Source organism: Mizuhopecten yessoensis, unplaced genomic scaffold (assembly GCF_002113885.1).
Source record: "Mizuhopecten yessoensis strain PY_sf001 unplaced genomic scaffold, ASM211388v2 scaffold8841, whole genome shotgun sequence".
NCBI classification, from domain to species: domain Eukaryota; kingdom Metazoa; phylum Mollusca; class Bivalvia; order Pectinida; family Pectinidae; genus Mizuhopecten; species Mizuhopecten yessoensis.
This window is the reverse complement of record NW_018407749.1, coordinates 1,454,717-1,595,701: the sequence shown is the minus strand read 5'-3', so window position 1 is coordinate 1,595,701 and position 140,985 is coordinate 1,454,717. Positions and strand designations below refer to the sequence as shown.

The following is a 140,985-nucleotide window of genomic DNA, read 5'->3' as shown; positions in this document are numbered from 1 at the left end:
TTGACCAAAAACACTTCAACACTCAGAACAACAGGATGGACCAAAAATTTCAACATCAACTATAGAATACACAAAAACACCTCAACATTCTGAACAACAGGATGGACCAAACATTTCAACATCAACTATAGAATACACAAAAACACTTCAATATTAACTATAGAATACACAAATACACTTCAACATTAACTATAGAATACATTAATACACTTTAACATCAACTATAGAAATTACAAAAACACTCTAACATTCAGAACAACAGGATGGACCAAACATTAAACATCAACTATAGAATGACCAAAAACACTTCAACATTCAGAACAACAGGATGGACCAAACTGTTCAACATCAACTATAGATTGACCAAAAACACTTCAACATTTAGAACAACAGTGTGTACCAAACTTTTCAACATCAACTATAGAATACACAAAAACACTTCAACATTTAGAACAACAGTGTGGACCAAACTTTTCAACATCAACTATAGAAAACACAAACACACTTCAACACTCAGAACAACAGGATGGACCAAACTTTTCAACATCAACTATAGAATACACAAAAACACTTCAACATTTAGAACAACAGTGTGGACCAAACTTTTCAACATTAACTATAGAATACACAAAAACACTTCAACACTCAGAACAACAGGATGGACCAAACATTTCAACATCAACTATAGAATACACAAAAACACTTCAACACTCAGAACAACAGGATGGACCAAACATTTCAACATCAACTATAGAGTACAAAAAAATACTTCAACATTCAGAACAAAAGGAGAGACCAAACATTTCAACATCAACTTTAGAATGACCAAAAATACTTCAACATTCAGAACAACAGGATGGACCAAACATTTCAACATCAACTATAGAATACACAAAAACACTTCAACCTTCAGAACAACAGGATGGACCAAACTTTTCAACATCAACTATAGAATACAAAAAACACTTCAACATTCAGAACAAAAGGAGAGACCAAACATTTCAACATCAACTATAGAATGACCAAAAATACTTCAACATTCAGAACAACAGGATGGACCAAATATGTCAACATCAACTTTAGAATGACCAAAAAGACTTCAACATTCAGAACAACAGGATTGACCAAACATTTCAACATCAACAATAGAATACACAAAAACACTTCAACCTTCAGAACAACAGGAAGGACCAAATATTTCAACATCAACTTTAGAATGACCAAAAATACTTCAACATTCAGAACAAAAGGAGAGACCAAACATTTCAACATCAACTTTAGAATGACCAAAAATACTTCAACATTCAGAACAATAGGATGGACCAAACATTTCAACATCAACAATAGAATACACAAAAACACTTCAACATTCAGAACAACAGGATGGACCAAACACTTGAATATTCACGAAAACAACACGCCGGTACACTTCAGTGTTTACACGACAAAATACTCTAAGACACTTGAAAATTCCTTGTCAAAGAACACACCAAGATACTTTGAATTCACTACCATAGCATATTAAAAAAAGCCCCTCAAAATTTACAACCATAGATTGCACAAAGACGCTTCAGGATCGCTTTTACAGAATACTACAAAACTCCTCAACTCTTTAAACCAATACAACAAGCCATTTGAGCATTTATAACCACAGAATATGCCTATTTACTCCAATATTCTCTTCTTTAGAATACGCCAAGTCACTCAAATATTCTTTAATATAGAATACGCCAAGTCACTCCAACATTCTCTTCTATAGAATATGCCAAGTCACTCCAACATGCTCTACTATAGAATACGCCAAGCCACTTTAACATGCTCTACTATAGAATACGCCAAGCCATTCTAACATTCTCTACTATAGAATATGCCAAGTCACTCAAATATTCTTTAATATAGAATACGCCAAGTCACTCCAACATTCTCTTCTATAGAATACGCCAAGTCACTCCAACATGCTCTACTATAGAATATGCCAAGTCACTCCAACATGCTCTACTATATAATATGCCAAGTCACTCCAACATGCTCTACTATAGAATATGCCAAGCCACTCCAACATTCTCTTCTATAGAATATGCCAAGTCACTCCAACATTCTCTTCTATCGAATATGCCAAGTCACTCCAACATGCTCTACTATAGAATATACCAAGTCACTCCAACATGCTCTACTATAGAATATGCCAAGTCACTACAACATGCTCTACTATAGAATATGCAAAGCCACTCCAACATTCTCTACTATAGAAGATGACAAGTCACTCCAACATTCTCTACTATAGAATCTCCCAAGTCCCTCAAACATTCTCTACTATAGAATATGCTAAGCCATTCCAACATTATCTACTATAGAATATGTCAAGTCACTCCAACATGCTCTACTACAGAATATGCCAAGTCACTCCAACATGCTCTTCTATAGAATATGCCAAGTCACTCCAACATGCTCTACTATAGAATATGCCAAGCCACTCCAACACTCTCTACTATAGAATATGCCAAGCCATTCCAACATTATTTACTATAGAATATGCCAAGCCACTCCAACATGCTCTACTATAGAATATGCCAAGCCACTCCAACATTCTCTACTATAGAATATGCCAAGCCATTCCAACATTATCTACTATAGAATATGCCAAGCCATTCCAACATGCTCTACTATAGAATATGCCAAGTCACTCCAACATGCTCTACTATAGAATATGCCAAGCCACTCCAACATTCTCTACTATAGAATATGCCAAGCCATTCCAACATTATCTACTATAGAATATGCCAAGTCACTCCAACATGCTCTACTATTGAACTCAAGACCGATAGATTCAGTATAGACACGAAAAACAACGTACTATCCCCATTCTAACACACCTTAACAAATATACTACCCTAATATGTTTAGAAACATTGTATTGCCTTGTACAAGAGTACGTAGTAAAGTACTCTGTGACTTGAACTTGCGACGTGTCATTCTGCAGCGGACTGACCAATTGGAAAGAAGCTTTCAAAAGTCGGTCATTTGGCCCCGCCCATACTGGCGAGTGCTCGATCTGTATGTTGACGAGGCGGAATATTTGGATTGTTCGTGAACGTCCTGTAACCAAAATTCATACAACACATTTGGATTAATATTGACCAAATTCTTACAACCATGTCAGTATGCATACCAATCTTTGCTTATCGACAAAATCGGTGATTATTTGTATAGATTTGTGAAGAGTTTTGTGTAAATTCGCACGACACATGTGAAATACTTCATTTTATATCAGATCTAACAAGACGCCTTCACACGGATGGAACGAACGTTTCAATAATAAATAGAGGTAAGACCAAGGAATGTTTACTTTTTACTTTTTAATTCATTCAACAAGTACATCGCATCGGTCGTTTCAGTTCTGTTGCCTGCTAGCCTTATCAGCGGGATTCCGCTAAGAGGCCAGCTTGACGCCATATTGTTTTGGTTAGAAACGGGGCGTGGCTTAAGTGCAATGGGAGGAGCTTAACACGATTGATCATGATTCTATCGCAGATTAGAACATGGTCCGTATCCAATCAAAACACGCGTTACAAACGAATCGTGTTAGATTTAGGGGATAGTACGTTGTTTTGAGTGGCTATGCTGGCGATAAGAACATGAAATTTGGGTTTGAACTCGAGACCGATAGGTCGAGAGTTTAAACCAAATTTCATGTTCTAATCGCCAGTATAGACACGAAAAACAACGTACTATCCCCATTCTAACACACATTAACAAATATGCTACGCTAATATGTTTAGAACCATTGTATTTCCTTGTACAAAAGTACGTAGTAAAATTATTTTGTGACCTGAACTGATGACGTGTCATTCTGCAGCGGACTGACCAATCGGAAAGAAGCTTTCAAAAGTCGGTCATTTGGCCTCGCCCATACTGGCGAGCGCTTGATCTGTATGTTGACGAGGCGGAATATTTGGATTGTTCGTGAACGTCCTGTTACCAAAGTTTATACGACACATTTGGATTAATATTGACCAAGTTCTTACATGTCTATGTCAGTATGCATACCAATCTCTGCTTATCGACAAAATCGGTTATTATTTGTATAGATTTGTGTAACGTGTGAAATGTTTCATTTGATTTCGGATCTAAATAGATGCCTTTACACGAATGGAACGAACGTGTCAGTAGTAAATGGAGGTAAGAACAAGGAATGTGTACTTTTTACTTTTTAATTCATTCAACAAATACATTTCATCGGTCGTTTCTGTTCTGTTGCCTACTAGCCGTATCAGCGGGATTTCGCTAAGAGGCGAACTTGACGCCATATTGTTTTGGTTAGAAACGGGGCGTGGCTTAAGTGCGATGGGTGGAGCTTAACGCGATTGATCATGATTTTATCGCAGATTAGAACATGGTCCGTATCCAATCAAAACAAGCGTTGCAAACGAATCGTGTTAGATTATATAATATGCCAAGGCACTTGACATTCTCTACTATAGAATATGCCAAGTCACTCTAACAATCTCTACTATAGAATACGTCAAGTCACTCCAAAATATTCTCTTCTATAGAATATGCCAAGACTGTTCGCCATTCGCTATTAAAGAAAACAAGACATATCGACATTCTTTATTACGGAGTTCAACTTCACACCTCAATATGCAGAAATACAAAATAAACCAAGACACCTCGACATTCACAACGACGAAATACAACAAGACATCTTAACAGAATAAACAGAAATACACGTGTGTATGATTGAAGTGGAATTGCAAGTCATCGTATTGATATATATGTCAGGCACTACATATCTGACATTCCGGGAGTTCGCTGGACTGCAAACAATGAGGCATACTAATAGAAGGGACTTGGGTATGGTCCCGGACTCAGCTGACCCCGCCAGTGTGACACCCGCGGGTAGGTCAGTAGGGGATGATGTAATAAACCGTTTGTAAATCAGGGTCAGATCTAAGTTTATCATATTGGACTGTTTCTGATACGTAAACAACAAGGATGACACCGACATTTTAAGGTAAACTGGGCCACCACATTCAAATATATTAATACCATTTGCATAACTATGAAATATATGTCGAAGTCATTTTCTGTAAATAGATTTCATGTAGCACACATCATGTATTTTACAGAAAAACAGTTGTTCAAAATTTAAGTATTTTGAAGCAAACTACAAAAACAGAAATCTAATGGGTCAAGCTTTTGACCTATCCTTAGCTGATTTTGTACTTCTCCAATGTTACTTACCGGAAATTTTAAATGCACAGTATCAAAATAGAATATTAATATTTTCAAACGGGAAATACTATTACACCAGAAGGTTTTTTTTACCTATATTTTTTTATCATCTTTGTACATAAAACACTTGTCCGCAATTACCACTGGTGCAATGGTGCCTTTTCCATAAAAAAATCTTTTGACTATTTGCATGTTGAAATTTCAAGATTTGTGTGGACGTACATATGATAGCGATATGATTAAATCGAGGATGCAGTTTACCTGACAAAGATTCACGGATCAACACAGATACAGTCAAGGTGTTAAAGGGTACATGCAAAACAGAGAATAACTTTTTAACCTTTCTGTACTTAACGGTACGCATGCACGCAAAGTAGGTCTATCGAAACTTCATGAACGGAATATGTAAAATAGGTAAATATTGAAAGGGATAATCAATATGATCTTTGATTTCAATATAGTGTGGGGAACAACACGCTTTAAAACAATTAATTCAACTATGTACAACACGAGAAAAGCCACAACACTTTTAAAACTGTTCAAACCCCAATCTACATTATTTAAATCTGGCATTCTTCCATTCCTTTTCTCGTTAGGACCTCTGCAAATTGATAACTACTGTTTCATTTCAACAGTTTAAAAAAAAATAACCACATCATAAGACACCAGGCAAAACCCATATTACACTTTTCTCAGAAGGCGAGCGCTCCTGGTGTCACAAAAAAATATTTGGTTTGTTTGTACTTTACGTCCTATTAACAGCTATGGTCATTTAAGAACGTACAAGGTTTAAGTGATGGTGGAAAACCGGAGTGTCCGTTAAAAACCACCCACCTACGCGGCCAGTACCTGACGACGACCCAACGTAGACCTCAAACCCGCGACCCTGTGGTCGAGGACTAGTGACCATAGACGTCAGACACCTTAACCACTCGGCCACCGTGGTCCTATGTGTACCAAAAATAATAAGCCATTGTTGCAAAAAGGATCAAGGGGAAAACACGCGAGGTCAATCTCAATATTGACCTTTGCACGTATGGCAAATTTAAGATTGCAGGTCAAACCTGAGAAATTCTAAACTACATAATTTGTAACACTCAGACTCTCCAGCGTAATTATAATATGAATATCATAATAATGGACGATCATCGTAATTTCTTTCTGGGCCCTACCTCCTTAGTGTGTACTATATGTGCGAGTATGCCGAAGGTTAGATAGGTGCCCTGCTTGTTATGGGCCCGTATTTCAAACAGCTCATTTATAATGCTGCATTCTCTTATCACAGCAGTAGGAGTGAACAACAAATGTTTATTATTTTCCTCAAGGACACTACCACATTCCGCCACATGCGGCAATTTGAACTTTGGGCCTTGCGGTCAAAGGGTGGCGTTCTACCAACTTGCTGTGCAGGGCGGTATCAATACAAACGGCTGGGGAAACGCGGTGTCGGTGTCATGTCTGATATCTGAAGTGTGTCAGCATTGCTAAATTACTACCGTTGCTGCTTTGCCTTTGTTTGCTTTTTACATTTGGTATTAATAAATTCAATCTAGAACGTCACTTCCGCTTGGGGTTCTGATTTAATTTCCAAATGTGTTGCAAGATATGTAACAAGATATTACTAGTAATTAAACTATGTCCGATGTTTCAAAAACAAAACAAAAAAGATCAACACGGTATTAAATTTGTCGATATATCTGTTAAAAAGGGACTATAAAAAATAACCATACAGTAAGTAAAGACACTGTCGTGTGGGTGACGTGTTATAGAATTTGACATTTGATAGATAAGTCATATTAAAAAGTTTTAGATAATTGAGGGCACCTCCCTGTTTATGTAGGAAGTGGCATTATACCCTCCCATGATAAGTACCTCCTTAATTTGGATGTCGCTAGCGACCATCGTCACTCTTCGGAAACGAGTTCACTTCTCTCTGTATACCCCTGTATCCCTAGCTGCTTTCAGTCTCTCTGTATACCCCTGTATCCCTTGCTGCTTTCAGTCTCTATGACGACACCTGATTTTTGACATCCAAATACTTCTTTATTATATTTTGCCTTTTGACGACAATTGTGAATGAACATTGAACTGGTCATTTAAAATATGTTTTTATGAATCTGTTTCACGGACGGTAAAGGATGTGTAATGAAGCTTATTATCTCGGGGTAACTCGGCCCTTGCCCGGCGTGACGGCCGATAATATCATATAAGACGACACGGCGGACACCGGCCATTCACGTGAAGCCCGGGGCCTGCTGGGGCTCGCCATGCCTGCTCTGATACCAAAAAACTCATTAAATGCCCGATTAGCGTAGATAGTGGCAGGTACTAGAATCTGACACTTTGACCCATGGCGAGAAGTATCCATCGCATTGTCAACATCCCCGCACTAATCAGTGGGGTGTAGCGGGTAGTGTGGACTGGCTCAACATAGGGTGGACTTTGTAAGGTTCGCTACTTGTGAGAACTACAATGAACATTAAGAAAATATTCTAATTTGACAGGTGCACTCGATGTATACTGCAACCATTGTACGGCTCATTGCAGTAATAGCAGCAGCAATTAGCTTCACTATATATGTCTTGTAATATACAATTTTCACCAGAGATCTTTTAATCTGTATACTGTTTTATTAACATCCGTTGTTTTTAATGTTTCACTTGGCAAGTCTATTTATGTTTGACTATAACGAATAATATATTGAAACCAAAAGTCTCGTTACCTATGTATACAGTCGACATTGCGTTGCAAGTCACTATACTGTTGGTCGTCTTAACAGTGTAGATTTCGGGAAATAACTACTGCTTCCCTTTGATTACTATGTTTATTATATCGCTTACTATTTTTTGCTGTAATGATTAATTCTCCCCCATCCGGAGGGCGAAAAAAGACGAAAATTAAACTGCGGCGAAAAGGTCCCGGTTAACAGTAAGTTACGACATTTCAGAGAGATAGAACTTTAAGGTAGCCCAAGATCTGAGGACACCGTCTTCGTATGTCCTTAGCCGTTGCGAGGACGCAAAACACTGAACGAATAAACGGACAAACTGTAGACGTGCACCAATGCTACACACATTGTGTTGACACGCATATGATATATACTATGTAACGCCAGGTTGACAATCGCTCCGCTAAATAAAACACTACAATCCCATAAAACAGAGCCGTGTGTCCACCATAATAAAGTGACAATGGTTTGTATATAAGGCGACGTATACCTAAGGAAGGTTGATTGCTGGGGGGGGNATAGTTTCCGTTCGTTTCTTGACCCAGTTCCTGATAAATGTAGATACTAAATGGCCTGTCTGGGTTTGACTCCCAGAGTCAAGTACAATTTGTTTTGGACCTCTAAACATAGCTCGAATATAATTGTAAAGGTGTTTTTCATATCAGGAGCAGCCCTTGATAAAAATGATAAAATTATTGCTTGGCAGTGTGTCAATTTGTGTCCATGAAAGCATCCTTAAGGAAATCGTCCTAAAAACGGTTCCAGTTTCCTTCTGTTTGGTACTGAAATATGTAAATTGAAGTCTACTACAGAGACCATCTCTATTAAGCGACTACCTGTGTTTAGAGGCCACTATTACAACTCAGCACAGCGGTATTTTATGTGTTAACAGAACCGGTATTAAGGGACCATGTATCTGCAATAAATGACCCCTTAATGACCTTCCTGAAGGTGACCTTGGAATACAGGTCGGATTGTGCAATGCTAGAAAGTATATATTTACCATTTAAAGGACGTGATATAAATATTAAGTCCATTAAATTAATGTTGTATATAATGAGCAATGGTTCCGTTTTAGACGCGTGTCGATGGGTTCATAGAATTCACTCCCGAATTTTAAACAAACTTCTAAAACGATTTTGACGTTAACTCATTCACCCTTGAAAACACATTTAAACTCTTCCAATTCAAAGGGTGGAATAGTTCATTATGCAATTTCAGGGGTGAATGAGTTAATGGCCTCTGCATGTGGTCAAATTGAAAGTTATTCACCACCCGTATTTAATCGAGAGTATATGTAGTAAGTGTCGGTAGAGATGTCTCTGGTTTATTTTCTTACGTATGGCCGATACATTCCAGATTTTACAGAAAGGGCGATAAAGACTGCGGCCTTGCATCCCAAAGCAAATTAAACCAAATAGCTCCATTCACTAACGTACCAAAGCGAACTCACGGGTCCCATTCCTTTCATAGGACTGACAGGTGGCAAAAGGCTGTTAAACGAACCGAAGGTGAACTTAAGCATGGTACAACCGTGTCACTGAGTGCAAACTTTTTTCGCTATCTCTCGTTAATACGGTATAGCCTTAAAACAAAACATTAAAAGGACAGAGCTTGCGGTCGGTCGAATAGATAAACACCAAGTAACATTTTTTCACCATAACGACCTCTCACTGACGACCCTACCGCAGTTGTTTTTTGTCATTCCTTCATCACGTTTACTCTCTGAAATCTGGCCAACATCTGATACCCCATGTTAAGCAATGCCTGAAGATGAAAGAATGTAATTTAAATCGGAGAAATGGTGTACGGCGGTGTTGAGAGGGGTCGGCGGGAGAGTGCTTCACGCCTCCCGTTCAGTGTTAACACGTGCCGAGGCTAGATGATCTAAAGACACATTGGAGCCGACATGTCTCTTAGCTTCCTCTGATTGATTGCGACGTGTCCACGAGCACATTTTTTTCACCCTTAATATTAATCGCACATTATTTTTTTGTGTAAATCTTTTTGAGAGATTACGGTGCATGGTTGACATCTGTTGCTACAAGTTGAGCAGATAGTGCTAGCGTAATCGTGTTTATGAGTGGCATAGATTCTGCGTTGCTCTTCGCGAGGAAGTGGCTTTTTTTGCACACCATTACAATTCCACATGTGGTTTGTTCGCACATAATAATATCTTAGTGTCGGAGAAACGATAAATTACGCTGTTATATAAATAACCTAAATAACCTAAAACGACTGCTAGAACGTGATCCGTACAGGGATGACAGACGTGCTACGGAAGGCCACGCCCTAAACTTAGCGGGTCAAATCGGAACATGCCAAGTGCTGATTACAGCTATCGGAAACGTTTCAGTTTGGATGAGCAGTTCTACAAGTAATGGAATGTGATGTGTGCATGTAGTTTTTACCTCATTCATTTGTCTAATTTATATAGATACAAATCTACCACAAATGCCCGTTTATCAAGCCCCAGGCCATCCATAAAACGGCTGAGGTGTTGGTTTAACATAAGTGTTAATCAACACTTCCTACTTTGATTATTGGCGCCTGTTAACTTCGTGTGTTAATAACGGACATTAGGCCGCAATGTAATACCTTAGTGGAGCTAGGGTGTTACTATCTTAGCTTTACGAACACGCAGAATTGATTGAAATCAAACAATGTTATCGTAAAAGTGGTATTATAGAAACACTATTTGGTATACTTTTTGCCTTTGAGCCACAGTCCTTTGAATAGTGTGAGTGAATGGGTATTGGAAAAAGAAAGTGAACTTTCGTATTTATTTCATGAAAAAATGCTTTTAGCTGTGATAAAAGCTTTCTGCTCACCAGTTAACGAGTGGTACGTAGCAAAGAGGGGTTGCTTGGTAGCCTTAAACTCTATAGTGTTTTAGTGGTAAACAGCACTCAGACATATGACTGTTCAGGTTCAAGTTCTGTATTGCCTCGAGCAATTCATTGGTGTAAAATATAGATACTTATAGTGCAAAGCCTGTCAACAGATAATGACCAACCAGAGTGTGGAGAGAGTATTATAAACAACAGTGTATGAAATTGTCACATATACGTAAATTCATTACCGAATTAAGCTGTGATAGTCTTCAGCCTGCCATATTGTGAGTTGTTCACGTACAAAGTTAAGATGCGTTTGTGATGAGAGTCGTCAGCTCGCCAGTTTGTGAGTGGTACTTTAGCTCATAGGATTATCGGTATGGATAGTCGTCAGCTCGCTAGTTTGTGAGTTGTGCTTTAGCTAAGAGGATTTGCGGTGATAGTCGTATTAGCTAAGAGGAGTTGCGGTGATGATAGTCGTCAGCTAGCCAGTTTGTGACTGGTGCTAGCTTTAGCTAAGTGGGATGGTGTGATGACAGCATTCAGCTCGCTAGTTTGTGGGTATTGTATTGTATTGTTTATTCAACTTGAATCATTACGGTTCATAAGCATACACAGCAACGTATAATTGATACATCAAATAATTATAACATCATGAATGAAGCATAATCTTGTACATCGTATATATGTATAGTACCTATAAATGGACAGTATAATTCTTTAAATTATTATAAAGTACAAGATAAATAAATTATGGACAGCTCTTGTAAAATTACCTCACCTAAGTGTACCGTGGCTATCGGACAAACAAAAAACTGACAACATTTTGTTAGAATAATAACAACCGGGGCTCAATAAAGAATATGTTAATTACAAAAACAAACAAAAAACAGGCTTACAATTTGTATACAGTGGTATAGTGATCATGGGGTGGAAAAATCAAGGACTCAAATAGTATCTGCAGTGTGAGAAAAAACACAATAACCTAAGGTTGGAATCTAGACCGTTCTAACCAACTTGATTGCAGATACTTTCCTAGATTACACAGCTCTTTTCTGTTACGTACAGATAGCAGCTGGACAAGTTTATATGAAGATGGACGGCTCCAGTAATACTTATTAATGAACATTTTACGAATATCAACATGGAGTGGACAAATCAGAACAAAATGGAACTCGTCCTCTACCTGGTTTTGATTACAATAACGACATAACCTATTCGCCCTCGGAATATTACGATACCGACCTTCTTCTACATATAACTGATGCGATGAAAGTCGTAATTTCGAAATAAGTTTAAGATACGCATCTGGAATAGACTTTGTTAGATAAAATTGTAACGTAAATTTATCTATCAGGAATTTATACAAATAACATTTGGACCATCTTTCAACAAATTCATTCCTTTTTGTGAATAAAAACATCTGTCAAACGCTGCTTGAAACAATGTAAAAATACCCTTTTATTATCAACATAATGAGTTAACCAGACATTACCAAAACCAGAAGACAATAATAATTTTCTAACTTGACAACGCCAATTACAGTTTCTGTGATTACATTCATCCATAGGTACATGTAGTTGTTAAGCTAAAATGGGTAGTTGTGATGATAATCTCTAGCTCGTCTGTTTGTGAGTGGTGCTTTAGCTAAGAAGGTCAACTGTGTTGATAGTCTTCAGCCCGCCAGTTTGCAAGTTGTATGTAGCTCAGTGGGGGAGCTCTGATAATAGTCTTCAGCTCGCCAGCTTGTGAGTTTATGAATAGTGCAGAGCTAAAGATGGTAGTTGTGATGACAGTTTTCACCTGACAGGTTTGTGAGTGTTGATTGAGCTAACAACGGTAACAGTGATAACATTGGGCCTGCCAGCCGGTAAACGCTTCGTAAACAAAGCGTATAGATCCGCATTAAAAAAACCATGAGAAATATATTTTGTTTGGATTTGTTAAACAATAAATGACGATCTTGAAACGTACACAAGGATGCAAATATATCAACGTTTAAATCCATAAAAGAATTTCAGAAAAATTAACATATTAATTAAAATATACCCGCGTGTCCGGTTATGATAATTTGTCTGAATTAAATCCTGTTTGGATATATACACAGGACTTACGGACAAAGGTAACTGTTTAACGCTGATATTATCTAATATCAGGAATTATCCACTTTATAAAAACGTATACCTTCGCTGTACTCACTTTATAAATTGTCCGATCAGAATGTAAATTTGCAGTGTCAAGTTCAAATGACGCGACGGCAGGATAAGTAGTAATTTTGGTACACCTTATACAGTATGGTACTTACATAACTACATCACTGATATAACTTTTCTTTGGAATTCTTACCTGATAGTATCAGCAGCAAACGACAGAATTGCGTTGAGTAACCCACTCGCTCTGCCTTGTTGCCAAGCGTGACGTCACTAGAACTTGGCGTCAAATATTCGGCTACTAATTTCCGTGCTTATTGATACAGCAATATTTGCGACGTTGTTACTTAAACGATGTCATCACTCGTTAAATATGTCGATATTTGTGAAACATATATGGTATTCAACGGAAAACTATTGCAACCTAAACAATGCTGTTTTTCTTTGTTTATTATATTTACCGTAAATTGAACTTTAAACATCTTTCTTGATGTTTAATAGCTTGACACAGGCCCAAGAAATTGCCTTTGGAATGCTCCTGCGTTTTTCATGAGAAACAAAATACACGTCTTTTAATAAATAAACCAAACACACATCAAACCCTATGAAGTCGCGTCAACAATACATACCACATTTATGATATATATAGACATATATATGGTTTCGTTGGCACTTGGTTAAGCTCTTGTTGTTTTTTGGAATGGGTACGCTAGGGTTTCAGTCTTGTATATCTGAAATTGTTTTTGTAAGGTTATTTTTTTTAAGCATAGTCCTATAACTGTGAAGCGAATTGCAGACCAATCGAATAATAGAATAATCTCCCAAAGGTTATGATTTCCTAACTCACATCTGACATGAGTATGTTGAAAGGTATTTTGACAATGCAGAACAAATATAAATATGTTTAACAGACAATCGACAATATATAAGTCATTTTGGGCTAAATAACAATGCATAAAAAGACATTTACAAACAAAGAATATCTCAAACTTAAACCAAAAAGTCAAAAGGTAAGAAATGTAAAATGCAACAAAAGGAAGCGAATTCAATATGTAATATTATATTTCATGTAAAGATGAATAGAATGCAATAATCAGATGTTAATGGCATCCTAATCTTCCTGTTTTCTTCATTTAGTCATTTATAAGCGTAACTTACTGCTGCTTTTTTTTTATCTTTATCAACCCTTCCCAATATAACATGTGCTCAATAATTGTATAATTGGACAACCAGAATCGAAGTGATATTGTTAATGAACTCAAAGGAGCGAAAAAACAGGATTTGTGTTGAATCTCATGTAATTCATGGAAATGGTGGATCTGTTGTTAATGTGTTAGTATAGACATTTTCTGATAAATAAATCAATGTTGGACTATAAATTCAATGTTGGTCCATATCTATAGGTCACATTGACTGCCGTTTTAGGGCTGAGTGAGGTGGGTTATGGAGAGAGAGAGGGGGGGGGGGGGGGGGGTGTACTGTTTGGTAATCCTGATGGACTCTTTGGACGGCCGGTTCAGGATGTAAACAGTTTTGAAATCACCATCGCCCCCGGTTTACACCGTTTTATGCAGTGAATGATAAGGAAATATCGTCGGTCTCGATGGTGAAGTTTTGGGGATTGTCCTCTTAAGAAAACTCGAAAGTACCTGGTGGCGACCGTTTCGAAGCGTCTCCTGTTAGGGAGTTCGCGATAGGTCCCGTAGGCGACGTTTTGGAGAGTGCTCCTGTTGATGAAACCAGATAGGTTAGAACTTAGGAGTACGCTTTCTAATGAATCCTGAAAGGTCCCGGTGAAGATCGTTTTGGAGAATGAACAGTATCAAAACAAAAAGAAAAACACAGTTTAGAAAACTCGATAAGTCCCGTGTACAATCGTGTGAGGGAGTGATCTTCTAGTGAATCATGTTAGGTCCCCATTATAGGCGACTGTTTTGGAGGGTGCACTTCTAGGAAATTTCAAAAGGTCCCGTTGCCGGAAATTTTGTAGAGTGTAGTGTTAGGGAATTTCGATAGGTCTCGTTGCCGTTCGTTTGGAGACTGCAGTATAAGGTAACTTCAATAGGTCTCGGTGGCGACCGTTTGGAGGGTGCATTCTTCGGTAATTTCAGTAGGTCTCGGTGGCGTCCATTTTAGAGAGTGCACTTTTACGAATTTTTAAAAAGTTTCGGTGGCGACCGTTTGGAGAGTGCAGTCTTATGATATTAAGCTAGTTCTCGGTGGCGACGGTTTGGAGAGTACAGTCTTAGGAAATTAAAATATGTCTCGGTTGCGACCATTTGGAGAGTGCAGTCTTAGCAAATTTCAATAGGTATCGGTGGCGACCGTTTTAGAGTATGCAGTCTTAAGGCAGTTCGATAGGTCTCAGTGGCGACCGTTTTGAAGAGTGCACTGTTAGGGAATCTCGATATGGCCGTTTTGAAGATGTACTGTTAGGAAGTATGCCAAAATGTAAATGATGATCTCATACGTTATGTTTAGTAGTAAAAAAAAAAACATGTCCCAATTCCTACTGTTTCTCTTTGAGTTCATCTATACATAGAGGAGATATAAATTATGTATACGAAATAGTTAAATTTGAGACATATTGGATTTACATGTGTACATAAAGATAAGGAAAAGGGAATTTATGGTCCAGTAAAAAAATCAGTGTTAAAGTTTATTATGTTAAGCGTGTCTATGGTTAGCAGTACATCCCGGGAGGGGAAGAACAAACTTCCAAAGATTATCAGGAAACCCAGCCCCGATTCTGCACTATTAAAGTAAATAAACAAGGACCCCGTTGGCTTTCGTATGTTAGAGCACCGATGTTTTGTGAGAAAGCACGAGGTTTGTACCATTGACTCTGGGAGCGTGGCACGCGCGATAAAGTGCTGTAAACTACTCCAAAGGTATTTATCGGCAGCTACGCAAGGCAAAACATCAGCTAACATAAATAAACTTGATTAATATACATTTAAATATGCAAGAATGTTCCCATAAAACATGAAATTGTCCGGCGGGGGCTATATTTATTGGGGATGTAAACATCTGAAAAGCGATATGGACGAAGTCAATGTGATGCTACGATTTCTTTTTTAGTTCGGTTATTTATCTTTCACATGGAACCCACAGGAACACACGACGTCTGTAGCTTCGTTATTGGAATTTGTCCATTATCTAGGTCCAAACCGTAAAGAGACTTAAAACATGTCAGTTAAGAAGGCAAAATGAAGATTCAGGTGTAAGTTTGGTAATATCCGTTTGAGAGGAACAATAAATACTGATAGTAGTGATGACAAAGGTCATCCCTTAGACACATATCTGTCCGGTCCTCTGGTAGAATTGTACATTTATTCTGCCTCGGGACATTTCCTACCTCATCAAATCGCTTCCCTGTTTAGCAATTTGCTGTATGTAAAATGTATGTTGATTTGGTTCATCAAATGAATTTCTTTGTCGGAAAGAACGTCAGGTAGTACATTCACATATATATCTACTTTACAATGTTCGTAATAGATAGAAAACAGCCTGCAGAACTTGTTTTCGTGAAATGATTTTAAAAGAACAAACTTACATTGGAAATTCCTTCGGCGCAATAAACAAGTGTTCATTTTGATTTCATTGATCCATCATTCAGATGAGTCGGCCAATCAAAATAACATCAAACAAACATTTTAATGGTCCCCACATTTATTTACCATTCATAGAAAATGGATTTTAAATAAACTATTACGGAGGAGCCTGAAATATTGGATCTGTTTGTCGTAGTTCCTAGATTAAGATGTCTATGGGGTCTGAACAGCTCAACGGTTATTAACCCTATCGATTCGATATATTCAGACCCTTACAAAGCTGAGAATAGGAAGAAATATAGTCATAAAAGTCTTTAATGTATATATTTACCATTTTTCTTACATACGGGCTTTATTTCTATGTTCGACATTATCATATTCCATGTATATAATGTTATATCATATCATATCATATTATATTATAGTTCGCCCCAATCCTGTGCCCTCTTTGTGCCAGACGTTTTCTATTCCACATTACCTGCTCAGCATAGGTAATAAAAAGCAAAATAGAAACGCGACAAAAATTGTGTCAATGCATATTCTGTCACATAGATCTATAAAATCGGCATGAATTTAGCTTATTTAGTTTCTGTAATCTGTTTATTTTTTGTCTGAAAGCAGATTATACTTTTGTATTGGGTCATTCTTCAATCTTAACCCAGTTGAAAATGAATCTGAATTTGAAGGAAGCAAAACTGACCCAAGACAGCTTCAGATAGACAGCAGAAACAAAGTGCCTTAGAATTACATGTATGAAGAGTTATTCGTTTATCACCTGCAGACATTAGATAGTTCCACGCACACTGGTTGATACTTCTTGGTGCTTTAAAAAGATAGCCGTACTAAATTAAACTTGAAATTACAAATAGTTATTTTTTACACACCTGCAGACATCAAATATTTTTACAGACAGCCATACATACTGATACTCATCTGAAACTTTTATCTTTATTAAAAAGGATGTTTATATTAGCGTAAAAATATGTTCGTAAATATTCGCAAAGATGCATTAATGTAGAATCACAGTTATAGTCATACATATATTGTACATGTAGATCTGTTAATCTATATAAGATATCTTATAAACAATTAAGATATCTAAACTAATAGAAGACTTTAACCAAATGTCTTTTACTTTTTTAATATATCATTGATTCTGCAGAGGTAAATTCCATTCATTTTGAAATATCTTAATTGTATTTAAAGACATCCGCTTCATTTTTACATGTTTATATTTGAAGGTATCTCTTTTTCTACTGATGATATCTCTAATAACTTAATCCCTCATTTTGGTATTAAATGTTAGGTTCGCTTGTCATACACTCCCCAACGAACATAGATGTAACACAAGTTTGGATATATAACGAGGTTTTTACAAAGTACATGTAAGTATACCTAAATTTTACCCTACAAGGGCTCATTTGCATTATTCATTAGCTTAATGACAAATTAAGTTTAAAAAAACTTTAATTTAAAGAATTTCCTATCGTACTAATTCTTGAAACTGTCTGGAAATAAAATATTCATGTCGGGGGATTCCAATGACCCGATAATAGACACATATTTATGAGTGTTTCTAAACGTGTTTTGAGCGGTCGGGTGACGCAGTGGAAAGCGCATTCGCCTTGCAACAAGACGGCCGGGGTTCGATTTCTTGATCGGTCATGAAAAGCTATTGGATCACCTGCTCGACCACATCGTTTTTCTCCGGGAATGCCGGTCTCCTCCATCATTAGGATCCTCTACACTTTCATCCAGGCCAATAAGTGTAAATAATATAAGTTTGAAAAGCTTGTTTTCTAATTGTTGTAAACTACACACAATGAAAAAATCTTTTAAAATTCTTTTCTTTAGATATATGTAATGCATTAATAGTAAACTCAAGTCAAAAAATAAATTTTAAAAAACATTAAAATTGACTTATTTTGTAACTATAATGTTGATTATTGATAAACTGGATTTTAACCGTCAACACTTGAATGTGTATTGAATAGAGAGGCACTTGGTGCGCGGACATTTACAACTCCGAGTTGTGAATCAAACGCACATCAATTGCGGTTCCCCGTTTTCATGTTACGTACAAATTTCCGTCGGGCGAAATGACCGCATATTAAGTAAATGAGGTTGATTCGGTTAACTCGAGAATTTGAAACTAACATTCGTTGAAAGGTCTCACGCCTGAATGATAAATGTTATTGATGGTCCGTCAGTTACCAAGGTAACACATTTCCGCAGTTATTGCTATTCTTAATGCATAGAGACATCTCCTAACGGTTGTTTTGGTTAAAGGTTACTCCTAGGTTAGGAAAAGTGCCCGTAGCACTCGGATGAAAGGCCAGCTGACAGATGACGCGTACCTCAGAGAAAACCATTACACAACAACAATTACCTTCAAAGCAAATCCAGATTAAGCGGTCTCGGAGAGAAATATTTGGAAAGTTCAATGCAGGTGCAAATGTGACAGGGCGAGAGGACTTCGAAATGTGTAGGATGGGGGATAACTCCTATTCCTAATCCGCGCTCGTGTTGGGATTACAGTTAGTTTAGTCTTTACCGGACACGGTCATTTAAGGACGTGCCTCCATGTGTGTTAAGTAAATGTGCATGTGTGTATGTGTGCCGGAGACAGTGTATTTTGGTGGACTTGCGTCCTTGTAATAGCGCGGATCTGATGCCGACTTTATAGTGCTATCTCACAGAAATGCCATGCCGAAGGCACCCAGCACAGCATTTCACCCGGTCACATTATACTGACAACGGGTGAACCAGTTGTTGCAATTCCCAAAATGCTGAACGTTAAGCAGGAAATAACAACCATTTTAAGGACTTTGATATGTCCCCGGCCTGAGGACAGAACCCATTGTGATTTTAATAGATTGAAAACTGAATCACATTAGAGAGATGTATGTGATTTATGTGATGTGACTTCCAAGGACGTTTTTTGGGGGGAAATTACCACCCTTTTGAGACGGTTTGGCATTTCCCGCAATTTGAGATAGTTAAGATAATCATGACCCAAAAAACACTTACCAACAAAACAAGCTTCCCTATAATGCTTAAATAACCTTGTGTACCAAGGTACAAAATGTATAATATCTTATATCCTTTGGAAATTCTGGAAATGACTTTGCCTACTGAACACAGTATTACTCACAAATACCCTTCATGTCATGCGGCATACAAGTCATTGGCGAACCTTTTCCATTCCACCCTGTCTTTTGACACCGATGTTACCGTTTTTCTTCCCTGATCTTCGTTTTCCTTCAGGCTGCTGTCCATGCTCAACATTGTACCAATCCATGTCCACCTTCTCTTCATTCCTGTCTGGCTCATTTTGACTGTATCTGACTTTTGTCTGGCCACCGAGACTTCCTTATTTTTCTGAAACATGTTTTCTGAAAAATGTTAGGCTTCTTCTTGTCATCCTCGATCATTTTTCATGTTTCGCATTCATACAATTAAACTCATATGACTGCCTGTTAAAAGTCTTAATTTTGGAGATGATCTATGATTTAATATTTCCCTGTGACTGTTCAATGTTGCCCTTACTTTTACAAAGCTTGCTGTTGATGTCCTCATCACAGCATTCTCTCTTGCTAATTAGTTAATTAGCTGAAAAATACCTGAAAGAATCTACATCTTTTGTCTTTAATGAGGCCGATTTGTTTCTGCGTTTGTTTTTAGACAATTTGATTTGCTTTGTAGATCATGGTGTGTTGACGACAATATGGCTAGATTGTCTGAAGGGTCTTCAATTCTTTTGTTTGATTGTGACCTTCTATCGTTGTATTGTTCAATAATCAGTTGATGGTAATTAGAAATAAAAATCCAGACATAACATATACCTGATTCACTCCAGTCCGTACTCCAAGCCATTTCGATTTTTCACTTTATCTAATTAAGTGCTTTCAATATTCTCATACCGTAGTTTCACAATGCGTGTGAGTTTGTTTGATTTCCATACTACGCCATAATGTTCCAAAGACTTTCTGTATTCACGGATTTAATTGGGTTTTTTTCGTAGTCCACAAAAAAGATCAGCAAGGGCAAGTTATATTCCACACTCTGTTCGATGATGATTATGTGTGTGAACCGTTGCTCTATTGTGCTTCTGCCTCTACGAAATCCAGCTTGTTCCACTCTTGGTTATCACCAGCTTCATCACGAGTTCGTCTGATATTCACTTTTCCCAAAATTTTAGTTGGCATTGAAAACTGTGTATAGTTGTCACATACAGATATTCCATTTATTCCATTTTGCCGGCATTTTCTCATGTCCCCATATCGCGCTGAACAGCGTTTTGTCTATGTATGTTACACCGTCGTCGATGGGTCTGCTCGGAGTGATTTCAATGTAATACCATCTCAATCTCCAGACTTCCCGTTCTTCAAACTTTTCAAGGCTTTTATGATATATTTTTTTCATCTTTCAGTTCTGTCTATGGTATCAATTGGTTCTCTCTCCTTCTATTTGGTTGTAATGTCATACCATCAAAGCTGTCGAATTATATGCCATGCGCTAGATTATATACAAAAGGGAATAGGTGAATACTTTTACTTTCTTGACTTATATAGAAAACTATTTACTGGGGTGCTGATCTCGACAATAGTGGAGAGATAGGAAACTCGGATGTTTGACTTGAAAGCATCCACATGGTCAGCCGAGACAGCAGAATGTCCCACAGAATTATAGTATGAGGATAGAAGGAGTATTTCTAATTGTACATTTGGGTTGTTGCAGCTGTATCAGGTTCTTACATGTGTGAGAATGTCTGATGGATAGATGGCGACAATACTGTGAGTAATTTTTATAAAAGTTTACAAGTCTGAAATAGAAACGACGAGTTTGGAAAAGTGGCAAGTGTAGAGTCTTCAGCATTTCAGTGACAGAGCTTGTATCGTGACATCTGTTACAGATATATCTACCTCATTTTCGTTTTATTTTTTTCTAATTTGTTTGTATAATGTGGATCCCAGGTTGGAGAGCAGTATTCTAATTTAGGACGGACAATGGTTTTATATGCATGACATTGTATATGTGTGGTATTAATTTTTCATATTCCTAAGTAAGAAGCCAACTATTTAATTTGTTTCAGCCGAAATAGAATTGATATGTTTATCTCATTTTAGTTTTGATTGTATTGTTACTCCAAGATACATAACTGTATTTATCAGAATCCTTTAGTGTAGTATCTGGTCACGGTGGATATAATTCGTGTTGAATTGTGGTTTAAGAGAGGCAGTTATTTTGATACTGAACATTTATCTGGGTGACAGGACATGAGCCAGTCGGGGACCGGCTTTCCCATTTTGAAACAGCACATGCAGCAGCAATAAGATCAGCTTAAAGTTTCTGGACGTTATTTGGAAAAAGTAATTTCACGGATTGTGATGTGTATTCTGACAGACTAGGAAAGGATTGAGCCTAGAACTCTACATTTGAGCAAACCAGATGTGACAGGTACAGTATTAGAGCTTATGCCATTTAAAACTACTGCGTTTTACTACACAGGAAAGAGGAGGTCCTTGGTAGACTAATGTTTCTGATGCCATAGAATTTAAGCTTGTACAGTAAATACGTGTGGGAAACTTTATTGAACGCTTTTGAAAAAACGTAATAATTACGTCTGTTTGATTATTAGAATTTAAGGAGGAATTCAGGTGTTTAACAAAGGATGAGTTGAGTTGACAAGAGCGGGAAGACCAAAAGCCATGTTGTTGTTCATAAAGAATTTTGTTGGCTGAAATAGGGCCATAATTTACTGTACTGTGCTTATCACCATTTGTTTGAAGACAGTACAGACATATGCTAAATTCCAGTCATATGTGACTCTATCGAGTGCTTTGGTGCAGAGAAGTGTGAGGATTAGATGAATTGGACTAATAGAAGATTTAGATTCTTTCAAAAAATGTCCATGGATTGGATCAGGGTCGGATGCCTTATGTGGATTTATGCAGTTGATTAATTTCAGGATTCCATTTTCAGACATAGCTTTTGTCAGGAATAGTTGGATAAGTCTAAGACCTTTGCCAGGAATTGGCTGGTTTGATGCGGGGGTAAAAATAATCTTTGAATTAATGGGTTGAGAATATTTCCTTTTGTTGTTGTGTCGTCATATCTCTGGTCATAACTGAGGAGTGGTGGAGTGTTTTGGCCTCCAGGGTGTTTTTTTTTAATTTTATATAAGTACATGTATGTAAGTTTCTTGGGACTGTTTTGTTTTTGGCTCGTCTTGGTCCGGAATGACCAGTATCGGTTTTTTTCTCTGCATTTCTGACTGCAATGATTTCATATTGTCTGGTTTTGGTTTTCTTTTGCTTTTTTATACGTCCGACGTCCGACGGGTCATAATATGGAATTGACTGCGTTGTCCGTCCGTCCGTTAACTTTTCCTTGTCATAGCTCTCTTGCCTTCATTCATAAACATATCTTGATCATAGTTCGCATTTCAGAAGTAACTTGCATTTTGTTGGAGTTATGCCCCTTTTATTGCCAAATAATGGCATTGTGTAATAAATGCAACTTTTTTTATTTTTCAATCAATTCCTTTCAAATTTTGGGCGATAATGCTAGAAGCAATACTGTTTAACATATATTACGGGTTTTTCTGTTGAGTTTCAACTTTCCGCGTTTTGGCGTATAACACTTGACATAGCAACACCGTACTTCATTTTTGCCGTTAACTTTTGCTTGTTTACACGATAAATCAAACAACTGTTCTCCGATTTTTATTAAATGCTTTGAATGAGTTCTTAAATCGTGACATCTTACCGCTATTCGACAGAGTTATGCCCCTTTTTCATTGCCAAATAAGGGCATTCCGTCGAAAATGCAAGAACTTTTTAATTATTTGTTCAAGACTCCTACCTCAAAGCCAAGGTTCTAGTTTTAGTAATAGCAAAACATTGACCACGAAAGTGTAATTCTGAAACACAAATAACTTGCGCCATAAATACAGTAAATGTATGGGAAAGTCAAGGTCACCAACAGAACGGTGGCAGTAACACATTTATATCATATGTCACTACCTGCTTCCAATATATCAATGTCTGACGGGCGTATCATGCTTCCGCTCGCGGTGCTCTTGTGGTTTCGTTGTACAATTTTTCATATTATCTTTCATTTTATTTGAAAGGATAGCGCTGACCCGTGGTAATAATTTCTTGTGGTTTGCTAATTTCTGGAGTATTTGTACTTGAACATATTTCATAGTTCGTACATGTTATTACTTCCGTGGTCGTTTTTGTTTAATCGTCTAGTGTTGATTTAGGTCCTCTTTTATTTATCCTAACCTGCTTTGCTATACTTGTAAACTACCCTTGGTTTTGATAGACAATATTTCAGTGACAATTTGACTATATGACAATGTCGTGGTCTTCTTTACCAATTGGCGGAATGGGTTTTTGTGTTGTTCATGATTTTTTTTTTTTTTTTACTTTTCATGGACTAATAGAATATTCTTCTACGTTGAGGGTGTGACAGAGAAATCTCCAATCCGAGGGGTACGTGATTTATTTGGTTTTCTAACACGAGGCTTTCAGAAACCAAATAAATCATCCCTCGGGAACTCGGGTTGGATATCTCTGGTAGAGCACAGGGTCACGTTACAATCACACATATGCTATAATGATATGGGTCACAACACACATATGTATGTTTATGTGTGTTGTGACCAATATCATACCCTAGCTCGGGGTCGCAGAGAAATCCTGAACATGTTAAACGGGAGACAATTTAGTAAAAGATGGGATTAACCTTGATATCTCCATCTTTCTTATAACCATCTTCACTAACCAATATTTTCCGTTCTCATCCTTTATTACAGCCGTTGTTCGTCTCCTCGCTGGCTGCTCTTCTTGCCTCTTCTATCATTTTGTCAGATAAAAGTAGCGACCGCAATATTTCTGTTTAGTTGTACAAAATCGGTCGTCTCAAACAATGGCGTAGACGATAACCTTAGCAATATATGTACTGGAGTAGGTATGTGTTTTGTTTAAGTCCGACTTTTAAAAGGAAGGGCCTCTTGATTCAAATGCCTATATTTTATCATGCGTCGGCGCAATGAACAAGTATTCGTTCAAATACATGTACAGAAGAAACTCGTGTTTAAATTAAATGTGTTCAAACTATATACTAGACTAGTGACAGTTTGAATTAATATAAGAGATCAGAATTTTTCCACCTTACCCCAAGCATTTACGTCCCATTTCTCGCCTCACTTTCATTGTGGTGGAACTTTAATCAAAATGTGGTCCACAGTTGCGTGACTCTACCATTGTTGTCTAATTCGATCATTCAAGTAAAGCTGTTGCGAAGATATAATAGCAAATTAAATCAAATCTATCACACTTGCTGTATGTTTGACTGTTAAAGATCTTATTAAAATTACTCACCGATCGGTAAAAAAATAAGATTATAGTGTAGCAGGAACACGTTTATTCATGCAATTAAAAATAGATAGCAACCCCACTCTGCCATCCCAATACACCGCAGAACAAAACGTACAACAAACAAAAACGAAAAAAAATACAACAAAGAATCTCAAAATTACACCATAAGTTATAGTGAAGTTAGTTCCAAGTACGAGTTACCACCCTTGACCTGTGTGATAAATTGAAACTGAAACTAGAAAACATATTTTGTATATATTTTTTATTGTGTATATACGCTTCCTCAAATCGCAATAAACCTGACCCTTTAAACAAATGCATTTTTATCGACGATTTGATCTGACAACGTCTTCGTCTACCTGTCGAGACTTCACTTTGTTTGCCCAACATCGCACCTGTCGACCGAACTAGGAAGTGACATATGAGATATCAATCCGCGCAGTTTTCAACTTTATAGCTCTTAATTGATCTGTATTTAAAATGAAATTAAATATCGACCATGAAATAACTATAGTAAATGAATACATTGTTTATATGATTTTATAAATTTAAGGTATCGTAAATATTAAATTATATTCGTTTTTCATCCTGAACTATATTTTATGAATGTAAGCACTTCCTGTTTTCGTAGTTCTCCGGCACCAGTTGAGTCAAAATTTACCTGTATGGCCAAATTGTTGGATATATCACCAGAGGTGAAAGGCGGAGGGGGTGTCTACAAGAAGGCAATGGACGGAGATTTAAGGGGGAAGCTTCAATCAGTGTTCGATGTATGTGATGTTCAAAAAGAGGGCTATATAACTGTTGATCACTTCAAAAATTTGGCCAAAGAACATTTCGGAGCCGATAGCGATGAGGTAAGAATGTTGAAAGTAGGGGCGTTACAGCTCTTTCATATCATGCATAACAGACGCTTTCAAACAGATGATTCACACGTGAACTTCTAATTTTAGAATTACAAGTCATTTAATTCTTAAACTTGATGTTCTACTTGTAATACTTGATGCATAATTGACAACAAGTTTTTTTGACAGCGGCCTACTCGCTCAACGATAGATATTACGTTCAATTTGACAGTTGGCTTATCGTTGGCTATCAACTTGAGGTTAGATTGTAAACAAACAGAAATCGATAAAAAATAACCAGCGTAGACAGTTGAAGTATTGCACTCATTAGCTTCTGTTGATTGTCATCATTTGGTTCCCATGACAAAAGCTTATACCAGATATTTTTAATAGTATTAGTGGAATTATTTATTTTATATATAAAGTGGGTCGTATTAATTAGCATCTATATATTTCTCTATCATTATTACACATACGTCATGCAATGTATTTATGATAACTGTGACAATACTAAAATTAATATAATCTACCAGATTATCTGTTTAAAACATTTAAGATCGGGTCACAGGAATTTCAACGGTTGTTTACAGATAATTTATTATTACTGCAAACAATGTTAATTAATATAAACAATGTGATATTGACTGTATAACACACAAACTGTAGTTGATATTAACAGGTTATGATAAGATACAAAACCCAATTCTCTACTCAAACAGCATGTCACTAGTGACTGGTTTTACTGCAAACATATATTTTGTTTGCCTGATATTTTTTTTAACTTTATACTTTTATTTTCTGTTATTCTTGTAGAATGTAATTATTCCAATTTCTGTTAGTTGCCTCCAAGACACTTCCTTTCGAGGAACTGGAAGTTAACAAAATGTTATTGACATAAAGACAAAATTCATTGATGTCCTAGGGCACCCATGAGTGACAGGTACAATTTATATCTACATGTATCCATAGAATCCAACTCCAGATTTAAACTGATTGGGAACCTGTATTTATAGGGTACATGAAATGGCACTGAATTGTACATCTATAGTGTGACTGTTCGCCCTATGACCTGTGCTGACATAGCTGGAGGTGTCCAGAATGGTCATCTGATGTGTCATTATATATAATTATCATGTAATCAGGTCACTCAGGATTTAAAGGTCAGGGACGTTGAAGCTATAAAAACTTTTACAATACAAACTGTAATGAAATATCATCCAGGTACAACAGGTGTAATAAAATCAATGGAATTGAGGTTTTTTAGAATGCACTCAGAGACTTTCGTAGATTTTCTCTGACAATTCAGAATATTGTTTCCAAAATACTGCTGAAACCCAATCCTAAGAGTAGGTGAGTTTCGCAGGAAAAAGGGAATCCAAGATTCAGAAATCTCTTCTGTGTCCCAAAAATCAATGTCAACATATTTTTTATCAAATAATAAGCTTATAATTAATGTGTTTACCAGGTGAATTAAAAATGGTACATTTCGTAATCAACCCAACCAGGTAGATATAATTTAATACTAGATAAATGTTCATGGCTAATCAATATACAGACTGCAAAAAAATGCCGGATTTGGATATTTATTAATTAAAAACATATTATTTACTATATATTCTTAATGACCTTACAGAAGCTGGTATAGAAATCAATAGTTATCAAACACTGTTATCTTGATTCGGAGGGAGCTGGGGATGGGGAAACCTCCATGGACCCATTGAAAGTGTCTTGTCTAGGGCCATCAGCATTCAGGTTACATTATGATAGCAACCGAGTTAGTGTTTGCTTTATATGTAACAAATAATTGAATTTGTCTGGCTTACTGAGGTGGGACATGGCGGACAGTGGCCACTAATAGGCCAGCTTTTCTGGTTTGTTGATCCTATGAAGTAATAGGTCCCCCATAACTTCATAGGCCTTGTGATATGGAACAAGACTGGACAGTAGCCACTAATAGTCTAATAGGCAAGCTATACTGGTTTGTTGATGTGATGAAGTAATATCTCTGAGAAACCTATAAAGCCTTTATCATTGAGCACTCCAGTAGAAAATCCCTACTGTCAACACCAGCCAGAGTCTCCACTTTACTAACACAGTAAACACTATCACAGAATTTACTAATGTATCAGTGACTATTGGTATATTGTCTGGTGATTATACTAGGTACTTGGCTATTAAATGTATACAGTGTGAGATTGTGGGTATATTGTCTACTGTGAAGATATAGTAAATATACCTGCTGCATATATACAGAAACATTCGTAACACTTGGTACATATAATGAAGATAAACAAGAAAGGTAAACATCCATAGGGGTTTAAATATCATTGAATTCTAGTTTATAGAAACTTTTATAGTCTTATAGAATTATTGATTAAACCTGTTACATTATTCATTGTAATGATTGAAAAACTGAATGCTTGCATAAATGGTCCTTTTATCGATTGTAATTCATGTAGTGAGAAAAATCTGCATGTCTCCTTTCCCTGTCAATAAGGTTATTTTAGACAAGCACTGCGTATATATAAGGCTGAAACATGGTTACACCATGTTATTAATGTGTATATAATCCAATTAAAAACATCTTGCAAAAAACAGTTCCATCTGTCTTATAAGATTTAGATGCATGTAACCTACAATTTTGATGTTTTGAAAGCACAAACACAATCTTTTGACTTGTTTGGTCATAATAATACATGTTAACACTCCTGTCAACCAAGAGCAACGTTAACAGAGTTGCATGTCAATATTGATGATTTACTGATCAATCACTGTTCATAAATATTTAAGATCTTCTGGGAGTACATGTATACTGGGATACCTGGCATCACATGTTCTGTCTAGTGTTGGTATATATATACTGGGATACCTGTTATCACATGTTCTGTCTAGTGTTGGTGTATATATACAGGGATACCTGGCATCACATGTTCAGTCTAGTGTTGGTGTATATATACTGCGATACCTGGCATCACATGTTCAGTCTAGTGTTGGTGTATATATACTGCGATACCTGGCATCACATGTTCTGTCTAGTGTTGGAGTATATATACTGGGATACCTGGCATCACATGTTCAGTCTAGTGTTGGTGTATATATATGGGGATACCTGGCATCATGTGTTGTGTCTAGTGTTGGTGTATATATATGGGGATACCTGGCATCACATGTTCAGTCTAGTGTTGGTGTATATATATGGGGATACCTGGCATCATGTGTTGTGTCTAGTGTTGGTGTATATATATGGGGATACCTGGCATCACATGTTCTGTGTAGTGTATATATATATGTATACTGGGATACCTGTTATCACATTTTCTGTTTAGTGTTGGTGTATATATACTGGGATACCTGTTATCACATGCTCTGTCTAGTGTTGGTGTATATATACTGGGATACCTGTCTTCACATGTTCTGTCTGGTGTTGGTGTATATATACTGGGATACCTGGCATCATGTGTTCTGTGTAGTGTTGGTGTATATATACTGGGATACCTGTTATCACATGTTCTGTCTAGTGTTGGTGTATATATACAGGGATACCTGGCATCACATGTTCAGTCTAGTGTTGGTGTATATATACTAGTTGCATGTCAATATTGATGATTTACTGATCAATCACTGTTCATAAATATTTAAGATCTTCTGGGAGTACATGTATCCTGGGATACCTGGCATCACATGTTCTGTCTAGTGTTGGAGTATATATACTGGGATACCTGGCATCACATGTTCTGTCTAGTGTTGGAGTATATATACTGGGATACCTGGCATCACATGTTCTGTGTAGTGTTGGTGTATATATACTGGGATACCTGGCATCACATGTTCTGTGTAGTGTATATATATATGTATACTGGGATACCTGTTATCACATGTTCTGTTTAGTGTTGGTGTATATATACTGGGATACCTGGCATCACATGTTCTGTCTAGTGTTGGTGTATATATACTGGGATACCTGGCATCACATGTTCTGTCTAGTGTTGGTGTATATATACTGGGATACCTGGCATCACATGTTCTGTCTAGTGTTGGTGTATATATACTGGGATACCTGGCATCACATGTTCTGTCTAGTGTTGGTGTATATATACTGGGATACCTGGCATCACATGTTCTGTCTAGTGTTGGTGTATATATACTGGGATACCTGGCATCACATGTTCTGTCTAGTGTTGGTGTATATATACTGGGATACCTGGCATCACATGTTCTGTCTAGTGTTGGTGTATATATACTGGGATACCTGGCATCACATGTTCTGTCTAGTGTTGGTGTATATATACTGGGATACCTGGCATCACATGTTCTGTCTAGTGTTGGTGTATATATACTGGGATACCTGGCATCACATGTTCTGTCTAGTGTTGGTGTATATATACTGGGATACCTGGCATCACATGTTCTGTCTAGTGTTGGTGTATATATACTGGGATACCTGGCATCACATGTTCTGTCTAGTGTTGGTGTATATATACTGGGATACCTGGCATCACATGTTCTGTCTAGTGTTGGTGTATATATACTGGGATACCTGGCATCACATGTTCTGTCTAGTGTTGGTGTATATATACTGGGATACCTGGCATCACATGTTCTGTCTAGTGTTGGTGTATATATACTGGGATACCTGGCATCACATGTTCTGTCTAGTGTTGGTGTATATATACTGGGATACCTGGCATCACATGTTCTGTCTAGTGTTGGTGTATATATACTGGGATACCTGGCATCACATGTTCTGTCTAGTGTTGGTGTATATATACTGGGATACCTGGCATCACATGTTCTGTCTAGTGTTGGTGTATATATACTGGGATACCTGGCATCACATGTTCTGTCTAGTGTTGGTGTATATATACTGGGATACCTGGCATCACATGTTCTGTCTAGTGTTGGTGTATATATACTGGGATACCTGGCATCACATGTTCTGTCTAGTGTTGGTGTATATATACTGGGATACCTGGCATCACATGTTCTGTCTAGTGTTGGTGTATATATACTGGGATACCTGGCATCACATGTTCTGTCTAGTGTTGGTGTATATATACTGGGATACCTGGCATCACATGTTCTGTCTAGTGTTGGTGTATATATACTGGGATACCTGGCATCACATGTTCTGTCTAGTGTTGGTGTATATATACTGGGATACCTGGCATCACATGTTCTGTCTAGTGTTGGTGTATATATACTGGGATACCTGGCATCACATGTTCTGTCTAGTGTTGGTGTATATATACTGGGATACCTGGCATCACATGTTCTGTCTAGTGTTGGTGTATATATACTGGGATACCTGGCATCACATGTTCTGTCTAGTGTTGGTGTATATATACTGGGATACCTGGCATCACATGTTCTGTCTAGTGTTGGTGTATATATACTGGGATACCTGGCATCACATGTTCTGTCTAGTGTTGGTGTATATATACTGGGATACCTGGCATCACATGTTCTGTCTAGTGTTGGTGTATATATACTGGGATACCTGGCATCACATGTTCTGTCTAGTGTTGGTGTATATATACTGGGATACCTGGCATCACATGTTCTGTCTAGTGTTGGTGTATATATACTGGGATACCTGGCATCACATGTTCTGTCTAGTGTTGGTGTATATATACTGGGATACCTGGCATCACATGTTCTGTCTAGTGTTGGTGTATATATACTGGGATACCTGGCATCACATGTTCTGTCTAGTGTTGGTGTATATATACTGGGATACCTGGCATCACATGTTCTGTCTAGTGTTGGTGTATATATACTGGGATACCTGGCATCACATGTTCTGTCTAGTGTTGGTGTATATATACTGGGATACCTGTCATCACATGTTCTGTCTGGTGTTTGTGTATATATACTGGGATACCTGGCATCACATGTTCAGTCTAGTGTTGGTGTATATATACTGGGATACCTGGCATCACATGTTCTGTCTAGTGTTGGTGTATATATACTGGGATACAACAAATCTAAATTGTATTGGAAATACAGAAACAAGAATTTTAACTTAACTTGAAATTTCAGGAGAGTCAGATAACGTAACTGTTAAAATTAGGATAAATTAGGAATAGTCATATATATATATATATAGACTGTATAAGGTTTTAAAAGTCATCAAAATCAAGGTGTGAATATATCCTTTTAACTTAAGTATATGCATTCTAAATCAAAAAGACCTCAATTTTATTTTCAAGTATCATATTTATTAAGTTCTCACCTTATACTACTGGATGGGACTATACATATAAGTTTTATTCCATCCATCTGAAGTCATAACATTTCTGTGTGTCACTTTGTGCATCACTCTGTTCGTGTCATATATATATATACCAGTATCTTAAATACTCTTGAGTCTTATCACATACACTTACCGAAATTTGTATGTGATTGGTGTGTACATACCTCTTAGTCTGGCGGAGTGTCGCTACAGAAATTGGGTTTTATATATATCCCACTACCGAGGGCATATATAACTTTTATACTGTTGCCCCTTTTATATTAGAATTCGACAGGAAGTGGTGGACTTTGATTACTTTTAATTAATACATTCAACATGTATATAATTATGAATGGTTTCTGGCTTGCTTAATTACTGTACAGTAGAATTCCGAGTCATGATCATAGGTTCATGTTTTCTGGTTCAGACTGTTTTGTTTTGAAATTTCAGGGTATAAGCTCCAATCTCAATGGAAGCTTATATATATAATTACATGTATTATTACACTAAGGCTAAAAAGACACAGGTACTTTGTTTAGGAGCTAATTAATGCTGTATTGTAACCAGCTTAGCTTGAACAGCTTGTCCACATCTGTGTCAATTGACAGTAAAATCATTTGTGATATTATACATCTGTGTTATTTAGTTGACAGTGAGATCTTTAGGGACATTAGACATTTGATTTCAACAAATTTTATTGGACAAAAAATTGCACAATTGGATGAGACAACAGTCTTAGCCTATATAACATTATACATACATGTGTATAACGACTAACCAGTGAGTGACTGCCGTTTTATGACCAAACATGTCCTGGCTTATTGTGTAAACCAGTGGATGTCTATACTTATATGTATCTGGTAATAACAGAAACAGGGCAATAATACAGACACCGGTCATTATCTGTTTCCGACATTATGCGGTCAGTGTACATCAATATTAACATTTATTATTTACTTATACCTATAACTATATGTCCTATACATACATACATACATACATACAAGATCAGGATCAATGGGAATGAAAACTGGTCAACAATCGTGAGAATTTGCCATGATATGAGTATGTGTTGTAGCGACAATTCTGCTGATGATTTACATGTAATTCTATCAAATCAAACACCTTAAATGGTTATAATAAAGGTATATCCTGAAAGTTGAGAGTCACATGTTCGACCCTTTGACACCTAATAATGCATTTAGACTGCTCCAAATCAAAGGATATCGGAGTCCGTTGTCAAAATACAGGGTGAATGTAAACAAAAACTGTGTTTTGGTCTAGCTGCTTCCTCATTGCGTAGGTGAGAAGTGTGGCCTTCACATTCCTTATTTTATGCAGTGTCCACAGGTGACCTCGAGCCATTCTATAAATAAAATACTATAAATTTGCTGTTGACAAGGCTGCAGTGATGATTATTATGCATGTCTCTTTCATGAACATCAAAAGGACATTGTTTACATGGTTGTGATCACAGGGTCCTTTGTCACTGTATAGTTGTTCATTTGCCAAATATAAGAATATACATATTACTTTTTCTTTTACACTACGCATATAATTTCAATTCTAACTGAAATAATGTAATTTAACAGTGAAAAGTCTTACGATGATCAAAATTCATAAATGCATATAAATCTATCAAAGAACAATTACATTAAAAAACTTGCAGTTTATATGCCTTTCATAAATTTGACAAAATCGGTCGCAATTCTGTAAAAAAACCATCTCATATTTTTATCTGTCCATTTTTCCAGAATGTAGTTGGAATTGTACAGATTCTCGATCCAGAAGGAAAAGGAAAGATTAATTTTGACGATTTCTGCCAAGGTGTCAACCAGATACTTGAGCTTCAGCCACAGACACCTGTCGGTAAGTCTCCACTGTAACCTATAACTGATCATGTAAAGTGTATGTTCAGGGAGTTTGTAGGTCTATATCAGTCAGATGTTGACAATGATATCCATATCAATGTCTCCAGGTGTAATTAACATCAGACTTTTTTTTCTTTTGATGAATAAATCTTATTGTGATTTTCATAATTGACTGATGGACAAGTTGACCATTAACATATCCATTACCAGCCTTCACATACAAATTAATAGCTAATTGAATAGTCACAGATGTTTCCTAATAACCTTTCATTAGGTTACACTGTAAATGTATATGAATATGGGGGAGGAATAAATCCCAAAATCTAAAATAGACAAAAAAAGCAGAACAACTTTATTTTTTTAACTTCCTTATAGCTGCTGTATAACTAGAAGGATTTCAGAAAATCTTACATTAGGGAAAAAAGGTGAAAGTAAACAAAGATGATTCATTTCACCATAAATTTGTTCATGTGATGGCAATTCCAAAAATACCCAGGGAAAGTGCCAATGTCTACCTATAATAATCTATGGGTCAAAGAAGTAATATAGACGGTAAAATCCCATATAACACTGGTCCACACTGTTGGAATTACTTCTTTGCCCCATATAATAATCTATATATATATAGCTATATTAACGGTACAGTAAAGATTGACTCATACTATTGTGAATTGAAAAAATATTCTGTATGACATATATACCATAGCTTCTATAGCTGATTTTATAAATCTCAAAATCACAATAAATATCAAAGTACATCACTTTAAAAAAATAATGTTTGAAGTCTCAAAAAAAATGATGAGTAAGGAACTTCTCCCAGGATATAGGACGGGGGGAGGGGGGAGATGATCATCTTGGGCAGGCAGGTGTGCCATCGTCAAAAGAAATATGTTTCATTTAAAAAGTTTTTCTACTTTTTGGCATAGAGCATATACAGATCCCTTTAAGGTCTGAAGACTGGACTTTGAGTAAATGCTTCGGTTGCATTGGATGTGACTAATGATGCCATGTGTTGATTTTAAGTTTCTGTGAAGTTTGAGATACAGTTGTGTTACACCCCTCTGTTTATTTTTATACTATTACCCTGTGTTGTAGGAACTGACCTCCCCAAGAGCCCGTTTGACCTGTCCACAAGATTTGCCAATAACGGAATAGGAGAGCTGCTGGGAGACATATCCCCCACTGAGGTAAGATTAAGTGTGTTTGTTGTTGATGTTAGGACCAGTACTAGTAAGCTCTGGACAAACTAGGGAAATCTTCATTACATAAGGCTGTAACAAAGGATTTTATGAGACTTAATAATATTGAAATTTTTCTTTTTGACGGACATCAGATACTTGATATTGCTGACCAGACCATACTTCACCTGAACCATAAAAAAGAAGACCTGAAAATTGTTCCACCCTTATAAAATAATTACATACAAACAAACAAACATACAAACGTGATGCATGTATTTCTACTTGCCAACTCTCCCTATTTTGGAAAGAGACTTCAATTTTAGACCCTTAACCCTTTCACCACTATAAACAGTAATGGACTCATCCAGATCAGTGCATGGTAGAGTCTACTAAAGGTACATAGGGGTGAAAGGGATACAGTGAATTTGCTTAACTTTTGCTTTATTGTAAGATCTAATGGTTTCACATGAAAGAACATGACTCTAAATATGCTATTTTATTTGAGAAACGTGGGTTTATTTTTCATTAGAAGGTATATATAATTCATGTTTCTAATTTTGAGCATGTGGAATTTCTCAAGTGGAATTTTCAAAAGGTCGGCAAGTGTGATGAGGTATATAATGCTTTGCTTTCTGAGAATCTTCCTTTATGTGACTTAACGAGTTATGACGTTATCAATCAATGGTGTTAATCTGATACGTAATACATAGGAATGTTGAATCAATACATAGGGAAAACCTTTCCTGTATTGATTGTGAAAGTCTCACGGCTAAGGTATTTGACTGCTATTGAACCAGGAAAAAAGCAAAGGACAGCTGATACATTTTGTGTTGTCATACTCCGATAGAAAGCTGTAACACTATAATACTACACCAGGTATGGTGCCCACTAGTGAAGGTGTGAATGGGTCCAGATGTTGGTTCTGACATCAAATACACGAACACAGCAGCATCTGATACTGGCTATATACATGCACAGTGATCTAGATACGGAAATATTGATCCGATAGCTTTTGCGTATGCACTGATGAATAGTTTACACCTTAACGAGACAGGTATGAATACAACTGACAGGTACGTCATAAATAACGCATGCTATCATCACGTAGGGCTTACACACAAATTCTGACAGCATCAGACTTTGGGAGGCGTTAATGGCAGGGATTACGGGGATTTACTCGTCACATTACCACCAATTTGTTTTCTTAAGATGTAGTCTGGATCTCGAGAAAAAAGGTCAAAGGTGAATATGATATTTTATTCATTCATGCTAGAATGTCCAGGTATAATGTTAGGTAATACAGGTACAAACAAACCAGAATTACTGCTGTTTACATAAATGCAACTTCTGAGTGTAAATTATAAAAGAGCTATTACAGGCCACTTGGCTACTAGAATTACTACAGCTATACATAAAACACATAGTGTATACACACACTATATCGTAGAGTAGATTCTACATTCATCTACAATGTATGCGATGATCGAAACATAAAAAAATATTTATTGAAAATTTGAATAATGAATGAAAATTGCCGATAGTTACCAGTTCAGAAAGAACAGCGAAGAAACCATCAGTGATTAAATCACTTGTAAGTTCTATATAGCAAGCATGACCCAACATCATATATGTACAATGAACACAGGAAGTTGTCAAGTGGCGTGTTCCCTAAGTTATAACAACTTGTGTTGTACAAGGATATATATATAGGTATCATCTCCTGTGACCGTCTTCCTGAAATATTAAACTCGTGTAATTTCAATGTTCAATATTTACAATTTTGTGGCAAGTCTTAGAGGAAATTAACTTTGATATCAGTTAGATCAGTCTAATGTTTAGTACTTATATACATCACTAGATGTTAGGTACATCCTCTATATATTAGTACATTAAATATTCTAGGTACATCCAAAGATCCTATACACTAGATATAGATCAATCTAATTAAAATCAGATCTCTTATTTCACACAACGTAGTGTAATGAGAGATCTGATTTTAACTAGATTGGATATAGATACATTGTAGATCTATGGATATGAATTGATAATCTCTTGTTTCTCATGATAACAATCAATCCTTTCACTGTCTCATATTGTCATCATTCAATCTCGACAATATAAATCATCAGGGAAAAAAATTGTAATGAAATTTTCCAAATCGGTATATACCTGTTACTCTGTTTATCACTATCTTCACTTTTGAACAATGGATTTGGAATATAAGTAGTCTACAGGTAAAAACCAATATACAGGCACTATATACATGCATTGCCAAATGCCTTAGTTTAATCATTTCTACAGAATCACTTATTTGAATTTGAGCAAAATCTTAAAATAATGAAGTAATTTTACAAAAATTGCCTCCATGATACTGAGACCTCGCAAATGTGATGACAGAGTGACAGAGTATACGTGTTTTTATAAAATATAGTAGTACCGGTATCTTGTGTATATTTATATATATCTGCACAGTTTTGTAAACAATTACAGGTGTGTACATATATACACCTGTTATAGAGTAGAGCTAGTCATTGTTAACTACATGTATAGTATACCTGTCGACTCAGCTGTAATTATCATTTATATCCATCATAGACTGTTGTACTTCATGAGCTGATGAACAGATAGTGCTACAGTACTATCAGCAAGGACATTAGATCTACGGCTACACCTACATCAGTATCTTACATAGAATATACACCTTGTTGTCCAGGGCTACTTATTAATAACAATAAAGTCATGAAATCTCTGAGCTTCTCGACAATGACGGTCAAAAATGTATCTTAGGGATGATGGGACACAAGATACCTGTACTGTTACCAGTATATGTAATGGGACATAGTTTTGGTATACTAATCAAATCTGTGGAGATTGTTTTGTACATTTGAATACATGTTCAATGATGAATATCATTCTTCACAACCAATACAACATTCTGTTGGTATATGTACACCAGTAGAAAAATTAGTGATGAATATATTGTGTTTATATGTTCAGTGATGTATAAACATGGAACACCCTTTACAACAGTCACAGAGCAATTCCTTTTAGAACACAAGCACTTAAACATAACCAATAAAAGTAGTTCAGTTCTGTTATTGTCACATTTTGCTTAATATCATGTCTGATAAATGGCTCATGACATTAAGAGGAATTTTACTAAAATTGGAAAATTATTTGCAAAATCTGGTTGGAAATTGGTTCATAGCAGATTTGTATGAAATAATCCATTATCTGCATTGACCTATATTAGTAATGTGGAAAGATAACGTAATGTTTATAAGAATTGTGTGAATTTTCACAGCTGCATATAATGCACAGTAGAGATAATGAGATCTAATCACAGAGTCTGTATATAGAAATCTAGGTATGTAGACAGACACTGGTAAGTAAACAGACCTTGTGATAGCCTTATTACAGTTACGGTAGTATGTGCATGTATGGTATATATATACCCTGGCGTGTTCTATACGGTGCACACACGTTATCTCGTGACCCCTACAACTCATTTGGGACCAGACATTAATGAGAAAAATACAACTGTGTATACATATAGTTGTAATGATGTCAATGGATTAGGTTGTCTGGTAGAACGCGAGGAAAGAACCTCTGTCAGATAGACATGATCGTTTTTGATGTATTTAAAGTACCTCGGCTTACATATGGATACATGCAAATGAACTTGAAGTTCATTAAAATATTTCAGACGAAATTTGTTACAAAAATCAAACGTGAAATCACAGTTTATTAGTACAAACGTGAAATCACAGTTTATTAGTAGTGACCTTGAACTTTAAATATGTGTGACAATAACCTGACAGATTCAGACTTTATATTAATGATCAGATGATCAGTAAATCTACAATACTTTTGACACTAACTAAAACATTCATTATAGAATAATGCACCAGATGTTTGCGGTAGTTCAACCTTCACGTATATATGTAATGAACGTAAATACAAATAAAACGTATTTCAGATTTGTGCCGTCTGTCTTTTTAGATGGAGGATCAATTACTTTTAAAAAAAAACAAGGTTGGCTGTTTGTCAATTCCTACCAACTGTACAGATTATAGGTGGTTAAGAAAATGTGTACCGATGAAATCAATAACCCATTCAGTGCTATTTCGTTTGATACAGCCAATTAATTTCCTATCAAACATTGTATACTGGGGCGGTGTAGTGGGGGAGAGAAGGATGAAATGCTAGTGATTTCTTTGTGTACATACTTGATTGATTTAAAAGGTAAATTACATGTAACATTCCAGACGTGAATGCCACATTAGATAATCTGTGTGCCTTTCTATACCTGGCGAAATTTTTGTTAAATATTTTTTTATCATATTATAAATTACTTTACATTGAAATTGAATAACAAAGTAAATTTCAAGGACATGAAGTCATTTGAAATCATGTATTATTTATTTATTTTAAGAATTACAAAAGCACATGTCTGGCTAACTTCAGTGTGGTGTCAATCAAAATAACTGGAAGCATGTGTTTGTAGTTTATTTTAAGGATCCCTTGTACCACTGCCAAAAACTGTGACTATACACATTGGAAACAGTTTTTGGCATGACTTAAAATCATTTCTGAAAAGAACACCATACCTTGCAACAAGTGTTCAACAAGTGTTCAACAAGTGTTCTTAGCGTAAAAATCCAGATGGACTAGACCGGGATTCGAACCCTGGATTTCAGTTTGTTATACTGTCGCTCTAACTGACTGAGCTACTTGGTTAACAGAAGTGTCCTGACCCAACTGTGCTACAGTTAATATATAAATGTAGAATGAAATTAAAGGGAGGTTACTGTACAAAAAAAACTCAGTGCAAGTGCAACAGGGGTCCTTAATGATAATACATCTATTCAATAAAAACAAGAAATCCAGGGGTTTTTTGTGTAGAAAACTCAGATCTTTTTCGTACTTTTGTATAATAAATCATCTTTGTCATGATAAACATTTTATAAAGCTAACGGATCTGTAAGAACTTGGCTAAATTGGATTTTTGGCAAATGCATGGTACATGTTTCTGTCTAGTTTAATAACATCAACAGATTCACCTAGTAAGGAATGTTACAGGTAAGATGTCTGGCTCACCTGATAGGTATAATATAAAGGTAACTACAGGTAATCAGACTTCCAGGTGAATTTCCTGTCCCCTCTCTCCCTATTCACACACTACAAAGAATTTTCCCCGAGGGATAGCAAAAAATAAATATCATGTTGTCGACGCAGTTCTCGGAATAAAATAAGTCACATTATACAAGATGGCAGAAGGGAAACCAGCCACATCCTCCGCAGTAAGTTTCTTATATTTTATTGAACATCCAGCGAATTGTTTATTGATATGGTTGGCATATATGACTACAGAGTCTTGTGTATAAATTAATGAGTGTTGTGTCGTTGGCCAGAGACGGGTATTGAAGCCGTGTTGTATGGCTATGGCTGTCAGGTAATGATGCTAGATCCTGCGATTACCTGTGGTAGCTACGCACAGATTGTCATGTCGGACCGATACTTATTGTCAGTGATCATGGTTGATATCATATTCATTGTTTGTATGTACATAGTATTGCATGGGGTCATTATAGGGATAATTAAATGATACTTTTGGTCTCAAAGTGATGAGAGCAGTGCTATACTTATGTCTTCAAAGTCAATTTATGGAATATTTCAATTTGTGAATATAAATATTATATACATATTCAGTTGATTTTTATTCCCAGCTGATCACAATGTGTGGGGGATGTAGAAATTGGATCCGTCATCAATCTATATGCATTACAAAAAAACCTGTGAAGTCCATATTTGAGTGACAATAAGTCATACATGGATAATACTTGCATTAGTAATGCAACTGTGTTACTTTGCTAAACACATATTGCAGATGCCAGATTTGACCTACATTTTAAAATTCATTTACCGACTTATTAATATGCTCTCATATTTCAAATATGAAAAAATTATAAAGTCCATATCTCAGGTTAGCTGCCTGAATAATATTTGTATCAATGATTCAGCTAGGATTTTTGCTGTGCTTAGCACACGTTACAGATGCTGAATTAGACCTGTACCTGGTGTTTTATGCTTCAGTTACTTAATATTCTATCATACATTTATATCACATCACAAAAAATAATTAGATATGTATTGGGGTAAAGTGCTACATTACATCATCACTTGTCTACAGAACAGAGGATAGTGATGATAAATCGAAAATTGGTTAGAAACAATATTACAATATAAAACTTCTAGCACTGGATACACATTTATGTTGTAGAGAGGACAATCTAGGGGTTCGTTAACCTTACAGGTGCTGTGTACTTAATTTCAAATAGCATGCATGCTGTTTATAACCCACTCTGTTCCCATATCTGGTAAATTACCTCACACATAAGCTGTTAACGGTTGTTGTGTAAGAGAATTAGCTGTGAACATGTAAAGTTAATTAGATCTTGTTGATACTCCACACTTCAGGCATTAACACTTAATGACCTCCTGCCTGGAGTGGATTGGAGTGTATATATCAGGCATGTTCTAGCATTCTAAGGTGAATTTAAATAAATCAACTGTACTCAATGATGTAACTGGTAAGGTAATATGATTGGTATCAGTAATACATGAAATACTAGAGTTTTACATCACTGTATGTTGTAGTAAACTAATACATTCTTTTGGTAGAAAATGATAAAATCATGACTGTCTCGCCTGGAGTCGGAGATGCTACAATATACCAACTTCCTAAAACTTGTTCGATAGTTTGTAAATTAAAGGAGATACATTTAAACTAAATCTTTCAAAATGAATGAATTATTAAAAAATGAACCTCTCTGTTACTCTTCTTTAAAGGCGGTATTTAATATACATATCTATACAATAGTAAAATGTTCATAAAACATTTCTCAATATAAGCGTTGGTTGATTTTAGAATCCTTCTCGTACTGGTCATTTTAGGACAAATATCCCCAGGATCAAGTTGTCTGATGTTTGATCCATACTTTAGCTGAGGTGTGTGCTTGACTACTGTATATTTTACCCAAGTCTGCAGTGTGCCTTACTGCATCATGTATATATATATATATATATAGTAAGGCACGCAGATCAGATGGAGTATGGGTCAAAGGTCAAGAAAACTTGATCTTGGGGGACCAGAAGATGTTATCCACAGCACGGTAGGGTTTACATGTTGAGTGGTACTTGGGGACGTCTCTTACCCTACAACTTGACTTTATATGTAGACTTGTTCATACCCTCTAACAGACATCGTAAGTTGACGATTAAGAAAAAGATTAAATGTTCCAATTTGACATGAGACACTGAATTGTATGGAGATGTAAATGTATGTATAACTTTCAACATATTCAAAGAAGGGACGAAACCGTCTAACAGACATCGTAAGTTGAGGATTAAGATAAAGATTAAATGTTTCAATTTGACATGAGACACAGAGTGTATTGTATATATATATGTACATGTATGGGTCAAAGAAGTAATATAGACGGTAAAATCCCATATAACACTGGATCCTAATGGAGGTATGACCGTAGGATACGAATTACATAAAATATTATATGGGGCAAAGAAGTAATTCCAAAAGTGTGGACAAGTACATGTATGTATATTTTCAACTCTTTCATGGAGGGGAGAAATTAGGGGAAAAGTTGGAAATTAAAACATACTTGACAAAGTTGCAATGTAAAATACCATAGGTTACTGGCAAACCTTTGTTACATATGATATAATTGAATTTTTGAAATGAGTGTTTTAGAAGTTGAAAAATAAGGATGAAACAATGAATGTCCCTCCAATACATACATGGAGACTTCCGAAGTATGATACTGTATTTCTGTATACTGCCACCACTTTTAACTCATTCACCCCTGAAATTTCATAATGAACTATTCCAACCTATGCATTGGAAGAGTTTAAATGTGTCTTCAGGGGTGAATGAGTTAAATGGAAATTTTGGCATTTTAAAAGAGGTTAGGTGATAAATGTAGAGAAACTCATAAAGGTATTGTTACGCCAAAATAAAACATATTGACCACGCAATGAAATATGTTCGCTGTAACTGAGTTGACATTTAAATGTTGAGGTTTTACTGTAGATGGTATCATAGACATATATTTACAACCAAATAATATAGAACTGTCAGGAGTTGTCTAGATCAGTAATGGGATGACAGAGGAAATGTCATGTAAGGTTATCTGCACGGTAATGTCACTGGTAACCTACACACAATAACATAATGCGCTCGATAAAAAAAATGCCATTTTATAAAACTGTCTTTTCCAAATTGGCAAACAGAACAAATTTTAGCTAACATTATTACTCATGTCTATTTTGTAAATTCAGATTCAAAGTGGTATTAGTTTGGTGGCGTAAATTCAGTAACCTTTCCCACTAAATCGTGTTGTCAAAGTTAACTTTAAGAATACCACACAGGGAATTATTTATCAAATCGTAAAATCACCCGTGTTGATGTCAGCATCAGTCATGGGGCACGCCCAAAGCTTTGATTTTTAAATAATGGTCAGGGGTGGCACACCACAGGTATCGGGGATCGCAGGTACAGGGGATACCCGCTACAGATGAGCGACCAGAGCGAACTTTCCCACACACGAATGCCTGCTGAATTATTACAACACAACGGATATGAATGATTTGGCAATTTCTGTATTCAAAAAATATACAGTTTAACAGGATCAACTTTACATCTTGATTCAGATGGTAAACGTTTTGAAATGAATAATGATCTTTATATGCCTCAGTTGAACCCAAACAGCTGACTTGTTAACAGTGTTTACCTGGGTAAGACAGATCCTGGTGCATACAGGGACGTCAGTTATGAGCTGCTCGGGGTATTAGTCACCGTGACAGACGCGTTTACACTGGGGGCAATACTGTAACAGAGGGACTTCTGGTAAAATAAACGATATGTGACGTAGCCTGTGGCCATACTGCAGACATAAAAGGTTTTTAACAGTTTAACCCATGATGTGATGATTTCTATGAAAAACTTAAATCAGGAGACTGTTCGATCAAGAAAACTGGTTGTTAGTTTTCATCAATTGAGCAGGTAAGAGAAATTTTAACTGGTGAACTTAATAAAAGGTACTCTGTTGTCTCTATTATATAGACTTTGACAGATGTACAATATAAACAGGGCCACTGTCATTTGTTTGAAGACCATATGTTGATGCCGTTAAGAAACATATTATGACAGCAGTCCAACATTATATGTACCCTGAGGTAAAGGTGTGAGGTGTTCTTCCTGTACTAATGTCCACAGAACAAAAGCTGCCTAACTGTTGATAGATATATACTCACATGTAACATTTCCTTTGTTTTACCTGTGTTGCAGTGTAAGGAAGTGTCGGATGCAAGTGCATATACCTTTAACGAGTACGATACAAATACTGACGAAGATGGAGTCGGCCTGTTGATAGACTTCTCCACTCCTGAACCAGAACGCAAGGACCTCCATCAATTGTCTTATAACAGGTGAGTGTGAAATAGCTACCTCCATCAATTGTCTTATAACAGGTGTCTTAATTAGCTAAATCCATCAACTGTCTTATAACAGGTGAGTGTCTTAAAATAGCTATCTCCATCAACTGTCTTATAACAGGTGTCTTTATTAGCTAAATCAATCAACTGTCTTATAACAGGTGTCTCAATTAGCTAAATCCATCAACTGTCTTATAACTGTTGTCTTTTTAGCTACCCCCATCCACAGTTTCATATCAAGTGTCTCAATTTACAAAATCCATCAAATGTCTTTTAAGAGTTCTCTTTATTAGCTACCCCCATCAACAGTCTCATATCAAGTGTCTCAATTTGCTAAATCAGTCAACTGTCTTATAACAGGTGTCTCAATTTACAAAATCCATCAGCTGTCTTATAACAGGTGTCTCAATTAGCTAAATTCATCAACTGTCTTATAACAGGTGTCTCAATTTGCTAAAGCCATCAGCTGTCTTATAACTGTTGTCTCAATTTGCTATATCAGTCAACTGTCTTATAACAGTTGTCTGTATAAGCTACCCCCATCGAACAGTCTCATATCAAGTGTCTCAATTAGCTAAATCAATCAACTGTCTTATAACAGGTGTCTCAATTTACAAAATCCATCAGCTGTCTTTTAACTGTTGTCTCAATTAGCTAAATAAGTCAACTGTCTTGTAACAGTTGACATATTAGCTACCCCCATCAACAGTCTCATATCAAGTGTCTCAATTAGCTAAATTAATCAACTGTCTTATAACAGGTGTCACAAGTTGCTATCTAAATTTTATAACAGCCGGTTAGACTGTTGATAAGTTTTCCTGTGTGTTTTGTAATGACAAAACTTATATATATCACATTGTGTAATGAGGTATGAACATAACACACGCATAAGTAAGGTTGTGTGGTAAAACCTACTTTTTATTATTCAATATTCAGCAATAAGACTTTAACTGATAGTTAAATGTTCAAAGTTAAATACCTGATAATTTCATTGGTAAGTTTGTTTTGGCATTTTGACATTCAGAAAATAAAAAATGTCTTTGTTGTTAACATTATTATAGCTAAAAATAACCAGTAACGTACAGCTATTTCAAACTTTAACATCAGTGTAATTGGCAAGATTGGCCTATTGCAACCGACTGAACGTCGTCACTCGGACAAGATTTACACTTCCCTATCCATGTAGTTGGTTGATTGCACAGTACCATTCATACCCAGGGCTAGTTTTGTGCTCATCATTGCCTATCTCAAAGGCTATAATCAATTTTGTTCTGTATTTTGTGGTATATCTATGTGAAGATTAAATCATTACTACACACATGCAATAGAGATCAACTACCAACGAGATATCATGTGATTTAGATTATTGTATATCCATTGAATATTACAGCTTGATTTTCTGTATCATGGTTTTATGAAGATTGAATTTAAATTTCAGCCAATTAGATTGTACAGACGAAGAAAATTTTGAAGATTTCGGAGAAGCAGATGACCTAGAATCTGACACATCAGATCATCTTAGTCATAACAAGTAAGTAGTTTCTTACACATTGGTCTACATAAGGGTTGGGACAACGGACAACATAAGGGTTGTAACGACGGACAACATAAGGGTTGGGACGACGGACAACATAAGGGTTAGGGCGACAGACAACATAAGGGTTAGGGCGACAGACAACATAAGGGTTAGGACAACGGACAGCATAAGGGTTAGGGCGACGGACAACATAAGGGTTAGGGCGACAGACAACATAAGGGTTAGGCGACAGACAACATAAGGGTTGGGACGACGGACAACGTAAGGGTTAGGACGACAGACAACATAAGGGTTGGGACGACAGACAACATAAGGGTTGGGACGGCGGACAACATAAGGGTAGGGAGGACGGACACCATAAGGGTTAGGAAGACGGACAACATAAGGGTGGGACGACAATCCACATAAGGATTGGGACGATTGTCAACATTAGGGTCGGGTAGATGATCCACATAAGGGCTGGGCCTACAGTCCACGTTAGGGTTGGGATGATTGTCCACATTGGGGTTTGGACAACGGTCCACATTAGGGTTGGGATGACAGTCCATCGTACGTTGGGACAACATTCCATATTAGAGTTGGGATATCTTGATATATTGCTTAACTGCTACACAATTTACTTACTTAAATAATAGATCTATTGATATCCACTTCAACAGTATATTACTGTATCATCATGCCGTTTGTGAGAAAATATCTTAAATCGGCTGTTGTCTATATTTACAAAATGCACTTAACTACCTTCATGACTCCTCAAATTTCCTAAGAGAACAATTCAGTCACAAACTTTAACCAATAAAATGGATATTTAGGGATTATTTTACCAAGGGAAATAATGAAACTCAATGAATGCCTCGAATAGAAAAGATCAACTTGATCCAGGGAGAAAGAAGATCATTGTATTATTATAAGAAAGGAATTGCGATATGTATTGTATTGTACCGATAGAGTATCTTCTAAGTCCTAGTTCACATCCAACAGAGGGACATAAACAGTATTGTCCAGTCCTACAGTGGAACTCTTAGAGATCAGTTCTGTAAGGTTAATACTAGAAATGAGACGTGTCTACCATATTTAATGCACTTTTGTTTTGCCAGAATTTGCCCTGAGTCTTGATAACATCACTATGTCAAATTATAACTGTGCTAGAATTAATGGAATCTTAACACACATGGTGTAAAGTATTATAACCTAATTCAAAACCAAAGGATACAATATTTTTATATAGATTGAGGTATACTGAGGTCCTGTCAAAAGTATTATACTCTGCCAGTTTGATCAATCTTATCTATACAACCAAACAACTGTTTTTCTCTGCCATAGCCTATAGACAAACAAAGCAGTAAAAACATAGATAATTTATTTTGAAAACCGAAAAAACTTGTTGTGACATCCTTTTAATTCTAAGCAAGACAGGTTTTCCACGGTTAATGTGACATGTTTGTGAGCATGCAGCTGATCCAGTCTCGTGGGTCAGATAGAATTTTCCAGCATTGCCGTAAATATGTCAATATCTGTCTAGTACCCAAGAATACCTAATCAGCAATAACTTCAAAGGCTAGTCATTGCAAGGCAAGGCCACAGTGGCGATGTGTTGAAGGCATCTGACCGTTTACGATTACTAGCCCTCCAACACTCACTGTGCCAGGTTTCGAGGCCTACGATTACTAGCCCTCCAACACTCAGGGGGCCAGGTTTCGAGGCCTACGATTACTAGCCATCCAACACTCAGGGAGCCAGGTTTCGAGGCCTACGATTACTAGCCCTCCAACACTCAGGGTGCCAGGTTTCGAGGCCTACGTAGGGCAGTCGCCAGGCACTGGCTGTAGGTCAGTGATTTTTTTTCTGGGCATTCCAGTTTTCCTCAACAACCAAACACCTGGCATGTCCTTAAATGACCATAGCTGTTATCAGGACGTAAAACACAAACAAACAAAAACATTTTATTGGGAGACTATTTTCATGTGTTAATATGTGTTTTCACCCTGACATCGTCCCTGTCATATTGGTTCTCTGATTACCGTGTATCATCACATTTCTACAGGAGCTGTGAAAACTGTCACAAGATCCGCAGTAAGAGGGGAGTGAACTATCGGGAGAAGCACCATCGCCGCAGCTCCTCAGGGTAGACGTCTATAATCTCTAGTGCCTGCCTTTGTTTCTCTTACAGCCTCTTGTGTGTGTACTCTGTCTGGGTGAAGGCATGCTTTCTCTACTAATTTTGTTTTAGTTATTTTATTTGCTACTAATCAATGTTTTGCTTGAATGTATTTAACAATTTATTTTGTATTTGTTTGTCGTCCTTTTGAGATTCTATAACACCACTTTTACTTTGCTTCTTGACAGCATGTATTTGTCACTGCATGTAAAACAGATATAGGATGCTGATATAACTAAAACAAAAATATTCTACAAGTTTTCAAATTTAGAAAGGAAAGGTTCTGTAAACCTTAGTGCCCTTTTTTTGAGAAATATAAAGATTAGGAAAGACATTATATTGTTTTATTTAACTAATACACCCTGAATCCAAGTCAGTGAGTGTTGTTTTATTTAACTAATACGCCCTGAATCCAAGTTAGTGAGAGTTGTTTTATTTAACTAAAACACCCTGAATCCAAGTCAGTGAGTGTTGTTTTATTTAACTAATACGCCCTGAATCCAAGTTAGTGAGTGTTGTTTTATTTAACTAAAACACCCTGAATCCAAGTCAGTGAGGGTTGTTTTATTTAACTAATACACCCTGAATCCAAGTCAGTGAGTGTTGTTTTATTTAACTAATACACCCTGAATCCAAGTCAGTGAGTGTTTTAAAGATGCATTGTACATGTATTTATGAAAATTTTCAATAATTTGAAACAAGGGTAATTCAAAGTGAAAGGGAAAATTGCTTAACTGACTTGACGATCAAATTACTACAGTATGTAGTTGAAGGGGACAAGCGTTCTGTTCATACGTTTGTGAACCTTCTCAACATCTCTCTAGTAACTTCATGTCTGATCAAATTTCGATGAAACTTCATATAAATGTTCAGGTTTCTTAGCTCAATGTCAAGGTCACTGGTCCTATTTTAAGAATAGTAACTTTGTTGTTGCTCTAATGATTTCAGTGATCATTATAAACAGATTTTGATGAAACTAATCAATTAAAGGGTTGGGTATGACAATTTCTCAAAAGAATTTCAATCAAGATCACATTCTCAGGGTGATGTCTTATTTTTCATCTAGTAAATAATTCTGTCAGTAAATTAGTACATTACTCCAAACATACCTATTACCGGGGTATTTGCTGAAGCTGCTATTACTGGCAAACAGCAAGTTCTTCATTAGCTATTAAAAAACTGCCATTTTGAAAAACACATTGCGATATCCATACAACCTGTATGTAAGTTTGGAGGAAAGTTATCTGGATCAGGCCTATTGTATTTGACCTCATTAAAATTAAAACCCTGTAGGGGGTATTATTGATTATCTATCTGTATAAAAAAGAGGCTTATATCTTATCTCTGGGAAGGTCAATCAATAATGATACGTCTTGAGATAAAGTTTTTTGGGTCCTGAAGGTTTTTATAAAAATTACATCAAAAGACTCATAAGCCAGCTGTCTTAATATTTAATGACAAGTCAGGTCAAATCTTACACAGAAATAATGTTTTCCCCAATCACGTTTAAAGTATTGCTCGGATTTACTTTTCTGTTTACAATAAAGTGTTTGTCAGTGTTTTATGTAAGACGGATCAGAGGGTGGAGTATAAGGAGACTCGGTGTATAGAGCCGAGCCTAAAATCTGTACAGGTGCTGACAGGAACTCTACTAACTAGTATCTCTGGCTTGGTATTTAACAATATTTATGATATTGCTTTGTTGTGTGTCAGACTTTTTTCCTTTCTAAAGTTGATGTTTTTTGTTGTATTATTTCCTTAAACACACCTGTGTGGTTTAATTTTGCACTAATATATATATATATATATCCTGTACATTAATATATAAAGTATAATCTCCGTTGATAACATGATGTTAAAATTAACGTTTCCAGGTAAAATAGGTATTGGTGGTGAATTTGATGTTTCCTGTTATACCACAATTTAAAGATTAAAGTTTTTAATGACATGCTTTCCATGTATATTAGAAATATGTAAGCCTCTGGTTATGTTGGATTGTGGGAATACATACTTAATTCATAAAAACAATAATTTTTATGAAAGTTATAGTTTGAATATCATGCATCTGTCACAAAATTCAAAATTATCAGTCACAAAGTTACATCTTGTCCATAATTTGTACAGTTCAGTTTTGATTTTACTCTCACGACCCAGTAACAGAAGCAGATCAAAGACAATTTAGTTTAATTTTTCAACTAACCAGAGGTTTACTGTATTTACATGGGGGAGGGGGGGGTGGGGATTTTTGCTTTTCCCATTCTAGCTTATGTGGTAAAATAAAATTATTGTGGAATGTGAACTTTCTATTGCACATGTTTAATTAACTAATAGCAAAATCATCTCACTTTAGATATTAGTTTAGTAGCTTACTATATAGTTTGTTCATTCAAAAACATTCATTGTCTGTCATCTCTCTATATTTCTAGCCATTTCACATTTTCGACTCCTAGAGAATACCGTTGGTTTGGTCTACGATCGTAAGCCTCCAGTATAATACCTATAAACATTTAACATGTAACCCTTTTCTTTTCGTACTAGTTGCTACTGAATTTCAGCACCTTTTTTAATTACACTTTACAGTTATCCCTGTAGAAAAGTGGTTTAACCATTTATTTTCATTTATTTTTCACTATTCTTGACTCACATACATATAAATACATGTTGACAATATTAGCATGTACAAAGCCACTGGGTCTGCGCCCACCATCTGCCCCTAATGACGTACACGATACTTTGTTGACAGTTACAATTCAATCATTGCTAGATACAGAGGCTGCTCGTTGCAATAAATGGTGTGTTTTTTAAATGTGTCTGTTCCAGCCTACGTCAGGAATTGATTTGATTGAAAATTGCAAATAACACATCTGCATTAAAGTTAGCATGTGTATTGATGACCCCTTTCATTGAAAACATGAATTATTGGACTGCTAAAAATCTGTGCATGCATCAATTTGTATAATGAATTAAATTTGCATTATTACATGTACTTTAAATTGGAATGACCTCATGCTAGAAACATCTCTGAATAAGAAGGTGAATGTCGTTCATGTTCTGTCACAATAGAAATAAAAAAAGTAGGACGTTTGTTTGTGGAAGAGCTCAGACGAATCCTTACAGATATGGAGGGGTGACTTTAACAATCAATCAGGTCAGCGCTGTCGAGGAGACGTCTGGCTTCAGTGGCTGTAGTGGTTACCATAGCAATTATGTCAACTCCTATAAGCTCTTCATCAGGCTCCGGAGTGTTGTGTGTTTTAGAGGGGATACCAGTAAATCAATGGTTCAGTCAGTACCCAGTGGCTTATGTAAATGTATAGCAATTATTTAATCAAGTACGACATACGGGGAGGATGTAAACAAGAGGCTAGCGTGGCTGTCGGCCATCATATACTTGCTCGTAACATTCTAACGTACTCACACTTGATGTATCTTGAGTTTACATGGAAACCCATCCTCATACCAGTATCAACATCTAGATCCATCCTCGTATCACGATAACATACATATAAATATTTTGTATGTTTTTTATGAGATTGTGTGGCCACACACATCTTTTTTATTGCCATCATATTGATGATTGATACTGTCATAAAATACCAATACATAGAACAGCTAGGGCTAATCGGCAAGGAATGAGGAATTATTGTTTTCCTGGAAGAGGTTTATGGTACAGTGAACTCTGTTCATTTCTTTAGTTTTAGGAATTCATGAAAATGTATGAAGTATATGATTGACTCTGGGCTTAGGTAATGAGTTTGGGACTAACGATTTAATTAATTGGCACTAATTGAGTTACTAAGAGTGGGACCAGAAATGAGTTACTCCAAAGTGGGACTTTGAATAAATTACTTTGAGTAGAACTAATGAGCTACATAACATTTTACTTAAAATGAGTTAATATATATATAAATGGTGAAAATGTACAGTGTTTTAGCATGCAGATTTAGGTATTGCCGTACATATTGACTCTTGAGAATGTGGCATGTTTTCCTGTGTTCATTATCACCTGGATGAGTTCCATGTGCAGTGTCGATCTAATACTAATGCATGCTTATGTAATAAATTCCAAAATTTGATAAGGTATATTAGGAATAAGTAATTTCATGAATGTAGTCAAACATTATACATTTTTTTTAAATTCGACAGGATAAGGAATTAAAGCTTTGATCAATTATTCAAGAGAATTAATGTGCCAGTTTGTACACAGGAGGGCAATTTCAAGTAACGGTTTCAAATATTTGCTATGTTAAGTTCATTATGATAGAGATACATGTATAGAGATTGCCTCTTATCTTAATCAAAAAAGAGAGAAAAATATGTTCTAACTGTCTAAATAATATATTTGCATCAGCATGAAGATTTTAATTACATGTACAAATGTGAATTCAATATACATAATGGTGGGGAAATAGATGCCAGTGATAGCTTAATGGGGTATGCTACCTAATGCACATCATAACCTGTCATTTGTGTGAGATTATCTCCCTTAATACAGTTAAATTAGTATTACACTGTTATCTAATTATTCATGGTTATTAAATCTTTATCATAATGCATGTATTTCTGTGTACTTTTCAAATTAATTTGCCAGTCCATATTATCATTCATAAAACATAGTTTACAAGTTACTTAACGTAGAACTCTTTTAGGATGGGAGGTACATATCCCAATTATGTAGCATTTCTCCTTAAAAACAGGAACAGCTTTGGATCATTGTATCTTGAGACCAGTATAATTCCATAAAATAGTGTAGATTAACACTTTTATAAGGGCATTAGAGAAAGGAAATATTGACCTTTGAGTTTGAGATGAAAAGCTACCCTGTAATATTGAGATACAGATCAAAGATTACCGTGGTATGAATAAATGTATTAGTTTATAATGGTACCTGTGTATTCATAGTTCTATATTACCTATGTAACAAAGGATTAACGGATTGAGGTATATAAACCCTAGCCTTTCACAGATTATCAGGTACCTGTCGCGATCGGACAGAGCCATATGTTTGATACTTGGGGTAATAATAGAATTTAATCCTAAATTAGTCTCAACTTAACTTTCTGACTTCCTCACCTGGTTCTTAATGAAGGTTTTATGCTTGTTATGTAGATTATAAAAATACAGGCACAGGTAAAGTTTATAGGATACGGATGATAAATTCTTTAACTATGGTAGGTAAATACAGTATGGTAATTTTTCCTCAATTTCTGTGAATATGTGTATCATATTTGTATTGTCATTTACCTGTGTGACAATGAGTCATCAAATCTATTTATTATACATGAACACATTTCATCACCATATGTAGAAACAAGTAAATATACTTCCGAGTCAAAATTCTTCCTTTCCACCATTTAGTGATAGAGCTGGGTACTGTGGTCCAAACCTAACTAACTCATTCACCCTGAAGTTTCATAATAAACTATTCCAACCTTTGAATTGGAAGAGTTCAAATGTGTCTTCAGGGGTGAATGAGTTAACTAGCTTAACACTGATAATTGACTAACCAGTAAAAGTATATTTTTGTTGAAACTCTTGAATAAATTTTGTTATATCTGAATCATAAAGAAATATTAGAAAACAATTTGTTTTTATTGTAGAACAGTTGTCTTCAGAATTGAATTTCAATGCTTTTTGAAGCTAACATAGCATTTAAGATAGGGAGCTGTTTACTGAGTGGTGCGGTGCATAAGTGTAGTACCACAGGGAATAATATTGCTGTCTGTTTTCTCCTTACAGTGTCAGCCGACGTTCAGTTGCAGCAGCCTTACACAATAAGTAAGTATAGGCTAGATGGCTGAGGTCGAACAGAAAATGATCTATCTGCCAACTCAGCCAACATACAGACTCTGTTTTTATGGGAACGATGTCTTATTACTAAAGAAAATAGTAACTTTATGATGGTCATTACTCATATAGTATAATCAGTCTCTTAATTTCCCATGTATGTTTTTGGGGTAGAAGTTGTTCTTTTCAATGACAATCTAAAATTAATCAAATTTGTCTAATTTCTTGTTAATTATTTTGTACTTTAGTAACCACTTTCCACCCAAAAGTCGAAGCCCTGCACCGGACGACGAAGTGCTTGCCGATATTGACGGCAGTTTTAACCATCTTAACGATAAAGTAAGTCATTTATGTTTTTGAAGTAGGTAAGAAATATTGTATATTGCACAATGTTGACAGAGTTGTCTTCCTTGTCACAAACCAAAAAATTCCTTTCATTGTACAGAGACATTGAAGTTGGTATATAGAGGTCTACTCTAATTCTGACGTTGTTTTATTTCAACAGGTACAATCCCTGGAGAATCAGATTTTACAGTTAAACGAAGAGAAAAAGAACTCCTTTTCATTACAGACTAAGTTTAAAGACGACAACAGCATCCTCATCGAAAGGTAAGCACCTGTAGTATTTGTGTCACCTGAATTCAATGTTTTATTGTTTGTAGGACCTGTTTAGTAAGGACGTATAACTAGGAGCTATATGTGGCCCTCAAATATAGCTTGTATAACAAGTTTGTAACAAGTTTGTACATATATACCATGATAAAATATTTCGGTTTTTTTTGTCAAAACTTTATGGTAATTATGTAATTAAGACTATGGAGAAACACTTATCATAAATGTGTGCTTTAAACTGCTTTGATATTTTAGAATCTGTTAATTTTGTAGGCAGTGCCATCAAAGTTCTATTATCATGTCAAACTTTCCCTGAAAAATGTACACAGATTCTTGTTATCAAGAGATTAAGCCATTGGCAACACCCATAGACAATTACGGGAAAAAAACATCCCATAGAAGTAAATGATTAACAGACAATGGCAGTATAACACATCTGTGTTTTTGTTTTCTTTAGTATTGTGGACAGGTAAGACTTATGTAGAAACCACCTGTTGATTATGTACTGTGTAGCGGGTTCTTGTAGTGCTGTGTTGATATTGTGTTTAGCGGTGTTTGGGTTGGATGGTAAATATTTTGTCATGTTCATTAATTTCTCGGAAGTTATTAGAGTGTGTAGACCTAGATTTGATTTTTAAAGATAAATTATTAAAAGAATTTTATTTTCAGTATATTTATTTACCTCATAAATGAGTTTGAAAATATTATGGTGAAATAATTAAAAAAATAATCTATGATAAAACATGTTGAATAACAATTTTGTTTTTATATTCAACTTACCCTCTGTATTTTATTAAAGCTAACATGGGTTGATAATGACAAAATACATGCCATGTTCTCAGTGTTAATGCTGTGTAAATAATGCTTTGTAATGTTATAATGATGCTGTAGAATAGATTGTTTTCATTTACTACTTAATATCTTTTTCTTCATTTACTAATTAATATCTTTTTCTATTGCTTGTATGTATAATTAAAGCAGATTTCCTATAAATATCTTAATATCTAATTATGTGCATTTTTCGATGGGTACATGTTGGCTTTGCATCAGTATATCCTAAGACACACAATCAGGACATCATAGGAATATATTATCATTTTTAATAACCGAACTGGGGAAAGTTACTTGGCACTTTATATGTAAATATCTCATTGGTTATGTCAGCCAACGCTACTTAATATCCTACTCAATTCACTTTTGTATAAAATAATATTCTTCTCATTTGGTAAAAAATGTAACAACTAAAACACATTATATGTGTTGAAATGGTAATTAGATATGGGAGAGGGTAAGATTAGCAGAGTTGTTTCCCTTTGTACAGTATATACATGTTTAAGCTGGATACATGAAATGACACTTCAAGTTAATCTATTGGTTTTAACAGTACACTATTTATAGTGTATACATACAGTTAATACAGTAATATAATCCCATACATTGTATTCATCTAAGCTTATTTTATAGAGAAAATTATGTAGAAAATAATTCTTCTATTTCAATTTTTACTGCATCATGTTAAAAATTTCTTGATGTGAAAGACATAATTAAATCTAAATTTCATATTTATACATGACCAATGGCACACAGAGTGGGTTACACATGTACATAAATACTGTAGCACTGATGGCATTATATATTTACATACGTATACAATATATATTATGCATTGCAAGCCTTTCGGCATTATGTGTTTTCTGAAGTAAACACTGTGCATGTTAATAAGCTTTGTATAGATGTTAAATAGGTGTTATAGCGTATACACAGGTCTACACACAGGTGACTGCATACACATATATGTTAAAGCAGGAAAAATAAATAAAACAACAATGAATATATCTAGAATATATTAAATGTACATTGTGCATATTTCAATTTATATTTCATATCATATGTACAATAGATTTATATTGTAAATTCAAACATCATGGAAAAGTAGTTCTTACTCTTTTAAACAAATATTATACCTTACTGGGCATTTCAAAAATGAGATAAATTTAGTCATAAATAAGGACAGTGTTCAAGGGTGATAATCAAAGGGCTTCTTAAAGTGTTAAGGGTTACATTACAGTGCTTAAAAACTGGCAAAAATTCTAATAACTTCTAACATTACATCAAGTGTAACTGTCAAAGTAAAAACTAGAAAACTATGAAATAACACTACCGAGACAGTGCCTGTCAATAGGACGGGGCGTTGGAATGTTTGTTGCTTGCTGAGCAACTGGTACCTGTGATGTATTTTGGTGACATCACTTAATGCTTTGTATCGTGTTTGGCTGAGTTGTGGTGCATGATCTCTGTACTCTGAGTCTTACTAATAAAAAAACAAGAAATCAAAGATTTAACTACATCTGTATATTAAATATGACAGGTTGTCAGAATACTCATGGGTCAAATTAGAAGGCTTTCAATGTACAATTGATTAAAGGTCGAGGTCATTTGTAAAAAGATCAAATGAGAAATTTCAAAGCTGAATTACAACTGTATGTCAATCATTACAGGATGTCAGAATAGTCAGGGGTCAGATTAGATGGGTTTCAATGGACAACATATTTAAAGGTTGAGGTCGTTCGTAAAAATTCCATAATGAGAAATTTCAAAGCTGAATTACAACTGTATGTCAATTATTACAGGATGTTAGAATATTCAGGGGCCAGATTAGATGGGTTTCAATGTACAACATATTTAAAGGTTGAGGTCGTTTGTGAAGGGTGGTAAATAGATAACCAAGACCTGTAATTAATGGATGATCCTTGTAAGCAACATGTATGATGTACTTCTATTGTTTGTTTATTCGAACACATAATATATTTTCCTGATATAAACAATTATTTCATCGTTTCTCACTATGTGTTGGTTGTGTTGTCCTACTAATGAAGACCTTCAATGTTATTAACTTCTCTGAGTTATTTCTTCAGTTAAACAATCTCACATGAAGCATGGAGTTAAATTCTGCATTTATAAAGATGGAAATGAACTGATTTCTCATTTTCTGGTAATTTAAATCAACTTTTCTCATGATAATAAAATAAGTCCTCACAACTATTAATTTCAATGCACATTCTTCTGCAGTATTATATTTTCAGCCATCCCTTTGTGTTAATGTTGTAATGATCATATTTATGATATTCCACCATTTTATTAACTTCCCTGTTCTGTCTGAGTATTGAAACACAACATGTATTACAAGTTTCAGTCGGTTTTTAACTAGTTGTTTCCATTGAACAGGGTGCATTCTTTAGAAGAACAGCTGAAGGACGTGGAGATAAAGTCTGATGAGCGAGTCTCTGACGAGCAAAGGAAATATAAGGATATCATGGTAAGTGTTTTTACTGTGAATTTGATGAATGAGCTTCAGATGAGCCACAGAAATATTGAAACATTATTATTTGTGTAACAGTGAAAGAACAATGTGTTTCCTTCGGAGATTGAACCAGTGACCCCACCCCCACCCCCACCTCCCTCTCTCTCTCTCTCTCTCTCTCTCCTCTCTCTCTCCTCTCTCTGTCTCTTTAATTTTAAGCATGCAGAATCTCCCCCATTGAAATTTTAAAACGTTGGCAAGTATCCAATATTGTTTGTGGTCCTGACAAGTTCCCATTTAACACTGTATAAGACTATAAGGAACTGATCATGAATCAAATGTGATGCGTGGAATATTGAGCATAAGGTGAGGTTTCATGTGTGAATTTACAATACAAAGGCGGTTCAAATTTGAAGATGATACTAAAATATGTATTCAGAAACAAAAAGAAAAAATGTTTTTATTTTTTGTGTGAGATGTCTCTTACATTATTGTGACGTGACATGCCCTTGAGGAAATGTAGAGGAGATTCTATTAATTGAGTTGCTGATATAATCCATTTTAGTGGTGTAACAGGTTTAATATTGTCTACACAACTCGTTAGTTAGTACGTTTGTCTGCTATGAGGATGTGTGAAAGAACATTTACTCTCACTGGTGAGAGGTGGGACTCTCCACTAACCCGTGTAAAGGCATTGTTGTCAGTGCAGACACTGGTAGAGCCTAGACAATAAAGGAAACCGTCCCTCCAAAATAACAATAGTTACACTACCAGGTAATGCTGTGTCCACTTCCTGGCCCTGCACATTGTTTAGTCTGGTGACAATACCTCAAGTCAATCAGGCCCCAAGTGTCAACACCTGAGCTTAAAGTGCTGACTTTTGCTCAGTCTGTACCCAGGGTTAGGGTCAGAGAGGTCATGTGGCCAAGCATGCTACATGGGTAGTAATGATAATAGGGCCATATAACAGGGACTGTGTGATGGGTCTGCAGATGTGGATGTACTTCACCAAGGATCACAGGCCTACTAGAACTGACTCCTATCACAATCTCGACCAAAATCGTAATATACATGTAACGCAAAAGTCAACTCCAAAGAAGGGTACCAAATCCCAGTATCAATATGAAGGCTGGAAGGTGATGTCTAAAACTTCACTACATATACTAAGGGACTTTTATATACTCGCTGTGTACCTAGATATTTTCACTGCAGTTGAACATAATGAGGCACAAATTAATCTTGACAGTGAATATTAACAAGGAGATAGATAGATGCCTACAATATGGTCAATACTGTAACAAGGGCTGTGGTTTGGGGAATAAAGGGGAATAACTCTTGCTCTAGTTTTGTTGTTAAGTCAAGTTGATAGTCTACACTATTTGAAAGGTTTAGATAATTTGTAGGTTTGTAATATACCATACCTTGTGCATAGCGAATCATGAGTATTTATTATTTGTCATTTAAATTACAATATTCATGAAAAAGACGGTCTGTATAATATTTATTTTGGCTTAATTTTCATTCAATATTGTTATACGGAAACCCTGCATATCATCTAGGTAGCAGAAACAGGTCATATTTCCAACTGCTAATATCATAATAGTTTTAAAGCAATGGTATATCCGTTATACTTATATATCATAAAACTATTGATTAGTTCGTGGCAGCAGGAAAACCAGCTTTGTCTACTTCTTGTACATGCTAATTGGACCACTACATGGCCTGTACGTTTTTCAGTGGCAGGAACAGTTTCAGTAGAGGCCTCATGGGAGTACTCAATTTGTTGTACTTATTCCTGTGTTTTGTTGTGAACCTTACAAGTTGGCTGTCCATAGTTATGGTAGGTCATAAAATATTGAATGGACAGGTGTATGTGTGTATTGAATGTGTACCTATGTGTGTTAAGTCTGGTCGTCATACCTGAGTTTTTAAAGATGAGATTTTGCAGACGTGTAAACATTACATGTATTTCATATAAAACTGTACCTGGCATCAATGTATGGAGATACAGTGCTAGTGATATTTGTATCTAAAACTTATATTTTTTTATGATTATCTAAGAAATATGAAACGAGAAAGGTATGAAAGGCTTACTGGATCCGACGTAGACCGCCACACACCTAAACACGATCAAACTAATCTGTGTTTCCATTTTCAGTTTGATAAGAAATGTCACTTACATGTGACAAAGTATAGAGAACAATCATGTGAAATTCATTTATTATGTGTTATTATTGTGTGTTTATTTCAGTCTCGGAAGGACAGGGAGAAGTCGGACGAGATGGAGTACATAACAAGAAGGTAAGAAATAACATTTCTTAACATAGCAAGTCAAGAAATTGAGAAATAGCGGTCTGAGATCTATGTCACTATACACAGGATAGATGTATGTCACTGACATGGTTGGTCACTATACACATACACAAATGTATGGCATTGACATTGATGGTCACTATTCACAGGTATAGATATGTGTCACTGACATTTTGGGTCACTATACACAGGTATATATATGTGTCACTGACATTCGGGGTCACTATACACAGGTATAGATGTATGTCACTGATATTGGTGGTCACTAAACACAGGTATAGATATGTGTCACTGACATTGATGGTCATTATACACAGGTATAGATATGTGTCGCTGACATTGGGGTCACTATACACAGGTATAGATATGTGTCACTGACATTGGTGGTCACTATACACAGGTATAGATGTATGTCACGGTTATTGGTGGTCACTATACACAGGTTTAGATGTATGTCACGGTTATTGGTGGTCACTATACACAGGTATATATGTATGTCACCGACATTGGTGGTCACTATACACAGGTATATATATATAAATGAAATTGAAATTGAGAAATAGCGGTCTGAGATCTATGTTACTATACACAGGTATAGATGTATGTCACCAACATTGGTGGTCACTATACACAGGTATATATATAAATGTCACTGACATTGGTGGTCACTATATACAGGTATATATGTATGTCACTGATGTTGGTGGTCACTATACACAGGTAATAGTATGTTACTGACATTGGTGGTCACTATACACAGGTATATATGTATGTCACTTACATTGGTGGTCATTATACACAGGTATAGATATGTGTCACTGACATTGGGGGTCACTATACACAGGTATATATATGTGTCACTGACATTGGGGTCACTATACACAGGTATATCTGTATGTCACTGATATTGGTGGTCACTATACACAGGTATAGATGTATGTAATTGATATTGGTGGTCATTATATACAGTAATAGATGTACGTCACTGACATTGGTGGTCACTATACACCGGTATAGATGTATGTCACTGACATTGGTGGTCATTATACACAGGTATAGATGTGTCACTGACATTGGGGGTCACTATACACAGGTATAGATGTGTCACTGACATTGGTGGTCACTATACACAGGTATAGATGTATGTCACTGTTATTGGGGGTCACTATACACAGGTATATATGTATGTCACCGACATTGGTGGTCACTATACACAGGTATATATATAAATGTCACTGACATTGGTGGTCACTATATACAGGTATATATGTATGTCACTGATGTTAGTGGTCACTATACACAGTTATATATGTATGTAACTGACATTGGTGGTCAATATACACAGGTATATATGTATGTCACTTACATTGGTGGTCATTATACACAGGTATAGATGTATGTCACTGACATTGGTGGTCACTATACACAGGTATATTTGTATATCATTGACATTAGTGGTCACTAAACACAGGTATAGATGTATGTCACTGACATTGGTGGTCACTATACACAGGTATATATGTATGTCACTTACATTGGTGGTCACTATACACAGGTATAGATGTATGTCACTGACATTGGTGGTCACTATACACAGGTATAGATGTATGTCACTGATGTTGGGGGGGGTCACTATACACAGGTATATATGTATATCATTGACATTAGTGGTCACTATACACATGTATAGATGTATGTCACTGACATTGGTGGTCATTATACACAGGTATATATGTATGTCACTGACATTGGTGGTCACTATACACAGGTAAACTGATAGTTTATAATGACATCAGTGTTTACTATATGGATTCATATGACTCTGCCTTTCTCTCATATATTGATACCAGACAGATCAAAGTAATCTGCATAACTAGAATTTTCTACATGTATCTATATCTGGTAATGACAGTGATGGTAGCTATGGTAACCAGGCCCATCGTGTTGCATGATATGGGTATTTTATGCATGCTACACCACAAAGTAATGCCAGAGATTGCCATTTCTATAGCAACCTGGAACATGTCCTATATACATGCAAATAACCAAGCCAAACACTATCAGAATTTCTACCAGACCCTTTTACAGCTCTTAGCATCGTAACCAATTAACCACATTATATTACAACAACATACAAATCACATCACATCCTTTTCAGGTACATTCTAGTCTCATTTCCACATAGCACTATTCCAGTTCAAATTCTGACCCACTAACCCCTTAAAGACCCACATACCCTTAATACAACCAAAAATACAACTCTGAGACACTTTCTGGCTCTATTATGTTGCATCACCCAAATCCTTAAACTAGCCCCATAGAAGCCAGCCAGACTCCGAATCCTGTGCCATCTACTCTCCATACTCCACATCAGAAGTCTCTCAAAACTAAAAACTATGTTCACATCAGCTTCAACTTCACGATCCCTAACTCCAGTGCACAACCAAAACAAATATAGCATATATACATATACACATGTATATGTATAAAACATGATATTTGAAATTCTGCAAAAAAATCCTAAGAAGATGCTTGACCAGCTGTTACTAATCCTCAGCCATGTGGCTATAAATATATATATAACGATATAGGAATGTATAGGTAGTATATTGGTGTGCTATGGCTGTACAATGGCTCTCCGCTGTAACCGATCTGACACAGGTAACTTGTTAAGGTAATGAATACAGGTAACACCGTGCAACATGTGCCGCGAGTTGTATAATGGCCGCCCAGATTGAGGACTATGGTCCTGGATGTCGTCTGGTTCTTGTTAGTGGTACTCTATCTCCTGATGGCTGTCGTTTCCAGAGCAACAACGCTGGTGTTAAAACTGATCGTTGCTGTCGTAGAAACTGTTATCCTGACGATGGTTGTAACCAGAAAATCAAAGACGTATGATTGACCTGCTTCTTAATGTGTTAAGTGGGTCACGATAATTTCATCACATAGTTCAAGGATGATACTTTTGACATGTTCCAATTCTTCATAACTGCTGCAGTCGGTCTACTTAATTTTGTAACAGATATGTTCAAATAAAAAACTGATACTGAACATTGATTAACAAGGTCAGCATTCTGTCATTTTCAGGCTCCAAACTTTAGAAAGCGAATGTGATCATCTGAAGCAAGAAAATCCTAAATTACGGTCCGACGTCGAGCGGTTACGAAATGTAAGTAGATACAGTCAAGTAGGATAAACCAAAACTTTGTTGGTAACAACTGGTCTAACACTGTTTGTGCAGTGGACTGTTATCTGATTATCACCCCTATAAGCAGTTCAGGTTTGGAATTTCTCCCAATGAGGATAAATTAAAAGACCCTGAACAGGACAAAATTACAAATTTTTATGATGCTAATTAACTCTATTCACCCCTGAAATTTCATAATGAACTTTACCAACCTTTGAATTAGAAGAGTTCAAATGTGTCTTCATGGGTGAATGAGTTAAAGATTTTCTGACTTGGTAATTTTAACAAAATTTCTTATCCTGCATGAAACTGTAAACCTATATCTTTTGCCTAACCTGCAGTTCAACAGAAGTCTTTAAATGTTAAAATTGAGTACTGTTAATAATACAGGCTGTACTATTAATAATAGATTGTAAGCTACCTAGATACAAACCCATATAGATGTTTTTTGTATGTCTGTGTGCTATTTTGAACAAAACAGACTTTACTGCATGAGAAAGAAAATAAAAATACATACCACCTTGTTTAATAGTTAAATAGCTGCTGTTGTTGCTATCAAGTTTTCGATGCTGCAGAGGAAGATATGAAAGAAAATATGTAGACAGTAAAAGATAAGGCAGTTATTTAATGTGTTTAAATATGTTTCTTATTTTAGGAAAAAAGAGAGCTCCATGAAAAATTGTCTGAATCACAGCTTGACTACAATACCTTGGCAAGTGAACATGAAGAGTTTAAAAGGCGATCCGACAGGGAGCGGGAAACAACAGGCCAGGTATGTAACAGTGTTCTCGGTTTAATGGAGACCACTGACCTCATACTTATAGTGAGAAATAACAGGCCAGGTATGTAACAGTGTTCTCGGATTAATGGAGACAACTGACCTCAGACATACAGTGAGAAATAACAGGCCAGGTATGTATCACTGTTTTCTGTTTAATGGAGGCCACTGACCTCAGACTTCTAGTGAGAAATAACAGGCCAGGTATGTATCAGTGACAGTGGTCTCCATTAAACCGAGAACACTGTTTTCTAGGTTTAATGGAGACCACTAACTTCAGACTTATAGTGAGAAATAACAGGCCAGGTATGTATCAGTGACAGTGGTCTCCATTAAACCAAGATCACTGTTTTCTAGGTTTAATGGAGACCACTAACTTCAGACTTATAGTGAGAGATAACAGGCCAGGAATGTAACAGTGTTCTCAGTTTAATGGAGACCATTGACCTCAGACTTATAATGAGAAATAACAGGCCAGGTATGGAACATTGCTCTTGGTTTATTGGAGGCCACTGACCTCAGATAGGTAGTGAGAAATAACAGGCCTGGTATGTAACAGTGTTCTTGGTTTATTGGAGGCCACTGACCTCAGACAGATAGTGAGAAATAACGGGCCAGGTATGTAACCGTGTTCTCGGTTTAACCGAGAAATGTCAGGCCAGGTAGGTTGTCATTGTCAGACCGGGAGCGAGAAACAACAGGCCAGGTAGGTTGTCATTGGTTGTATATTTGATGGAGGCATCTGACCTCAGACTTATAGTGAGAAGTAACAGGCCAAGTATGGACCAGTGTTCTCGGTTTACTGGAGACCATTGAGCGCAGACTTATAGTGAGAGAGAACAGGCCAAGTCTGTAACAGTGTTCTCCGTTTAATGGAGACCATTGACCTCAGACTTATAATGGGAAATAACAGGCCAGATATGTAACAGTGTTCTCCGTTTAATGGAGACCATTGACCTCAGACTTATAGTGAGAGATAACAGGCCAGGAATGTATCAGTGACAGGGGTCTCCATTAAACCAAGATCACTGATTTCTAGGTTTAATGGAGACCTCTGACTTCAGACTTATAGTGAGAAATAGCAGGCCAGGTATGTAACCGTGTTCTCGGTTTAACCGAGAAATGTCAGGCCAGGTAGGTTGTCATTGTCAGACAGGGAGCGAGAAACAACAGGCCAGGTATGGAACATTGCTCTTGGTTTATTGGAGGCCACTGACCTCAGACTGCTAGTGAGAAATAACAGGCCAAGTATGGACCAGTGTTCTCGGTTTACTGGAGACCATTGAGCGCAGACTTATAGTGAGAAAGAACAGGCCAGGTATGTAACAGTGTTCTCGGTTTAATGGAGACCACTGACTTCAAACTTATATTGAGAAATAACAGGCCAGGTATGTAACAGTGTTCTCGGTTGAATGGAGACCACTGACTTCAGACTTATAGTGAGAAATAACGGGCCAGGTATGTAACAGTGTTCTCAGTTTAATGGAGACCACTGACCTCATACTTATAGTGAGAAATAACAGGCCAGGTATGTATCAGTGTTCTCGGTTTAATGGAGACCACTGACTTCAGACTTATAGTGAGAAATAATAGGCCAGGTAGTTTGTCATTCTCAGACAGGGAGTGGGAAACAACAGGCCAGGTAGGTTGTCATTGTCAGACAGGGAACGGGAAACAACAGGCCAGGTAGGTTGTCATTGGTTGTCTCTGTTTAATGGAGGCATCTGACCTCAGACTTAAGACAGTAAGGGAGTTGCTGTCACTGATCTCAGGTGTGATGGAAGGTCTGTAATGTCGAGGCGAAGATATCGTAGCTCCACTATTTCCTTTATCAAATTCTCTGAGAAATGGGCTGCGGTTTCTCTTAAAGATTATACTGGTAAATTTTCACTGCAGTGTATCTTCCTTCTTTTCACCCACCATGATGAGAGCAATTGTATCATGACATATTAGTGCACAGCTTGTACTCTGGGTGAATATAGATTTTACCAGTAAAGGGGGGAAGTATGATAGGTCAAAAGTTTCCTGGAATACAGTATTATTCTGCTTTCAGATATCATTGTGAAATATTGATGAAATTGGATAAACTATTGAAAACCAATACAGTATAGTAGTAGTATTCAAGACTAACACAATGAGCATCCTTAGTTTCCAGAAATTCTTAATTTTATTGACAAATTATTTGATAGATGCATGCAAAAGAAGACTTAAGTGAATCAAGTGTAAACAATGTGCTTTATGATCACATCTGAACGAAACTATATGTAAACAAAATGCATTGTTTGTTTCCAGTTACTAGATGAGTTAGGGAAGGAACTTGGAGAACTTCGGCAGTACAAAATTGATATGGAGATGCATCGACCCCGAGGGGACAGCCAAGGCGAGTTGCCGGGACGCTACCACGCCCTTCAGACAGAAGTGTCAAGGTTAAAAGAGGTGAGACATCGCAGCAACACATTATCATCTGTCTGGCTTTCACCATTTGTGTGATACCACTGATTTGGTTGCCTTTGAAAGGTTATATTTAATCATGGTGCTAACAGTGTTTTGGGGTCGACATGTGTTTCGTTACTCAAGGAAACATTGATATGGTGTATGTTCTATATTTTAGGCATTAGAATGGGGTAGTAGTGATTGGCTTCAAGCTACTAACTATTTCCTCTTCATTAGAAAAGACATTCACTGATAATATTCTATATTTTCTGTCGGAGAAAAATCTTTTATTTAAGGTGTTTATGTAATAACATTGTCGTGAGCTTCTCTTTACAATATTATACACAATGTAACCGTAGATTTTTTGTTCTCCACTGCTACTTGTAGCGTATATATATATATTTATGAATAAAATTGGGACTTGGTTTTATATCAAATATAATTTTTATTACACAAGGCCTTAACCGTTGAGTGGAGGACTTTAAGCAAGGTTTGTATTTCTAACGGATGTTAACATTTTAACATAGTGGCTGTAACTGTATCTATACTGGATTATCTCCCCTTCTCTATAAAATCTGCATCTTGGCTGCTTCTGGTGATAGTTGTAATGGTTAACTCTAGATGTAGTATCCTGACCATGAAACACTGAACAAGCACTCTTTGTGACCAAGCTGATTTTGTTGTTGTTTTGTTTGCCTGTTGTGCCCTTTATGTTTTGTAATTTTATTTCATTTATAATATGTATATGTGGTTTTTATACATTTAAATATTTACATTGCACAAGATGAAACCATTCTTTGCTATTTGTACGTGTGCAATAGAAATACATGGAAAACAGAACTATATACTAACCAGAAATTTTTGTATTAGGGCAGAGATTCTACCTGCTTTGAAAAAGTAGTACTCACTTTACCTGATTTTAATGGATTTGTTCATGCCTGTCAGAAGGTTTGGTAGTATTTTTGAATAGCATTATACATCCAAACTTGTACCACAGTGCTATGAAATCACCCATACCTGTATCTTTGAGGATTGTTTTCTTGAATGATTTCTTTATGAACTTTTTCTGAAGTGTCACTTAATAATTTAAACTGATAGGGAAACCTTATGACAATTTTTGCTAATAAGATGTGTGAAATTTCACAAATGATAATAAAAATGATAATAATAATTTGAGGTTCTTATATACCGCTTTATCACAACCCTCGTCTCAAAGCGGTTCACAAATTATTATCTGTGGTTATAAGGCTAACATCATTTTGTAACAAAGATCCTTTGAGAGTAATGAGACTGTCAGTCTGATTATGTAAGGACTTATATTATTCCTGTTAATGTACTAGTGTCTTTTTAGATTTAAAACACACTGCTCTGATTTCTTCATGTTATCAGTAATTAACAGGAGTTATTCCCCCTACCATTGGTCCTGGTTAACCCTCCTCCTATGTCTTTTTTTTTTTTCATTCGCAAACTAGATATTCTTCACTTCTGTAAATAAAGTCTGTAACCATATTTATCCTGGACATTTCCTGGTATGGTTCCTCAGTAGATGTAGAATTTATTTGTCCGTTTAATCGAAATATTATTTTCTTTTATGTTGATCACATTTTGTTTCTAGTGTTAACAATAAAAATATTTACAAATTCATCTTTCAAGGCAATTATATGTTTATTATACAGATAGTGTTTTATTATCTAGTGAGTCTTCTAAGTATTGTATTATTCTTCTGCTTGATATTTTATTGGTTGTAATGTAATAATCATTTACCAGAACGATAGCGGCATATTTATTCAAATATCAGTTTCTTTGATGTTAATATCTCCTTCCCCACAAAAACCCCCATCCCCCCTCCTCAAAAATATTTATTTTTAATTACCAATACCTAATTAAATTTCCCTAAAAGTATGATTATCAGGCATGTGTGTTACGTTTGTGAATTGGCTGGTTGAAAACAATGCTTGATATGTACAAGAGCTGCCAAGGTATTGTGCATGGTGTATTAATAAACCGCACAGGCTTTGTATTAAAGGAATGTCATAACATTTAATTGCTCTTTTATGTTTATACCTCACATTTTATCACAGGTTTTGAATTCTTGCATTATTTTGTTATCCCAAATGTCAGTAACTTATTCACCCCTGAAGACACATTTGAACTCTTCCAATTCAAAGGTTGGAATAGTTCATTATAAAATTTCAGCGAATGAGTTAAGTACAGGACTGGTGATGTTTTTTTATTCCAAAGTGAAAGTTTGATATTACGTTATTATACCTGAGGTTAAGGTAGCTTCATAAGCTTGTTGAGGCCAGAAGTTTTCTCTGCTTGTATTAAATTGGCTTCACTTTATCGAATTTGAGGTTAAACACATAGTTAAATATGTACTTCTTAACTGCTAGAAGCTGACATGTCAGTGTCACAGAGATCTTTTTAATCATAGTTCCCATTCAAAAGAATGATTTATTACAATTCAAAGATAAAAATACCACAATGCATTGCTAGCAAAGCCTCTTCATCCCGAATAGATAAGAAATATTTTACAATTCTGAGATTGCTTGTGGATACCAAAGCCATGTTATTCATTTATTTTGTTTTATTCTACAAGCCATTTTAATGTAAACAGTCTCCTTGACAACTTTTCAGTCTAATTTTGTTTGTCAGTATATATATATATATCAGAGTTCTTAGTCGTTACCTGTTTGCTGCCTCTTTTGTAGTGATTAAATATTGCTAGGGTTTTGTTTTCAGGATCTGAATACAGTTGTAATAAATCTGTGGTATCTGAGCACCCAGAAACTTTATTTCAATGTAAAGAAAAACTATAGGTAGCAAGTATTGTATCCTGACATAAATTTTCTTCTGTTTATCATCAGGAAGTTGTTTTCACTCAGCAGTATTAGAGTGTAATACAATATGCCTGGATTATAGATAATATATTAATTGATTATGGACGTTTTTATAGATGATATAATAATGTGTTACAGGTATGTATAAATTAACTGATCTAGCCACTTTTGTAGGAGAACAAGGCCCTCCATGACACAAACGAGGACCTGAGTGCCCAGCTACTCACCAATTGTTTGGAAGAAGGACGCGCGCTGGTCAACAACAAGGAGCATTCCCTGGCTGCAGAACTCGACCATCTCACCAAGGAGGAGGTAAAGTTCACTGCAAGAGTTAGCTCCCTTGCTACTCATTACAGATGGTTTCAAATTTAGCAGTATTTTGGAATAACCTAATTAAGTTCGTTTTGATACAAATATTTGTATTGTATTTCAATTTTGAAATTAACATGAATATGTTACTGCAACACTTATTGGCAAACACTTTAATATTTTTAGCAGAAATGTGAAATAGGCTTTGAAAAGCCAGTTAGGTACGAATTTTACACCTGTGTTGTCCCAGAGACATGTATATTACAATAACTTATACGTTTCTCACTTTGTCCTGGGTTTTTTTTTCGAAAATGGCAGGGGAAACTGTCTGTCCATCAGTCTATCTTGTGTTTCTTTTTGAACTACCCTTAACATAAACTTTATATTTTTTGCCATACTCACATGGTGTTGCTTTTTCTGTTTTTCTGTAAATCTTTGATTCTGATTGGCCAACACAGACAATAACTATCCTGATTGGTACCATTGAGACAACGAAACCTGTTTATAATTCCTGGTAGTCTATATTATTGGTGTAAATTCAATGCGAAGAGTTTTACTTTGCGATAATCTTTGTATCTGTTTGTTTCTGCAGTTGATGGCCAAGTTGAGAAAGCAGACAGACATCAACATTCGACTGGAGGCGTATGTAGACCGGATACTTGTACGGATAATGGAGATGAACCCCACCCTGCTGGAAGTATGAGAGTTGAAACAGTGCTTGTATAACAGACGATGGATGTTGTTTTATTTATTGTTGACAAATTTCTGTGATATCAATACTCCAACATTGACATTTTGAACAATGGTGGAAATTCCGAAGTGGCATTGTTAATATGTGCGAGTCGTCAAACAAGTGACGATACTTGAAACACCTAGGGGAACAGAGGATCTCCTTTTTGCAAGACTTCGGAAATTCCTAACAGACGAGGGCTTCAAGCCAGATTACAATGCACTCTTATGCCTAACAGATCATAGAACATGGTCAGATTTCATAAATGTGATATCTGTCCACTGTCAGGCCAGAGCTGGTATATAAACTGATAAAAAAAATGTCTGGAAAATCGCCTCTGTTTTAACACTACAGACTATATATTAAAAACAAGTGTACCTTGATACGTGCTCCTAGTTTTAGAATTTAATGTGTGTCTGGCTGCTTTCAGAATGTGCAATATTATGATTTGGTAATAACTCTAGAAAGACAAGATATACTGCAAAAGTATACGTCTGCAAAGAAATTTGAAACCTCAGAATGCATCAGCGGTACTTATGTCTAAATTTCGGTAATAACGTTCAGCCTCTTTTTGGAAAAAATATTTTATGCATATCAGGTATCCGTACATAACATTAATTACTATATATTTTGAAAATTTTGCTATGTTCTGTATTGTTCTTGGTTATTGTGACCACAGTTGAACTGTGAATGGAAAGAAGTACATGGAATCTATGTACAAATTGACACAATTCACTGAAGTTGACTGGTTTACAGCAAATGTTGGCACCAATGAAATTTTTTGAAAATATTGGGCTGTGAAAACAAAAGTCTTGCAAAAACTTATTAGATATTATGCTACAATGAAATAACGACCTCAAACAAGAATGCCAGTACCGTGCTAGCTTCTTAACTCTTTCACTCCTCAAGACACATTTTAACTCCTCCAATTCAAAGGTTGGAATAGTTCATATGAAATTTCAGGGGTGAATGAGTTAAGGGTAGAGTTTGACTGTTTTATCCTCAATTTTTTTTCTTAAGTTTGTAATATAGGCCTCAGATTTCTCTTAATGATTCATCATCATAATGGATATTATTTAATAATTCAGTCATGTATCATATATATTGAATTGCACTGTCAGTCAGTATCCAACAATTTAGAGAATTCCAAATGTTGTATGCTTTACTTTATGTAGTTTAATTAATCATTCATGTCGCAAATAGGGCCCAGACAGCTTGACAGCCAGTATGAGCTTAGGTCATGTGACCAATGCCAGGTTTACACCTGTCACTGAAGTAGCTGGTGGTCAAGCATTGAAAAGGTAATTTGTAGATCAGTAACTATCCTGTGTGGTCATGGAATGTATGAAGAAATATTATTAAAATTTTAAACACACAATGTCTCATACAGGGTTAAGGCATCTACTGCAAAAACTTGTATATTTTTCGCACCTGTGTAATTTTTGCTATTATAATTTCTCGATGTAATGCTCACATACTATCAAATATATAAATGTATCAAATTTTCCTCTCAGAAATTGATGTTGATGTCCAGAATAGTCCAAAAATGACAGCAGAAATGTAAAATTTGTTTTTACCTGTTAGTGAAGGCAACTTCCAAGCAGATGAGCTTCTATTTTGATGACAGTTTTGTTTAACTAGACATTCTGTCATTTATAAAATAATGGTGATTCTTTTTGGTGCCATAAATCCATCATCTTTTCCCATTTGCATATAAGCTAACTCACTCACCCCTACAGTTTTAAACTGGACTTGTCCAGTCTTTGATTTGGTACTGTTCAAATGTGACTTTAGGGGTGAATTGGTTAATTTCTTTGTAGTCAAGTAACAACCTCTGAATAGAACCTCAACACCATTGAGTAGCTAGACAAACAGGAGGTCAATATTCTAAAATGTGTGCAACCTTAGAAACCTATTGGTTTCGGTACAGAATTTAACTTCACATTTACACAAGTTTTAACAGTGTATAGGATATGCAAATATTTATGAATACTGTTAGAATAGGCCATTATGAGACGCCGAGCCATTTTATAATGAAAACAGTGATGACTCTGTGGCGTTGGATATACCGGTACCTGTACTGTACTTGTAGGGCAACAAGGCGCTGTGCTTTCCCTACCTATAGTAATTTGTGCTCAATTCTGTATTTTTATACGACAAAACAAGTGTTGATATGTACCCCATTCCATCCTACAAACACATTTAAGTGCAGAGTAACTATACTATTTTTCATGGAGAGAAATATCTAATAACTTGAGAGAAGTTTTAAACAATTCATAGTATTAGATTTCATAAGTTGTCATTTCTTGTGTGTGTGTGTGTGTCATTTTTATATCTTTAGTAAAATTCTTTGTAAATGATTTTTTTCATATTTTGATATTCCTGTGTACGGTGACATTATTTGATGGTAGTTTCGTACGAAATGTTTAGGAGTGGAGAGTTAAGGGAGGTATGTAAGGGAGGTAACTAGACTAGATGTGTATGAGGATACATGTCCATTGTTATTTATTTCATCATAACTACAATAGCCAATAGCTGCCATTTGCAACAGTTACCTACTTAGACAAGAAAACTTTATATTCCAAATAATCTGTTATATTTTGAAAATGTTTTTTCGTTTTACTTGCTGTGATGAGCCTCTGGAACAAATGTCTCAAAAAATGTGGTGGTAGTCATGATTGTTATATTTTTTTTTCGAAAAACTGTTGTTTATCCAGGTCTGAAAATTGTAATGCTGGTATTTCACATTTGATCAGTAATGGAGAAAAAATAACAATGTTATACATGAGATAGGAATAATAAACAGATTTTGTCTCTATTAAGCTTGTGTGCAAGCCTGTTATTTCATTATTTTTTCACAAACATTTCTGTAAAAATCTCTCATATTCTGACCTTGTCAACTATATCAGCTTTATTGAAAATTGCATATATCCCTCCTCATTCCATGGTGTAGCTCTAGTCTAATTGGTTGGTGCCATGTCCTACATCTGTATATAACACATTGCAGACAAATAATTCTCAAAAAGACTTCCGATTGATACATCCGATGAAGAATTGGAGTCATGATTTAATTTAATGTATAGAAGAAACGTTACTATTTTCCAAAGTGAAAGATTTTTGATGTACATGTATAAGATTTTTCAAGCTGTTATTGCCAGTTGAAGGCGCCCTAACAAAGTATAAGATATATATTAAAAAAAAATTGAAGCCATTGTTTATCCTTTTCTTAGGTTTGGTATGACCTCTACATCTCCGCTGATGGAAAACAAATCAGTTTAATGATGTAACAAATGAATCAGATATTTGATAGAAAAGGACAGATTTGTTTTTGTCATGATATTTTTTTATTCATTTATAATACATGTAGATTGTTATAGAATTTGAATGAGTAAAGTATATAATCACATTTGTATTTTTTTTTTTAATTTACATAAATGGGCATTGCCTAATATATATTCAAGTTGTACCGGTACTATAGTTAAATTTAAAACATCCAAGATCCTTAATTATTCGTTATACAGTATAATATCACAACATTCCATTCTGCAAGTCAGAGCTTAAATACAATGATGTGGTACAATGAAGTTCTCCATGTTGAGCATGGCTGTTATTCCATATCATTTACAATGTATTGTTAAAATTGTATTTTTAAGATTACATTTATCAGAGTTGTATTGCACTTTAAAAAGTGACTGATGAAATGAAGAGAAATGTATACAATGATATTTTTATTAGGACTGTTGACATAATTATATATGAATACACATAAGGTATTGGTATGGTATTTCACACATGTGTTAGTCTTGTAATACCAGGTGTGATATGATATAGTAATCACACACACACACACACACACGAACAGTATCATTTTGCGATATACACATTGCTTTTTTCTGACTTGGCATGACCAAACGTAAAACTAAACTATTGTTATATATCACTATGTATGGAAAATCATGAAATGCACTAGACGAAACCTACACCTAAACACATCACATATCGTCAGACAGATTGAACCACACCTGTGTGTCACCTGTACTTGTGTCAAGGTTAAATAAATGTTCATGACATGGACAGAATCACTTTGGTCATTTGTAATTATTTATTCCGAAAAATTGGGATGGTACTGTAATTAAAACCTATTGATGTTCAAATATATAGCATAGCAGTGATTCCAAAAACCCCACAGTTTGAATGTGTGTTATATTATTGATCTACATAATATTGTGTGTTGGGGATCTCTGCTATACTACCGTGATAAGTAGCTTTGTATGTGAGAAGATAGGCAAGCTAATCCTGCAATGGCCAAGAACATGTTTTAAATCGATGACATTATAATTGCTGTATAACTAATTCCGTATGATACAAATATTTTTTTCTGTCACAAGGAACATTTTGAGCCACTTAACGTTTACCTACACAAGATATCAATCAGAGAACGGAACAGTCCTTTTTTCTCGGAAATTGAAAAGAAATTTATTGATGATCATGGTTAAAGGAAAATAATATGTTGAAATCGAGAAATATGACATGGTGAATAACACAAAAATGACCTGAATTTTGTCCAACTTGTTGCTTTCACTGAAACATTTCACTTTTCACAATCATGTTTCATTGCTAATGATATAAATCTGGTTTAATTAGAATCGTTAAATTGTCCATATTTGTTGAAAAGTTTCATCAGATCTCCTGCCCAGTTTGTTGTGCATTTCAGAAAATATAGGGGGGAAATCAGATAGATTTGAGATCGATCTTCGTTTGTGTTTGAAGGTTGATTGATTTATATTTGTCTTATGAGTGCCTTTAAGACGTTATTCAAAGAAATAACACAAACCGGTCCTGTTAGTTTTGAAAGTGTTTTTTTGCAGTGGTTATACAGAAATCTTCAATCGTCCGTTGGTTATGAAGTTATCACTAGGTATGAATGTTAGTTTTGTCCTGATGTCATTAGAAAACAGCAAAGAAAGTACAAACTGAATAAAAAAACATAAACTATATTGCAGTTTTCTTGTTTATTTTTATTATAAGAAAGAATATTGGATTGCTACAAATAAACAAAGTATATGAGCTATTTGTGTAAGACATTTCTGTTTTGTCATTTGAAAATAATCAAATGAAAATGGTAACTTTGCAAGTACAAGGTAACGTGACTAGGAGATGACTTCTGGTACCGAAGACCAGTTAACCTAGACTGTCAGAAAAAAATTGCTGGGGTTGGGTTCAGAGTGCAAACAACTTACATACATGTTTTTTTTTACACTTTTCCTCACTCGCATCCCTTCCTCCGATAAGTAATCTGTTTGATAACTAAAATTCCTAAAATGTACTTTGTACCCCGCAATCACCAATCCTGGATATCACACACCCTTCGGTTCAATACTTATACATATACTTGCCTCATTTGTGAGGTCACAAAGGTCAAATATATGAAAAAGTGCAACCCACATTGTGCTAAAAGTCGTCCGGTCAAGCACTTTGGAGACCTGCCATGCACATCTTTTTTTCCTTATATATTTCAAAGGTCAAAGGTCAACATCAATTATTTTGTATCAAATGCTTAATAATTTTCTTCATAAATTCCACAAAGCATATGTATGCATGGTTTTATGATATTTGGTGAATAACAACCGGTTTCTATAAATGAATTATCTTGGTTTAATTTCAAGGTCACACGGGTCAATTCCGTCTTTGCGTATTGCAGAGTTATCTTCTCTTGTGAGCAGGCATTGATTGTTACGTCATTGGTTTGTGTGAGAAAATTGCGTCGTTTTCTCCAAAATTAATGACGTTACTCTCACAAACCGATAAGGTAACAATCAATACCTGCTCACAAGAGAAGATAACTCTGCAATACGCAAAGACGGAATATGTTAAAAAGCTTAAAATTCAAAAGGTGAATGAGGTATTTGACACTATGCTGTAAGATTACAGTATAATAACTATACTATCAGCATGCAACTCACAGGTCATAGAAATTAAAGCATCTAGTCAGCATACTAGTCCATGTATATTATTACGTACAGGTCCTCTGTGCCTCTTGCTTGTATTCCTGCATATTCCGTCTTTGAGTATTGCAGAGTTATCTTCTCTTGNTGTCATTGATTTATACAACACACTGAGCGTGATTTATACAACACACTGAGCGTGATTTATACAACACACTGTGTCAGTGATTTATACAACACACTGTGTCAGTGATTCATACAACACACTGTGTCATTGATTCATACAACACACTGTCAGTGATTTATACAACACACTGTGTCATTGATTCATACAACACACTGTGTCATTGATTCATACAACACACTATGTCAGTGAGTTATACAACACACTGTGCCAGTGATTTATACAACACACTGTCAGTGATTTATACAACACACTGTGTCAGTGATTAATACAACACACTGTGTCAGTGATTTATACAACACACTGTGTCAGTGAGTTATACAACACACCGTGTCAGTGATTTATACAACACACTGTGTCATTGATTTATACAACACACTGTGTCAGTGAGTTATACAACATACTGTGTCAGTATTTTATGCAACACACTGTGTCATTGATTTATACAACACCTTGTCATTGATTTATACAACACACCGTGTCAGTGATTTATACAACACACTGTGTCATTGATTTATACAACACACTGTGTCAGTGAGTTATACAACACACTGTGTCAGTGAGTTATACAACACGCCGTGTCATTGATTCATACAACACACTGTGTCAGTGATTTATACAACACACTGTGTCAGTGATTTATACAACACACCGTGTCAGTGATTTATACAACACGCCGTGTCATTGATTTATACAACACACTATCAGTGATTTATACAACACACTCTGTCATTGATTCATACAACACACTGTGTCAGTGATTTATTCAACACACTGTGTCATTGATTCATACAACACACTGTGTCATTGACTCATACAACACACTGTCAGTGATTTATACAACACACTGTCAGTGATCTATACAACACACTGTGTCAGTGAGGTTTTCAAAACGTTGCTCTTGCTATATCTGTTTGTTGGTGTTTATGATGCCTTACAGTATAGTTATTTCATTTACAAGTGACACATTCCAAAATAGTTCTTAACTAACAGGGACGTAACCAGGCGAACGCACGGACGCACGGGCTTCCACGTAATTTTTTCAAGTATACTTTTAACAAGGATCACATCGTAGAACTTTATGTGATAAACTTTAACAACTCATATATTCCTGGGCCCTCAGTGAATTCATTATCTCATTGATATTGTTTCTTTTATTGACTATTTAAAGAAAATGTTCCTTGTTCATATGGAACTAATTATTACGCCTTTGAAAAAAGCAACTAAAAGCCAAATATGAAAATGATAGGTATTTTATGTCTCAAACTGCACCAGAATGGGTTCCAGATCCGGTAAACCCGCCCCGGAACCCCACAAACTCAGGAGGGGGTAAGACCCCTCCCGAACCCACCCCCTACTCCGCGCTTCGCGCTTCGTATGCTTCCACATACTCATAGTCCTGGTTACGTCCCTGCTCGATGTAAAATTTCAATAAAATTCAAAGATTTTTAAAATAACTTTTCACAGTAATCATATCACTTTATCCCCATATGTGTAGGAAAGGATAAGGTAACGCCATTTTAAAGCTGGCATTAAAACGCTCTCTATAATTCCGTTTTACAAGCTTCTATCTAAGATGGATCTGGTTTGTAAAAACAAACCAATATTCAGTCAAGTGTATAATTCACATTGATAAACGAGAACGAGAGATACTACAAACACTAGGTCCTCCGGGGACCTTTATCGAACCGATCATCTGCATCGATGTGCGTCGCATCAGATACTATACCTGTGTGTCGGCCCCTTTGATCTGTGGTTTGTTAAAAGCTAGACCACCGCCTATTGGTTTTACCTTGAACTAAGTGAGTACCGACGGAACCATCAGACGACACCTATCTAAACGCCTATCGTATTCTCGTAGTTTTGTTTTATGAATTCGATTGCAGAACAAGAGGAATAGAGTTTATTTGTGGGGCGGGGTCTGAGTCAGGTCAGGAGTTGTTATTCTTGGATAATCGACCCGTTAAACTAATAACCTGGGTTCTGTAATATTTACATGTTAGCGTTGAAACCAGTGATAATTGCAAATTCATTCTTTTGTTGTTTGTCAATTTTAAAGACAATACGACATAGCAACATCAAATAGCCTTACTCAATACATGCCCCTACGTATATATATATATATATATGTGTATATATAGAAACCAGCTACTGTGGCTGCCGCGTAAACATGCTATAGTCTGCCATTAACATGGTAATGCATTTATTAATTATCGTTATAATTTAGCTTGCTTGTTTGACCCGGTCATCTGTTTACAGGTAAGTCTTTTGTCTTCATCAGAGACGGTATATTAATATACGCCTCTGTCTTCATTAATGATACCACGGACTTAGATAACAATCTAATTCCGTGATGATACCTAAGTAAATATTTCATGAAAGATGTCTTTATGGATATTTTGGCAACTAGCATCAATGACTGTTTGTTTGAGTGATTTTCCGTTTCACTAACAAAAAGTTCGGTTATCCAGCAGATACAGAATAGACAGGAGGATGAGTAGAACGGAATATAGCACATAGTGACGGGATTGAAAGGAATGACAGGAGAAGGAGAGGGGGCCGACTATCCTTAGCATATAAAGACTCGTTCGTGGTTGGAATAATTTCTCTTACTGAGCTGTCCCGAGGGCAGTGTAGATAGAAACCATAAGACATACACACGCGCCTGACGAAGATGTTTGTGCCAAGACGATAGGGAAATAGAGCATAAAGAATTATTGAATAAGTAAACAATAAAATTATCTTGAGACGATACCGGTCCATACAGAAAGATACATGATGAGAAATTAAACATTTATATGAAATGCAACTATTCTACTGTTGTCTGTTCTCGGGAGATAGGAGTATATGATGTATTTAATGTGTAGATTCGAGATATCCATACAAGCTGCGGCCATGGTTACAAACAGTATAACGTTTGTTGTATCGCCGTAATCATATTGTACATACTGCAATAAGCTTTTGGTTTTTCGTACACCTGTCATGCATCGCCATCACGGTTTATGGAGCTGTCCGCGCGCTGGTTTTTCATTATTTTGAAGCCCTCTCAATTTAACTAATACGCACGAGAGGATATCACCGAATTCATACTATTGAGTTGTTGTGAATTGGTATTTTTAAGTTCTGATGTCTAGATTGAACTGACACATGTAAATTGCGCGATCAGAATAAGATAATGAACTGTGCATTCTGATTCAACCAGTGACATTTTGTTATTGCTAACTCAATTACCTCTTTTGCGTTTACCATGGCAACACGCTGGTTTTCAATACTTTTCTAAATAAATACACTTATTGGGGGAAAAATGACATCATAATTATATCCTAACACACACTTGCGTAGTTCTGAGACCTAATAATTTATCTCGTGTATACCAGTATGCCTGAAGACCAAATGCAATTACAATTTTGCATGTATGATGTGGAATTCTGTTGCTTTCTGCAAATGGAAACGACATTTCATTTATACCACGTACTGTCATCAGACCGTCATCGGAAATGTACCTTGCATCAGTGATATTTCGGCAGATTGGCGTTAGAAAAGGTACAAAGTACTGCTCTTGCTTTTTAAAGTTTTGAGGCACCAGACATATTGCTTTATACATCTACTGGTATTGCAGTGATATTATTACAAGTTACAACGTTTTCTAAAATATTATGAAGTTACGGCAAAAACGAGTTTAGTGATCTAGGTATTATATATAATCAAATAGAGATTAAAGGTGATATTTTTAAACCCACAAATGTACTAGTTTTGGCATTATGCGGTAACGTGGTACGCAATCGTCTTACCCTTGTTGTAAACTGGATTTGATATAACGTTAAAGACTTCGTACATTTGATTCACTATTTAAATGACACTTCACATTTGATCTTGATTATTTAATAGCAGAAATCCTTAAACAATTAAATGATCTGTAAAGCCCTTTAGAATAGGTAACCCTCCCCATTGTACGTTACTTCCGCCTTGCGGAGTACATTACCGTTGATACACTACGACACACTACAGTAGTCAATATTTGTATTTTTTTCAGTAACATGTCTGGGTTTTATATTGAAACATACACCTGTACCATGTACCTATGCTGGACATCAGACGGTCAACACCTGGGGCTACTGGTTATTGACCACTCCAGTTGGTCCTAAAAATGTCAAGAATGCCATGTTAGGTCCTGCGGTAATGCGCGGCAATCCATTTAATTAATCGGAAGCACAATCTATATGCAAGTAATGGGACTGGGCAATCCTATTGTTAATGTGACAATGGTATCTATTTGAGTAGTCATGGTTTTACTTTTTTAATTGCTTTCTTTTAACCTCCTGTAAACAATTCAAGACGTTGGTTATTGACATCTGTGTATAATACCGTGTCACCTTGTATGAATTCTCACGTCTCACGTCCCGGACGTACCTTGGTCATCCATGTATAGTTTGTGTACTAATTAACTAGAGAAATATACATGACACCGAACCACTGCAATCAGGGATTATTCAGATTTATTAGACAGCGACGCGTCCTTGTATACTGATATTGTATCACCTGCCTTGACAGATGGCATACAGAAAAATAATAACCAACCAATCTGTTCACAGATACAGACCGCCGACTACGGCGTTTATTTACAAATAATATTACTCAGCATTTGTGTGGAATTATTCATATGTAGCCGATGCATGTTTCACAGGTACCCGAGCGACACAGTTCAAAATGAACACGATCTTCTTTCCCGTGGATTTATCTGGAAAGACCAGACTCTTGTTGAATCAAATTTCGGCTAAACTAAAGACATTTATAATGAACAAAAATGTCAAACACGTTACTTTTCACGAAGGCATTTTTTTCCATGCAGTCAGCCGACTTCCATGATACGTCTCTTGAACACCTTGATCGTAAATACTTCACATTTTAGGCAATAAAACCTATTATGATTATAATAAGATACGACCAGTACCTTTTCTGTCATTTATTTAATTTTCCCCATATGGGATATGCTGACAGGTATAACTATCGGTCGTTATGTCAAGACAGGGGGCGCAATTACTATACCTCTTATGTTGGTCACTTTGTGGTTTGAATAACGACTTTTACGTTTTTCACATGGCTAATGATGATTTCACTTCCATATTAACCAACGAAATATTGAATAACTGTTGGTCGCAATAGGATATTAGCGTAACAGTCTATTCCCTTGGTTTGTCAAAAGGTCGTCGCCCCGTTACGTAACCGATATAAGCCACTGTGGCGTGTAATCTCGTCACACGATCGCAAAACACGATCGCGTCACTTTCCTTTGTGGCACAGTTACGTCACACGCGATAAGCGTAATTGTTTATTTTACATTGTGGTCGGAGGCAGTGACCGCAAACGGTCTGGCGCATGGGGTGTTTATTTATGCAAGAATGGTACGCATGGTGGTGAAGGTGTCAGAAGCCGTGACCGTGTATAATCCGTCAGTTGCTATCTTTGTGGTTATCTTCATAGTATTGTTTTATCGGAGACACAGGTATTGCCGGGATTTGCTTCATGTATATAGGATATAAAAGTCATATCTTGTATTTTTCTGAAACACATTATTTGACATTCCTTAGAAAATAAAAAGCAACAAGTAACTCCGATAAAAGTTTTCAGTGGCGGAATATCAGAGGTTCAGAAAAAGAGAGATTGGGAAATATATCCGTAATATATAAATATAAGAAAAATATCCGAAGTCGTGTCTGTTGAAGCTGTCCTGAAGTCCAGAAATCCCTAGATCCCCTATTGAAGACTTAATAGGGGGTGCCATTTTGTACGTTTATGAGTGTCACCCAATTCAATGCAATCAGTTTATTTTTTCTTTAAACCTTTCGTACACAGATCGAGCTGGTGTAACAAGGGGTTTAAGCACGGTGACTCATTCCCCCGCAATCATACCTTTATCAGATCGAGTTTCGTGGGAAGCTGTCATTAGCCGGCTTTGTCACTATCATACCTGTACTGTTTACCTGGCCTCGAGATGTGAAGTTATTTTGCCGTGTATTGATCTGCCGTGTCTTAAAAGTCTTCATAGCTCTCAAAAATACAAATAAAAATGGTTTGATTACTCTGCAATGGAAAATCATATCAGGTCTTTTCAGTGGTTAATACCGGCGACGTGTCTTCGTTATCTGAAAAGTGTTTTACGATAAATAAAACATTCATTTATATGTTGTATATATTAATTAGCGATACTGAGCGCGTTTTTTCGTCTCGGAGCTCATCTCTGCAGTTTGTATTTGGTGTCATGAATGCTTACACACGTTCGTATGTTGCACATGATAAGATAAAATATTCCCGGTATAAAGGCAACATTTCCTTGATTTTGTATTCGCTGATATCATTCACCGATATAAGTGTTCAATTCTAACTGATTTTAAATGGTGATATCAGCGTATTACCCAAAAAGATTGAAAAATTTAGAAAAAAAACAACAACAACACGGTGCCAGAGTGTAGCAGGAAAAAATATAAAGCTGCCATGAGGAATATCGTTTCTTACGTCACTAAGTTAATCATAATCTTAATTATATAGCTTTAAGAGGATATATTAGCATATATAAGTCAAACAATGCATTAGCATCGTCCGGGATTGGTTATCCTGCAAAAGCGATTGACCTAGTTCTATCCAAAGATGGTTTTTGAATCACGGGTTATCTCATGAATTTGTTGGTAGGCCTACTACCGGTTATATTCATACTCCTTTTGTTTGATGGTAAATAATTCAAGCTAAGCTTCGAGTCGTTTCAATTACACATTCTCTATGTCAATTCAATTTACTTCCGTGAGTTTGACAACAGACAGGTGTTGCACGCGAACTCGTGAATGAGTGGTCAGTTATCTTGACCACCACAATATTAACCCCTCTTGATAGTCGTTTAAATGGTCCGTAATCATCCATTTCCCTCCACCAGGATATTTGCCAAATACATATTGTTTGATATGCGATAAGGCGGTTGATGTCGTCACGAGGACCCACCTTTCTAATTGATATTTACACACAACTGTCCAATATCCGTGACTGTGTGTACATTTTTTTCCAGTAAGCTATTAATCATAAAACGGACTCACCTATGAGATAACAAATGTGTAGGATTCATCAGAGACAATAATAGAATATACAATAAGGCTATACACGTCTCTACTCTGGATTCATTGAGAAAGAAAATGCATTTTTCACTAGACCTAGACTAATTACATAACTAGAAATCATTAATTAGAAAGATAGGATGGATGCCACGATTAAGAAATAACGACTTATATTAATGTCCACAGCGCTGTCAATAAAGGTGGCTTGAAAGTGCTCCAAAAAGCAGCCATGTGACGTCACGACGCAAAGGGTCTTACTCTAAGCATATGACAGCCTAATTTGATCTCGTGCTCGAAGCTGGAACCCTAAATTCACGCGTGCGTGGATGTTTTTGTTACGTGTCAGCATAGATATTGAATCACACTGACACGAAAACGACACAGTATGTATTTAATTGACACCTGCTAATCATACCGGTAATAGTTTTATCGTAATCCTGCTAAATTGCGCTAAAGTAAACAACGGTGAAGGGGTTTCCCAAGCCGCCGGCTTCCGTCTGTCGGTTTACTCAGCAGGTGCGCCATTCATGCGTAGAAAAATATAGTCCAGATATTGAAAGGCCATATTTTTATTATAGATAATAGAAGCAGTGATTATAATTTTCTTCTATGTATATTATATTTCACAATTAACATTTATGAGTAAATTGATAATGGACAATGACGAATTAAGTTCAAGTAATTTGTAGTCATTAACGCGGAATGATATGTGAACGGGGGACATCCCGGCGTGTATACTACAGCTTCTGGCGCGGGTTTGAACTAGGTGTCGGCAAAAAAACAGTACGAGAGGGTGTGTTTAGGATTATTATTCACCATTGATTGAGAAAGTGATCTATCGGAACCAAATAGTAGGTATATACCTTATTATGAGTGTTTACACCACGGTGCACTAAGGCACGCTGCATCATTCGGAGCATCTTTGCTAATTTTGTATTGATTATAAACCTTTGTCCACAATGCAGCAACAGCTCATTTTAATGTTTATGTTCTAGAACGGGATCTGAGGCGTGACGATGTTTAAATTCTTGAAAAGGCATCCGCCGAAGGATAGTGAAGAACGGGAAAAATTAAAGAAGGAATTGTTCGGATACCGTCGGGTGAGTAGATTGCATTGTGAGGCAGCCATATTGTGTGAATTGAACATCCGAATGACAGAATAGTGAGTCATATGCCTAAGATCCCAGTAAGATACTGTCAACATCGAATCTGCATGTTTTATCTAGAAATCTTTGTTTAAAATTAAATTGTTCATGGATAAAATCGTGTTACTGGTTTCAATCTGTCGGGTGTCCTTATTCATTTGACTTGTCTTAGTGTTAATTACGTTTCAGGTTAAGGCTGTTTAAACTAGCAGACAGGTGTGCACGTTACGTATACGTACACTACAGGGATGCCCCCTTAGATCATTAGGATATATTTGTTAAAATTTCTTCTTTCTCATTTTAGTGTTTCAAGTCCTTAATCAATTGTGTATATATTTATCTGAATGTTATTCTGTCAAACCTTTATAACATTCCAGACACTCTTAAAATTCTTCTACTTGTGTAGCATGTGGGTGGTAGAAAAAGAAATTCATAGGATTGTTCATAACCCAAATTCATTTAAAAATAAGACACATGTCTATTTATATGTATATATATACCTAGCATTTATGAAAGAAGGTCCAAGTTCAAATGAGTTCTCGTCTGATAGATTTTGATAAAAACAATTTGGCCCTACCTGTTTTAATTTTTCATAGTAAATGTTATTTATTTGCTCTAATATTGTATTGTTTATTAGCTCTATTATGGTACTAAACATATTTGCATACTACCAGTCAAACATTCCTGATTACGGTGTGACTTATTTATCTTGTCTGGTGAATCATCCATTGTTTTATGAATCTTACTAATACTAGAATAAGATAATATAAAGACATGTGTTATTGTACCAAATCTTTATCACGATTTTATTAAAAATAAATTTGAATAAAATAGTTGCATAATGTGTCGTAAAATAACAAAAATAGCTACCCCCAAAAATACAGACCTGTACCCCCAAAATCTGCTGGTGTACCCGCATTTTGGAAACCTTGAGGGTACATAAACCCCCCAGATAGAAAAATGAGTGGGAACACTGATGAATATTGTGATAAAAAATGACATTTTAATTGTAGTGTCTTGATCATGGATTTCCCAGTAAGCCATCATGCATGGCTCATGACCCAAAGCTTCGACTGCTGGCTGTTGGAACGAAACAGGGAATTATCAAAGTGTATCCTTTTTAGCTGCCAAATTACCACATACATTTGTGTGCACTGGTGTGTGAATTGTCAATACGGTAAAGTCGCTGAGGCAAAACTAATGCTATATTATATATGTATTCTTGTATAGTAAACAAGCCTCCCTTGCTATATCTATGCTGGTAATACAATATGAATACCTTACCTGTTCTGTTCACCTAGGATGGAAACTGAATTGTCAGCATATATTGTATTACCTAACTGATGAGTTGTAAGTTTGTAGCTGAAAGTTTTGTTTGGTGGAGATTATGATATCTTATAAAATACTTTGCAGTGTTTAGAAAACTGATTTGGAGAACATGCCATTTTAAGAAGACAAACTTTTTAAGATACAACCGAAACTTAAAACATCTATTCCCAGTCGGAAAGATCGTAGAGAGGAAGTTGTCCTCGCTCGGCTCCGCACTGGGCACACATATCCTACTCATTCGTACCTTTTAAAACGAGAAGATATACCTTCATGCCACGCATGTGACACTCCATTTACAGTGGAGCATTTTTTAATAGAATGTTCCGATTTTAAACACATTCGTGATAACTACTTCCGAGTCCCGGATATGAAAACACTTTTCAGTTCCGTGGATTCGAAGGCATTATTTAACTATTTGAAAGACATCGGTCTATTTTATAGACTCTGATGTCTTTTAACCCACCTTATCCTTTTTGACGTTATATATATATCGCATATTCCATATCATCTATTCGTTATCTCTTTTATTATTTTAACCCCCTTTTATTATTTTTAATTATCTACACATACAATGCGAATACTTTTAAAATGAACCATTTTATCTGATTTTATCTTCGCTATTCACATGTTTGTTAAAAAAGTAAAGTGAATAAATAAATCACCATGGCCCTAAATGACCACAGCCGTCGATGGGCCGTTAAACATAAACAAACAAAACAAACAAACATGCCATTTTCCAGTCTTGCATGAAAGTATTATGACAAATATATTGGACCATTTCAATTTTGAATAATACATATGACCCCTTACTTGTAGATTTTTGCTTGATGAACATGTTTAGGATTCTGGATAGTGGATACTTATCTTTGACTGTGAAATATATATATACTATTATATATGACGTAGCTTGTATGAACAGTTTTGTTTCATCAACATAATTTCATATAATTGGTTTTGCATGGGTAGTACTCATAACTCGACTAATAACAAGTGTCTTATATTCCATTTTTAAAATAACAAAAATATGCTTACCTATCAAGTACTTATTCACCTCACTTGTATATATGTGCTCTAGACTAAAAGTGAAAAGTTTATCAGCAAGATGTTTGCAGATGTAAGAACACTTTTGTGGTTTCACCCATTTATCAGACACGTCAGTAGAACACCATTGATAACTTAAGTCTGGTGAGTGGTCATGAGTCTTGTTTCTGGGTTAACTTAAAGCTTGTTGCACATTTATCACTTTCTGATTGAGTCATCCAATACACTGGGTAAAAAAAGTGAATTTTTTTCATTTTCGTTGCAAGTTTATTTCATAAGTTCTATAAAATTAGATTGCTTAACGGCAAGGTAAGGCAAATAAGGGAAAATCTGTATCTATTTAATGTATAGTAAACATCCTAATTCAGTAATTGGTAGTAATAATGAGAGTCAACTGTTGCACTGGTCTTATGCATATGGTGGACAGAGAAAATAAAATATGGCCTGCATGGTATTGAGATGAAATACAGCTGTGGGAGCGCACAGTGTTACACAGTGTGTGCACGGAGTGTGCACAATGTGCGCACAATTGAAATCTAGACTATTATTGCTTGTGCACATTTGTGAGGACGATGGACGAACGTTGTGCAATGACAATCGTGGTTGGTGTAAATTGAGAAATGGCTTAACAATAAATACGGCCTCGTGATTAAACATATAAACTTCATTTTTAAGTATATTTCTATATTCTAGCTACATATATCAACTGGTCTTTCTATCTATATTTTGTTAATTAAAAATTGGTGTTTTTAGTGTTTTTCAAGCGACCCAAATTGACACATGTTAAATAATAGCACATACACGTATTGACATGGTCGCGCATACAGGTAAACATAGCCACTTGGTATCTGTACCTGGACCATTGATTTCCAAGGTGTGAAAATCCAGGTGAAGGGGTGCTATAGACCAAAGCGAATGCAAATAACAAATACTTAACATCCAGTTGTGCTTTCATAACAGTCATACGGTATCACTTATCAACTCTCTTTGTAAGGCACAGGTCAGGTAAAACTCTGGTCAATCATAAAATGTTATTTACCTGTTCTGTTACCTGAAAGCTAAATCCATTCTTGATAGACTTAACGGTCACTGTAATGCTGTGTAACACACATTGTAACATTAAACATAGTCCTCATTAATTTGATGAGGAATTTATATATATATACAGTGTTCCTTATTCCCTACGAGAGCTCCACATTTTTTTCATTCCGTAATATTGATCAACCAATTCCTACCAAATTGCACATTTGAGCGGAGAGAAGCGCACAACGGGGGGAACGATTGTTAAATTGTACATTTTTGTGGACGATGTATGCACTATGTGCACACGCTATTTGTGGTGTATTGCATGTGCAGTTCCACAGCTGTATCATACTTAACAGGCGATGCATCCCTTTTGATTAAGGTGATATGCAATTTCAAACCTCAAATTTCCATAAACTTATGATCACCATCCCACTTTTGGTTGCAGATCACCAATTCTGTATCCATATTGAACTGGTTGGGACAATAACTATTGTTCAGTTTTTACTAGAATTCAAATGTGCATATATACAGTGTAAATGAATGTCAATTTGTATACCGCCCAAACATATTTTCGTTTCAAAATTTTGTTTATAGTACTAATGATCCTCCTACATAACCGTGCTCACATTGATGTTATCCCCATATCAACTTCCTACACAGTACCTGATGGAATGTAGAGGTATACACCAAAGCCCACACAATGTCAGTAGGGCTGGGAGTATCACATGTTCTCATCAGTTTCGGGGTCTGATGTAATTGTGGTCAGTATATATATATAATATGCAAACATATATGTTGATGCAGCTATTATAGGCAAGGTGGGTGACTAACATATGCATTTACCTGTATGAAGCTAGATCAAGGATAAATCTATATAAGATTTTAGGTCATGTGGCTGGGTTGATTATTAAACATAAAACAGATATATAATTATATACATATGTATCCATTTACCTGTAGTGATACAGATTATGACTTTTCACACCTGTGGTCATGTGGCTAATTGTTTCAGGGCTAAACTATATTTTAATGTTATGAAACTAATCATGTATACCAGGTGTTGTGGCTGGGTTGAAAAGCAGATCTATATGTTACTGTATTGAATCAGATCATGATGGTGTACCGTGGGTCCAGTGGCTGAGTTGACTAATAGATCTATATTTACCTGTAGCGAGACAGATCATGAACTTTCATACCTGAGGTGGACCATAGGTTCAGTGGCTTAATTGGCCGACTATAACAGATCTTTATTTACCTATAGTGAGATGGATCATGACCTTTCATACCTGAGGTGTACGGTACTAAATAGGTCCAGTGGCTGGGCTGACTAACAGATCTATATTTACCTGTAGTGAGATGGGTCATGACCTTTCATACCTGAGGTGGACCTAAGGTCCAGTGGCTGGGCTGACTAATAGATCTATATTTACCTGTAGTGAGACAGGTCATGACCTTTCATACCTGAGGTGGACCTAAGGTCCAGTGGCTGGGCTGACTAATACATCTATATTTACCTCTAGAGAGGCAGGTCATGACCTTTCATACCTGAGGTGGACCTAAGGTCCAGTGGCTGGGCTGACTAACAGATCTATATTTACCTGTAGAGAGGCTGACTCAGCTGATGACTATCACTGTAACAACAGGGTGTGGTCATGATCAACAGTTGCACAGATGCTGGCAAATGTTTTAACTTCCGATTTTCATAGTTGTCTGGAATTTATGAAGTGCTCACAAATTGGAGTTGTACAGATATAAATAAAATGCTTGTCGGTCTGCTTTATCAGTGTATTATATATGGTCATTAGACATCACATTTTTGATGTAGATTTTTATATTGCTGTCTGTACAAACAACGTCATCCAACAAACAACCTGTGTTATTTCTTTATGTGTAGTCAAACAGTCTAGCAAGGTTTTGGATAGCTGTTTGTTCTCATTAATACTCCAGTGGAAAATAAAAGTACATGCTTTATAAAGGCCCCATTGATGATTTGACATCTGCTATTAATTAAACTTAGAATCAATATGTGGTACATAATGGCAGATATATCAAATAAAATGGCAGAATTTATTACTGTATTAGCATCAAATTCTGCAAAGCAGATTTCTGGATCTTTGAATACGAATACTTTGAAATGCTACACTTGATCCATGGGAATCGGGGAAATTTAAAAAGTCTGGACTAGGACTCGCAAAATAACAAATCATATTCGGTAGAGCTAGATTTAGTTACCTCCACCACTGTTCTTAATGGGCGACAACCAGACATATTGTTTTCAAAAGTCATTTATAATATTTTCTAGCAGAAAGCAAGTATCTATACCGAATCTAAAGCGTCAGAAAAAAGATACTGTAGGTGATTTCCCATCCTTTGAATTATCGTCATTTTAAACATAAAACTTGATGATTTTATCCCGTGTACAGAGTAGTATAGGTAGGAACGACTCGTGTCTATAGATCATAATATGTTCTGCACAGTGCTTGTCCAATAGGTTTTTCATATTCATGTTTTTTGCACAAATTTACTGATCTACCAAATGAGTTGATCATGTTTTTGCCTGGAGTCTAGGAGCTCCAGTTTGTTAACAGTTTTAATTCTGTTCATTTTACATGTTACACATTTTGTAAATTTATACTTTTTATGTCTAAATGTTCTTTATGCATCAGCATGCGTATACATGCAACCTGAGTCACACAAGATGGTATCGGTGATACGTCGGTGCGAGTCTGACGTTGCATGTTTATTTAAAGGACAGTACTGTTGCATGGCTATATCCTATCTAATTTGCTAGATGAAGATCTTGTTCAAATCATGATCAGGTGTCCCATTGTTGTATCCATGACTGAAACACAATATGATCAAATTAAAATATTATACAAGTTTTGAGAAAAAATGCATATTTTGAAAAGTCTTTCCTGAGCTTTGATGATCATGAAAGGTCTTGTGAATAATAACCCAATTTACTTGCTGCAGATATATATACATTGAACAAAAAGTCGAAATTCACTAGTAAATACCTCAAATTAGATAAATATTGATTTTATCACAGATAATAAAAAATAAGATAGACGTTCATTATCAGATACAGAAATATATTTCTTTCTGGAACTGTTCCATTTTATCAAATGAGAAATCTTGCTGTATTTCTGGAGAGAAGTATGCTTTCACTATTCTTATTCCTGAGATGAATACCGTAGAACATTAATGACACGTGCCCTTTTAAAAGTAACAGAGATGTTAAGATACCCTGTTGTAGCAATGGCTGATACAAACCCTATCGTATATAATGCTCAATATAAATTCAATGTTTACAAAATGCACCAAATGTGTCTTTTTATTGATTCCAAGATTGATATTTTCTTGACATTTATGTTATTCATTTCAAATCTTTCTGGAAGACGAAGCATCTTTCACACTTTATCAGGACGATCAGTAGAATTATGGATCTTCTTTAGTGTCCTCACTTAGTGTCGACAAATATTTTCTCGTGAGATATTTTTAGGAAATTTTTGTCACAGGTCACTTCCTTCAATTTAGGGAGGTACTCATCCATGGCCTGGTGACAGTTTTCTCATAGTAACAAATATTTCCATGTAGTAAGGTATTTATGGGTAGTGCGAGTGGTTTACTGGGAGTGTTGACGTTCCATTCAGCTGATAAGATACAGGAGTATCGGTTTAAAGATTCACTCGAGTTTTTGAACTAAGTTATTTTTAGAAGCTCAAATTTCAAGCATATTTTTTGAACACCACATTGTCAAGCACCACCAAATGTTTTCTTCAATGCTATTTTGTTTTTGAAGGAGTGTCTTGTGAAAATTATAAATCTAAAACTGAAACAAAACTGCTTGAACGTGAGAAGAAATATTATAACAAACATTATGTAAATCTATGCATGTGAAGTAATTCAGTTATGTTAAAAATAACCATAACGTGTATATTTTGTATTTTTCAGAGTTTTAATTAATGTATTGTTTTCACTTGAAATTCCAATCTTCACATACATGTACATCTAGACTAAAACTTGTGTTCGTCTAACCTGCAGCTGTTTTGGATAGGCATCAGGTTCTGGTCAGTGTGAGGAAATACTGCTAAACTCTTATCATAACTTCTTAGCATTGCCTCAAGTGAGCTTAGACTATCGTGTATGTAATCTCTGAGGCATTCCTAAAGGTTGAGTGAAAGCTGTCGATTCAGCATTATTCAAACCCAATCCGTAGACATTTAAAACAAACGTGTTTGAAAAAGTGAGGTGAATCATGAAAATGCTGTTGCTGGGTTACATAATATGCTGAAGCATGTGTCCGTCATGTGACAGGGTTTCTACGACACAGGTGTGTTATACACTTTGGTTGTTTAAGACTCTTAGGAGGTTACCAGCACAGTCCTGAAGGGACTTATTGTCAAGATAATTTAGTGTATAGTTTTTACCGAAAGAAGCCTCGTAAAGTATCTTCTTATAAGGCAATGGAAATGAACGGTCGCAGAAGAACCATCACTTCAATTTTAAAACCAAATATATATATCCTACCCCCCACACCCATCCCATTTAAAAAAAAAACATGTGTCATCTGTTCTTAATGCAGATTGTGCTGCTGTACAAGATGACGTTTTGAATACGTTGACCTCGCTGTATTTTGTAAGCAATCGCCCAATATCCATTAACTTGGACCTGTTTTAGTCATCTACGACTAAAAGTGCAACATTAGTACTATAAGGTATTGTTAGACTGAAGAATACCACATATTCTTTCAACCTTCTTTGTGAAAAAAATGTATGTCACTCTTTGAATTGGTTTTGTCAGGAAAGGTTGGATGTTAAATGCATATTGTCTGTAAATCTATGTGTGTTTCACAATAGATTTTGACACTATGGTGACACATGCTGCTCTTTTTTGTGCTTACATCGATTCTTCACAAGCTGTGAATTGGCATGGATACAAATTATAAAATGCGGTATCTGGTAACACCTCGCACAGAGAGTGACAAATTCAAATATTATCTGTTTTGATATGTACAAGTTTTCACTGCTATATATGATCCCGAGAGTTGATGCTCGGTTGTTGGGTAATATCATCTTATAGAAATAGTTTGCTATAATCAATAATCCCTGGGGCTTGTTGAACCATTAAGACATCTGAGTAGAAGGGATTTTGTAACATGTGTGATTGCAGTATGGATACCTCAAATTTTATATTGTGTTCATGTGTTATTACATTTGGTTGGAAGGCACATCTTACTTAAATGCATTGTGGGAAAAAAATATACCTGTTGATGGCTAACCATCTAACATAATCTAAATTTCTCAGTCTATTTCATAATTAAGTTTATGAATATGAAATGGAAGCATCTAAGAAGTCAGTTTAATCTTTTCATGAAAAAAATTATTTAAAATATTACCAGGAAACATTACATCAATTTATATTTTAGATTTGAAGAGTTAAGGTTTCATAAATGACATACGTGCTGATTGTATAATACTAAAAAGGCATCATTTTGCAGTGCGTGACATCCAAACTATACACATTGTTACTGTGACCTGGGGTGGACAAATATAACAAGGCATGACCTCCTCACACAAATCCTGAAGTTACTTAGTCTGATCTTCTATGTGTTCTTCCAAACTTGTTAAAGATCACACTAAGACCAAACGACAGTCCCATAGATTCAGACAATTGCTTTTCCCTCTTGGTAATAACAGCTAAAAGGTTACAATCCATAAATCATGTTGTACTAATTGGTTTTCAGTTGAGTTGAAGTTGAACCGGACAGTTACTAGCACTTTATGGAGCCTAGTGTGGTTTATACCTAAAAGGTAGACTTTGTGGTTTTTGTGGTGATCGAAAACCATTTAGCTTTAAATCCTCCAGACGGTCCCCGATTCCTTTTGCTGAGCCTCTTCGGATCGTTGATACCAATTATGTTGCAATGAAGTAGTTGTGGCTTTGTGATTGTCCAGTGGTTTGGATTCCATTGTCCAGTGTACAAAGTCAGGGTAATAATGGACAGGAAACCCCACGTTGTTACTAAAAGCTGTGATGATGACCTTGGCGTAACTCTTAAGTACAATCTTCGAGAGATCTTTGACAGCTTTTTGATCTTGTGATTGTCTAAATTTTTCTCTCCTTCTCAAAATCTGTGAGACCTGTATAGTGATTTTATGTGAACTTTCAATATTTTCCTACCTTTTAAAGAGGCTTAACAGCTCTGGGGTCAGAGTTCATAACCGTTAGTAGGCATTACAAAAAGGTCTAGCGTAAATTCATCGCAGATGGATTTAATATGGGAACAAACAGGGTAATGTTGAGTATGTTAGCTGAATCTAGTTCTATTTAAATATTTTTCGGAAAATTAGTTTCAATGACTCTCAGCATTGTTGCTTTGAATAGACAGAATCAAATTTCTATCATTATATTTGTAAAGCAGGAAATAGGACCAAATTAAATTCTTTGTGTTTTGTTCTTTTGTTTGGCAATAATGTAGTTGATAGAATTTGGTCTAATTTGTGTGACACAATGGATGTAGGATAAAGGCTGAAATTCTTTCACAGAATAAAAACCACAGGCATGGCTGGTTTGTAAAAAAAGGGAGATAAAAACCTGCCAACTTTATCTGGTACACAGGGTCTTTGCCATGAAAACCTGGTCAGTTGGTGATAATGGAAGAGCAGAACCTGTACACTAGGTGTAATGCTATCATCTCTTCAGGGCCTCGGTGCTACTGTAGGCCTCTCAACTTCCATAGGAGTTCCAACATTCCCAACCCTGGTATTCAATAGTAATCTAAAACTCTCTAGAACAATGTCTGACAATGATAGAGGGGATGGTCATTGTTCTGTGATTGACTTGAGCTAAAAATGTTGGAATGTTTGCATTATTTCCGTCATTATAACGTAGATATTGTTCCCGTTGTAATTAGACATGTTTGTTTATGAAGTATGTACAAGAACAATAGAAGCACAATGGGGGTAGGTTCTGTTAATCAGGCCAATTACATGTCAATACTGTTTTGATAAAATACCAATATTGACAGTGAGTCATCATACCCCACTGTGTCAACTATACCATATGTACCAGCCCTTGGTCTCATGGTGCACTATTTATACCTGTACATGAAAAGTCACTTTGAAAGATATAGAGATTGTCAGCATTTTTGTTTGATAATAGAGGTAAACAAATGTCTCATTGTACACAATGTAGGCCTGAATTGCCATTTCATGCACATTATCTTTGAAGTAGTCAGAGATAGAAATAATTTTTCTTTATATGTTGAAAGTGGGGTTGTGTAGCGTGAGAAAACTTAGATAGTCATATGTGACATCAGTGAAGCGATGTTGTGGCAAGTTTCAAACTATTACAAGTTTTGTAGAAATTGTATACTGAACTGATGGCTGAACTCTATTTGTATACAATATGATGTACACTAGGTAAATAGAGCGTGAGTTTGGAGCCTAGATATGGCATGTGTCAAAAAAATTGTCTTCTTCCTACATGTGTATGTTGTGTTTCTGTGTTACCAGGTATCTGTTTCGTATCAAATAAACACGGTCTGCCAGATTGGACTAGATCACTTTTTTCTGTTGATTTATATGTAATTATATAATATAGTATCTAGATCCTGAACTCTTCACGAATCTTGACTTATTGGCAGTAATTGATGAAAGCTTATGTTTGCTATCATTGAGCAATAATCACGGGTTGTTCCATTGATTGACACTGTATTTGTATAGGAAATTAGTAATTGTGGTTTTTAAAGTCGGGTCATCAAATATTAATGGGAACAACTTCAATCTCTCCCAGTAAATCAATAATGTTGTTATTTCTGAGTAAGTGAACACATACTGTGATTCATGCATCCATGTATTGAAAAATCTTCAGAAAAATGAATAATCCGGAGTAGGTTAACCTAGTTTTTATAACTCCAGGCAGCAAATATAAAGTCTTACTCCAAGTATATGATGCTCTGTACCCAAAACTAGGTAAGACTGTTTCTTCTTCATGATGGTCACTTAAAACAATATTGTTACCTGTCGGAGCTTTTAACCTCATTGTAATAAAATATTTCCACACCTAGCTATAGGTTGGTGTTGTGGACGACAACTGAACAAGGTCTCCATTGATGGCCAATGACTTACATGTAGCTCTAGCTGTGATCTATTGGTCAGACACATAAGCCAGGACGTTGACGCACAGAGAAACTGGTTGGTTCTACTGTCTCACCTGATGATCATGGCTCGGTGGCTGAGTCACCTTCACCCATATATATATATAACATTATAGATCCATAGTTGGACTCGGGCATCTATCAATGGGAGGCCATACCCTTTCACCTATGATTAACCTATTTTGAGAACGATGGATTCTGTCACAATACTCTAGCCCCTCTTTTTCCTTCCAAACTTTGACCTATATTTTGTGCACTGAAAAGGATTTATCCTTTCTCAAAGCTCTAGCCCATTTTTCTCCCTTTGAACGTTGACCTACTGAGAAGATGGATTCCTGCCCCAACCTCTTGAATAAGTTGTTCTGATGTTTTATGAGTAGAGACTAGAGTTCCACTTTGCCATATATATACATATATATACTATCAAACGCTGACCTGTACCAACCCCCACTCTCTTGGACTGCTGACTTCCACAATGACTGGGGATGTGCCTTTTAGGCAGTGATTGATATCATGGCTGTATATTATCAAGTAAAGTGTTTATTCTGAAACTTTATTTGCTGTTGTTCACTGCTGACGTTCATAAATTGGCAATGCCACAGAGTTGTTATAGACTGCCTTGTGTTTGAGAATAATTAATCACAGACGTATGTCTTATGGGAGGAGGGATGCAGGGATGTATTTGTGAACCACAATTTCACAATACACAAATATGCCTCTGATTCAAGAGATGTATTGACAATATGCCTGAAGTATCGAGAATTCATCTAAATTGTCAAATATTTTGAACGGAAATAATTGAACAGTTGTGTTCATCACGGTTCATTAACTCATTTACCCCTGAAATTTCATAATAAACTATTCCAACCTTTGAATTGGAAGGGTTCAAATGTGTTTTCAGGGTTCAATGGGTTCAGAGACCTACTTTTGACTTCATATTGGCTTATTTGATTCAAATAAAGCATGAAAACCAAACCTTGGATAAAAAAAATTAATCCAAATTGTTTGCATTTTATCGACCTCCTGTTGTGAGAAACTTATTTTGACTAGTTATTGAACAGTTTTACTGTCAATTTAAAAACATAAACACTCCATTTTGTTATCCAAGATTAGCTACAGAAGACTGACCCTACAAATAGACCTGTAGTTAAACTTATAGCTGCTGCTGCTATTTCTTGCGGTAATTTCTTAGTATTATGATATATCGTGGGAGACATTTGAGGATTTTTTTCTGGAAAAGGAAAGGTAGTTAGTTAAACAGTTAAGCTGTAGAAGAACTACCAGGTAAAGGTGGCAAATAAAACGACTGGAGTATATATGGAGAGATGGGATAAACAGTGGGCTTGTAATCATTCATAAAACTATGTTGTGTGTCTGTAGTATAATGTATGCTGTGACCTAGTACTTTATTGGGGGAAGAATGACTGGAATGCCGGGGAGAAACCCTGCCTTGTTATGTGAGCTATCTGTTAGTACTGGTTGTAATAGTGTTACACAGACACACATGCTATGTATACATGGAAGGTTTGTATACATCTGGCATGTCTAACTATAATTATAAGCCTTATTTAAGTTTTTAGGATCCAAATAACTTTAAGGCCTCCCACAGCTGATCCTTGTAAGTCAACAGATTGATCCCTGTCATGTTAATTAACCAGATGGGCAGAGCTACCAATTTGATACTTACTGGGGCTATTGAGGGCGAGCTGACAGCTTGACAGGTATTTCTGTCTACACTATACCATATGCTGTGTGGTTAAAAGGGCGACCCCTGGCGTGTTGTTTTTCTAGCACAAATCAGGCTTGTGAATCATAAAAATATGATAATTACAGGCCATAACTTGAATAGTTTTACGAGATTAATTCATTGTTTGATGAGCTAGCCTTTTCAGGTGAGGATCGACAGATGGGATAGACATAGTTTTCAACAAAAGGAAATTTTATGGGCAGGTGATTTTCCTGTAGTTACTGGTCATGCAAGAACTAGGTGACCTTACTTTACTACCTCTAGCACTAGTGTCCTTCCAGGCTTTAGGAGGAGATTGTAACAAAGTAAATGTAAGGCTGGTGGTCGAGTTAGGGCACTGGTGAAGTATTAAGGTTAATGTTCTGACAGGTTTTGCTGACTCATTGAAACAGAATGAATATCTAATTGGGTTACTCCACCAGGACAATACTGTCTGTATCAGTTACTACTATGGTGTCATGTCTGTCTGTATTCCCCCCCTCCCCCCAACACTACACAATTACTATGAAGGAATATTAAATAGCACTCTGTACTAATGCAACAGTTTCATGCTGATCAGTGATGTGATTTATAGATGTCCTGATCTTCGGTCTGAACCCATCCACAGATTTATGGCCTTCTGTCAAAACAAATTATAATTGTATACCTCCAGCAAATTGCAGACAACAATCTGTACTACAGATGTATTGACTAAGAATAAATTGATATGGAGAATTACCTTAGTGTTTATATGGACCCAGACATCAAATCAAATTTTCACAAAAATAACGAGGGACCCAAACAATATAGGGTCCCTAAACGGCAACAACTGTTATCATGTATTATTAGAATTTTTGACATCACAGAATGACCAAGCTGTTTCTGGATGGTTAAAAATAAACATCAAATTGAAAGAAAAAAATCTGATTTATAATAAGCACACTTAATACTATATTTCATATAAGCTGTCAATATGAAAATTGTATCTTGTGTTGAGAGTTTGTAAATGTACAAGAGGACGATGTAGCTGTAACACAATGTTGCATGTTTTGTACCTTTCATGCTGTAGGCTTGAGAACTAAAGAGATGAAGTGATCAAATATTATACTGATATTAAAATGACTGTACATACAAAAAAGTGATCCTTAACCTTGACCTTAGTTATGGACAGCCAGGTGTGGAGCTTACAGGTGAATTGATGAGTGATGCCACAGTCAACCAATTGTTTTTTCTCAACGAAGAGGTAAGACACATTCTCGGTAAATTTTGTCCTACATACAGTGGAGAAGTAAAACTGTTGCTTAATTTACAAAGTATTTAAGTGAACGCATGCTTCTGTCAAGATATCAAATTATCGATCTTTATGCATTTGTAGTAAGTGCTATTTCCATAGCCCAAGGGCATGAGATATTGATCAAACTAGTAAAATAATACATTTTGTAAACATGTAGAAAACAAATCGCAATATTCATTAACTTGAAATTGTTTTGTAAGTTTTCCAAGTTTCTGGTGCTGATAACATTTCTTGTTCATAAAAGTTTGACCTGAAACACTGTTTTGAAATTGAAGTGTAAGTCTGTGTGTAAAATAGCACAATACCCAGCCATGCTGGCATATCAGAATTCCTGGCTGGTCTGGATTGCTGGTGTTGCCAGCCATATGTTACATGAAAGTATAATTAATTCATATTCGTATGTATGAGGTCGGCAACAACTGTTATCATGTATTATTAGAATTTTTGACATCACAGAATGACCAAGCTGTTTCTGGATGTTTAAAAATAAACATCAAATTGAAAGAAAAAAATTCAGATTTATAATAAGCACACTTAATATTATATTTCATATAAGCTGTCAATATGGAGTGTTCTCCATGCTAAAGATCAATCTTGAGTGCTATTTCTTATAACACTTTGTCCAGATCAAAGTATGCATTTAAGGACAAGTCACGCTCAAGCTGCACATCAGAGTCTCGTGATTAGGTGGCAGATGTAAAATAAAATAGGATTTGGTTGTATTTTTCTGTTACCATATTTGTCCACCAATAAGACCATGCTTTACAATAAGCCCACCCATGTCGATAACGGTTCAGTAGAAAGGCCTACCATAAGTATTATTTTCAAGTAGATAAATAAACCACGTCTTCATGTGTGTCATGGGTCCCTGGAATTCAGATTTAGAATACCAGGTAAACAGTTTCCTTTTTGCCTCCACCATCTGTGGGACCAGGAGGGTGGGGACACGGGCATATAGTTTTAAGAATGTCGGCCACACCCTATCCCCTCTCAGTACATGTATTGTTATAGCAACTTAATTATTGAACAGATGTAGGACTAACTTTATGCAAAATAAAGTATGAGAATTCAATAACTTGAATGAGTTGGTATTTAAAGGTTTTAAAGTCAAGGTCACAATAAGTATGAATAGAAATGATTGTCAATAAATGAATATTTTTGCTTAAAAACATTTTCTCATTTTCTTTAAAAATGTATATTCAAATGCCCTGAATAGACCAAACAGGAAGATATTTTTTTTTTTATATCTTAAATACCCAAACAGGAAATATTGTTTGTGCCATCACACAACATTTCAAAGGAACACATGAAGCTAAAATCTGCACACTTATACTCTTTAAAAAAATGCCAGCATATTGAATTGACCATGAAATAAATAAAAATATCTGTTGAAAGAATTTTAGATGCAATTATTATGTTGGCATTTTGGTTAAAGATCTGCTGGGTATCTCTGTAACCATACTTTTGGTTTTAAGGTTACATCAAATGGTCCCTGTCATCAATTGACAATAATCAAAGGCTTTCCACAATTTCTGTAGCGTCCTACTGACAGTACTGTATGTAAAAAAATCAGTTTTTTTTAGAAACATCTATAAAGTGTAAGAATTCATCCTAATGAAGGATGATATTGCACTTGTTTAAAAAAAGTTGTGTCAAGGATGGTTATGTGAGTTTGTCATTGACTGTTTCTTGTTTTTGTAGGGGCGACTGGTAGCAGTGTGCAGCGACAACACCATCTATTTGTGGGAGATCAACGTGAAAAAGGAGAAAACCGTTCTAGAGAATGTTAAAGAATTTGTCTTTGGAGTAGAAGAAGGGTAAGAATATGCTCAAGGTCACTTCTGTTGTCTGGCCATTGTAGATGTAGTTTATTTTGGGTGGACAGCCAAGCCTCGTTACTCTAGCCACCACTGATCTGCCTGTCGCACGACCCAGCCGGTGTTCTAGGGAAAAATTGGTCCTTTTCTTTACAGAAATGCCCCATTAATCTGTCATTCCTGTTTCTTTTGCTCGAAGTGGCTGTATTATTTAATTAGGCCCCGCTATATATATCTACAGTGTTTTTTCTCAAGAGTGAAGGACCAAGCCATTCCTTTGTAAATTTTGAAATTCTGCCTCCACTGCCACTGCCTCCTCCCCCATCCCAAACTGTATAATATTATATACACATTGCTCCACAACAACTGCATTCAATATTTCTATCTTCATGCATTTACATCCCTACTGAAATTTTGCCTGATATGGGACAGGTCAGAGTGTTGGGGCTTAACAAATTATCTATTTTATAGATTTATTAACAGTGCAGTGAACATTTTTCATGAGTGTAATCAGCATTTAACTAGATGTCACAGACAATGAGGCGCTTACACAGATCTTTAGTTGGTGAGTTGGCGAGGGTTCCTCAAAGTCTCGTCATCCATTTTAATTGACAGTAGCCTACACCAGGTTTTTATTTTTTGAAAGAAATCGTTCCTGTTTTGCGATAACTTTATGAAATATGATAAACCTTTGCATTTTCTTTCATATCAGCTTGAATTCCCATTCAGTACCGACAGCTATTGAAGTTGGGAGTCCATTATTGATGTTAGTTGAACGCAGTGTTATAGAGTGCAGTGACTGATGGCGTGGGTTCATATAGCCATATCAATAATTATCTTTGGAACTATCGTCACTTGCACACTTTTCAGTACATTGCACAAACAGGTTACACATAAGTATAGTTAGGTATAGTTAAGGCTGTTGATGGCAAGGACACCCTGATTCTTAAGCTTTGTCATTATTTACTCATTCACCCCTGAAATTTCATGATTAACTATTCCAACCTGTGTATTGGAAGAGTTCAAATCTGTCTTTAGGGGTAAATGAGATGAAAGAGTTTGACCTGATGTAAAGTCAATAATGAAATTCATGTATTTTTGGTAATCTTATCTTTCCTGCAAGTCTTTCTGCAAACTTTACAACATCATTACATGAAGCAGAAAGTTTCTGAAATATTTACAATCTATGTGAATATGATTTTCAAAAATTAAAAAAATGTTTGCCTATACACACCTACGTAGCCTTTTGTTTTAAGCTGTAACGTTACAGTAAACGGTAGTTTTCTTATGTTAGCCTTATCAGGCTCTCATCGACTGTTCGAAGCCTGGGTGTAATTTATATAGGATTCCTAATTACTGTGTTGTACTTAATAGCATCTACCTAATATATATATATTTTTATTGGTATACATGTGAGCGAAAAAGAAATAAAAATCAAGACCATTAAGTCATTATTTCTTGGTGGAATTCAGATTTTTTCTGTATCTAGTGAGGTAAAATAGAATGAAGATGAAATGGTAATCTGTAGACATACTGATATTGATTTTATAAGACAGGCATTATCAGGTCTGAAAGTCGAATCACCATAAACACATAGGGCCCTAGATCCCCAGGTAATGCCGTCGTTAATTTCCTGGTTTTACTGTACTGTTATAGGTAATGTTCCAACAGTAGATTATCAATCTATTTGTGTATCTTCAACATCACGGATAACAAGTTAAAAGCCTGAAAAATGCAAAACCAATCAATTTCTTGGAGTCGGCTATCCTCAATCCGTAAACCTTTTCCTGACGTTGTACACAGTTGAGTAACAGTCCTACGTGGTGTGATCGACGCTCAACATTTCAATAATTGATTGCCGTCGTTGTAGATCATGTTAATGAATAGTGGACAGTTATATTTATCGTAGACAGCAGCAAAAGTTATTTCAGTGAAAATCAATGAATCTTGCTTTTCTTCATTAATGCAGACTTTGAACTTTGCTGGCCGGTATCTGTATTAATAGATGTGTGTAGACAAATTCGAAGTCAGCAGAGGTCAGCAATCTTTCTAGTTGGTTACTTGATTAGTTAATGGTCCTATAGGGTGTAGTATACCAGGTAGATGATTATTTTTTAGTTCCTCTGTGAATTGGAGTAATGTACTTTGTTAAAGTTAAATTTCCCAGGTGAAATGAAATGTACGGTATGTTATTTGTTCCCAGGGACTCCATTTTAAATACAATACAGAAAATCTCAAACAATGATGTCAATTTAATGAATTTTGTGTTATATTATGGACTGTTCCTAATTTCGTACTGTACACGGTAACTAGCTATGTAATATAGTAGCATACAGGAAGGAGCTTATAGTACCTTGTACAGGAAGAGGGCTTTTAAAGCCTAATTGCATGAATGATTCAACATCATTTGTCCTCATGTTGCACTTGAGTGAAGTATTTACGAGTACAGTATTTGTGAATGACATGTTTACAAACAGATGTGATGTGTGGGTAAGAGCCCTATTATCATATTTGTCAGTGTCTCATTGTTACATCAACATCGTAAACAATGTCTGGCAAATATATATACCAAACTTTAGGCAACTGTTGATACCAGCAGAATGACATTTTGTTATTAAATGATATAAAACAGAATAAGAGTTGCTATGCTTAGCCTTATCTAAAGTGTTGATCTTTGTAATCTGATAATAAAGGAAATGCCCTTCCCGTTTAGTGTAGATAGAGACCCCACGGCTGTGTTTAATATTTAATATATTGATGTTCTTTTTTTTTATTACCTCCGAAGCTTTTATGGGTATTTTTTCCCCGTAGAGGAGTTTATAGAATGTTAGTCACCATATATAAACCAAATTGAACGGGATTTGACCTGTCGGTTACAAACTCCTGGTACCGTAAATAACACAATAAGCACCCCATCTCTTATTTTAGCTCTCTCTATCCATTTCTAGTCAGGGCACCCCATCTCTAATTAAATAGCATCATAGCACTAGCTCTATCAACCCATTTCTGGTCCAAACACCTCATCCATAAAACTTATACCAGGTATTAAAAGGTCTCTGTTATTGCTGTTTATTGGGGATTTGGATGATTCAGCAAACATGATTTTCCTGAATGACTAAGCCCCTAGCATGCATATCAGGTGTATGGTATCAATTTTATAACCTGAACAGTTGGATAGCCAGCCCTGTACCTTTTCTAAGAAATTTTGATTCTGTTTTTGCTTTCTGTAGCTACATTGTATCTACTCTGACCTAGTTTTAAGTATCATTCCTGACATTTTATGGCTAAGCACTTTCTACAAATCTTGAAAAATTATTTAGCAAAATAAAAAAGTTTATCCTATCTTTTCCTAGCCTATTTGTTTAACCCTTTCAGCCCTAGGTAACTTTGGTAGACTCTACTATACATTGATCTGGACGAGTCCATTATGGTCTACAGTGGTGAAAGGGTTAAGACAGAAAGAACACAACAATTGCATTGTTTGGTCTTGCATACATAAACAACTTGGTATTGATGTAATGTAGTGCATCTTATTGGCTAGTACAAGAACACTGATCTCTTATATACGTATATATGTATCGGGGATTTTGTGCTTGTAGTCTTGTTTTGGTTATAATTTATAGACACTCTGTATGTGGTTGTTTATTTACAGCAAACCTAAGAACATATCAGTATGCTGTTTGACAAAGGATGGCAAGTGTCTGTTGATAGGCACCGAGGAGGGCAACATCTACATGCTCAACCTACAGACATTCAAACTCATGGAGCAGATCGTCTACCAAGACGTTGTCATGCAAAAGTAGGTGAACAACCCCATGGGAGTGTCGCATTGTATTTTGGCAAGCTTTTGTTCATTCCATGATGGACTATCATTTTCTCAAAATGATATTGACTGGGGCTTGCATGGCTATTGGCCATTTGCTCAGTTAACTATTCTGTGAATTTTAACAACACATGTCATCTCATTTAAACATATATATATTGATACAAATTTAGAAAAAGCAAATGTGAAATAAATAAAAAAGGCAGATTTAATTTCTGTTCCTTCTTGAAAGAACACGTTTCTTTTTTCAAAATTCTTTTGATTTTATTTTTAATGATTAGTATAAGTTGTCTTTTGAATTTGATGTGAAATTTTGAATTTGAAAAAAAGAAATTTATTTGCAGTGTGCCAGATGACTTCAAAGTAAACCCTGGTGCAGTGGAAACCATTGCTAACCACCCCACAAATCCTGACAAGGTAAGATCATCATTCTATTAAAGGAAACTTTGTTTTTGTCCATTAACAAATTGTAGACTGAGCCATGAAAATTCTGTGATGAAGTTCTGAGGATTATGTTCTGTGTTGAATATTTAACATTTATTTTGTGGGAGCTTGATGTGTATAAACAACGTCCCTACTGGTTCTTCTTGGTTTTGCAAAGCCCTGAATCTTTATTTCTCATTTCGGAATTAAACGGTATGAAATTTTACTGTTAACCTGAAATCGGGCCACCAGGCATTGTTGTAAGGGAGTAAACATGATCATGGGCAGTAAAGTAGTCAGCTTTGATGTCAGCCTCATCATCCAGGTATCAACAGGTAGCGTTGATCGCTGGCATACTATTGCCTCACAGACAGTCCCTAGGGCAGGCGTATCGCATACTAGTGCCAGACCAAAAATAAACACAATCTAGGAGCAATTTCCTTAGTATTCAATTTCTGTTTGTTTGGTTAGGAAATATTGGGAATATTTCTGTCATAAATATTGATTACCCCATGCCAGTGCTTGTATAATCCGGTGTGCACACACAAATTAGCATTCCGTATAGTGGTTTTGTGTGCAAGATTAAAGTGAGCAGTGTCGAAACATCCTGCTTTAATACATTTGATTGGTATATGTTAGGTGTGCAGTGTTATTTTTCAATTTTATGTAATACTTCAATTTATATTAAAAGTTAATCAGGCCTTCCAAAAATAAATAGGTGTGTTTCCTGTAACATGTTTAAAAACTTAGATACCTTTAATCTGCTGTCATCAAGTCTGCCTTGTTGTCATTCTGTGGAATGTTTTAATTCTCATCTTGAAATAGGTGATACAAGTTGTGGTTGCAAAATTGATATCACATGGCTGTTTTCACTGCATAAAACAGCAATCAGGTTATACTTATGTTAATTATGAATATCAAGATATATTATGTGTTGTGTATGTCAACAGTTCCTGTTCGGCTACAATAGAGGGTTGAATATTAAGATTATAAATATGTTGTATTTTGTCAACAGTTCCTGATCAGCTACAATAGAGGGTTGAATATTAAGATTATAAATATGTTGTATTTTGTCAACAGTTCCTGATCAGCTCAATAGAGGGTTGAATATTAAGATTATAAATATGTTGTATTTTGTCAACAGTTCCTGATCGGCTACAATAGAGGGGTGAATAGTAAGATTATAAATATGTTGTATTTTGGCAACAGTTCCTGATCGGCTACAATAGAGGGTTGAATCGTAAGATTATAAATATGTTGTATTTTGTCAACAGTTCCTGATCGGCTACAATAGAGGGTTGAATAGGAAGATTATAAATATGTTGTATTTTGTCAACAGTTCCTGATCGGCTACAATAGAGGGGTGAATAGTAAGATTATAAATATGTTGTATTTTGTCAACAGTTCCTGATCGGCTACAATAGAGGGTTGATCGTGCTGTGGGACAACAAGGAGTGCAATGCTGACCAGACCTACAATGCTACACAGGTGAGACACTAATCACACAACTCTTCCTTTATCTAGACGTCCCGCAAATCAGGCTGCAATAATCCTCTGTACAATATCCTGTGTTACTTGTTTCTCTTCGTAACAGTTAAGTTCTCTATCACTACTTAATCCACCGTCACTGGTGTTAGCCAAATGATTTTGGGCCCTTTAGTTTTCCTTGTAGGTCTATTCTCTGGCAGTTACTCGTGTCATTCAGTTCTCTGCTGGATTCAATATCAAATTGGATAGGCTAGAAAAAACGACAGACAACCATGTTTCCACATCTTCACTGCATCTCAACTTCATTTTATCACGGTTAAAAAAAGTAGTTCTCGGAGTGCTCTTTAATTTTTTTCTAACCGAAAAGTTTTTAAACGATTCTTTTTAAGGACTTTGTCTTCTATAAATAAAACTGTCACATTAGCAGAAATGGTTATTGCAAAGTGAAATTTGATTTAGTTACTGTCATTATATTTTAGACAAGTTATTAAACTTTGATTGTATAATAAAAGCATGTTGTACATTCACAGCAACTTGAGTCCGTAGCCTGGCACAGGAATGGTTCTGAGTTCATCAGCGCCCACATCGACGGTAGCTACATCAAGTGGAAGTCAACCGACTCCTCGGAACCCAAGGAAGCTGCCCTTACCCCCTACGGTAAGTTTCACGACTCAAATAACGTACACATACTATTAACTTCCCGATACCTGTGGTATATAGGGATCCCAGTAACTAGAATATAACACGTCAAAAGTCAGCTGTAAATATGATAGCTTTGAAACTGATGACACCCACTGCATTTTCTCTTTGAAAAACCTGACTCTTCCTTTAAATAATTTTGGTCATAAAAAATGTTTGGAACCCTTTCATCCATGCAATAACAACATTTTTGAAAATTGGAGTCTTTTGAGATATGTTTAAGTGGTTTAAAATTATAGGATACAAATGACACTGGTCTGTAGTATTTAAAGCAGACACTACATTCTTACTACCGTATCATTTTACGAATATGAAAAATACACTTGATTTTATTATTCATAATTTAACACCGTGTGTTATTATAAAATGAAACTACAATTATAATAAATATGCAAATATGATACACAACCATAGATGTTGTTTCTTTGTAGTGTCCTCTTAACAGACATGTGAAAAACAGAATCATTTGTGTTGTACAAGTACTTACTGCATTTACTACATATTTATTGTAACTAGTTTCAGTAAGTGGTCTATAGGGAAACAAAAAGTTGAACTTTTGACATGCATTAGAATGTTAATCAAATGCAATGCATTTCAAATAAAGCACAAGTTTCTCGATGTTGTAATTTTTGTTTGTATGTAGGCAGTTTTATCCCAACCCTTCGTAGCTTGGTTGTAGATTTAGGCAGTTTTATCCCAACCCTTCGTAGCTTGGTTGTAGGTTTTGGCAGTTTTATCCCAACCCTTCATAGCTTGGTTGTAGATTTAGGCAGTTTTCTTCCGACCCTTTATAACCGATGTAGGCATTTGGTGGTCTATACCTGATGACAGGTGTGTAACGCGACACCAGCTCATCTGAACATCTAGGTAGATGGTGTGGCCATACAGACATGCTTGACTGACAATACTGACAGCCTGTCCTGTTTAAATCCCCATACCTGGAGATGTTAAACATTTGTAGTTGTGTAGTCGATGCGTTTTATTTTTTTGTGAATGATCCCGTGTCTATTGTGATTTTATGCCCAGTGGGCGGGCATGGCTTCTTGGTTTGAGGGCTTTTCTTTGATAGTAATTGATTTTAATCAGCCGGGAGAAAATTTTCAAGTAATAACATTCAACACGCTATCCAAATGATTGCTCATTATGCCAATCAAAGGAATCCGGAGTTAACGAAGAACATTGATGTTACACAAATAAACTTCATTGTCCTCCACTGCAAGCTATGTTCGACAAATGAATATTTTAAATTGATACTTCAATTTTATCATTGTTTTATGATATTTTCTGAATTTACAATGAGTGCACACCAACATTTGTAGACAAAATATCAGGTCATTGCGTTGGGGAATACTTAATCCCTTCGCCTGTAATGGAAGCTCTCGGGTTTGGATTTTAATTGGTACTGCATTCCAAAAATGAGTTGATTGGAAAATTTGCATGTAATTTTCAAATAGCTGTGAATTGTTGGCAAGTCGTTTCAATAATTTGATCTTGGAATTTTAATCATGTTGTCTAACAATCGTTATCGGGTGAATAACTTGTCGCTGAGAATGTTGTAAACCAATACATGTTCTGTCAGTTGAATTTGTATTTTGCAATTATACGCAGAGATAGTTGAATCCTTATGAAAATTCTTTTACAATGATACAGATTAAAAAAATTCTATTGATTTTATTGATCAAGAAAAGAAGGGAAGAAAAAGCGGTTTATTAAAATTGTGCACATAATGAAATATTTTTTAGCAAATTAAGTGATAGAATAAGATCTATTTCAAGAAGATTCAAAAAAGGTTTGGAGATCAAAATTTAGATAGAAGTCGAAGAATTATTTTAAGGTAATTAAGTTAATGGAATATGTCATGTTTTTTTAATGAATGTTCCAGATTGGCTGTGTAAGTTTTACAATAACTGTATGACTCAGTATTGACGCCTTACATTATAGTCTGACAATGATGCATGCTAAAAAGGGTTATAAGTGTTAAATTATTGGAAGTATAGTATCGCAGTACAGCATTTGCATTGGATGAAAGGAAATGCACATATTAAAACGACTTTTGGGGGTAATTCAAAGCTTGAAGTTGAAAGTACATAACCTTCTTATTGTAACGGGGCGAGACATATAAGTGTTAGATTACACTAGGAATTGCTGTTAGTAAACAGGCTTTTCTGTAAATTTAGGAAGGCAAACAAATTCAGTTGTGATTTACTCAAGTAGGACAGACTCTGGGTACGCACAAGGTCTGGTGCAGTGTTTTTATCTGACAAGGTCTGACCGCAGGTGGTATACTCTGAGTGCAGTGTTTTACCTTACATTGGTGAATCAGCAGTGTGACAATAACAGTTACGTTTCAATAGATCTTTTTTTGTCAGTCTCTCAAACCACGGCTCTCTTTGTTAAAAAGTGTTTGTTTAAATGAAATAAAGACGGCTGGAATGTGAAATGAAGTTGTCCGCGAGACAAGAGATCTATGTCTGTGTGACGTTTGGGTCTGTCTGTCACTACAGTCTTTAGGGATTGACAAGGTCATCAGATGGTTTTAACTGTTGTCTGACATGCAAGATAATCATACAGGCTTGTTCATATGAACCTGTATACAATCACTCTGATTTCTGATTACATGTGATGCTGAAGATATGTCAGCATTTAGAAAATTAAGTAACTCATGAATAAATAAAAGCATGGTCAATTACAGGGGTATACAATTCCACTAGTCTGATGCCTGGGGTTAGAAGATTGTGTCAGAACTAGTAAAAAAATGTTTACATATATTATGAAAATATAGATAGGCTAGTTGACTTTTCAACATCTGGCTATAGGCTAGTACTCTAAATGGGAAAATGTACATCCCTGAAGTTATGAGGTGGTTGTGTATGCGCTGTATACAAGAAATATCATGGAAACACTGTACTTTCTTGTGTAACCTATATTTGACATGGACTTTGAAAAAGTAGTATGCAGTAAAACAACTCTAACAGGACCCTTGAGTTTCGTGACACCCGGTCAAGTCCAACAAAATATTTTATTCAAACTATCCATTTAAACCTGTAGACTCCGACATCCTGTCTAATATGAACAAATATATTGTGTCATTTAGTGTTACATTGGGTACTTCAGGTTTTCTTTTACCAAGATTTATAAATAATAGATACATGTATATATACTTTTCTGAAAATATTCATGATAGAACTACATGTATGCTATCACAATTCACAGGACCTCCCATTCCTGAACCGATTAATAAATAAAACCTCTTCACAGTTAGCTGCACAGAGTATACAGTAGTGATATAACACATAGTATCACTGACTGCTGTCACCCCCCAACAATGCATTGGCGGGCTGTTCCACACATAGAATATATCTTGTTTCACCGTAGAGTGTTAAAACAACGTTACAGAATGTCTATTCCTGTGATAGAAGTATTGATTTAGTGTAAAAGAGAAATGTGGCAACAGATTTCAGCATGTCTAGTTAAACTCGCTTACATTTTTGTTGTGTATATTGTGTTATATTCGATAATACACAGATTTATCCGTGCATAAAAAAAATCGGAAAATAAAATTTGCTACTATAAAACTGAGCTATTTTACATCAATACATACCTGGTAGATTTAACTCGTTCATCCCTGAAATTTCATAATTAACTATTCCAACTTTTGAATTGGAAGAGTTCAAATGTGGTTTTAGGGGTAAATTAATTATAAGCTTTTAAATAAAATTTTATTGTAAAAATATTGGTTAAACTGCACCTGGTAATGGATATTCATCTAAGTAGCATACATATAAAAAAATGATGCATCATTGCATATGGTGCTTACTCCCACAACATTATACATCATCGGGGAGGATTACCTGTTAACAAAGAACCTATTGAATAAATGTAGCTAAGGTGAATAGAAAAGTCATGTTTTTACTTTATTTTCAAAATATTATATTATAATTTTAACAGGTCCGTTCCCATGCAAGGCCATCAGCAAGATCTGCTGGAAGACGGCAAAGAGGTAAGCATTAGTGTTATGGTGAGTCAGCAGTATCTCCCACTTATACTGAAATAAACATCACTCAATGTACAAGATTGATTGATATTATATGTGTAGATTCAATTGAATAGGTTTTTAAGAGTCGCGTTTTCTGACTATTTTGCAACTGGAATATTTATGCATCATTTTCAAAACTTATTTCATTTCATAAAACAAATATTTGGTATCCAAATGATCCAGTGTGTTGGAACTTTCAGAGTAATTAATGTTATTGCTAATTTTTCCAGTGATCCATTCATCATATTCTCTGGTGGGATGCCGAGGGCTAGTTACGGAGACCGTCACACCATCAGCGTGATGCAGGAGAATTCTAACAACCACATTGTGTTTGACTTCACTTCCAAAGTGGTTGATTTTCTGACCCTCTCACGGGCTGATGAGAACGATACCAGTGAGGATAGAGATGGTATGTAGTTATGATTCAGGTAGATTTGATAGAATCTTGTACTTTGCCCAAAAAAACTATAAGAAATTCCAGTATTCCAATTAGATGTTTGATATGTTCTTTTTGCATTGCAATGATGTTAAATATAAGCCTTGGTGTCCAGACCCTATGTCATTTATAACTCCAATTCACCCAAATTACTCGTGTCTTAATGTTATGCAGTAGCTTGTATGATAAATTGTTTACATATTGTTTGGCACACATGTATTTTTATCCCTTCCTCTTGTTTTCTATTGCCCAGTGACTTAGATTAAGTAAAACTACAATAGTCTTCACAAAAATGCGAAATGAAATCCCCAAGTTTTCCCCATCAAAATCTAACCTATTACCCTAACCCATGCTATGGTAGAAGACACCCAAAGACTCACCTTACATTTTGTTACAGAGAATGATGAGCCCCACACATTGGTTGTACTGGCCGAGGAGGAGATTGTCCTTATTGACCTGGACTCCAACAACTGGCCAACGTTCCGCCTGCCCTACATGAACAGCTTGCACTGTTCTGCCATTACCTGTTCCCAGCACATCGGTAACATCCCCAACCAACTCTGGCAGAAAATCGTGGATGCCGGAGAAGCTCAGATGGAAAGCCTGTCAAAGAGAGTAAGTCGATCAGGAACATAAAAATCTATTTTTTAAATAAATCATAGATATGGCACTAATTTAGTGTCCACAGCACCATTGAAGATTAGCCACAGAACATTCTGTTCAGCTGACCCACAACTGAGATAGCGTTAGAAAAGTTTTGTTCAAATTTTTACAGATTTGATTTTTCGGTAATGTTGATGGAATTTTACTATTATGAAGTATTGCCCTTCATTTTTACTAGATTTTCCATGTTAGGGAAACTTTTGTAATTGTTCCTGTAAAAAAAGCTTTGATTTAGCAGTATATTACACCTTGGTTTCGAATCTTACAAATTTATCAAACTGTTTTTCAGGACTGGCCGATAAATGGTGGAAAACTTGAGGGAGCAGAAGGGTCGACCAAAGACTTGATGTTGACTGGGTAAGTTGTAACTGAGGGTAGGGATAGAGCCAGAAATGTATAGGTATAAATGTCAATTCTATTACAAGTTAGTGATACATTGTAAGAGGTTAACTAGGAAATACAATTCCTTCAAGATCCTATGCTTTCTTGATAATAGTATGTAAATTAATTGAAGAATCAGTTTTGTGTACTTGCTTGATCGATGTTCTCTTGGGTCACAGTCAAATCTTGGCCCAATATACAATTTTGGATATCATAATAACAATGTTTTTGCCTCAAGAAAAACTTCAGAACTTTTGTAATAACAAAACAAAATTGAGTTTTTTTTTTAGAAAGGGGCGAATGTACTTAGGGTTAAACAATATGTTTCTAGATGTCTCAAGTTAATTACAATTTGCCTATAAACTGAGGTACATGATTTCAGAAAGATATCGCGTAACAATGATATTTTATGACTCAGCTCATCTAAAACCTTTTCATTACTCTAGACTCATCCTAATTAATATTTCATCGAAATCCTTTGGTTTTTCAGTCATGAAGATGGTACAGTGAAATTCTGGGATGCATCTGGTACCTCGATGAAGATGCTGTACAAACTGTCCACATGCAGTATATTTAACGTGGACATCCATGCTGGTGGTGACAGCAATGGTGAAGTTGAGGAGGAGTGGCCTCCCTTTAGGAAGGTAAGTTTATATAGCATGTACAATTCTGAAATAATTTGAGAATTGAAAACATTCTGGAATGCTTGCAAAAATGTTTCGCAGACACTTTGAGTTCTAAAAGCCCTGGCGAAGAGCACAAGAAAACATCACGAAACATTATGAATTTTCGAGAATGTTTATTGTTTGGAGTTGCCTCTGTTTACTTATTCAACAGTTATAAAATATGAATATTTGAAAAAAAATCAGAATTTTTTCACACAAGGTCATCTGCGAATTTACTGAAATATATGGTTACAAGAAAGGCCAGAGCTGTGTTCTTTAAGGGAAAACTTAAAAACATTTATTATAAAGTCAACAATTAACCTGATGTTGTGATTTATTCAGGGCTGTAATTTGTATTGACAATTGAAAATAGTAAAATTATTAATTTATTATTGACAATTATGAAATAAAGGACCATTTACATTTGACCAAGAATATATTCCTTACTGGATATAGCTGTGTCAATATTTGCTTTTCAAATAAATGGATCTTAAACCTTTAACTTAACTTGTGATTGACAAAAACAAGCATCCCAACATTAGGTATAACATAACTAACAATATTGACCGGTTATTTTGCACCATTAGGTTGGTAACTACGACCCATTCAGCGATGACCCAAGACTCGGAATACAGAAAATGTCGCTTTGTCCACTCAGCGAGACGCTGGTTATTGCAGGCACAGCTGGTCAAGTGGTCATCCTACAGATGGAGCGAGAAGAACGTGAACATGAGATAGAGACGGTTAAGGTCAACATTGTGAGTGACCGCGACAGTTTTGTCTGGAAGGGCCACGAGGCCCTACCCCAACGGGAAGGAGATGTAAAATTTGCTGCAGGATTCCAACCTACAAGTGTAATGCAGGTGTACCCTCCAGCTGCGTGTACTGCTCTGGCCTTCAACTCGGAATGGCAGCTGTAAGTTATACACCTGAATTATCTGTTATGATAAATTATTTATAATTTTAATTTGGGTTATATAATTTTCAAACCAGTATGTTATCAGTGAAATATCTGTAGTGTTCATAACTTAAATTTTGTGTTACTTCAAAAGATATATGATATTAACTTGTTAAAACACAAAAAGAGAAACTATTTGTCTGTTTCTTTGATTAACTCAAAGCCTAACAAGGTGCTGTGAAAACTGTCTTTGCACCGTGGCATTTAACTTCTTCACCCCTACAAACATAAACTGGACTTGCCCAGTCTATGATTGGTAAGGTTCAAATGTGACATTAGGGGTGAATGGGTTTACACATTGCTTGGATGAGACTGGATGACTGAATACACTGAGAATATTAGGTGGGTTTTAAAAGAAATAGGAATGCCCAGAAGATAAACTAGACAGGTTTTCTGTGTATAAACAGATAGATGATTTTCAGTTAACAGTTCTGTTAATACGTTTGCATATAACACCAGTTATAAACTAAATTTACTGCTATTCATATTCTACTTCTCCCAATATTAATTCAATGATGATGATTGATCTCATCACCCATCAAATGTTATATGCGAAACCTTGGTTGATTGTCTCCTGCCCCTCAATCACAAGTGGATAATAATCAATGGCCAAAATCAGTAGTTGATGTACACGTTGGAACTTTTTACCTTACAGAGTGGCAGCTGGTACAGCCCATGGCTTCGGTCTGTTTGATTACTCTCAGAAGAAGGAAGTGTTGGTCCGCTGTACACTTAACCCTACAGGTTTGTAAACTTTGATCAAGAAACACAGCAACATCAGACATTTTTGCCCCATTCTATTTTACGGCTTTTGTCTTTGTAAATTAAACCTCTAAGGATGAAAAGTTAACATACTGACATATTACTATTTACAGTACTAGTTTCTTTTCGTTTGCATATTATAAAGTGTATAATAGATCATAACTGTATTAAACAGCCAGAAGCTATATTGATCTTCATTTGGAATAAAAGAGTGGTTTCGTATATGGCAAAGTTTGATGTGAAATTTGTAACAAAGAAGTGATTATTGACAAGCACAACTTCTGTAAAATCATCACACATAATACAAAATTTATAAGATTCTAGATTGATAGCGTTCATCAGTAATTATTACTAATCACTTGTTTTACAGACATGACTGGAACATCAGACACACCTATGTCCAGGAGAAAGTCCCTAAAGAAGTCCTTGAGAGAATCATTCCGTAAGCTGCGACGGGGACGTTCACAGAGGCGCGAGAAACCAAAGAAAGATGAGAAAACGTTAGTAACTGTTCAGCTTGATTACATGTGTAACAGTTTTTCTGTTTGCTGTACAAGTGTTTGCATTTGGAGGTGAATTTGTGAGGAAGATACATCGACTGGAATAAATTTGTCAGTGGGACATACGAAAGCATGAATACAGTACTATAAATTGTGGGGTAAAATGTTGCTGAGTACATTCACCTTTATGGGGTATATGTAAGACATTGAGGAGGTGTCAATACTGCAAAACTTACTATTTATGGAATGTTTATATTAAAATACCCTCATTTGTAGTTAAAAGATACAGGTAACTTCATTAAGAAAGATACGCAGTCATTGTTTAGACATGTTTGTAACTTGACGTAATATGGTATATGTTTTAGTGAGGAAAAGACCACAGGTATAGAGGAGACCCAAGCAGAAGGTGCCACCAGTCGAACATCTCCGGCAGCATCCCCCGAGCCGCGCCCGGTGGAGCGAGCAGTTGAAGCTCGCAGCACGGAGGACTCCATGGCCTCCATGGTCAGGTGTCTGTACTTCGCAGACACATTCATCACACATGGTAAGCTGGTTTAGCTATATTCTAGGTACATCTGTATTTCTGATCGATGATGTCGCTCTCCATACAGCTAGAGACGTTAGAAATTGTGCTGTCTTCTATTGGACCTGGATTTTAATTATTTGCATATTCCTATAAGTTGTCACTCTTGAAAATTATGCTAAAACTAAGTGAACCTATTATATCACTTTGGTTTGATTAGGTACTATTTGTGTCAGAACTAGACTAGTCTTAATTGTTACGTAATGTAATCTAATTTTCTTTCTATTTTAGGTGCTGGAAACACACCGTCACTCTGGGTTGGCACAAATGGCGGACATGTCTACATATACAGCATAAGTGTACCGACAGAGAAGAGGTCAGAGACTGATGTCACATCCGTACTAGCAAAGGAAATCAAGCTTCGTCACAAAGCCCCAGTTATTTCCATTGGTGTGGTCGACAGCCGGGCCCGAAGCCTTCCCGACCCACTAGAGGTTCAGCATGAGCGAGCCAAGGCTCCAGAAATGTCAGGCCAGCATTCCGTGGTTATTTGCTCCGAGGAGCAGCTCAAGGTGCGTAGAACATACTAACACAAATAAGAAGGTTTATGAGGTGCCGGCAATTATTAATCATCTGTGTGATGTGTATTTTTATATTGTCATTAATATTGTGTTAAGGAAGAATCTATCTTATTTTGGCCTGAATCTTTCCAGAACAGCTTCTTACTAGGAGAGATCTAATTTGGATTAGTATATAACATTCTGAAGTTTGTAATAATGCATTCATCAATAATACTAAGGAAATTCGCAATTCTTTTCAAGGGAGATAATTCTACCACAGTTTATAAGGTGAAAGATAGCATATAACATTAAATTGTCAATCCCATTGTTTAACATGATTATTGAACATATTTTCATAAAAGTACATGTAAAAAAGCTAAATAGTAATAATTTTTCATTGCTCACTCCATGTTGATGCTCGATATTTGCTTGATTTACATAATATTAGATTTAATATTATATTGAACTTTATAAAACATGTATTTACTTTGATGAACAACCTGCTAATGTGTCTGTCCTGTTTGCAGATCTTCTCACTACCCCAGCTGAAGGCTAAGTCGAAGTTCAAACTCACCGCTATCCACGGCTCCCGAATCCGCAAAGTGGCTTTTGTCACATTTAGAAGCAGAAGCGGTAAGCCATGTGCATTATTGGAACAACTCTTGACTGATAAATATACATATTTAATTTCTCACAAATTTCCTAAAAGTTTGAAAATGCACGTAAACAATTCAATGTGAAGTTATAAACACGGTTTGTAATGTGCTGATATTGTGTGATTGACATTTCAGATGAGAATTACACCGAAAATGACATTGCCTGCCTTAGTAACCAAGGAGACCTGAGTGTATACTCCATCACAACACTACGGGAACAATTAATGGCTTCAGCCCTACGCAGAGAAGATATCAAGTAAGAAGTCAAATCCTTTTTCCTAGGGTGATATTTCTTTCTATTTCTGATTGGTCAAGGTCTGTGATCGCGACCATTCATCCGTCAATTCATTGAACTATTTAATAAAGAATAATGCTCCCTTTCTGAAAGGAACGTTTTCATTTGTAATTGGAACAGAATAGTCTGCAGTGTTATTGATATAGTTCTATGTATATTGATGATGAATCTTTATCGTTTTGCAGTGGTATTTCATCGTTTACCTTTACAAAGCAAGGCCAGGGCTTTTTCTTGAACTCCCCGTCAGAATATATCCGTGTAACACTGTCATCACGGTATGTGGCGGATTCTAATTGTGATGTAGAGTTAAAGGAGGGCATGAGACCCGAACCTGAACCTGAACCAGAACCAGAACCAGAACCAGTTTTACAAGTTGCTCCTGTGGCTGAAGCTGCAGAGGGCGCTGCTGAAGGTCAAACAACACAGGAAGAGGAAAAACAAGGGTAGGTCTTTGTTTCATTACTCTGGAAAAATTGATAGGACAATATGGGGGGGTGGGGAATACAAAATATTTTTTATATAAGCCTAATGTTATCTTTGAATTGAAAATAACATAAGGTAGGTATTTTTTCTCAGATGTCTAAGAAAGAATATATATGCTGATAATTGCTTTTTATAAACAAGGGTATTTATATTCCATCTTTTATCCCTTTGCCACATGCAAACCAATACACATGAACACTCTGTACTGATGGTGCCAAGATACATTGTTGCAATGCAACACTGCTGCACTGACTGAAATGTGTATACGCCATCTCAATGGCTGTTTTTGAGAAATTAAGTTTTGNTAGCTCAAAGTTACATACAACACTGGCATATTTAAACATCAAAATGTCTTGACAATTATGGAACAATTAGTTTTTTATGATTTTCCTAAAGTGATATAAATGGTTCCTCTGGGAGGTACGTACATAGCTATAGTTTTCACCACAAATATGCTTTGGAGTTGTGTTGGGTATGTACAAAACTGGGAAATGTAGACCAGGTTTGCCACAATACGATTGGACCAAGTAGTGTGATGGGCGGTGAGGTGACCTGTGTTTTGTGGTGTTGTAGAGAGGGCCAGAATCTAGCGAGTCAACAGCAGTACAACAGTGGAGACATCGCTGAGGCTCTCAGCGACTCTATGTTGATGAACGACTCGCGGGCAGATACCACAATAGAAGGGGAGATAACACAAGACAGTATACAAGTGTTAGTATCCCTACTAACCACTAACACACATAGGCAATCGGCATGGGCTTTTACAGCTTAACCGTCTTCTGCAATTCGTCCTCTCCTACAGAAGTGCTAGTTTGCATGTTAAAGTAATCTTTTGTTGTTGGGTAGTTTTCAATCAGCCTTTCAGTAAATGTCACAAGAAATATAGAATTACTGTGCTGTAATTCTGGAAGTTTAAATTCATCAGATTCAACTGTTGTTTTCTCTCTGCTTTTTGTGTTTTTCTGCACGTTTCTGCTTTGCAAAGGACAATGAGGTCTTGCTTGACATACTGTTTGGAATAAACTTTCCAAAAATGTGTGTGTATCACAGTTTCCTGGCACTCTGAATAGAAATCATACAAAAGCCTCTAACATATATACTACAGGTTTCGTCAGATGCACACTGTATCACTGTCTGTCATTTCTCATATGAAGATGACCTTTGCTTTTTAGTGCTACACACAAATTAACTTGTATTGCTAGTTGTATATCGATTTGCACTGTATCCTGTTAGCTACTGACAGCAGCTGTTGAACTCGTTTTCAGTACTTGTACTAACTGCATAGTAGTTTTCTGTATGTGCTTGAATAAGAAATTTAGATTAAGATGGTTCCTGCTTATTTTCGGCAAACTTTTCATAACTGAACTTTGTATTGTGCATAATTTTACTGTATGAATATAAGGTTGAACTCTGAAGATTTTGAAAAGTATATCGCTTTCAGTAAGGGCTATTCCAGAAATATAAATAGATATATGAAGGTGCGGTTTTGGCTTGGAACACTGCCAGAATGCTTCCTGGAATATATTATACTAATTATTTAAGACCCCATCACTCGTTTATTATCAATTTTGCATTTCTCCGGGTTATTCTCAGACTCTCCAATAATCCCCATATATGTATTTATTTGTGGAAAAGACCTTTGTAGTTTTATTTTATATTGAATATCTATGTTAGTGCAGATATATGAAACTGTTGAAACAGCACAGAGGTTCCCAAATCAAATTTTAAAAACTTATAGGTCTTTGCTATAAGGCCAGACAAAAAAAATATGCGTTGGAAACATTTAGGGTAGGTAACAAATTTAAAATGAAAAAAAATATGGTTATACAGGAGAGTGATCTTGACTTTATAACAGTGTTTCTTTGAAAATTGCCTAAAAAAGTTCAGGGTAGGTAGGGGAAACAAAAAATATTTTTGTTTGGCCTAACATACATTCATATCTCATTGTTAAAATATTTTTGTAATCATTAAACTTTTCTTCACTACTTAATATTTATTTTAAACTGAATAATTGGAATTATATTTTTTAAAAGCTAAATGATATTTATTTGAAAGTTTGTGAAGATTTGTGTAGATTTAGCGATTAATTAGTTACAACTTCTGAATTTGACCTTCAATTGCAGTATGGAGACGCTGTCCAGTGAAGTGACCTCTGAGGTCCACTCCAGTTCTGTTGTCGAGACGACAACCACAACAGTGGCTGAGGTGTCACACACCGCATCCTCTGTCGTGGAAACCCTAACCACCGTTTCATCTTCAACCACAGAGGAGATTACCACACAAGGTATTTGTTCATAAATAATTTGTTTTTTTTATTAGATTAATTGATCTTTCATGATTAAATGTTCTTTTTATATTATGTAATAGATCTAAGTGTAACTGTGAAATATTTTCTGTTTTTCATTGAAAAGTTCACAAAACTTGAAAAGTGAAATATTTTGTAATAAACTGAGATTAAATTATAATTCATGTTTATAAAAATAAAATCAAAAAAATAGTATTTTATTTGTTTCATCATTCATCAGGGCCCAGTTGTTCAAAGTGTAATTGAATTTATAGGCCATTGACACAAGTTTTCAAAATGCAATTCATGAGAAATAAATAACTGAAAATATATGAAATTAATTTCTGTCTTCATATGATCAAAATGATGCAAGTTTTGTGCATCCATCTTTTGAGCTGTATACTGGGAAACTTTAGCCCAGGGAAAAATTCACCTTTTATTGGTAAAATCCATATCCACCCAGCGTTAGCTTCGCCCTTCACATGCAATGACCATAACTGACTATATATAGTATGTTATGCACTTTATGGAGGGCAGAAAATGCAAAACATAAACTTGAGTGAAAACTGTTCTAGTATAAAGTGTCAACAGATGAAACTCCTGTATTGGATTGTGTTACTTTGAGCATCTGGGCCCATAGAAAAATGTTACTGTAAATATGCACACTTTATATTTGTTACAATTTTTTTTAAATCGGTCAACCTGATCGTAACATAAAAGAATTTAAACTGTTTTGAAATCACTTGTAATGTGATCATTTGAATAAAGAAACACAGAGAACCTGTAAACCCAATAACGATATATTGTATTAACCTATTGGGCATCTCCTACACCAAACAAATTGACATGACATTTTTACACCTACAGTAAATAACATAGACGACGACACGAAAGCGACACAGCCAGGTGTGGAGGTGAGAGGCGTCCGTTGTACTTTCTCTTATGACATCCCACCATAGCACTAATCTCCGCGCTGTCTGGTGCCTCGAGTGTTGTTTTTTTTGTGGTGGAGGTGGTACTGTGATTAACATTTCCTCGTTTTAACATTCCATCCACTGTTTAGTTCTTACCTAGTATCATTTTAATTTTCTTCGTAGAATACTTTCATTGTTTCACCTGAGTATTTTGAGTTTCTCTTGTGTTAAATCATATTTTGTGTTGCTTCATATACTAACTTTAGCAAGATCAAGTGGCTATTATGTTCTCCTTGTATGTGTGGTTCAAATCTTAATGAGTTGTAATTGATATGTGTGAAGGATATCAATTGGCTTTGGGAGGTCATTTATGTAAGCATTCACGCAGAGATTTTGAAACCTATATCAGTATTCGTAGCTACGTGTACAATTCAGACAGGTCTTTGGAGGTTTGAAAGCTTGGCTTATCTAATGAGTTAATTTCTGTTTAATCAGAATAATTTTGAAATAAGGTCTGTGCATGATCCCCCAAATACTGTATATATACAATTTATATATACACATAATGATTATTGTATTTAATTTTGTCATATATGGTCGTTTTTCTCACCTAATATCTATAATAGCACAGAACTTCCTGACAATAACATCTATCTTTTCATGTCTCATCTAGTATAGTAAGGATACTAATTCAAATAAACTATAAAACATGTCTAATTCATAATTGCCAACAAGTTTCTAAGATAGTGTAATTGTTTAATAAAGTCTTTCATATAATTAAAATAAAAGAAATGATTTATATAAAAAAAATGTGATGATATGAAAGAAAGCATTTATATATATAAAAATGTGAAATTAATTGTTGAAGACAGTCATTCATGTCCATGCATCTTAAAGATATTCATTATAATAGACAGTCATTGTGTTTTCATCCAGAAGCAATTTCTTTTTATTTGCGCTTCCTACTATTTCTACATTCATCGTCTTCCTTGTTTGATTGCTCACCATCACAGTGTTGAAGTGTGCGAGTGTGCTAGCCGTAGACGTTTATGGAAGGGGTGTCATAAGGGAATGCTACTGCAGACACTTCTATGGGCACCCCCCGCTGTTACACAAACGGTAGCTGATCTAAATGTAGTCAATCGTCCATATATAAATATATTTTAACATGTTTTGAAACATTTTAATAACGTATTTGATGCTCTGTAATTGCAGGAGATTGATACATCAGATAAATTGAAGGAACTGAAGATAACTGAAGATGTAGATGAAACCCTGATCGCCAAGAAAGTGGCACAGGAAGCTGATACCATTGTGGACACTGCTGTCGCAAGTTAAATTCAGGAGTTGTCCCCCTTTGCAATACTCTCCTCTGGGTGAGACAGACAGACAGACTGTGGTATCAGGGCAGCTGGGACCAAGAGAGTGGACGCTTTTACAGTATTCTGCAGCACTGATAGTATGGATATTTCTTGTTATCTCGATCCAGTAGATGACCGGAACATGACATTGATATCGGATGAAATTCTTTATAAGACATGCTGACGTAGTGGCAAGCCTGTTGAGACGACAGGCAGAACTTTCTTACCTGTTGAACAGCCTGTGACCTTGGATTTCAAAGACTGTAATTCAATTGGATTTATTTCAACGTTTATATCGCTCTTTTATGAAGTGTGGGTATTAATGAAGTCACACATATTTCCTGAGATTAAATGACAGCGTGTAACTGTGTCCGTGACAGACATTGCTCACCTTTGCAAATACAGCTTTAAAAGAAGGATGGTGTTTTATGTATGATCAATATAAATGTTTTTTGATCTGTCGGGGGGGATTATCTCTTTCTCATCTATAACATAAAGATGAACACTGTCAAATTCAAGTTGTTTTTATCTCCATACGCTCATATAATCAAACCTTAAATTATTGCGTAAATGTTCTATATAATATTTCCTGGTAGTTACTATGGCGATTAAAGCAGTATAGAACTGTGATCAGTGTGTCATACAATGGCTGGGGGATGTGGACTGCTTCCATTTTGAAACGTAATGTAAGGTTTTGTAAACGTTGCAAATCAGTAACAAATGATTGTAAATTATGCAAATTTTTATTTTATACAATAATTTCCTTTTCACAGCTTCTTTGGTTATTGCTCTTTATGTTTTATGCATTTTTATGTGTAATAGTGCAATTTATGTTAAGGAGTTCTTATAGATAGCTCGAGTCCTAGAATAGGCAGCACAAGAAATGCCAAGTAAAGGGAGGAAAACAGAAGAAGATGAATGCTGAAAGCATACTTGTTTTAGTTTCTGATATTGGCATACTTTCTGGCATTAAATTACTGGTATCTGGCCCTAGTTTCATAAATGTGCGTAATTAACCTCCTAAAGAACCTAAAGAAATTCTTTTTAGTTTTTTCTTTAAAAAGCGTTGCAGGAATGAAGAAAATATTCTTTTTAAAGATTTTTTACATTCCAGTGCTTTTTATGCTTTCCAATTGGAATTCCATTACATCGAGGGATTTCCTTACATTCAGGTAGGGACATTACTGAAGCTGGCCAGGTCCAATATAAGGAATATCGGTCGATAACTATAGTGCTGTTATGTAGTTCATTATTGCACACTACTAAAACAAGTGTGTTTTCAGCATTTTTAAGGACATTGTAACAAAACGGAGTGTTGTTTGTGTTTGTGTATAGACTTGTACAGTTTTAGATGAAATATGTGATAGTTTATTTAGAGTGTTAAATTCTCTGCTACTAGACATGTGTTAAGCAATATATTCTAACGTCGTGAAAATCTTTAACCAACAAAGTGAAATATTACATGTTTAAAATGAAAACGTTTTGCTATCAGAGTGACTCTTTGTCAAATTCCTTAATTTTGTTTTTTGAAAACATTTATATCATATCTTACTCTGGATTTGTAATACAGTTTACACAGTGTGCATTATAAAATATATACAAGGTGTTTATTTAAACCAAGTTTCTCATTTAAAAAACTTGCAAATATTGGTTGAATTAAATTGAAATAAATAGATTTTAGGAAATTTGAAACTGATTTTTATAACCTGAAAAGCAATGGATATTTGTTAAAGGGTAGTACACTTTTATTAGCAAAAACTTATTCATTTATATGCAGCGTGAAGTTGTAAATAGTACTAACAGTAGATTTGTTACATGTAACTTCTGGCTTGGGTAAGATCATTCTCTATGTGTTCAGATAGTTATGGGAGGGATGAAATGGTTGTGAATTGTTTTTAAAGTCAAGCTGATTTGGAAATATTGTTGGCATAATACTGTGTGATGGTAGTTAGTTATTTCTACAGTAGGTGAATGTAAAAACAAAAAGAAATCATGAAAAAGAAGATTTTTACTCTGTGATTGGCAGGTTTTTTTGGGGCTGTCGATAATTGTGAACCCCCGTCCTCTTTATTGGTACAGAAAGGTTGTATTTGTATGATCTCCTCATGTGTTCCCTTTACCATTGTGATTTTTTTAATCCAAAGCTTAAGTGATTTTGAAACTGTAGACTCGGAAGTTTTCGTGAAGGAATCAATAATTCGCAGATAGGTGAACATCATTGTATGATTTGAATTTAAATCTTAGTACTTAAAGCTCGCCCACTACCGGTAAAATGAAGCTGAAACGTATCAGATTGAAATGTTTCTCAAACCAAGTCAAGAAGACAGTAGTTATATATAAGATAAAAATATTTATCTGTGTGGCATGAAAAGCTCGGTTTCTACAGTAAAATACCATTTATTTGCCTTATCAATTGTTGAATACAATTTTATACATTGTGCTTGTGCCTCGCTGTTTGTGACCCGTTAAAGGATGGAGACTTGCCTGTTACTGTTGTGTTATGATGCCCCTGCGTTTTGAGGGTTTAAGGAGTAGGGTTTATTTTTCTCACTAGTGTATGTATGTTATGTAATCAAATGACCAAAATATCAGATTTTTATCATGTTTCCATACGATTGTTTTCGAGGGAGTTTGCTTGTAAAGCTTTTTGATATAAGTGTGAATACGATTAAACCTTATCTAACTGTATGGTTGATAATCATTTTTGAAACAACAGGGACTATTTCGTATCGCCAAGCCTTCAATTTATTTTTACAGTTCTTGAAAAGTCAAAGCCATTAATTTCAATATTTAAAGAACTGCTGCGAATGCAAATAATTTCTAGAAGATCGGGATTATACAAACACCATTTTCCTATTTAAACCATAATTATGTGATCAGGCAACATAGAGTCTTTTCAATGCCAGTATACCTAATACTAGCTATCTTGTATCATTACTGTGCTTGCTATCAGTCTTGTATTGTCAGGTAACATGGTAAGTGTCTGTGCATTTAATTAAAATCACTCATACTGGTTGTAAATGAATTGTGTATTATTCCTGTAATGTATAATGGCATTATTTTGATTACAACCATCAAGATGAAAGCCTAATAAAATATTCCACCTTAACACAGAAACGTTCACTTTGTTTATGTCCTTATAGTCGGATGGCACGCTCGCCTTTCACCAAGGTAACTGGGATTCTAATCCAAAATCGGATGTGAAAGATCAGATTGGGTCACCTGCCATGTGGGTTTTCTTTGGCTACTTTGGTTTCCTCCCACATTAATACCCCCATTAACATTAACGTCCAGGCCAACAAGAGTTATAAATAAATGTTGAAATAACTGTTTGGCTCGCCTGTCCGAAGGGCAAGTGAGTTTATGTCATGGTGCGGTGTCTGTTGTCAGTCCGTCGTCCGTCTACTTTTCCTTTGAACAACTTCTTCTGAAGAACGGACAGGGCTAGAGTCATGATATTTGGCTGAAGGCTTGGTAGGAGCCCAACAAAGTTAGCGAATGAAAATTACCTTGACCTGCTTTCAAGGTCACAGGGGTCAAATATGTCAAACTCTTTTAAACGACATCTTCTGAAAAACAAACAGGTATATAACCTGCATATTTGGCTGGTTACTTCCTTGGATACAGCACGACAAAGTTTGATAATGAAAATGACTTTGACCTACTTTCAAGGTCATAGTGGTCAAATATGTCAAACACCTCAAACGACTTCTGAAAAACTAGAAGGTATAGAATCTTTATATTTGGCTGGTGGCTTCCTTGGATAGAGCCCAACAAAGTTTGAGGATGAAAATTACCTTGACTGGCTTACAAGGTTACAGGAGTCAAATATGCCAAACTCTTTAACGACCTCTTCTGATGAACTAAAAGTTATAGAACCTTTATATTTGGCTGGTGGCTTCCTGGGATAGAGCCTGACAAAGTTCAAGGTCACAGAGGTCAAAAATGTCAAACTCTTTAAACGACTTCCTCTGAAGGACCAAAAGGTATAGAATCCTTATATTTGGCTGGTGGCTTCCTGGGATAGAGCCCGACAAAGTTTGACAATTAAAATGACTTCGACCTCCTTTCAAGGTCACAGCAGTCAAATATGTCAAACACTTCAAACGACTTCTCCTGAAGAACTAAAAGATATATAATCTTCAAAATTGGCTGGTGGCTTCCTGGGGTAGAGCCCGACAAAGTTTGACAATTAAAATGACCTTGACCTACTTTCAAGGTCACAGTTGTCAAATATGCCAAACTCTTTAAACGACTGGAGAACTAAAAGGTGTAAAACCTTCATATTTGCCTTGTGACTTCGTGAGATAGAGCCTGACAAAGTTTGAGAATAAAAATGACCGACCTTCTTCAAGGTTACAGGTGTCAAATATGTCAAAAACATCGAGCGACTTCTGAAAAATTGTGAGCCATAAAATTATGATATTTGAAGAAGAACGATGGCCAAAAAGCATAAAATCTTTCATAACTGGTAGTTTCAACAGATGGAGCCAACATAGTTTGCGAGTGACAAATTTGTAGTACAATATAATATTTAATGAGAATATTTGCTATGACTGCTCAAATATTCAGATGAGCGATACAGGCCCTCTGGGCCTTTTGTATAATGAATGATGTGAAATAAATCAAGTTTATATTTTCTATCTATTAATTGTCCTAGAAGCGCTTCTAAAATATGACATGATGCAAAATTGTATAACTTATTAGGTCACCGGAATCAAAGGCTCAAGTGACCCCTGCGTGCGTGGTCCGTCGTCCATCCGTCGTCCGTCCGTCGTCTGTCGTCCGTCGTCCGTCCGTAAACAATTCTTGATATCGGTATTTTTCAAGAAGTACCAGAGGGATCTTTCCCAAATTTTATATGCAGGTTCCCCTTGATCCTTAGCTGTGCAGAGCAACTTTTGAGACTGATCGGATAAACAACATGACCGACAGGCAGCCATCTTGGATTTTGATAGTGTAGGTTTGTTACCGCTATTTCTCAAGAAGTACTAGAGGGATCTTTCTTAAATTTTATATGTAGGTTCCCCTTGGTCCTAGCTGTGCAGGGCAATTTTAGAGACTGATCGGTTAAACAACATGGCCGACAGGCAGCCATCTTGGATTTTGATAGTGAAAGTTTGTTATCGCTATTTCTCGGGAAGTACGGGAGGGATCTTTCTCAAATTTTAAATGTAGGTTCCCCTTGATCCCTCGTTGTGTATGTTATATTTTGAGACTGATCATTAAAACAAAATGGATTAAAAGAAGAACTAAACAGATCTTTCTCATATTGCAATGATCGATTCTATTTCTTTCACATTAAGTACTGTACTAGTAAATATGTGAAATGACAAACTCACTTTGAAGGTTGGCTTTCATACACATCAGTATTAAGTTTAGATCAAAAGTTACCTCAAGGTGCATTTACTGTTAACATGACTAGATCAAACAGATTAGAGGAAAGAAGAGAAAAGATCGAACCGACAAAGAACTAATGCAGATGGTACAAAGGTGGGCGCCAAGATCCCTTTGGGATCTCTTGTTATTTTCCTATCATGAACTTGCTTCACCAAACTACGGTGTTTACATGCCGCATTAGCTTACTGCATACACGGGGAAGTAAACTTCATATAAGGCTTATTAAAGTAGATAAGCTATTTGCTTGGTCTTATTTCACATAGAGATATGTGATGATAGTTTGTTTTTCAATAACAAGACAATCGTAAACCTTCTGTATTTTACGTATTCTCTTAAACTTCAGATGACACATACTTCTCGTCAGTCATCTATCTCTATACAACAACGTGTTTCCATTTCCTCAGGAACAACATCCCAAGCTCGTTCAGTTGACTTGCTATTCCAGAAACAGTTCTAATTAAGTAGATGCGTTCTGTTGGCAATTGAATTACCTTAATCAGGGTTTTCTACTTATTCCGATACTGGTTTAGGACATTTTGTGTATTTATGTTTTTATGTATACCGACCACAACGAACTGTACATGGTAAAATATCAATTGATTTGATAATCAGTCATTTCGATTGACGTCTTGTAACTTGTAGAAATAACAGAATACAGCCAATAAGCGACGTCTAACATAAAAACGGTATTTAGCTTCAGGTTACTCAAAACTCTGAAATTTGAATAATTTTCACCGAAACGAGTAATTGGGCTTGAATGTTAAGTTTGAGAATCGGAATGGTTTCATGAATACATGCCGTGGTTTTCGATTATTAATTCGTATTCAACTCTATTGGTATTGCCAATGCAGGCTTTCATACATTTTGCCCTTGTGATTAACTCAAAAAGGTGCTTGCTGGCATCTGCGGCCTTTTTGAAATGGCAACCGTTTTTTCCATTTTTTCTCTCCAAACGACTCCTTAATAATCTACGGGTCCAGAATGATAATATTTGGCAAATAGCAAGCTCAGATGAAGAGCTTTCAAGTTAATTAAGATGAATGATCTTCACCACAGATGTGATATGTGTTTAAAAACACGATTTAGCGACTTTTTCTGAATAACCAAAGGGTTTAGGGTGTTGATATTTAGTCAGTAGCATGCCCAGATTTGTTCAAATGAATGACCTTCACGCATATTTATGGTGACAGGGATTTTGTTAGTATTGAAAACATTTATATGACATCTTCTGAGTACCCAAAAGGCCTAGAGTGAAGATTTTCTAACAAAAGCATGCTAAAAAAAGAACCAAATATTGTTTTTTAATCAAACTTCTACCGGCTGATTGTTTTCTGGCAATTAGATATACATGTATCTGTATTCTGTTGAACCTAAATTTCATTTGTATGTTATGAATATTTTTCTGCATAATACTAGCTAGGACTGTTGGTACTTATTGAACATAGCAACGGTGATAATGGATACGAGAAAGGTTCTGAGCTTTAGTAAGACCATACAAGTGAAAATCACGGACGCTTGTCGTCATAAGTCTTAATGTATTGTTATTATTTAGCATAAAATTACAAACGTCGCTATCTAAATAATTCTGAACAATCATTCTCTTTTGATCAATACGTTCTGTAACTTTTCCAAACCCAATAACGTCAATCCCTTTCGCGCCTTACTTAATGTATCAACATCATAACCACACGCAATGTTATATATTATGGATTTAGCAATATGTATATTCTATTTTAACACTAATCACAAACGTTGGCGCGGTATCTAATAACTGGTTAAATAATCAATAACGCGTGGTTAACATTGATTGGATTTCCACTTAGACGTCACCCTAAACACGTGATAGCAAAGATGGTTTCATATTTGTGCTTATTCACCGGGACCAGCATTTGGACACGGTCCATTTTCAATGTATTATCAGCAGGCAGGGAAAGCCAGGAGTATTCCAACAGAGGACTCCAATAAAGCAGCAGTGTCCTGGTAAAGTATGGAGCATTTCTTATTCATGATTGTCACTGTTCTTCTATGTAGTAACGTTGTCGGTGCGACTACAATGGGATATACTAAATTACTATTACGAGATTTGTTTCAAAACTATTCCAAAGACATCCGACCAGTAGAGGACCAATCGAAAGCCGTGACTGTAAACATGAACCTTGATGTTGTATCCATCAACGACTTTGACGAAGTAGCTGGAACAATATCGGTGGTCATCATCTTGTACATTTCTTGGACTGACGAAAGTTTGGTTTGGAATTCCACCTCGTATGGAAACACAACTGTATTGACGATAACACAGAGGAAAATTTGGCTTCCCAAAATGTTCTTATGCAATCCAGCAGATTCATTTCTACCAATTGCCAGTAATCACTTCAAAGTCAAAGTAATAGCAAATGGAACTGTACTATGGACACCTGGTGCTTTGTTGAAAGCAACATGTACACCGGATGTTTCTAATTTCCCGTTTGATCAACAAACATGCACACTATCAGTGAGCCCATGGGGATACTCGAGCAAAGAAGTGATTCTGAATATACCTTCTTCAACTGTTTTTTTCTCTTATTTTTATAAAAATACTGAATGGGATGTGATAGGATCAGCTACAATGCGTTGGTCGGAATCTTTTGACATTGCATATTACTATATAACTATCAAAAGACGTCATATGAATTTTATTGTGAGTGTTGTGATACCAATTATCATGTTGGCCTTTGTGAACCCTTTCGTTTTTATTCTACCATTTGACTCAGGAGAGCGGGCGTCATACAGTATCACAGTGTTACTGGCTTTCACGGTGTATATGACGGTGGTGAGTGACCGGATGCCAGCTTCATCAGAACCTATGTCTTTTATTTCTTACTACCTTCTTACAATGGTTGGCATCAGTGTCACCATAGTAACGATGAATATATTTCAAATGAGAACATACAGTAAAAACGATGCCGACGAACCGATTCCTGAATGGGTGAGGAAAGCTTATATGCACATTCAAAATCTATTTCGGGGGAAACAGATAAAAGCTAATGAGCAATATGAAAGGCCTGCTGGAATCGACGGTAAAGCAAACAACAGATTGGAAAAAAAGTGGACACAACCAATGAATCTGGAGTCTTCAAACAGGAGTATCGACATATTCTACGCCAGTATATTACCTGTATCACAGGTAAAAGAGAAAGTTAAGGCTGACACCGTCTCCGTGGTTACCGACCATCAACCAGAGGTAGTGACTTGGCACCTGGTGGCGAAGATAGTTGATAAGTTTTACTTCGTCCTGTTTTTGGTAGCCACTGTCTTTGCAACTAGTGCATATTTCATTACAGTAAATCTTACATAAATAGGGAAGTGAATCAAAGGGGTGAGTGCAAAGTGCTTTTAATTGTGTCCCAGTGTATAGCTTTCACCTAAGCAGATTAACAACTGTAGGATACACTCTAGCTTGACAGTATAATGTTTCTATTCATAACTGTACAGTTCATATGCTTCATGTACCAACCGTGTGTGGAACTACCAAATAATTACAAACAATATGTGACGGGTACATGCGTGTACAAATGAAGTTACATATTGTACATTGAAGTAACGTCCGATTTTTATATTGATAGATGTGGAATCTTCCACAAGGAAGATACTGTTCGTTTCTATCTTAGTTGTTCCAAATTACTGATAGATTATGGGGAAGACTACGCCTGACTATGGGTTTAACGAGAGTGTGATTAATTGAATTCACTTTCAAAGTGGTTTAAAATAATAGGGTCTTTCTTTCAAAAGTCTGCAATCTGCATGAATACGTAGTTTTTTCGTCAGACAAGAAATTAAAAATCGATGATAAAAGAAGAAGACTTGCTTGGTGAACGAGAATGCAATGCATTTTACAATTTCGTTGAAGATATTGAACTCATCATCGTGGCATCGTGAATTTTCCCATCCTTAATATTATATCCTACAGTGATATCATTTCACAGTAGTTAACCTCATAAAAGCTGTTTGCTCTATCTCATTTTCGCTATAAGATTTTTCAATAAGTGATGATTTTGTCTTTGAATAACAAGACATTCGAGAACTGCTTGCATTTTATGAAGCCTCTAGAATGATTACTTATAGCTTCCAATATCCGTCTCGTTACCTTTGGTATGGCAATAACGGTCACTCATCTCTGTAATACGTGTAATTTCTCTCCTCGGGTGCAAGTCTGTATACTTTTCTTACTTCCGAATCAACATTTCAGACACATGCCCTGATGGGGTGAAACTTTCAATATCCCTTTTCTATACTTATAAAAGGATTTTAGAGAGAGACATATCCAAAATATAGAAATAATTTCAGTATTATATAAAAAAATAATACGTCGCCATGATTGCTTATATAACCAATTCAAGCTAGGGATACAGGCCCTCTTAGCCTCTTGTTATTCACATGAAATAAATATTTGTCTGACTAATTGAATACGGCTATTTGCCAATAAATAGCGTTGAAAGCAACAGTAAAAATAGCCACAACAAAGATTAAAAGATTCAGTAAAACAATAGAAATAAACAGAAGCACGTTTGACGTCATTAAAAGTCCAAATACATTATTATTGAACGAACAAATCACAAGAGTCCTTATCTCAATAGTCACTCATTCAATACAAACGCTCTCTATAAGTCAATACGGTATATACAGTTTAAGAAAAACACCACTTAATTGTCATCTCTTTGTCGTATCGACTTACCTAGAATGTACACATCATACCAATTTATATTGTAAAATATCATTGATTAGTCTTTGTTTTCTGAATCATCTTAAATGTGTTTAGTCTAATAACAATGACACGCATTAACACCGCATATACTTACTGGGGTGAATATTAAATATGGGGTGAATATTGATTGAACTTCCATTTAGAACGTTTGTTGGTCAATGCTGTCAAAAACACGTGATAGGAAGAATGGTATGATACTGATGAAGTCTGTCATCCGTCAAAGCAGCATCAGTGTTGATAGTCCAGGGTATTTTAACAGAGGATTTGAATAAACACAACAGTTCATTTGAAAACAAATGGAGCGTTTCATTTTCTTGTTTCTCACAGTTCTGTGCAGTAAAGTTGCCGATGCGACTTCAAGGAATTTGTTAAATTACTATTCTAGATTTGTTTCAAAAATATTCCAAAGACCTCCGACCAGGGTGCCGTTTCACGACGCGCACGTAAATTTACGGGTANTATTTTTCATTTGCTAATACAGGCGCACTTGCTGAGATGTCGGCGTTAAATATACTTGTGTCATTCTAAAGATTCCCCTACCGTTAGCGTGAAACCATTATTATACTCGACCATGAATTCTATGCTGTATCCACGTTTTTGTTACTCACAGAATCTATATAATACTGTCAGTCAACAACTTCTAAGCATTGAAAATGGTTTTGGTGTTATGTATCTCAAAACTTTCAATAATTCATCACCTTAACCAGAAGTTGGGCTCGAGCACGGAACCAGAGTTTGAGCATGGGAATGGGTTTCTCTCCTCCCCCGATAGCAGAGGAACAAGGCCCAATCAGGATAACAGAGGTGAAACTTTCAATATCCCTTTTCTATACTTATAAAAGGGTTTTATACAGAGATATATCCAAAATATAGATATAATTTCAGTATTATATAAAAAATACGTCGCCATGATTGCTTATATAACCAATTCAAGTTAGGGATACAGGCCTTTTTAGGTAGCAGTGTACAGTAGCGTACGGTACCATGGGTGATACTTTTGTACAATGAATAACCCCTGTAATATTACATGTATCAAAAGCTCTGAAATTGGCATATACATGATGAAGTTGACTATGTTGGCTTCACTTTCTTTTTTAAATCGAATTTGGCTTGTGACTATATTTTTGGCCATTTACGAAAATGTGTTTACACAACAAAACAAATTGTGTGTTAAATATCCTTTTCTTTTTGCATTTTTTGGCGTTTTTTTAAGTTGGTAACCATGGTTTTCACAAGTCGCAAATCTGGGGAAATCACTTTTTGAAAAAATATTCATTCTTCTAAAAACCCCGTATTTAAAATGTAGTTTATAAATATATATATATGTAGGTGTGTTGTGCAGGATGATTCCGCTATCCATGATTATCTGAGACATGCCCTTAGGATCAAGCCATTTCTACTGTACTCTGCCACCATAGTCTCTTGTTATCCACATGAAATAAATATTTGTCTGAATAATTGCACACGGCTATTTGCCATTAATAGCGTTCAAAGCAACAGTAAACATAGCCACAACAAAGATTAAAAGATTCAGTAAAACAATAGAAATGAACAGAAGCACGTTTGACGTCAATAGAAGTCCAAATACATTGTTATTGACCGAACAAATCACATGAGTCCTTATCTCAACAGTCACTCATTCAATACAAACGCTCTCTATAAGTCAATACGGTATATACAATTTAGGAAAAACACCACTTAACATTGATTAGTCTTCTTAATCATGTTAAATGTGTACGTTCTAATAACAATGACACGCATGAATATTGATTGAACTTCCATTTAGAACGTTTGTTGGTCGATGCTGTCAAAACACGTGTTAGGAAGAATGGTATGATACTGATGATACGCTAGGACCAGCCTTTTAGACAAGTCTGTCATCCGTCAAAGCAGCATCAGTGTTGATAGTCCAGGGTATGTTAACAGAGGATTTAAAAAAACAAAAGGAGCGTTTCATATTCTTGTTTCTCACAGTTCTGTGCAGTAAGGTTGTAAATTACTATTACAAGATTTGTTTCAAAACTTTTCCAAAGACCTCAGACCAGGGTGCCGTTTTCCGACGCGTACGTAAATTTAGGGGTACTTCGATTGTAATAGCGACGGCCTTTTTATTATTATATATTCTATGTAATTCTGCATCTATTTATTAAAATTTAATGAAACCTATTGTGATGAAATTGTACGAAATTTTAATTTGATAAATGCGAATTTTTATTTCACAATACTGCCCAGGGCATATCATTACGTTAGCTGATTTTGAAGATATGATAAATATCCCGCTCAATAGTTATTCCGATCTTTTTTCATGTTTAATTCGTATTTGTGCGAATTTGCTATTCATTTTAAGAAAAAGTTCAAAAGTAATACGAAATCAAAATGTGGGAAATTCTATTTCACGGTATATCATTTGTTTTAAACAATTCCGATTGACTTTAAAGTGATTTAAAGAAAAACATGTATAAATGTATGATATATGTTGTGGTATACAATGACGTGCCGTACATATAAGTCTGTTGTTGTATACAATGACGTGCCGTACATATAAGTCTGTTGTGGTATACAATGACGTGCCGTACATATAAGTCTGCTACGTCAGGTTCCTTTTGGGTTGTATGTTATTTTACTGGGGTTTTCTTCACTAATTTACCTGTCCTCGTTGTTTGTCTCATTTTAACGACATTTTGTATACATCTGCAGAATTATCCAACGCTTTCGTTGGTTAAATTGATGTTATCAACAATTTCGCAGTTTTTCATCCATAATGAGTTAATTGGCTATTGTGTCCTATAGGAAAGACGTCAACAGTAAATTTGATGTAGAGATGTAAAGTGATATCTAAAAATAACAGAACCAGAGATTTATGTACTTGTAAATACTACTAGCAAGGACAACGTGTACATTTCTGACAGGATGTAAAATATTAAAATTGGATGTCAAACGAATTCATGATATTTATTGAAAAAATGTTGATAGCAATGGAGAAATGACGTAACATAAAAGGCTTATGACGCGTCATTTACGTATATCAATAAATGAGAAAGAAATTGATTATAATCTACCAAAATAATCACGAATGGCTGTGTCATGTCGTCCGTCCTGTCTTTGGATTCCCAGAGTTTACATCACCCAAACTCGGCGCACTTATTGCAAATATTTTGGTAATTGAAAAACAGGAATATGAAAATGTGTTGAAAACGATTTGATACCCATATAATTGCCATTATACGAGAACCCGGTCCGGTAGCTATCGCGTTGTGAAGCTATTCCCCGACCGACCAGAACCCTACCACTGAGATCTAGACAATCCCACACCCCTACGAGTCATGTCCATGTAGATTATGCAGAGATTCCGGGTTCGAAAGGGAAAGCAACGACAAGAAATTCAAAGCCGATGAAAGTTATGTTTCAAGGTAAATATACGTTTATCCGCCCTCTTGACGGTGTGCTATTGTTGTGGTGCTTCTATTACATGTACAACATGTCGTAAGTCTGTCAGTCTTTGGTGTGTTTTTTTTATTGAAGATGATGCACTTTTACTATGTTGCATCTTTATAATAACAATACCTACACGATTAATGGGATTAAGTTGGATTACTGAAACAAGGTCACCTGAAGAGTCCGCGCCATCTTCAAATCCAATAGCTTATTTATGTTTGAAAATATTACTTATATTTGCCCTGTGTTTTACTCTGTCCGCTGTCATTATTCGATTAAAGAGTTTCGTTGAGCTATTGATAAAAATTAATGTCCTAGTTGCAAATTTAATATCATCAGTTTTGTAAAATGATGAAAATCCTCGCCATTGATATTTCCATGCTTAAAACCTCAACAATATTTAGTTTTACTTTATGCAAAAACAAGGTACTAAGTGCTTATTAATATTTAGTTGAAGATAATGCCCATTCAAAATCTATTTCGAGGAAAACAGGTAAAAGCTAAGAAACATAATGACAAATCTGCGCGAACCGACGGTAAAGAAAACGGAATGCATAACAAAGGGCAACAATCCATGAATCTGGAACTTCCATCACAAAGGAATAATGATATATTCTACGCCAGCATACTACCTGTATCAGAGCAAAGTAAATTGAATAGGACAGATCTACTAAATGAATCAAAGGGCTGGCGATTAATACGTTTTTGAACGTTTCTCATATTGTGTGTGTAACATTCAGCTAGGCAGGCTAATAACTTAATTACTGCGTTTCTTTATCCTTTCATTATGTTCACACATTGTTGCAGAAACGATACTGTGATGTCCAATGTCGAAGCAAATTGTAACACACCTTTAGATAATATTTACAATTAAACAGTTAAATAACAATATGGGCTGTAGTTAACACATTACCAAACTAAAATCATAAGGTTGCATATGGTTAGGCGGTCAAGACCATACGGTTGAGCCTTCTAAATAACTTCAACTAGATTCACTTAACACATGCATTTCCGTTAAGGTATGAACCGTTACACAAATTATGAACCCAGTCATTAAATGTTGTGAAGGAATTCGTGAACAAAAACGGGTTCAATAGTTAAAATGCCATAAATAAAGCCCGCTCTGCCTTTTTTCTAAGAATTGTTGTCAGAGCAATTTATCCTTTAAATAGGCTGAAATATGAGACAATAAGTGGGCTTTGTCAAATAGGACAAATAATAACATGTTCTATGTAACAGCAAAAACTATTTTCTGATGGAATTTACCACTTTGAAAAAGTGATGTTCCTGTGAAAAAATATCTGCAAAATGCCCCTTTGATACTATTATCTACATTAAAAATGTATTCGTATTTGTGACAAAGACTGTCAATACCTTCAATATGATGCAGATTATAATCATACCTAGAACCTTAATTAATATGATGGTAACCTAATTGGTCCAATTTCTATCATTTAAATATTTTTTTCTATTAATGATTATTTTATGTTTACCGTGCTTTGCGATTAATATTCTCTATTCTCCATTGAAAATACATTATGTTAGTATACATGTGGTGTGTTTGTATAGATGGGATTTGTATTAATAAAATGTACTTTATGATATAGTAGTGTCTTGTTTTATTATTCTAAATATAGCTTACAGTAAACCACTAATGCGAGAAAAACCCTCATGTCAAATCTATGATTACTTCATGGACATATATGAGAATACCAGCGGAATCTACGAAACTAATAATAAACCCCCATCACATTATCATTGATTTCACTGTATAAAGTTAGATAGAAATGACCAAAGGATTTTAGGCAGGTAGAAGAAACTAGTGGTTTTCTAAATTGCTTTTTGTCCTCCGTGCTATTTTATGTTTAATATTTATTTCAAAGAAGGGATGTTGCAGTAATTTATTGAACAATGTATGTATTTTAGAATCTTAGATTTTAACTGCAATCCTAATCTTACCGTATTGTAATGTAATTGCTGTCAACCTGAAACGTGATAATAATAATAGTATATAACATTTATATAGCGCCCCCTATAAACTGTAAAATAACTCCAAAGATTTACAACACATGAATAATGATATTTTTACAGTGACAGTTATAGATATAGTAGATACAAAAAGGTATACAAATCAACATTATTAATTAAGGAAGAAGAGATAATCATTTCAATATGCATATAAATTAATATATAAAGGGTGGTGTGTACATGTACATGACGTCTCTGCATAGAGTCTTAAATGCAGACGAGAATAGGTTGATCTGCATATCTTTCTTTCATTTAGCCAGGGTTTCGACTTCCTAATTGCAGATGAAACGCTATTCCATAACGTTGCCGAAACCCTCCCAAAGCACCAGTTTCCATAGGTCATAGTACGAGATTTAAGGACATACAACAATGATTCTGTCTCAGACAATAGTGATCCTGACGGCTGATACAAAGATACCAGCTTCTGTAATACCGAGGTGCTGTTCCATTCAGTGCCTTGTATGTGTACACCAAAATGTTTACAGCAATATGTATCGTACAGGTAGTCAGTCGATTAATATAGAACAGGTGTGATGTGCTCTCTCTTTCGTGTACGAGTAATCAGACGTGCTGCCGTGGTCTTGACCCTCGGCAGACGACTATTTATTGAGTCAGATATACCATAGAGCAGAACATTACCATAGTCCAACCGAGAGGTATCAAGTTCATGTATAAAATCTTGCTTGCATCTGCAGGTTTCTTAATTTGACGTCAAATGCAGCTGAAAAGTCCAGCATGACGAGCAACGCTCAGCACTTGAATACAGTGGCTATGTCAGTATGTACACGTAAGAGTGATGTCTCAGTAGAGTGTCGCATGCGGTAGGCCGGTTGTGTTTGTGATGGAGTCTGGTTGCATGGAGATGAACATTTAAACGCCGGAATACAATCTTTTCAAGATCTGAGACAGATAAGGTATATTTGATACTAGACGGTAGTGAAACACATCAGAACCATTGACTTAGCAAATGATTTTGTTCATCATTGAGTTAATCAAAAGAATCAGGGCTTCAAGACATTGGTCCAATAGGTCTGTTGAGAGCGCATCCAGCTCGCACGACGTCGATTGCGAGGTCATGATGATATTGCGCAACTCGTCCGGGGTTGTTGGTGAGAGTTTTATCAATCAAATTTAATATCAGCAGTTATGACAGCGATATCGTTGTCCGAAGTAGAGAGTCACTTCACCAATATGTTCCCCATCGTGCTAATTTTATTCAGAAAGTAATCACTAAACTTGCTTGAGCAGTCTTTTTCAGAAGTACAACTTGGTAAGATGATTTCACATTTCTGACCCATTATGACTTTAGTGAGTTTAAAAAGCTGTATATTGTCCTTTTCACATTCTGCGATCTTTGTGAATAATTATCCTTCTTAGATTGAATGAGAAGTAAACGAACTAGCTGGCATTGTTCCCTATAAATCTGTAAGTGAACGGTTAGTTTAGTCCTTCGCCACCGTCGATCCGCTTTTATGCGGTTCTGCTTTAATAACACCACGGCGAATTTGGTCTCATAGTTATCACCTTAGTCTGTAGAGATGCATGTTCTCTATAAGCACACCCATCGGCTGGACTGGATGGGAATCCGACAAGGTATGGTTCATGAAACTGTTTAATGCACAAGTGTATCATACATTGATGAAAATGTGGTACCGCGTTTCCAAAATGCATGATTATTTGGCCTGATAATAACACACAACAATTTCCCGAGGTAAGCTGAAGACGTCAACCAGTTTCAAATGGCGAGATCAAACTTTTTTTGTCGAATTCATAGTCAAGAAACGAGACTTACTTTTAACAATAGCCGTTGAATGATATGCTGGAAGTCAATCGATTTTATAGCCACCATTTTCATATTTCCAAATATGATACCAACTCGTTAGGGCCTTTGTGGAAATGCAGTCATCTTGTTTTTTTAGGCCATATTATGTTTTCTCCCATCTCAGCGAAAAAAGGTCGATGTGTCCTTTGTGAAACACCAATGTGGGATACGAGTGTTCCACATAGGTGCACTTGGTGATTAATACTATTATTTGGCGTCACAAATGATTGCCATTCTAATTACGGCAAAGTATATATTCTACTACAATATTGATCACAAATATGGACTCGGCTTTCAATTACAAGCTAAATAAGATAAAATAGATAAATATTGTCTGTATTAATTTTCCTGACAGGGATGTTT

At 35.8% G+C, this 140,985-nt stretch overlaps 1 protein-coding gene across 1 annotated transcript; it reads left to right on the top strand.

Moving 5' to 3' along the window:
• The first annotated feature begins 25,525 nt into the window (after positions 1-25,525).
• Positions 25,526-126,307, top strand: LOC110456778 (lethal(2) giant larvae protein homolog 1-like). Its single transcript, XM_021507735.1, has 42 exons — positions 25,526-25,748; positions 33,723-33,837; positions 34,935-35,026; positions 44,388-44,527; positions 45,972-46,064; positions 48,115-48,195; positions 53,968-54,006; positions 54,264-54,354; positions 54,521-54,624; positions 57,853-57,943; positions 60,180-60,229; positions 63,329-63,410; positions 64,084-64,200; positions 66,499-66,642; positions 69,654-69,791; positions 70,381-70,485; positions 70,949-71,048; positions 84,756-84,847; positions 85,906-86,003; positions 99,337-99,418; positions 101,171-101,286; positions 104,939-105,085; positions 105,454-105,526; positions 106,937-107,020; positions 107,551-107,677; positions 111,668-111,719; positions 111,986-112,164; positions 112,589-112,806; positions 113,144-113,211; positions 113,726-113,879; positions 114,488-114,816; positions 115,514-115,602; positions 115,991-116,120; positions 116,486-116,664; positions 116,935-117,215; positions 117,731-117,836; positions 117,995-118,115; positions 118,340-118,597; positions 119,211-119,348; positions 120,761-120,921; positions 121,789-121,835; positions 123,051-126,307. The coding sequence occupies exons 1-42, from the start codon at positions 25,557-25,559 to the stop codon at positions 123,171-123,173; spliced, it is 5,226 nt and encodes a 1,741-aa protein (XP_021363410.1). The 5' UTR covers positions 25,526-25,556; the 3' UTR covers positions 123,174-126,307.
• The last annotated feature ends 14,678 nt before the right edge of the window (positions 126,308-140,985 follow it).

Bases quoted from the DNA above. Each gene is read 5' to 3' on its own strand.
- LOC110456778 (XM_021507735.1), top strand. From the start codon at position 25,557: ATGGCCAAATTGTTGGATATATCACCAGAGGTGAAAGGCGGAGGGGGT. The intron at 57,944-60,179 runs GTAAGTGTTTTT...TGTTTATTTCAG, and splicing joins GGAAATATAAGGATATCATG to TCTCGGAAGGACAGGGAGAA. The intron at 113,880-114,487 runs GTAAGTTTATAT...TTGCACCATTAG, and splicing joins AGTGGCCTCCCTTTAGGAAG to GTTGGTAACTACGACCCATT.